General features: G+C 42.4%; 2 protein-coding genes across 2 annotated transcripts; one reads left to right on the forward strand and one right to left on the reverse strand.

Moving 5' to 3' along the window:
• The first annotated feature begins 3,321 nt into the window (after positions 1-3,321).
• On the forward strand, positions 3,322-71,239 carry ALX4 (ALX homeobox 4). Its single transcript, XM_075837052.1, has 4 exons — positions 3,322-3,751; positions 49,617-49,903; positions 57,671-57,799; positions 70,587-71,239. Exons 1-4 carry the CDS (start codon positions 3,322-3,324, stop codon positions 70,908-70,910), a joined length of 1,170 nt encoding a protein of 389 aa, XP_075693167.1. The 3' UTR covers positions 70,911-71,239.
• Positions 71,240-83,594: 12,355 nt separating this feature from the next.
• Positions 83,595-138,940, reverse strand: EXT2 (exostosin glycosyltransferase 2). The gene is made up of 14 exons (XM_075838050.1): positions 138,753-138,940; positions 136,544-137,109; positions 133,768-133,857; positions 132,143-132,256; positions 129,625-129,820; positions 128,026-128,165; positions 127,809-127,902; positions 115,661-115,792; positions 102,947-103,136; positions 98,126-98,292; positions 94,957-95,100; positions 93,547-93,675; positions 91,585-91,667; positions 83,595-84,607 (listed from the first exon to the last, which is right to left on the reverse strand). The coding sequence occupies exons 2-14, from the start codon at positions 137,077-137,079 to the stop codon at positions 84,469-84,471; spliced, it is 2,154 nt and encodes a 717-aa protein (XP_075694165.1). The 5' UTR covers positions 137,080-137,109; positions 138,753-138,940; the 3' UTR covers positions 83,595-84,468.
• Positions 138,941-144,179: the final 5,239 nt, after the last annotated feature.

Below are 144,179 nucleotides of genomic sequence, written 5' to 3' on the forward strand. Positions count from 1 at the left end.
GAAATCAGGGAACGTAAATCTCCTCTGTGTCCATTGATCGCACTGAAAACTCGCCCAGAAACGACGCACCATTAAAATTTGACGGGAAATGTTGCTTATTTGGAAATGTATCCGAAAATGGCGCAGCAAATACATAATATTTGTTTTTCTGCAAAGATCGAGTGCTATATAATGACGGGTGGCTAGAAATAGTGCAATAAAAAAGAAAGTCATTCGTCCTGCGGCTCTACAGCTGTCCGGGCATGCTGGGGATTGTGGTTGCACAGCAGCTTGAGAGACGCAGATTAAAGGCCACTGGTGAAAGTCAATAAAACGCATAATGCATTAGATCATAAACTATAAAACTTCATAAACTATTCGTGGCATAAATGAAGAAAGTAGGAGGTTATTATAGAGTGCAAGCTCTTCAGTCCAGCATCATAGCTGATTGAGATACTGGATCAGGTATATAGTGAGTCTGCTTATATGGAGAGGATAGTGGGGGACTAAGACTTTTTCTGTGGTTTAGGATTCTTCTAGGGTTTTTGGGGTGAGTGGGGTGTGTGTTGGGGGGCTGGTAGGAGATAGGTAATACTCACCCCAGGGAGGGGATCTGTGGCTGCCAGTGCTGGGTGAACCCTGTCTCCAGTCTCCTCTCCTTCTCACAGCAGCCTGGGAACAAGGAAACCCCATCTGATTTGGTTTTTATGAAAATCTTGGGAGAAATGAGGATTGAATTAAGCAGCCAGTAAAGAGGATAAGACATGGAGCTTGTTGAAAGCTTTCTTTGGCTGAGCTCACACTGTATAAAACCTCCTGGCCTAGACTCTGGGACATCCCCATAAATGAAATGTCAGCTCTTGGGGATAGGACATTGACTACCTTGAACTCCTGTCAGCTAATAAAATATCCCAGGATTCCTCCTTTTGAAGAGGCCATTTAATAAAGTGACCGGAAATGGTATTTAATGAGGAGGTCACTGACATTTAGTAAATCTCATACACTTTTACCCTGAAACTGATGCTGTAATGGAAAGGAAGGGATGGGCAGATGCGGCTTTTAAGAACCTGTGGCGCTCCAGCGAGTGGGTGCTTCTGATTTACAGCAGCTAGAGGGCGCTGGAGCTCCTGAGGAACTACAAGTCTCAGCGATGCCCAAATCTGTTACTTCTGGTATCAGAAAAGTTGCAAAACAACCGAGACATACTATAATGAGCCGCACACATTATTATTATTATTATTATTATTATTATTATTATTATTATTATTATTATTATATTTTATGTGCTCCCTTTTTATTCTACTTTAGGTCAGGTGTTTTTGTTTTTTTTTATCAGGGATTAGCCAGTGATAGAAGAAAATACGCTCTTGGGGCATTTAAAAAAAAAATATATTATTATTAATAAAATAATAATAATCATAATAATAATAATGCTACTACTACTATTATTATAAATAATAACAGTAACAATTATCGTTATTTGATCTAATAAAATATTAATTATTTATAAATTATAACTTTATATAAGAATATAGATTACAGCAATTAATTATCTATCTATCTCATACCTATGTATCTGTCTATCTAATTATCTTTAAATTATCTATCGATATCTATCTATCTATCTATCTATCTATCTATCTATCTATCTATCTATCCATCACATATCTATCTATCTATCTATCTATGTATCTATCTATCTATCTATCTATCTATCTATCTATCTCCCGAAAGATAGACAGACATACGAATAAGTATCACATAAATAATGGATAGATAGATAGATAGATAGATAGATAGATAGATAGATAGATAGATAGATAGATAGATAGATAGATAGATAGATAGATAGATAGATAGATAGATAGATGATAGATAGATAGATAGATAGATAGATAGATAGATAGATAGATAGATAGATAGATAGATATGTGATGGATAGATAGATAGATAGATAGATAGATAGATAGATAGATAGATAGATAGATAGATAGATAGATAGATAGATAGATAGATTAGATAGATAGACTGACTCAAATTTTAAGTGCTGCGCCACTGAGAGTTAAAGGGTTGTTCGTAAATTATGAACCCCACAATCTGCCATAGATAGGCTTCCTTACAAAACATACAAACTTCATTGCAGCTTCTAACGTTAGGAATATATATATAATTATTTTTATTTTTTTGTATTTGTAAAATTATATAACATATATACATGCCCCATGGCTTGTAAACCCGAGATACCCGATGGTCCATAGAATAGATGATAGATTAGATAGATAGATAGATAGATAGATAGATAGATAGATAGATAGATAGATAGATAGATAGATAGATAGATAGATAGATAGATAGATAGATAGATAGATAGATAGATAGATACTGTGTGTGACAGTCGTAAATTAAACGACCCTGAAAGTACTGACATATAGTTTTAACTTGCTAACTTGCTATTTGCTGGTTAAACAACCCCCTCCCTCCCACCTCCTAAAAAATTGTTGCGTAACAAAATCGTTACAAAGTTATATAATTTGTCACATTTTATTATTCATGCTTTGAAGTGTTGCGCTTATAGTATATTTGTCGCTATTGAGTCGCAGGAAAATATACATCACTGTTATATAGTAAAAGGATATGGGGGGGGGGGGGGTAAATTAATTAAAAAAGATACTAACATCTCTATTCACCCAGACACACACACCTCCTTCTGCACAGAGGGAATCCATAGCAAATGAAGTGTGTCCAGACCCTAAACCCTTGTACTGCTCACACAATCCCACATTCACCTCCTAATTACATTACTGTCATGTGTCTTTGCCTTTATTTTTATCTAAAAGGCTTTTTTATGGAGAAAGTTTAATGGTCCATATACCCCCACCTCCCACCCTGTGTCACCACCCTCTTATTAACTTGACTGAGGAGGATTGTTGGGTTTGGGGAAGAGACAGTCAGGAGCATCTTGTATCTGGACAAGGAGAAAGGTACCAAGTGCAAATCTCAAGAGGTCTCAGAGAGTGAAAGAGAGAGAGAGAGAGGAAGGAGGAGAGAAGGGGAAGAGGAAGAGCAAAGGGAGTGAGAAGGAGACAGAGGAGAAGAAGACAAGACAGAGAGAGGGGGAAGAAAGAGAGCAAGACCCAGGAGAAGAAGACAAGACAAAGAGAGGGGGAAGAAAGAGAGCAAGACCCAGGAGAAGGAAGGAAATTTACTCCAAGCAGAAGAACTTTTGAGAGAGGAAACCAGAGACCAGAGGAGAGGTAGAGGGGGAGGGAGTTAGAGGAGAAACTCCTAGTGAGCTGGTGCCCCTCCAAAATTTAAGGACACATCGGGCCTTTTATTTTAGGAATGAATGCTGATCCATGTTTGTCTTATTGTGAAGCCACTGCCATGGATTGTTACTACAGCCCGGCCACGCAAGGCAGAGAGCTCCAGAGTTCTCCTTTTAGGGCATTCCAGCCCGGTGATAAGTTTAGTCCTGCTTTCCTGGCCAGCAAAGGACAAAGCTTTGGAGACAAGTCCAGGGGCTCCTTCCAGCAAGAGTGCCAGTGTTTGGATGGCAACACCAGCGAGCAGCAGCAGCAACAACAACAACAACAACAACAACAACAACAACAACAACAACAACAACAACAGGGTTCCTTCACCAAGTACCAGTCTCACCACAGTCAGCCACAACAGCAGTCCCATATCTACATGCAGAATAGTTCCTGCAAGTCTCCTACAGACAGCCTGAAGCTGCAGGACAGTCCTGGAGACCCACTCATTCCTTGCTACGGTAAGAGACCAACATATCCTTATGCACAATTTGTAGATAGATATTAGATCGATAGATAGATAGATAGATAGATAGATAGATAGATAGATAGATAGATAGATAGATAGATAGATAGATAGATAGATAGATAGATAGATAGATAGATAAATGTATCTTATGTAATGTAAGACTATGTAGCAGTGGTTCTCCAATGTGCAGAATCGATTTCGGTTTTGTTATTTACAAGTACCCCTTTCATTGCTGCAAAAATCGATGTCCCACTAATATCGAGTATTGCAGCGGGGATTATTTATTCAGATATCATTTCTATCTGGGGTGTACTAAGCATCCAGTAAACAACTTTAGATTAAATTTACATAGCTTTAAATTCAGCTCTGAAGCCCAGGAAATCGACCACATCAATACAGTAATGAAAAATGTGCGTCTAATAGTTCAAATAAATGAAAAAACAAAAAACAAAACGATGTATATGGGATTGGGGTTGTAATAATAAATCTAATTTTATATAGATCGGTGTCTGAGTACATGGGATTATATAGAGAGTGACATTATGGCGATGCCCCCCGGGTATAATATGATTATAATATTACTAGTGGTGATGGTCGCTCGGGAGACTCATCTTTATTTTTAGAAATTATTTATTCTGTCTAATAATATCTATTTAATCCCCTGTGAACTTTTAATTTGACCAAATTACCCCAGGTACTAATTTTACACCAGCTTTCATTTTACAGCCCTTTTATCCTGGATTAGACACATTTACAGAGTCCCATATTGTGTCCTTAAAATTAATGAGGATTAGATGTAATTCAAGGAGCAGAACCCTGTAGGGTGTTTGTACTGGACGAGGCTTGTGTCTTATTTACAAAGGTCACTGTGCTGCAAAGGGGTTTATAGGTCTGTCAAAGAATTGACTGACTGGCAGATGGTGGGCATTAGATTAATAGACCCCTGTTTAATCAAGTTGCAACAATGTTGGAAAGTGTTCTGTTCTGGCAATGAACAATAGGATGAGTTATTGGGCATCTCTAATGTCTTCCTCCATAAAACATAACCTGTGAGTGTACCAGGGGCAATTCATTCCTTAAACGTCAAGTCTTTCAATCCGTCAACAAGTGAATACGCTATAACAGCCCTGATATATATATATATATATATATATATATATATATATATATATATATATATATATATATATATAATCACAATGAATCATTTAGATGCTGTGACTCTACAGCTGTCAAAAACCTATACCTAAAACCTATACTTTATTCTTTAAATATCATACTCATAATCCGTCAACCAGGTATAAAACGCATCACCACATATATTGCACAATAGATCTTCTGGAACAGTGTTCTGCATCCTATGGCCTCTCCAGATGTTGAGAAACTACAACTCTCATCACGACCTGACAGCCTGTGGTGGTCAGGACATGCTGAGGGTTTTCGTTTCGCAGCAGCTAGAGAGCCACAGTTTGCAGAACATTGTTCCAGATTAATTTAAAAAAAGCATAAAGTACAAAGTTTCTGTCTAAACTTTCCATATTCATCAATCGGATCTACTATTCTATTCTTGCATAGCGCTAACGCTAAAACTGGGTTTGCATTTCTGCTGGCCTGGGGTGGGTCACTTACCCCTCTATCTCTGCACTGGGGTCAGTAACTATGAGGACATAGTTTTAATATCCATTAACGTAAAAGAAGACATCATAATTAACAGAATCATAATGGGTTTGTAGACCCTGAGCCGGCGCTATTGGTTATTTGTGCCCTATCCAGCTCAAAGTTAGCGCAAAACGTCCACTGCGATGTGTAAAAACATCCAGGCAAGATTGTCTCTTTATTTATGTATCTAATATATATCTTATCCAATCAGTATTAAATATAAGGACAAGGATAAAAGTAATTGGATCAATATTTAACGCAATATGTATGTGGCTATGGAAAAGAATAGATTTTACTCAAATTGACGCAAATACAATATTAATAGTAAAGAAATGTACAGAATTCGGGTTTTTGCGACATTTGCTGATCAATATGTAATATGGAAAATTTAAGTTTGGATTCGCTCAAGTAATTCCGAAGGCGCAAGACCTATTTCTAGTTAAAGGGGATGGGGTCAGAGGTGAAGTCAATTTTAGACCCTGTGGATGGATCCACCACAGTACAAAAATGAAGACTTCAGTCAGGTGGAAGGTGCAGACAATTTAATTGGAATATTATAGAATTGTGTTAGTGTCTGGTTGTAAATAATTCGCAGTGAGATTATTTATTACTGATTCATATGGATACAATTATGTTTATTTTATTCCAACAATTCTTATCCATGCAGATACTGCAAATGATTATCTGGTCTCCTATGTGTTTTATTGCCCTCCCACCCTCCCCTGCGCTCATTAATAGGTCTGTGACTGACTCAGCCATAAAATAATCTCACATCATCCAAAAAGAGGGATGTAGCCTTAAATCTGTCCTTCAAACACTCAGATTATTTATTGGGGCAAGAAAACTGCTTCCGATTTAACAAAGAAAAATATATATATCCCTTTGGATTTGGATCAGACAGATTTTATATAGCTAAAATGTGCTCCAGTTCATGCAGAAAGCTTACTATAGATTACAAAGAAGTCCTAGAAGACGTTGACAGGTTCATTGGGGACGTCTGCAGCAACACAGAGTCAAAGATGTAGCTTAAAAAAAAAGTTCCTTTCTAATATCTTTTAGATTTTGTATTATTATTATTATTATTATTATTACAAATGTAATTTTATTTAAATGGTAGTTATTTGTTGGAGATAAATTTCACATAACTAACATGTCATCCTAACATACAGTAAGTACTGTGGACAGGCTTAATTAAAATATTTTACAAAACATATATTGAACATTAGGGATTAAACAAAGTGTTTTTATTAATTTTAAACACGAAAAAAAATAATGCTGACATATTGCAAAAATAATGAACATATATTTTTTTAATGATTTAATGTCCAAAAATATTATTATTATTTTTTTTAATGCATATGCAGTTCCAAAAATATTATAGTTAGTGGGACATGTATAAATTGTATGAAGGAGGGAATTGAATACAATTGTACAATTTTGTTTTATTTTAGTATTTTGATATTATTTATTATTAATTATTATTATTATTATTATTATTATTATTATTATTATGTCCTGTTTAGGCAATTAAAAAGATACATTGATACCCAAGAAATTGTGCGCTTATTACGAACATAATATATATAAAACTTGCATAAAATATATTGGCTGTTTACTAATATAATCTTAATTAAGATGTCATTTACCCCATAAAAATAAAATAAATTGTAGCCTTACATTTTTTGCCATGACTCAGAGAACAAAAATATCTCTGACAGTTTAGCCTTTCTTTTCTATGTCAGTTTTTAGTCCTATTTTTTCTAGGAATAGATTAAACTTATATAAAAGAATCTACCTATAGGGCATAACAACCCATCTATTTATCAATAATATCTATATATATATATTTCTTTATTTGTTTTTTTTTTATTATTATTTTTATATATATATATATACACTTTTTTTTTTATGGTCCATTCACACCTCCCTTTCTGATGGTTCTGGTTTACCTGCTCAAAATTAGCGCCACCGTTTATTGTAGCTTTTAATGACCACACGGGCAATGAAAAAATGTGTCACAGGCCAAAGATCGGGCGCGGGCGAACGAGCATTCGTACAAACACTCGTTCTCAATTATTGGCCTGTGCAAACATGTCAGCGATCAGCATCTTTTTTGCAGCCTATAAAATTCTCATATGCAATATGTATGGGGGCCGAACGATCATATTGTTCATCCCCATACAGTTTGCATCGGTCCGTGTAAAAGGGCCTTTAAACGCACCAACATTTGCATATTTGACAGGTAATTCAGACGTTGCAGAAAACACAGCGGACGTGCCACAGATTTCAGTTTTTGCATTGCAAAGGCTGAAATCCACAGTGAAAATCCGCTTCTTCTCCGCAATGGAATGAGCTGCTGCAGAGGGAAAATTCTGCACTGCAGCCTGATTTCTGCACAGTTAGGGCACAACCAGACGTGGCGGAATTGCTCTGGAATTCTCCAACGGCCGTTTTTTACCTTTGTTTCAATACTTTTTAGGCAAGTTAGTTCAGACGTTGCGGAAAACTCCGCTGCGGACCATAGGCTGCGGTGCGGAATTTTCCCTCCCAGCATGCACTGTCTGTTGCGGAGAAGAAGCGGAATTTCACTGCGCATTTCAGCCTTTGCAATGCAAAAACTGAAATCTGTGGCAAGTCCGCTGTGATATCTGCAACATCTGAATTACCTGTCAAATATGAAAATGTTGGTGCAGATTCGTTGCGTAATTGCCCCAAATCTGCACCAACATTTGCAGCAGAAAAACTCCGACACGTCTGGCCGTGCCCTTAATTTCCGTAACGTCTGAACTAAGTTTCCTAAAGATGTATAGAAACAAATGTAAAATACGGCTGCTGCAGTATTCCACTGCGGACTGTCCGCCACGTCTGAATGTGCCCTAATATCAGCGATTGTCGCTCCTTATGGGCAGAACTCTGCATGTGCTGACCAGCCCTAAAGAATCATGACCGAATTGGGGGCATTCATATAAAAAAAATCAGATACATGTCTCTGATGTTAATCTAACTCCTTCTGTAGTATCGGTTTTAATATTTACGACTAGTAGTTGGAGGGGGCATCGTATTTATTGCCTACAAAATGGGCCCATGAAATTGTTTATTCTATACTAAAATTATACAGAACCCCATTTCGTAAACTTGGAGGGGGGGATATTTTCTCTTTGGATTTTTTTCCAACTAAATTGATTGGACAAGTGATGAATAGCACAACGTCAATTTGCATCATCCATTTTTTTTTTTGTCTGTGTTTGAAACATGTTGAGGTTTTCCCATTAAAATGAAAGGGTAACAGATTGAAAAACTGATGTAAACTGTTAAAACATGTGAAAACCGATACATTTATGTCTCCCATAGACATGCACAGAATCCGTCAAATGATCCCATTTAAAAAAAAAAATGTAATGTCAAATAAAAAATTATACTAACATTTTCATAAATTGTTTTGTTAGAAATAATGATTTTGTAATATAATAATTAACTAAATATCCAAAAAAAAACAACACAAAACTCCTACTCCAAAATGCCATCATTTAAGTAAGGGGGTGCATGAGCCTCCATATTACACTGTTTTTGTAATTTTTGAAACTGTTTAATTAATTAATTTATTAATTATTAAATACATAAAATAAATGAATGACACTGATTGTAGACCATTAGGACTTGTCCACACGTAACGGAATTGTTGCATAAAATTTCTGCAGCATTTCCGCTAAAACTAGTAGACATTCCGCTGCAGAAAAACCGCATCATTTCTTGTGTTTTTTACTGCAGAAAATGGTGCGGATTTTGCTGCGGATTTCTCAATGTTGGGAGATGGTGACGTCTTCTCTAAAAAAAAAATGCAGCAATTCCGTCCACTTTCCGCAGCAGGAATTGACTTTGCTGCGGAACGAAAATACGCACCGTACGTGAATTTCAGGATGGAAATTTTATGCAGCGTGTGGATGACATTTGTTAAGTCTCCCCCACTTTGCTGCTACTGTATTCTGCTGCGTATTTTCCGTCCGCAAATCTGGACAGAAAATACGCAGCAATTCCGTCACATGTGGACAAGTCCTTAGGACATGTTCAGTCGTGGCGGATCATTTCTGTTGCGGATTTTGCCGCAAATTCGCCACAATTACGCAATGAATCTGCTGCAAAATCTGCAAATTTGAGGGTGCGTCCAGGTGGCTTTTGCAGCAGATTTGCCGCAGGTTTCACTGAACTCTGCAGTGAAAATCCGAGCCTCTCAGCAACAGACTGAGCGTGCGGCCAAGTGTAAATGCCGCACTGTAAGTTATTTTCTGCTTTGTTTTTTACGCAACATCTAAACTGAGACAACTTAAAAGCTACAGAAATCAAACAAAGAAAAGTCTACAGAGGAATTCTGCCGCAAATCCGCCACATCGAAACAAGCCCTCACAGTTAAAAATGATATTAATTAATAATTCTAATTGGTTGTAACCAAATTCTTTTTCACCAGAAGTATGTTCATTATCATATATTATCTTTATGAACAGAAAAAGTGACATATTCTATTTGGTATTCACTAACATTTTCCTAAAAATGTGTAAAAAAATATATATATATTTTTCTGCACAAAAAGTATCAGTAATTTCACAGTCGGCGTCTTTAATTTGATCTTCATTGAGTTATTTATTTGTTTATAGGCTTTGTTTGAATTTTTTGTAACTTTTTTTTTCATTTTTATTTTTTTGCTACAACAAAAACAAAACCATTAATGGATCTCATTCATTATCTATTCAATCTAAATGAATGACAAGGTACAAAGAAAAAAACAAAAAAAAAAACCCACCAGTGTGAACGGAGCCGTGCTACTTCTGAGTCCTGTTAAGGAAGGAATCACATATGGAATTTTTGGTTCAGTTTTTGATACAGTGTTTTAACCAAAGGCAGGAGCGGATCATACAGGAAGAAAAAAAATATAAAGGAACAACTGATCTGTCTCCTCTCTCTTGTCTCCACTTCTGGTTTTGGTTAAAAGAAAAAAAAAAATCATCAAACTTCACGTGTGAATCCGGCCGAATACAACCAGATACAAAAACGGATGAAATAACTGATGCAAATTTCAGGCTGCATTCACACAAGTGCCTAAAATTTTATCTTTTTAAATTATATATTTTTTTTAATTATATTTCTTCTTATGGACCTTTTTGTATTTAAAGGACTAGAGCATTGACACTATTTACACTGGTGTTTTTTTGACTGATGAAATTTGTCATCAGAATCACACTTGCGTATTTTGGTCATTATTTTGGTCATTATTTTGGTCATTATTTTGGATCGTTATTTGTAAGTCAATACCAGGAGAGGGTTCAAAACACAGCATAGGTGCAAATCTTTCCATTACAGTTTTCTCTTTTTACGTTCCACTCCTGGTTTTGGCTTACAAATACTGATGCAAAATACTGACCAAAATAGGCAAGTGTGAATAAGGCCCAAGGTCAGCTTCACACGAGGGCAATACAGGCAAAATTCTGCACTCATATTACAGACGTAAATCCAGGCCCAACCGTGTGTCTGAAGACCAAAACTAACAGCCTCATACTGTAGGTTCCTAAGATACCATTAGTTTGGGTCTTCAGAGTCTTCAGAGTCTGGATAGGATATGCACCCGTATTACACCCCCTTTATAGGTTTGTCGTACATTCATGTGAAACTGCCCTCAGTTCTATAAAGGTGCCTAATATTGGTTGATAGATTCTTTTGCTTTTTTTTTTCCTTGCTTTTTTAAAAAAAAAATTCCACTTTATAAATAAAATTTAAACTGATACATAAATTCTGTTATTTAAATACAATATTGAAATGATAAAATACCATCAATAGCCTGTAAATTAATTGAAGAAAAAAAAAGTAAAAAACTTTAAAATAGACTAAAAAAAAAGTTAAATGTTAGATTTTTTTAACTTTATATAGATTTTAAAGTTGCGATAAAAAGGTGATAAAATATTACTAGATGTCTTATAATAAAATGTGAAATCTTTTCTAACAGTTTACCCTACTTTGCCTAATAAAGCCAATACCCATGACTCTCTTTTTGAAAGAAAAATTCTTTTTTGTTGATGTACTATAATATATTTAAAATCCAGTGGCCCCCGACCTGTGGCTCTCCAGCTGTTGAGAAACGACAAGAGATGGAGAGTCGTGGCATGCTGAGAGTTGTAGTTTCATATGGGGAGTCGCAGCCACTATTCTATGTAACCTATGACATGTTCATTTATTAGGGTGACCGATCCTATTGAGTAAAGTATTAATTATAACGCCCAAAGCAATGGCGTCATCATGAGAAAAATCAGAGGAATAGAAGTTATTAGATTAGTGACTCACTTTGTATTTTTATCATAATTAGTCACAGAAGAGTTTCATTTTCTATATTTTTTTATATTTCTTTAGTTACTTTTTAAATCAATATCTGGTACAAGAGGAGGGGGTTCTGGGATTCTTTTGTGGGTTTTTTTAAACTTGGATTATTTGTGTCCTTTACATAAAGTGATTGAAAAAGAAGAAATCTATCTATCTATCTATCTATCTATCTATCTATCTATCTATCTATCTATCTATCTATCTATCTATCTATCTATCTATCTATCTATCTATCTATCTATCTATCTATCTATCTCATGTCTATCTATCTCATATCTATCTATCTATCTATCTATCTATCTATCTATCTATCTATCTATCTATCTATCTATCTATCTATCTATCTAATCTATCTATCTATCTATCTATCTATCTATCTATCTATCTATCTATCTATCTATCTATCTATCTATCTATCTATCTATCTATCTATCTATCTATCTTTCTATCTATCTATCTATCTATCTATCTATCTATCTATCTATCTATCTATCTATCTATCTATCTATCTATCTATCTATCTATCTATCTATCTTTCTATCTATCTTTCTATCTATCTATCTATCTATCTATCTATCTATCTATCTATCTATCTATCTATCTATCTATCTATCTATCTATCTATCTATCTATCTATCTATCTATCTCATATCTATTTATCTCATATCTATGCAAAAATATTAGTTTCAGAATTGTCACAAATTGTAGTAGCAGAAAAAATCTGCATGGAAATCAGGGCATATAAATATCCTAAATATATCATTCATTAGATAAAAAAAAACTTTCAAAATCTCCCAAACTCTATTATAACAAGCATCATAATTTACCCAATAATTAATTTTTTGTGTCATTGAAATTATAAACAAAATCTATAATTCAAATGTGCTGATATTACAGAACTAATTTAATACTAATGTTATTTAATCTTGGAAACGTATATTCTTGGCAGAAGGGCATGCACTCATTTTTTAGGACTTTATTGGTTTGAGCTTTCTTTCTCAGCCCACCTATATATCCTGGTTATTATCAATGACAAGTAACTTGTGTAATAAGTAAGTGAACCTTTCCAATGCAGATCATTCAAGTCTTTACTGCATCTCTGTAATTGTAATTGTTTACATCAAACAGAAGGATTTGAAGTTCATAAACTTTAATCTCACAACTTTTTGCATTGCAAACCACCTGTGTTCATTCACTAGCCCTGCGTACATCTGTATGTGACTACTACCAGGAGATATGTATTCCATATGCGTGCACACAAGGTATATATAAAGATTACATTAGGACTGTATAGTTCATGACCCAATTCAACCCAACCGTTTTGAGAGCCGTAATATAAAGTTCACCAATTTCGATTTTTGCCTCCCTGGGGTCTTAGGAAATATTGTACTCAGCAGGGTAAACAATTTAAATATCAGAAAGAATTGAGTTAACAGAACACCCAATATCCCAGAGGCATGAGACCTAAAAAATAAAAATATTAAAAAACAAAAAAAGGAAAAAAACTGAATAAAAATAATAATTTCATTGTAACGGTAAAACATTTTTGGATAGAGAAAAAAAGGGGTTGGGGGCTGGAGAGAGAAAGAAATTGTAAGTCGTGGTGACAAATTTGTTGGTCACTTAATTTTCAAAATAAATAAAAATAAATCCCTGCAAAATAAATTGCATTGTATCCGAAGTACATTTCATAACAAGGTTATGTAAATATGATGATACATTGTAACCTGCCTGATATACAAATATGTAGTTACATTGTAAGTGATACATTATTATATCTATAAAATGCAAAGTTTCCATTTACATCTATAAATAATATTTGTATTATGTATCTGATGTCAGAACTTGATGATTATATAGAGATAATCAGCATTACCTAGGCACTGCTTATCTCCTCCTGCAGGAGCAGTCTGCACAGATCCATTTCGAAAAATGTTTCTTCTTCTTTGTCAATCGCTGATTAAGTGACATAAGAGGTTCTTTAGCAGATGTAATATGTATTATTCAGTTCTGTGTCTCAGCTGCTGAAGAACATCATAATACATACCACAGATGCTGCAGAACCACATGATACACACCTCAGCTGCTGCAGAACATCATAATACACACCGCAGATGCTGCAGAACCACATTATACACACCTCAGCTGCTGCAGAACTGCATAATACACACCGTAGATGTTGCAGAACCACATTATACACACCTCAGCTGCTGCAGAACTGCATAATACACCTCAGCTGCTGCAGAACATCATAATACACACCGTAGATGCTGCAGAACCAGATTATAGATACCTCAGCTGCTGCAGAACTGCATAATACACACCTCAGCTGCTGCAGAACCACATTATACACACCGCAGATGCTGCAGAACCACATAATACAAACCTCAGCTGCTGCAGAACATCATAATACACACCGTAGGTGCTACAGAAGCACATTATATATACCTCAGGTGCTGGAGAACTTCATAATACACACCTCAGCTGCTGAAGACATTCTGTATGAAAAGGATGAAGAGAGTGTTTCATATTAATCCATTTAAAAAAAAGAGGTTCTGCGGCAGCTGAGATGTATTATGATGTTCTGCAGCAGCTGAGGTGTGTATTATAAGGAATAATGTACCCCCTATTATAAATTCTAAGAATCTTATGAGTTACCCCGGAGTCCCATGACCTGTATAAATGTTCTCAGCCTGCAGTTGTGTGTACAAGACCGGACATAAAACTCCTGGGTGATTTTTAATAGGCTTATAATTTGCTGTTGGGAAAGGGGCAGTATGAGTTAATAGATGAGAAATATAGATCTTACATTATAACATACAGATGTAGCAGAGCTGAGCTTCTAGGCTGTATAAGGGTATGTTCGCACAAAGTAGTTTTTTTTAGGCGGATTTCTGAGCGCAAACACCTTGATATACGCCTGGAAAAACACTAGCAAAACGCCTACAAACAGCTTCCCATTGAATTGAATGGGAAATTCACTGCGCTGTTCACATGAGGTGAATTTGTACGTTGCTGAATTTAAAAAAAACACCTCGTAAAAAGAAGCAGCATGTCAATTATTGAGGCGTTTTTGGAGCTGATTTTCCATTGACACTAAGAAAAACGCTGCAAAAGAAGTTTATAATTAAAAGAAGCTTCATTTTCAGCTTCAAAAACACCTTGAAAACAGCTCCGTAATTCAGCTACTTCTTTTTCCAGGTGTGAACATACACTTACAGTTTAGTTAGTCATTATATTATCTGCGGTCTTACATAGGACTGCAGTTACTGAATTTATCTCAGCCCCATGGACCTAAACTAAACTTGTTCAGAACTAAGAGGAAACAAATTTACACCTTAAAAATAGAAATTTTATATGTAGTTTACATCATACTGCTTGACTAAATGTGTCTTTATGGTGACCAAAGCTGAAACCTGGTGGCGTCTACGGTTAAACAACGGTCGTATGGAAAGATGATGTTTATTAAAGGAAAGTCTGAATGAGCGCTACATACACTACATAAACCATATATACTATATCTACACCACAACATACACACCATACACTACATACACCCCATGCACTACATCTACACCACTACATACACCCCATACACTACATACACCCCATACACTACATCTACACCACTACATACACCCCATACACTACATACACCCAATACACTACATCTACACCACTACATACACCCCATACACTACATCTATACTACATACACCCCATATACTACATCTACACCACAACATACACACCATACACTACATACACCCCATACACTACATCTACACCACTACATACACCCCATACACTACATACACCCCATACACTACATCTACACCACTACATACACCCCATACACTACATCTATACTACATACACCCCATAAACTACATATACCCCATACACTACATCTACACTACATACACCCCATAACCTACATCTAAACTACATACACCCCATACACTACATCTACACTACTTACACCCCATACACTACATCTACACTACATACACCCCATACACTACATCTACACTACATACACCCCATACACTACATCTACACTACATCTACACCACTACATAAACCCCATGCACCACATACACTACATCTATACTACATACACCCCATACACTACATCTACACTACATACACCCCATACACTACATCTACACTACATACACCCCATACACTACATCTACACTACATACACCCCATACACTACATCTACACTACATACACCCTATACACCATATATACTACATCTACACCACTATATAAACCCCATGCACTACATACACTACATCTATACTACATAGACCCCATACACTACATATACCCCATACAGTACATCTACACTACATCTATACCTCATACACCCCATACACACTACATACACCCCATACACTACTTACACCCCATACACTACATCTACACTACATACACCCCATACACACTACATCTACACTACATACACCCCATACACACTACATCTACACTACATACACCCCATATACACTACATCTACACTACATACACACCATATACTACATACACCCCATACACTACATACACCATATATACTACATCTACACCACTACATAAACCCCATGCACTACATACACTACATCTATACTACATACAGCCCATACACTACATATACCCCATACACTACATCTACACTACATCTATACCTCATACACCCCATACACACTACATACACCCCATACACTACATCTACACTACATACACCCCATACACACTACATCTACACTACATACACCCCATACACACTACATCTACACTACATACACACCATATACTACATACACCCCATACACTACATCTACACTACATACACCCCATACACACTACATCTACACTACATACACACCATATACTACATACACCCCATACACTACATCTACACCTCATACACCCCATACACTACATCTACACTACAAACACCCCATACACTACATCCACACTACATACACCCCATACACATCATACACCCCATTCACACTACATACACTACATCTACACTACATACAACCCATACAGGGGATATACTACATCTATACTACATACACCCCATACACTACATATACACCATACACAATATATAGTACATCTGCACTTCATACACCACATACACTACATATACAATATATAGTTCATCTACACTACATACACCCCATACATTACATCTACATTACATATACTATATATACTACATCTACACTACATAAACCTCATACACTACATCTACACTACATACACCCCATATATCCCATACACAATATATAGTACATCTACACTACATCGACACTATATACACCCCATACACGATATATACTACATCTGCTCTACATACACCCCATGTACCACACACAGGTCGTCTCTCCATCTCCTCTGTATTTGGCAATCAGCCTCAGCCCCTGGGCCTTTCATGGGTTATCTGCTTTAGACAACCCCTTCCATATTTCTTATTCAGTCATATGGATGTAATATAGCAGGAGATTCTCCCAATGGAGACCCCCCCCCCCCCCCCCATCTATTAGCCAGAATAGAAAGCTGCTGCAAAGGACATTGCTCGATCTGAAGAGTCCAGATCCTCTGTGCATAATATTGATGGCCCTCTGATTTTAATGGTTAATTTCATAGATAGATAGAAAGACATTTAGGTAATTGATAGAGAGATAGATAAAGGTAACTTGAAAACCCCTGGGGCCGAATGTAAAATCTGTTACTGAGGTATTCATTTTAGTGCCATTCTTTAGTCTCCTCATATGGGGCAAAGGGATTTTCTGGTCCCCCTCAGGCTCAAGGGCCCAGTTGCAACTGCAATCTCTGAACATAGATAGATAGATAGATAGATAGATAGATAGATAGATAGATAGATAGATAGATAGATAGATAGATAGATAGATAGATAGATAGATAGATAGATAGATAGATAGATAGATAGATAGATAGATAGATATGAGATAGATAGATAGATAGATAGATAGATAGATAGATAGATAGATAGATAGATAGATAGATAGATAGATAGATAGATAGATAGATAGATAGATAGATAGATAGATAGATAGATAGATATGGTATAGATAGATAGATAGATAGATAGATAGATAGATAGATAGATAGATAGATAGATAGATAGATAGATAGATAGATAGATAGATAGATAGATAGAGATAGATATAATATGGGCCTGCTTTACAGCATGGTCTCTGGAAGTGATTTCAAAAAGTTGGTAATGGTTTTGCTTACAAAAAAAAAAAAGATTTTGTCAATTCGTAAATTCCTTGTGCCGAGTTGCCGCAGTGTTGTGGCCTCCATAAGGTTACGTTTGTTGTCAGAGAGGTGTCGTGCGCATACAGGGGGTATATATCTATATATCTTGTTACTACTACGAGCGTCTGCTGTTATTTCTCTTACCCCTTCTGGTTTGGCGTGAAGCCTGATGAAATCTGGTTACCCGCAATCTGTTTTTATTAGGGGGTGATCTGGTTTGGATATTAAGTTTCTTTAACTCAATAGCCTCCCTGCTCTCCCTGATCCCTGTGACAGCCTCGTGTTTTTAGGACCTTTAAAAAAAAAAAAAATGGATCCGGCTGTTCTTTCCTGTTAAGAAAGAAAATAAAAAAATAACATTTTCTTAAATTTTAATAACAGGAAATTCCTGTTTGTCTAGGTCTTCTGAACGTAAGTAAAAATGATATATAATATTACAGTAGAGTGAATTTTTTTCATTAATATTAAAACTTTTACTAGTGAGAAAAAATAATCAGAAGAATAATAGAAAATATAATTGATATTAAATAATCTAAATAAATAGGATAAGTAATCAAATATAAAATAGAAAATAATAATTACTATGAATCTTATTAAAATATTATTGATAACAAAATTAAAATAATAATAAAACAACAATTAATACAATAATAATATTATTATTTTAATAATGATATAATAATACAAATGATAAAATAAAAAAATATAATTATATAATTATTATTAATAATAAAACATAATAAAAAAAAGAATAAAACAATAATATTAAAATGAATAACAATAATAATGATACTTATAATAATTATCTATAATTAATATATTTTTTATTCTTTTTTTTTAAATTATTATTACGTTTATTATTATTATTATTACTATTGTCACTAACCCCACATATATGAATCACATAAACAACACAAAAGTTTGAACAGCACATTCCAACAAAATGAAACAAAACGTGTGTATACAAGTGCAAGAACGCATGTGCTCTATCTATCTATCTATCTATCTATCTATCTATCTATCTATCTATCTATCTATCTATCTATCTATCTATCTATCTATCTATCTATCTATCTAGATCCAATCAGGCAGAGATATATAGCAAAAGCGTGTAGGTCCTTTATTAATCCATCAGTCAGGTGATTTTTGGATCTACTTGCTTGGGTCGTTTTGGTCGTGAATCTATCTATCTATCTATCTATCTATCTATCTATCTATCTATCTATCTATCTATCTATCTATCTATCTATCTATCTATCTCATATCTATCTATCTATCTCATATCTATCTATCTATCTATCTATCTATCTCATATCTATCTATCTCATATCTATCTATCTCATATCTATCTATCTCATATCTATCTATCTCATATCTATCTATCTCATATCTATCTATCTATCTATCTATCTATCTATCTATCTATCTATCTATCTATCTATCTATCTATCTATCTATCTATCTATCTCATATCTATCTATCTATCTATCTATCTATCTATCTATCTATCTATCTATCTATCTATCTATCTATCTATCTATCTATCTCATATCTATCTATCTATCTCATATCTATCTATCTATCTATCTATCTATCTATCTATCTATCTATCTATCTATCTATCTATCTATCTATCTATCTATCTATCTATCTATCTATCTATCTATCTATCTATCTATCTATCTAGATCCAATCAGGCAGAGATATATAGCAAAAGCGTGTAGGTCCTTTATTAATCCATCAGTCAGGTGATTTTTGGATCTACTTGCTTGGGTCGTTTTGGTCGTGAATCTATCTATCTATCTATCTATCTATCTATCTATCTATCTATCTATCTATCTATCTATCTATCTATCTATCTATCTATCTATCTATCTATCTCATATCTATCTATCTCATATCTATCTATCTCATATCTATCTATCTCATATCTATCTATCTCATATCTATCTATCTATCTATCTATCTATCTATCTATCTAATATCTATCTATCTATCTATCTATCTATCTATCTATCTATCTATCTATCTATCTATCTATCTATCTATCTATCTATCTATCTATCTATCTATCTATCTATCTATCTCATATCTATCTATCTCATATCTATCTATCTATCTATCTATCTCATATCTATCTATCTATCTATCTATCTATCTATCTATCTATCTATCTATCTATCTATCTATCTATCTATCTATCTATCTATCTATCTCATATCTATCTCATATCTATCTATCTCATATCTATCTATCTATCTATCTATCTATCTATCTATCTATCTATCTATCTATCTATCTATCTATCTATCTATCTATCTATCTATCTATCTATCTATCTATCTATCTATCTATCTATCCTCATATCTATCTATCTATCTATCTATCTATCTATCTATCTATCTATCTATCTATCTATCTCTCTCTCTCTATCTATCTATCTATCTATCTATCTATCTATCTATCTATCTAATCTCATATTTATCTATCTAATCTCATATCTATCTATCTAATCTCATATCTATCTATCTATCTATCTATCTATCTATCTATCTATCTATCTATCTATCTATCTATCTATCTATCTATCTATCTATCTATCTATCTCATATCTATCGATCTCATATCTATCTATCTATCTATCTATCTATCTATCTATCTATCTATCTATCTATCTATCTATCTATCTATCTATCTATCTATCTATCTATCTATCTATCTTATCTATCTATCTATCTATCTATCTATCTATCTATCTATCTATCTATCTATCTATCTATCTATCTATCTATCTATCTATCTATCTATCTATCTATCTATCTATCTATCTATCTATCTGTGTTGTTCTCCATATAAGCTCTTGTAGAGGCACCCGCAGCTTTTGCAGCCGTCTTTCTATCTTCATGGTATAAAGTTCCAGATCTATTTGAGCTGAACCTTTTTACACAGGAAATAATCCCTGCAGGGCACTCGCGCTCACACAGACTTTACTCAAAAGCCATTATACTCGGTTTACAACATAATATCCGCTGATACCATTCATATATTATTACAGATGTAAAACCCGTTATTATGGCAAATGGGGCAGAAAATTTCCATTGCCTTGTGAATAATTTCAGAGAACATTAGCATTTAGGGTTAAAAGTGTTTTACAGTAAAATTGCTTTAATCTGGCATCAATGGTGTCCGAAAATTGCTGGTTTATCAAATATTCCAGAGGATCAGACAGACAATCCGCTATAACTACTTTAAGGGCACGTTCAGATGTGGCGGACAGTCCGCAGTGGAATTCTGCAGCGGCCGTTTTTTTCATTTCTTTCTATACATTTTTAGGAAAGTTAGTTCAGACGTTGCAGAAAATACCGGTGCGGAATTTCCCCTTCCCAGCATGTTCTTTCCATTGCGGAGAAGAAGCGGAATTTACGTCAATCTACAAGATTTATTGAGTGCTCTTAAAAAAGTCTGCGGATTACAGATGTTAATTGTCTCTGCAGGGAGGGGCTTAATAAAAGGGAGGGGCTTAGTAAAAGGGAGGGGCTTGGTGTTTCTATTACAGACAGAGCAGTGGGGGAGGGCTCCTTAAAGCCCATGTTGGGTAGGGCTTAGTAAAAGAGGAGGGGCTTATCATTTCTGATCTCCTATTATAGACAGAGCAGTGGGGGAGGGCTCCTGAGACAGCCAGTTGCCTTACAGTCAGCAATAGGTTGGTGAGCAGTAGGAAAGGGAGAAGGCTGATCTTCTGGGACACATATATAAGAATTCATATAGAGATTTCCATAATAATGACTCTCTAAAAAATATATCCAGCGGCCGGCACTTCTGCAGCCAATGGGTGACTTTGCTGAGTCTGGGGTGGTCAATCAGATTTCCGTATTGATTTCCTGAATAATAAGGATAAGTAGCCAATCCCCAGTGCTTTGTTATAATTGTAATATACTTTGTTTTTTCATTCCTCACCATTTTCAAGATGCCTGCTTTCTGTCTGTGAATGGAAACATTCTTGTTTGCATACAAGCGCTAACACATGTACACAGATGAGTATTTGATTAAATTATCCAGTGCAATATTCAGTCTAGACAAACCTCTGTGAGCTAAGCAGTCTGGACTATAGATTGATACATTGTACCTGCGCTGATACATTGTAACAAGCTATCAGGACAGGAGAGAGGTTTTACTGCTGATATATTTAGCAAACATAAATTCCTAGACAGGAGACAGTTATAAAAAAACAAAAAACAACTCTCGGCTTTGAGAAATATTAGATCTGTATGGATTTTAAGAATCTGGATGTAAAGAAGAATGTGCCCATTTAATGACAGCAAGCAGAGATCTTGAAAATAATGGAGGAATTAAAACGCAATGTTAATCAAAGCTGTATAGTGATAAAGATGAAGTCTACAAGGGATTAGTTTATGTATATAACGCTGCTGTTCTAGGAGTGACATGGCGGGGAGTTGGTCGGGGACATGTCTCTCTGCCGGAATTCTTTTTATAGATTAGATGTCAATCTGAAAGATGTTTGTGTTTTTACTTGTGTTTGCTCTAAAGCTTCTTGTACACAGACATTTGGCATAAACACATGAGCACGTTGTGCTCCAGCTCAGACCTAAATGGGCAGCGCGCTGCTTTACTGTTACTCCTCAGGATTAGTGTAATGCCAGAATGTGTCTTAAAGGGGCAGTCCACTCTCAGGCACTCTGCAGTCCTCAAACTGAGGGTCTAAACCAGTGTCAGAACTATGATGATTCAAATAGAAGTCTTATGCCTGCGTCCTGTATTCACAGCATGGCCTAAGTACCTCTATCAGCTATGAGTAGGGAGTCAAAACCTCATTCCATTTTTTGTCAAATTGGGGTCACCGTGTACATACATTACATTAATTTTCTTGTACTGATCCTGAGTTACATCCTGTATTATACTCCAGAACTGTACTCGGCATTCTGCAGGCTTTAGAGTGAATTTTCTCAGCATCCCCTGCTTGTTCATTGCCTACACAGGAACTGTACAGTAATCTGATTTAGGGAAAATTAACTGCCTCCTCTATTATAAAAGTTTAGCTAAATTGTTAGGGGTGTGTCTGTTGACAAGCATTCTGATTATTTCCAATTACAAGACGCAGAATTGGGAATGCAGCTCCGGAGTATAATACAGGCTGTAACTCGGGATCAGTACAGGATAAGTAATGTAATAATGTACACAGTGACTCCACCAGCAGAATAGTGAGTGCGGCTCTGGAGTATAATACAGGATATAACTCAGGATCAGTACAGGATAAGTAATGTAATGTATGTACACAGTGACTTAACCAGCAGAATAGTGAGTGCAGCTCTGGAGTATAATACAGGCTGTAACTCGGGATCAGTACAGGATACGTAATGTAATGTATGTACATAGTGATTCCACCAGCAGAATAGTGAGTGCAGCTCTGGAGTATAATACAGGATATAACTCAGGATCAGTACAGGATAAGTAATGTAATGTATGTACACAGTGACTCAACCAGCAGAATAGTGAGTGCAGCTCTGGAGTATAATACAGGATGTAACTCAGGATCAGTAATGTATTTATAAAGTGACTCAACTTTTTATGTGGATTATATATATTTAGTAGATATTTTCAAAGTTGGACATACCCATTAAATGTACCCAGAGAAGTTGTCAATTCCCTTTTCCCACATAGCAGTGAAGTAGGGGGGGATGCTCCCTGCTTTCCTAACCTGGGATTAAGACTTCACCAAAGTAAAATATTTTTGAAAGTGGTGCCACTGCAATGTATCCTGGTACTGCATTTAGGGTTCATAAAAGGTGATTTTGAGGAGATTTAACAGGGTTTTTCCGACCATAGATTTTTATGACAAACATCTGATGGGTGTCACTCAGACCACTAGAACTCCCACAGATCCGGAGAATGGGGGTGCTCACTTGTCTGTGTCTGTTTCTCCTTTTCACTTGACGATCACCCCTGTGCTCAGGATCGCTGGAGTTCCCATTCCTTAAATCCAACTATTTAAAGGTTTATATCATACGATCTGCAGGGATCTTAATACAACTACAACTCCCAACATGCCCTGGCAGCCTCAGATACTATTTTTAAAATCCCTAAATCTTTGACAGACCTTGGTACTTGTGTGGAATATTATTTTTCATGACTTGTGCTGAATGTATCAGGTCACGCCGGCTGCAGGCTTATCCACATACAGCATTCCCATTAACCTCGTGGTCTCTTTACCTGTCGGCCCATCACAGGCAGGCGCACTATTCACACACCCGGCATGGGGCAGGCTGCCGATCACTGAGCGCCCACTGTCTCCTGGTTCTAAGGGAAACTTGTTTTGTTCCAGTGCATGGACATTTCTTTAATGGAAACATATATTTCTATTTAAATGATTAGATAAAGCAGCACTGACAATACTATTGAGTGTTTTGTTCTCTGTTGAGAATGACTAACCCTGTCCTGGGACTCTAGTAGTGACATTTAACTGGTAGGAAATTAGAAAAAAAAGGATTTGTTTTTTATTTTTCCAGAAACATCGCCACCCTTGGACACAGACAGTGTCTGGTATTGCACCCCATTGAAGGGAATGCAATATGAAACACAGCTATTACCCAGCTCTCCTAGTTCCTAGGGGGACTCCCAGGAACAATCTGAATTTACCATTGACCCCCTTCACTGTCTTGGACCACCAGGCAATGTACAATTAACCCCTTCACCAGCCTTGACCACCAGTGATTTTGAAATGACAAGAATAACTGTGTAAAAATGGCCAGCTTATGGTGAAAAGCCCCAATTTCTGCAAAACTGACCCTGTTAGAACAGCAATGCATCCTCCGTCTAGCAGGAAACGTGCAACCTGTGAAGAGCGCAATTTTTTGCATTGATGAATTTCGAGGTTGTCGGATTCGTACAGAAAGTTTTATGATGGAAAAGACACTTTATCCTAATATCCCGTGACATATTACACATGGATACAATTTAGAGCTGATGTTTTCAGACAGTCATTCATGTATTTACAACCTCCGCCTGCCAGTTTATGACTTGTAGCTGTTGTCGCAGTGATGTCATCAATTTCTAGTGAACTGATAGGCTGCACAGACCACAAAATGGCCTTCTCCACCCCGTGCGTGTAAAACAGGTCAGCAATTTAACCAGCTAGAAGCCAAATAAAGAGTTAAATAATCCAATGCTGCATTTTCTATACAATGTTTTACTTGTAGTGTCTATTATCTGGGTCACAGTCATGAGTAGAGCCCCCTTCTTCACATCTCTATGGTCAATTATACTGAGGCGTCATGGTACCTTATAATAAAATAGCTGAGGGTTACATGAGAAAGCAATGGCGGCTTCATGTGATGTAGAACATGATATAGGTAGAGTACAGTCAATCATTGGTGGGGGGAAGCAGGCGGGAGATGGGTGAGATGATTGTCTTGGGGCATGACACCATTAAGGGGAACTGGGTGACATCATTGGGGGTGTGGCATGACATCATTAAGGGGAACTGGGTGACATCATTGGGGGTGTGGCATGACATCATCAAGGTGAACTGGGTGACATCATTTATTGTAGAGCTTGTCATTGCTAACGGGCAAAAGGACCATTATTTAGTCTGGATCATAAAGGATCATTGGGGCTGGATCATGGGTGATTATTTTTTTTTATATAGAGCATTGAAGCAGTGGAAAAGGCCATTGTGTATATCCAGCCTTAAACGGAATTTCAACACCATGTCATTTTTAGGTTCAGCAGTCTGTGCTGATTTATATAGGGGTCGGAGTTCAGTTTCTTTTTTATATACAGAGCTCCAAATCCCCTGCATAGACATACAGATAAATGATAAAATTCTAGCTACCTGCAGCCACCACTAGAGGGAGCTTACTACATACTGTGTTGTTACTGTGCTCAATGTTTAACAATCTGCAGTAAGCTCCCTCTAGTGGAGGCTGCAGGTAGCTCGAATTTTATCATTTATCTGGATGTCTATGCAGGGGATTTGGAGCTCTGTATATAAAAAAGAAACTGAACTCCGACCCCTATATAAATCAGCACAGACTGCTGAACCTAAAAATGACAAGTCCTGGAGAATCCCTTTAAGGGTGGACAGACACTTTAGGGTTATAGTCAGATGTGAGCATTTACCACTTTGGTGTTTCTTGGCAGTTCTTGCTGTTCTCTATGATGATAAACAGAAGACGGCAGCGCTGGATCTACAGACTAAACACATTCGCATCAGCAGGTTCTATTATTAAGGACGCTAAACACAAACACTCGGCTGATCTGCAAAAACAGGAAATATACTCAGAATCCGCCGCTCGCCGCAGGGACGACGCACGAGGAGGAAATCCCAAAGTTTCCACAGACATAATGATAATTATCAGCGACACATCCAGGAATAAATCATCATTAAAGGGGAATTTGAACTTTCTAATACACTATGGGGGAAACTTGTTAAGTGATTTGCTCCAGATTTGTCTCGCCAATCGCCAATTTTCAAAACTGGCAAAAAAAAACTGGGCAGGGTTAACGCAAGACAGAAAATGGTGCAAATTTTAGCGCTAATTAGGCGTAAATTGCATTTTCCTGTCTTTAGGACGTTACAAGATGCCCCACATTTATTAAGGGGTGTATGACTTTTAATAAAATTGGCGCATTTTACTTCAATGAACTTAAGTACATCATTTTCCCCCTTTGTGTTTCATTTCCTCACCATTTTCAAGATCTCTGCTTGCTCTAAGTGAATAGTTTACATCCAAATGCTAAAAACACATAAATACATCAGCGGGAGAGCAATGTGCTACAATGTATTGAATTGCCAAGACTGGATACAATTGTATTGTTTTAGCTCTAAAGGTTTTCAGCCTTTCAATGTAGATCAAAATTTTCCCATTCACTGACAGCAAGCAGACATCTTATACAAAGGGAAGACACCAAGTATCTTAGAAAGTTGAAGACTTATACGGCATTGAGGCTCTAGTGACATAACATTTATTTCATAGCATTTCTTTAGGCTCCATGGTACCTCAGGATGGAGCACAGATTTATTATTCTACTTTCCGTTCTCGCCCCCTGCTGAGTCATGACTTTGTATGAGCTGCCAACGAGGGGTGGGGAAGTGACAACTGCTCAGAGCATATTATTGGCTCACAAAAGTGGTTGTCAAAGTCCAAGTCTGTTCAGTTGAGCTGCGGCGGCAGAACAAGGCAAGTGTTGAGTTTACAGATGTTTTAAATGAAGATGAAGCAGAGCCGAGTTTCTCAGGTTTGACATGATACCACTCTGTGTTTTACATAGGACTGCATTATTGCGTTATAAAAACTCATCTGGATATTGTAATAAACTATGTAGCCGCGGAGAGTTATATGACAAATTCAGCTCTGCTACGTCTGTAGACGGATTCAGACGCCGACACATCTCGTCAGTGCAGCACTGCATTTACCATTATTGGGGTTGTCTCGTCAGGACAACCTCTGTACATATGTCCTATTAGGAAATATGGACGTCATAGAGGGGGGTAACATTTGGGGTGTCGAGACACGGACCCGCGGCAATAAGCTGATCGCCACCATGGCTCTCATATGAAAGGCGTTGTCTGTGGTGGAACGGGGACGGCTCATTTTCTGCTATGGAATTCTTTACAGCTGGTGCCTATGGACAGCGCCAACTATACCCGCACCCGTGGAGCCTGGATAAATATTAACCTTCATAAAACACAATTTATTACTTATTTAAAGTGCCGCGTCACCGGCCCCTGGAAAGGATACCCCTGATATTACGTCTCACGCCGGCTGCGGGAGGAAATCAACGTCTCTTTCATACGCTCCAAGATGTCGGCCATTCTCGCACTCAGTTATTGAATATCTGAAAGTTCATCTCTGGAGCCAGGGACTCTGATTTGCCCTCCATTTGCTTCCCATGTGTGATTGACTTTAAAGGAAAATCTTTTCCCTGCCACATCTGGCTCTGTAAAGAAGGGATCGGGGGGGGGGCAAAGTAGAAATCGGAACTTTTTAACATGTGGCTTCCAGTCCTCTGTATCTGTCAGCCTTAACTCTAACCAAGACTTCAAAACAAGAAGATATATATATATGGCGCAGCGCTGGCGGAGGAGAGCGCGCTCCGGGGCGATGCTCAGAGGGTATCACACACAGCCAAAATCCATTTGTGTGGTTCACATATTTTATCAATAAGGAAGTTGTTAATGCCAGGAGGGACAATGGAGCGCTGATTGCAGACACAAACAAACAAGATCTCCTGCACGTCTTTCATGTCCTGGGACACGGGATTGTTCTCTCGCTGCACCATGCAGGGGCCTATTGCTCAAAAACAGTTGCCAAGCTGTATTTGGGGTATATACTGTCTATTGACCTCTCCCCTTAAATTCTAGAAACACCAAACCTATAAAGGTATCTTTTCCCCATTTTCTGTGCAATTGAATACAACCTATCGTTCTCTGTTATCAGCCATTTCAGGCTGGGAAAAGGCTGCGTCTGTAGTTTTCTTCAATGGGATGAGTGACAGAGAGTGTTAATAAGTCCCTGCCCCCATGTCCAGTGCTGAGGACCTCCAGATACATCTTCCCCGTTTTGTGTATAAAACTTCTATGCAGGCCTATGTGTCTCCATGGTTACAGACTACAAACAAACCCTATGTGGTCGGATCATGCAGTCATGTGTTATTCCCTCCTACTCTTCTACGTGATAACCTACCGAAAATAGCAGAGGGGGCGAGGAAGTGAAGTAACACATAATTGCAGGATCAGACTACACAGAGTTAGTTTGTTGTCTGTAACCATGGAGACACATCGATCTGCATAGAAGCTGTATACACAAAATTGTTTGTTGATTTTTAATCAAAACTAAACGCAAAATGTTTTTGTTTTTTTTTTTTTAAATTTGCACTGCATCAGAGCAATAAAAAAAAATGGGCGCAATTATGTACCGTACATATCTTTTACCCTTTTAGTTAGCGGGTGCAGATGCACCAATTAGCTTCTGTTTAGGACATCATAAAGATACCATAAGATATAAGGGTCTGGCTGGTGACAAATGCCCTTAAAGATTTTTGGTATAGTTTTGTGCCTATACTAAAGGACCACATACAGAAATATACAATGCCCGGTGGCTCAGTGGTTAGCACTGTTGCCCTGGAGTCCTGGATTCGAATCCAACCAAGGTCAACAGCTGCATGGAGTTGGCATGTTCTGTGTTTGTGTGGGTTTTCTCAGGGGTACTCCTGTTTTGTACCCCACTCCAAAAACACACAAAGAGGGAATTTAGATTGTGAGCCCCTCTGGGGACAGGGAGTGACAACAACTTCTGTACAGCGCTGGGGAATATGTTGGCACTATAGCAACGTGAATTATTGGACATGCATAGGGTCTTTTATAGAGTTAATTAGTAATCAGTCAAATTGAGTCTTAGGTCGAATTCAGACAACCGTAGTATAAGTCAGTGTGACGACTGTTAAAACAACGTCAGTCACACGGACGCAATTAATTCAATGGGGTCGTTTAATGAGGTCCGTTGAAAAATAGAACATGTCCTATTTTGTTCCATTTTCACCAATCCCTCGATAGACCCAAGTTCTTTGGGGATCCGTGAAAACGGCACTGCACGGGGGCAACTCGGACGAGAAAAACTGACGTTTTTAATACAAATAGAGCATTATAAAGCGTGCGTTACTGATGACCCCACCCAAATTGATACATCCCCCTCATCAGTTCATGTATGCAATTTAAAGTGTACCTCCACCTACAAATGATCTAGTTCTTCTATGACATTGATAATTCTCAGAAGGTAACATTTCCCAAAAAAACAACAATAAGTGACGCTCAAATCAATGTTTTAGAGTGGCACGTCAGTGGTGGTCCGAGCGCATGAACTTCACTGATGTTATATGTACACTGTATGGTTGTATTATTTGGGCACTGTATGGTTGTATTATTTGGGCACTGTATGGTTGTATTATTTGGGCACTGTATGGTTGTGTTATTTGGGCACTGTATGGTTGTATTATTTGGGCACTGTATGATGGTATTATTTGGGCACTGTATGGTTGTATTATTTGGGTACTGTATGATTGTATTATTTGGGCACTGTATGGTTGTAGTATTTGGGCACTGTATGATTGTATTATTTGGGCACTGTATGGTGGTATTATTTAGGCACTGTATGATTGTATTATTTGGGCACTGTATGATTGTATTATTTGGGCACTGTATGGTGGTATTATTTAGGCACTGTATGGTTGTATTATTTGGGCACTGTATGATGGTATTATTTGGGCACTGTATGATGGTATTATTTGGGCACTGTGTGATTGTATTATTTAGGGACTGTATGATTGTATTATTTGGGCACTGTATGATTGTATTATTTGGGCACTGTATGATGGTATTATTTGGGCACTGTATGATTGTATTATTTGGGCACTGTATGATTGTATTATTTGGGAACTCTATGATTGTGTGATTTGGGCACTGAATGATTGTTTGATTTGGGCATTATATGGTATATCATAAGGTAGAGGGATGAATAGAAGGCACTGCACAGGGCACCAACCAACCTAAGATAGGGCATGTTGCTTCTTTTTCCCGCAAGACGGTTTTTCTGCTCGCGGGAAAAAACAGCCTCCGCCTCCCATTGAAATCAATGAGAGTCATTTTTGGCCGTTTTATGGCCGTTTTTTGGCGCGTTTTCTGACGTGGTTTCCGCGTCAAAAAACTCAGTGTGAACTGACCCAATTAGTGACAATTCCAAAATATTTAAGAAATCTAAATGTTTCCAAAACAATACAATAAAGTAAGTAAAAATATATAAACATCAGATTTCTACTATAAGATAAACTATTTAAAAGCTTCTGTTATTTTTCATAAATTTTCAATAAAACATTGACTTCATCCATGTGAACGTTGCATAAGGTCATTATGTATAATATCCGTACTATTCTGAATTGGTTACAGGATAGATAGATAGATAGATAGATAGATAGATAGATAGATAGATAGATAGATAGATAGATAGATAGATAGATAGATAGATAGATAGATAGATAGATAGATATGGGATAGATAGATAGATAGATAGATAGATAGATAGATAGATAGATAGATAGATAGATAGATAGATAGATAGATAGATAGATAGATAGATAGATAGATAGATAGATATGGGATAGATAGATAGATAGATAGATAGATAGATAGATAGATAGATAGATAGATATGAGATAGATAGATAGATAGATAGATAGATAGATAGATAGATAGATACCCCCTTTACCCAAGGTCAGACCAACAGAGGCAAAAGCCATGGAGAAAACCCCCTGCCTCACACAGAGACATGCAGAGCAGAGACATGGAGGAAACCCCCTGCCTCACACAGAGACACACAGAGCAGAGACATGGAGGAAACCCCCTGCCTCACACAGAGACACACAGAGCAGAGACATGGAGGAAACCCCCTGCCTCACACAGAGACACGCAGAGCAGAGACATGGAGGAAACCCCCTGCCTCACACAGAGACACGCAGAGCAGAGACATGGAGGAAACACCCTGCCTCACACAGAGACACGCAGAGCAGAGACATGGAGGAAACCCCCTGCCTCACACAGAGACACGCAGAGCAGAGACATGGAGATGCTAAAGACCCTGCTCAGCACTCTATGTAAAAAACTAATGTGACTGTACAACACGAGAACATCTACAACACATCCAACAGTCACATCTCCAGCCCGTCCTACACAGCGCCGCTCATTACAAGGTATATGGACACACAATGACGTCCTTTATAATCAGCAGCTGGAATATTCAAGGCCTCAACGCCTCAGCCTTTGGATGCAAAATTAACGATCCAGACTTCATCCAAAGACTGAAAAATATCGATATACAAATCCTCCTGGAAACATGGACTAGGACAGAGAATGAGTCCCTGGTGCCCACTGGATACAGGGAAATCTCTGTCCCCGCCCTGAAAAATAAACACATCAAGCAGGGTCGGTGTTCAGGAGGAATATTAGTCTGGTACAAGGAGGTGCTCCATGAGCAGATCAAAGCCGTGAAGCGAGGAGACAGCCACATCTGGATAAGAATAGGCAGCTCCATCCTCACCTCTCAGTCTGACATGTATCTCTGCGCAACGTACATCGCACCGCCAGAGTCCCCGTACTCCAACCCAGACAGCTTTGAGATTATACAAAGGGAAGCCGCCCATTTCCAGACCCTGGGCAGCGTTCTCATCTACGGAGACCTCAATGCAAGAACGGGGAGAGATAAAGACTACCTGACCAATGATGGAAATATCTTCATCTTTGGAGCAGAGGCCGACTGTCATAACTCCCTACAGAAAGAGAGAAACAGCTATGACAGCACCGTCAACAAAAGCGGGAAAAAACTACTGAATCTATGTCGAAGCTTAGGACTCCACATACTGAATGGCCGCACCAAGGGAGACTCTTTAGGAAGGTATACACTAAACTCCCATGTAGGCAGCAGTGTAGTAGACTATGCCATCACGGACATGGACCCCGCAAACATTGGCGCACTCATAGTCACTCCACAAACGCACCTGTCAGATCACAACCAATTACTTCTATACATCAAATCCACAACCAAACCATCTGCACAAAAACCACATCAAACCGGCCTCTTCAACCTGCCCCCATCTTATAAATGGTCCAAAACGTCAACTATAAAATATAAAGAGACAATGAACAGACCAGAAGTGCAGGAGATGCTTCACAACCTCTACAACAAGGTGTATGAGACAAGCCCAGGAGGGGTCAATCAGGCCGTAAATGACCTCAATAATATATTCTATACCATGGCAGAGAAGTCTGACCTGAAAAGATGTGACTACAAGAGGCCACAAGAAATACATCCTAACGGTTGGTTTGACCGTGAGTGCAAAGAAGTACGGAAGACCCTAAGAAATGCCTCAAATAAGAAGCACCGAGACCCAAACAACACCGGTCTGAAGGAGGCCTACAGCAACATACAGAGGCAATACAAGACCATCCTCCGAAAGAAAAAACAAAGGCACATCTCCACCAAACTTACCCAACTCCAAGATGCCCTCCATGACAACTCGTTCTGGGAATTATGGAAACACATGGGCAAAAATTGCAAGAAAAACAACCTTCATATTCAAAATGGCAACATCTGGCTCCAATATTTCAGGGACCTCTACAAAGATATCCCGAAAGAAGAACAAAGCCAAGAACAAAAACAAATAATATCAAAATTGAAGGCGATGGAGGAAACACTTAAAGATTCTCAAAACCCCCTGGATACACCAATAACACTGCAAGAAGTAACAGAGAGAACGTCAGACATAAGGTGTAAAAAATCCAGCGGCCTAGACAGAATCTCACCAGAAATGATAAAACACAGCCCGCCAGAAATACAGGCCGCAATAGTCAAACTATTTAATATAGTGCTGAGTGCCGGCTACTTCCCGCAAATCTGGAACCAAGGCCTTATAACACCAATCCACAAGAGTGGGGACAGGTACGACCCGGCCAACTACCGAGGGATATGTGTCAGCAGCAACCTGGGGAAACTGTTCAACAGCATCCTGAATAAGAGAATCCTCAGCTTCCTCTCCCAGCACAATGTCCTCCACCAAAGCCAAGCTGGGTTCATGCCAAACCACCGCACCACTGACCACATCTACACCCTGCGCAGCCTCTTCAAGAGCCACGTCCACAATACAAAGCATGGGAAGATTTACGCCTGTTTTGTGGACTTTAAGAAGGCCTTTGACTCAGTGTGGCACCCGGGCCTATTCCTGAAACTGCTGGAGAGCGGAATAGGAGGTAAAACCTATGACGTCATCAGAAGCTCCTACACAGAGAACAGATGCAGCGTGAAGGTGAACGGGAGAAGAACGGCCGATTTCCAGCAGAGCCGAGGAGTCAGACAAGGCTGCAGCCTCAGTCCAACGCTCTTCAACATCTACATCAATGAACTGGCCACAGCTCTGGAATCCTCCTCAGCACCAGGTCTCGCCCTCCATGACACCCAGGTGAAATTCCTGTTGTATGCAGATGACCTTCTGTTACTATCACCAACCGAGAAAGGTCTCCAAGACAACCTGCAAATCCTAGAAAAATTCAGCTCCACGTGGGCACTACCCATCAATGCCAAGAAAACCAACATCATGGTGTTCCAGAAGAGAAACTCAAAATCCCCCAGGCACCCGACCTTCACACTAAATAACGCCACAATCACAGCGACCGACAGGTACACTTACCTGGGCCTAGAAATCAACCAATCAGGAAGCTTTAAACAAGCCATAGAGATTCTGAAAGACAAGGCGTGCAAAACCTTCTATGCCATCAGACGAAAACTCTATCATCTCAAACCACCAGTGACGGTCTGGCTGAAAATCTTTGACTCCATCATCTCCCCAATCCTCCTGTATGCCAGTGAAGTCTGGGGTCCGGACACATACCCAGACTGGTCAAGGTGGGATTCCAGCCCAACAGAAATCTTCCACCTAGAATTCTGCAAACACCTTCTCCAAGTCCATCGGAGCACCTCAAATAGTGCCTGTCGGGCAGAACTGGGTAGATTCCCACTACACCTCACAATCCAGAAGAGGGCGCTATCATTCTGGGCCCATCTACACAGCAGCAGGCAAAGTTCCTATCACCATAAAGCCCTGTTACACCAAGGGGTCCCAGGTAAACCAGGCCCCGCAGAACATCTCACCCTGACCCGGCCTCAAGAAAATGTCACTCAGCGCGGCCTCACAAAAGCCGAAATCAAGAAGACAATAAACGAGAACCAAGAGGAATATATCAGTGACTGGAGGAACGACATAAAGACATCCCAGAAACTGACAATATACCGTAGTCTACAGCAGGAATATAAACTGGCGCCATATCTGGAGAAACTGCCGAACCCCAGAGACAGACAGATCCTGAGCCGCTACAGACTGAGCGCCCACAACCTGCTCATCGAATCCGGGCGCCACAGACAGAACTACAAGCCCAGGGAGAGCCGACTGTGCCAACAGTGCGACCAGGAGGCCGTGGAGGATGAGGCCCACTTCCTGCTACACTGCTCCAAATACTCAGCAGTGAGGGACACTCACTTCAGGAGACTCTCCGATCTCTTACCGGACTTCAGCTCCATGGAAGAGGAAGAGAAACTCTACATCCTGCTGGGTGAAGAGGAAACCACAGTGGGCACAGCGGCAGAATATGTCACTGCATGCCATAAACTGAGAGAGACATGATATGCCATGGACTCGTATAACCCCGACCCTAGATGTGTCCCTATCCCCAAGCCCTCAGTCCCTATCCCTCATTCCCTTACTTCTTACTTGCTTTGGCAATGCTAATATGTATTTGGTCCTGCCAATAAAGCTTCTTTGAATTGAATTTGAATTGAATTGAATTGAATTGAATTGAATTGATAGATAGATAGATAGATAGATAGATAGATAGATAGATAGATAGATATGAGATAGATAGATAGATAGATAGATAGATAGATAGATAGATAGATAGATAGATAGATAGATAGATAGATAGATAGATAGATAGATATGAGATAGATATGAGATAGATAGATAGATAGATAGATAGATAGATAGATAGATAGATAGATAGATAGATAGATAGATAGATAGATAGATATGAGATAGATAGATATGAGATAGATAGATAGATAGATAGATAGATAGATAGATAGATAGATAGATAGATAGATAGATAGATAGATAGATAGATAGATAGATAGATATGAGATAGATAGATAGATAGATAGATAGATAGATAGATAGATAGATAGATAGATAGATAGATAGATAGATATGGGATAGATAGATAGATAGATAGATAGATAGATAGATAGATAGATATGAGATAGATAGATAGATAGATAGATAGATAGATAGATAGATAGATAGATAGATAGATAGATAGATATGGGATAGATAGATAGATAGATAGATAGATAGATAGATAGATAGATAGATAGATAGATAGATAGATAGATAGATAGATAGATAGATAGATAGATAGATAGATAGATAGATATGAGATAGATAGATAGATAGATAGATAGATAGATAGATAGATAGATAGATAGATAGATAGATAGATAGATAGATAGATAGATAGATAGATAGATAGATAGATATGAGATAGATAGATAGATAGATAGATAGATAGATAGATATGAGATAGATAGATAGATAGATAGATAGATAGATAGATAGATATGAGATAGATAGATAGATAGATAGATAGATATGAGATAGATATGAGATAGATAGATAGATAGATAGATAGATAGATATGAGATAGATATGAGATAGATAGATAGATAGATAGATAGATAGATAGATAGATAGATAGATAGATAGATAGATAGATAGATAGATAGATAGATAGATAGATAGATAGATATGAGATAGATAGATAGATAGATAGATAGATAGATAGATAGATAGATAGATAGATAGATAGATAGATAGATAGATAGATAGATAGATAGATAGATAGATAGATAGATAGATAGATAGATGTTTTCTACATATTTCAGCTTGATTAGACGTACTTTCCAATATCTGTGACATGGACTGGAAGGGTAAGAAATTATCCTCATGAAATATTGTGTCACTTATAACCATATAGACGCTTATAAAGGATCGGTCACAGAGGGGCAATAATCCTGCAGCGGGCACCCCCGCGACAGATTCCGTAGTTCGCAGATTACCGGATAATCTTCTCTTTCTCACTTATAGTCTATAATCATTGTCAGGATGCTCTGCATGTACTGACCCTGTTGAGCTTCTGACTCTACCCATCAGCCAATCTTAACAAGCATAGCTGCAGTGTAAAGCATGGGGGTAGAAAATGATTAAAACACAACAATCTAGGACATAAAAAAATCATATGACACTATGTTTCTGGTTTTAATATTCTACTTCAGTGATTTCATTTGTGCAGAATTAAAAAAACAAAACAGTTTTTACCTGGAAACTGTCAGCATGCAACGGTTGACATATCTGTAATTGCTATTATGTGTCTCTGATTAGTAATTTGTTTGCATAAGGCTGGGTATACACGTTGCGATCAATTAGCATTTTTGCTAAATCATAGCACAATGGCGCGGTTTTGACAAGATTTAGCGAAAACAGCCTATTGGTGTCCTGTGGTGAAAGGATTGTGGGTCTGATTGGCTCATTAATACCCCCCTCAGCCCTGCTTATTAACATATGAATATTGAGAATAAGGGCATTATAAGATCTGTTAACAGCAGAATGCATCCTTGCTGACGGTTTCCCAGAAGAAACAGATTCAGTGGTAACCTTGTTGTTTTTAGAGATTATTTTAGTCAAATGTGGAGCTTTAATATATACTGTGACCAATTTTGTATGTGTAGAGGCACGAAGCGAGCAGCAGATCCCTTAACATAAAACCCGCCATAATCATCGGAATGCTTTCTGGATGGCGATATGCGCTCCCATAAATGTGTACGGACCATAAAACGCTTCAATACCGTTTTAAGCTACTTATGTTTGCTCTGATACAAGGAATCATGTCTATTATTCCTGGGTTATAGCCATGTGTGACATCTGCAAGGAGGATCACGTGATGGATATCGTTTTGTTTAACCACTTGTTTGCCAGAAATTCCCTGGCACTTCTATGGTTAACGTGTCACTTTTGTATAGGGCAATGTAAAGGTGCAGTGATCTTATTTTAAGTGTAGTTTCTAAATTGGCAGATACAAATATAAGACCCGGGGGAAGTGTTGATGCTGGACAAAGAACGTTGAAGTATCAATTTTCCCAGTATTCCCACTGTTTTATGGGTTCAGGAAGACTCGTTATAAAGAAAAGGAATGAGAGAGAGAGAGAGAGAGAGAGAGAGAGAGAGAGAGAGAGAGAAAAAAAAGCCTTTGAAAATCAATATCTGTGTTCCTGCCATTTTAAAGGACGGTCTGGTCTAAAAACCCATTTTCGTATATAGAGAATTCTGAAATAATAGAGGGGGTCCCCTATTCAGGACCATCATCGATCAGCCAGAGCCAAAAGCATCTACAAAGAGCGTCTCCTGCTCTCTGGAGAACTCAACATGTCAATGTATTACAAGGACAGCCTATTGATTTCAATGGGAACTGTGTATTGCTTCATTTCGGCCTCTGGTGGCGCTGCAGGGAAATTGAACAGCTGCTGCCAGGATTCCCTACAGATTACAGTTGATCATGGGGGGGGGGGGGGGGGGGGAATTCAGGATCAGTACAGGAGAAGTAATGTTATGTATGTACATAGTGACTCCACCAGCAGAATAGTGAGTGCAGCTCTGGAGTATAATACAGGATGTAACTCAGGATCAGTAATGTAATGTATGTACACAGTGACTCCACCAGCAGAATAGTGAGTGCAGCTCTGGAGTATAATACAGGATGTAACTCAGGATCAGTACAGGATAAGTAATGTTATGTATGTACACAGTGACTCCACCAGCAGAATAGTGAGTGCAGCTCTGGAGTATAATACAGGATGTAACTCAGGATCAATACAGGATAAGTAATGTAATGTATGTACACAAAGACTCTACTAGCAGAATAGTGAGTGCAGCTCTGGAGTATAATACAGGATGTAACTCGGGATCCGTACAAGATAAGAAATGTAATGTATGTACACAGTGACTCCACCAGCAGAATAGTGAGTGCAGCTCTGGAGTATAATACAGGATGTAACTCAGGATCAGTACAGGATAAGTAATGTAATGTATGTACACAGTGACTCCACCAGCAGAATAGTGAGTGCAGCTCTGGAGTATAATACAGGATGTAACTCTGGATCAGTACAGGATAAGTAATGTAATGTATGTACACAGTGACTCCACCAGCAGAATAGTGAGTGCAGCTCTGGAGTATAGTGCACACACATGTACATAGATATAAATATATAAAACACTTCCCTTTACAGCAACATATGTACATGTATGCAGATTATATCTATATACAAACTGCAAAATAGCATTCAGTGGCGGATATCCCTTTAATACACTCCACCAGACAATGTCTTACTATGTATATTGCAGGCCTTGCTGAGACTTATGGTTCTCCACCAGATTCAGAACTGCTCTACTGCTGTCATAGGAATCTCATGGGTTAGTTCTGTTAGATCTCTCTATTCCAGGGTATCAGCTTGAAGCGCTGCCCATTACACAGAGAACTCGTAACTCATGTGAGCAGCAGACTGAGAGCTGCCAGGACTTCAGATGTCCAGAGAAGAGATAGGCCTGGAACATCTCTAGGAATTCATGTTGAAACAATGGAAGTTTCCAGGAGCTCAGGGCTTCACTCGCTTCCACAAAAACGAACATCTGTCACTGTGCTGCTGCAGGGGTGCCAACTGTCAGTAAATTTATTAACAGTCAGTAAAGAAAAATAAGCCAAATATCCTCCCATCAGCCAGAAGTCAGGACCTCTGCACCGCTACAATAATACAGAAATGTCAGAACAGGGACTATGAGCCTGTCAGGGGGGCTGTAGGGGGAAGACGGTGACATTAAGTGGTGGGTTTGGGGGGGAGGGGTGCAATATCTACTTATTGCATTAATTCTAATTCTGCTGGTCCTAGAAAATGATGTTTAATAGGCAGAAATGATACAGATTACAAACTCGGTAATGTAAGTTTTTCTCCAGATTCCTTCATACCGGAGCTGATTTGTAAATAGTAAATTTTGTAGTAAAAAATGTATCTAGTGAACAAAGGAAACATAAATGGAGTAAAATCAAACCCAGCATTCCCAAAATGATATTCACAACGTGATATTAAATGGCACAAAATATCTGCGTCATAAAACTTGGATTTGTTACAATGTTGCATTCTGTCTCACAACATTTTCACTACAAACAAAAACTATTTACAAACAACCCACATCCTCGTCGGGGCACGTTAAGATGTGGCGGAAATGCTGTTGAATTTCGCCGCGGACAGTACGAAGTGGAAATCCGCAGCAGCCGTTTTTTCCATTCGTTTCTATACTCCTTTAGGTAACGGTGCACACGTTGCGGAACATAGGCTGCGGTGCAGAATTTTCATTCCGCAGCATGCATGGCCGCCAGTGGAGAAGCAGAGGATTTTCACTACGGATTTGCAATGCAAAGGCTGAAATCTGCGGCAAGTCCTCTGTGATATCTGCAACGTCTGAATTACCTGTCAAATATGCAAATGTTCCTGCAGGTTCATTGCGTAATTGCCGCGAATTTGCAGTGGAAAAATTCTGCCACGTCCGAACATGCCCTAAGGGTCAGTTCACACGGCGGATTTTGCATGGCAGGACCCGCCACAAAACCCTCCGCGGAAATAATTCTGCCGTCGGCAGGAAGATTCCTTCCCCCATTTACTTCAATGGGAGGTTCTGGCGGAATCCACACGAAGATCGGGCAGGACGCTTCTCTTAAAATCAAGGAGCGGGAAAAAGAAGCATCCGACTCCCATTGAAATGAATGGGAGGTGGAATTTTGCGGCTAAAATTCTGCCATATGAACAGGGCCTAAAGAGGTAAAAAACATGTTCTCCTGGTGGTGTACGTCTTATGTATAACAGTGGTGCAGACTGTGGCATAACAGCACCCTATTCCCACAGCAGAGGCGCCAATGAAACCTCCGGAACTATAGTGCCACTGGAGCGACGCGGCCCCTTCATTGGGCTGATCATTTGGGGTACCAGACGTCGGACCCCAAATGATCACACATTGATGGTCATTCCTAAGGATAGACAGTCAAAGTTAAAGTCCCGGAGAACCCCTTTAAATATTTGCCACTTACAGGCGGACTTATCTCGCTCCAGTAGACAGTCTTCTCTTCCTCGTGCCAATTCGCTTTTCCTTTTATTATCACTGTGGTGTTAGTGGTGAGGGGGAGCCCTATGCACGTTCACACTGCCCTTGAGCCCGTGGGCACCATTGTTTCTGCAGGGGCTGCCTTATGGTAAACATGCCCTTAGTGGTTAGACTGTGTCCTTCTAGCCAAGGGCGTAGCTATAGGGGGTGCAGAGAGGGGACACCAAGCCAAATGAGAAGACGCCAGTATTATAAATGGCACATGGTAGGTGGAGACCCTGTTACAGATTTTGCATTGGGATCTACAAGTTACACCTATTTGGAAGTTACAATGCATGCTGGGACCTGTGGTACGTCAGCAGCTGGTAAGCACTCATGTGCCCATGCATTATATTTCTGCCATGAGTCGGTGCTTGTCAGACTGAGGGTGGCAGGAGACATTAAGTGCCTTTAGCTCTCGGGTCTGAAATCACTAACAGGAAACCGGGGTCTGGCGCGGGTGGTACGGCAGCTGGCACACACAGAGGCACTTTCACAGACACCTACAATCCAAGCGAGGAGAGCGCTGATAAAAGTGAAATACACTGAAGTGCGGCTTTATAAACCCCGACTGCTGCGTTACCCCAAACCGCCCAACGCTGCCAAAGAAAATATCATGAATTTTAATTTTGCCGGAGATAAAAGGATTTTCCTGTCACTTGTAATACACTCGGAGCTCGGTTTCTGCAGCCCACACGTTGTGCACACAGAAGTCACATCATCACCTCCTCGCATGGGGACAGGACGGCGATAATAAACCTAATTTGACAAATCAGCCACTTTAAAAGTGTTTCGTTCCATCCAAGGTGAATGTGATGCAGTGGCTGTATTATTGCAATAATGTATCTAAGGGCGGATTTACACGAGCGTGTAATACGTCCGTGCCACCCGCGTGTTTTTCACGCGGGTCGCACGGACCTATGCAAGTCTATGGGCCAGTGCAGACTGTCCGTGACATTTGCGCAGCGTGAGTCCGCTGCGTAAAACTCACGACAGGTCCTATATTTCGGCGTTTTTCGCGCATCACGCACCCATTGAAGTCAATGGGCGCGTGAAAATCACGCATGCCCTACGGAAGCACTTCCGTGGGACGAGCGTGATTCGCGCAACAGCAGTAAAAGAATGAATGTAAACAGAAAAGCACCACGTGCTACAAACATCCAAACGGAGTGTCATAATGATGGCGGCTGCGCGAAAACCACGCAGCCACGCATCATACGCTGCTGACACACGGAGCTGTTAAGTGCCTTTTGCGCACGCAAAACGCCGCGTTTTTTGCGTGCACAAAACGCACACGCTCGTGTAAATCCGCCCTAAGTATGTGTGAGACTGTCTGTGAGCGTGTGTATCTAAGTCTGTCATGTATGATGCTGTTTGCTATGCTGGTGTATCTAACCCTATCATGTGTGATATAGTCTACTTAGCCAGTGTATCTAAACATATCTTGCTACAGACTGAGAGCCTGTGGATCTAATTATATCATGTGTGATACTGTGAGGCTGTGTATCTAAGCCTGTGTGATACTGTCTGTGAGCAAGTGTATCTAAGCCTGTGTGATACTGTCTGTGAGCCTGTTACTGTCTGCTTAGCCAGTGTATATAAGCCAGAGATATACTGTCTATGAACCTGTGTATCTAAGTCTACCATATGTTATACTGTCTGCACTCTTGTGTATCTAAGCCAGTCATGTGTGATACTTTGAGCCTGTGTATCTAAGCTTGTGTTATACGGTCTGTGAGCCAGTGTATCTAAGCCCTGTATGATATTGCCTATTTAGCCGGTGTATCTAAGACTATCATGATCATGTATGATACTATCTGCTGAGTTGATGTATCTAAGACTATCTTGTGTGATACTGTCTGCTGAGCTGCTGTATCTAAGCCTTGTGTGTGGTACCATATATCACCATCATATACTATACTACAAGATACTATACGACACACTACAATAATATACTACACTTTATTATACACAGAGGAGTCCCATTATTATGACCACCTCCTACTTTCGACGTCGGCACCGCGTAGCCCATGAAGTGATGTGTGGTGGGCCGGCTTGGTGGGTATATAACGGGTGCGGTCGGCCGTCTGATCACATATCACTCGTTGTTGTCATGGGTAAAAGGGGCGATTTATCAGAGTTGGGTGATTATTGGTTTTCGGGCCAGGGTGGCGGTATTTCTCACACAGCGCAGTTTGTGAAATGTTCTCGTGCTGCTGTGGTGACAGTGTATCGTGAGTGGACAAATGGCGCCATTGGGAATAACCGACGTGGAGACTGCGGAGCACCACGTACCATTGATTCGAGAGGTGAACGTCGGCTACGAAGGTGCGCGAGGGTCGAACAACACGCTACAGTGGAGCAGCTCACCATGAAAATCAACCAGGGGGCGACCAGACGTGTGTCTAATACAACAGTCCAGCGAACCCGACTGCGTATGGGGCTCCGGAGCAGGCGGACGGTCACTGCTCCTATGTAACAAAGGTGCAGCGGAAAAAAGGCTTAAATTTGCCCGGCAGTGGCGACATTGGACCACTCATGATTGGTAAAGGGTCGTCTTCTCCGATGAGTCACGTTTTCTGCTTCATGGAACGGACGAGAAACAGAGAACAAACACCCGGCGACCATTGCTGGAGAACACGAGCCGGTGGCGGCAGCGTTATGGTCCGGGGGATTATTTCATCACATTCTCTGGGCCACTCATACTAGACTGCACCACACTGTACACTTCTGTCATATACTATACTGCAGCACACTGTACACTTCTGTCATATACTATACTGCACCACACTGTACACTTCTGTCATATACTATACTGCACCACACTGTACACTTCTGTCATATACTATACTGCAGCACACTGTACACTTCTGTCATATACTATACTGCACCACACTGTACACTTCTGTCATATACTATACTGCACCACACTGTACACTTCTGTCATATACTATACTGCACCACACTGTACACTTCTGTCATATACTATACTGCACCACACTGTACACTTCTGTCATATACTATACTGCACCCCACTGTACACTTCTGTCATATACTATACTGCACCACACTGTACACTTCTGTCATATACTATACTGCACCACACTGTACACTTCTGTCATATACTATACTGCACCACACTGTACACTTCTGTCATATACTATACTGCACCACACTGTACACTTCTGTCATATACTATACTGCAGCACACTGTACACTTCTGTCATATACTATACTGCACCACACTGTACACTTCTGTCATATACTATACTGCAGCACACTGTACACTTCTGTCATATACTATACTGCAGCACACTGTACACTTCTGTCATATACTATACTGCAGCACACTGTACACTTCTGTCATATACTATACTGCAGCACACTGTACACTTCTGTCATATACTATACTGCACCACACTGTACACTTCTGTCATATACTATACTGCAGCACACTGTACACTTCTGTCATATACTATACTGCACCACACTGTACACTTCTGTCATATACTATACTGCACCACACTGTACACTTCTGTCATATACTATACTGCACCACACTGTACACTTCTGTCATATACTATACTGCAGCACACTGTACACTTCTGTCATATACTATACTGCACCACACTGTACACTTCTGTCATATACTATACTGCACCACACTGTACACTTCTGTCATATACTATACTGCACCACACTGTACACTTCTGTCATATACTAGACTGTACTGTAATGTCTTAAACGTCACTATACTGTACTATTCTATATGATACTAAACTGTAATCTACTTTACTGTACTCTACAATAGGCACCCCTTAAAAAATATAAATGATGTTCAAAGGTCCCTAAAGGAATCTATTTATCTCCTCCAAGTCAATGGTCGGTGGGACATCAGAATGTCCTATGTTCCGTGTGATAACCCCCCGTGTCCATATTCCCTAGTAGGCGCATATGCAGGGTCAGACTGGCTCACCTTAGTACCGCATCCTCCCGTGGGCCCCGGCTCTGACATGATAATGGCCCCAAATGTCCAACAGAAGTCGACCCCATTCGGAGCTGATGCGTGCCCAATCACATGCCGCTAGGGACTGTTTCACCAGGAACCTATTAGACCTCATTGATGATTAGTCCTGAGTGTACAATGATAAAGATTACAATACGATAAACAGTGGCCGTGCCCCCAGGGGCATACCTATAGGGGGAGCAGTTCCACCCCGGGCAGGGTTCCTGGGGGGTCCCAATGGCCCCTCTGACACATTATTAGACACTAGTATTATAAATGTTCCAGATTTTTGCAGCTTCAGTGGAGTAATACCTCTGATGACAGTCAGTGCAGGAACTCCGCTTCCACATCTGGATCTAACCCCATGTTATTAAATCCTCCCATGATGCAATTTAGCAGAGAACTGGACCCTGATATGGCCCCGTCCTGACATTCAGGGTCTTGCACCTTCATATTGAGCAATTTTTTCCTTTGAATGCAGTCACTAGGTGAGGATCTGTCACCACATCGGGCTTATCTACCATGAGATACCTTCTTCTCGGAGCTGTTTTATTGCTCAGGAGAGGGGCCAGGTACCTCTGCTTTATTTCCGGCCGCCTGTCTGTCTCTGTGTAGAATTCAAAGTCTCTGCTATCGGTCAGGAAGGGCCTGAAAGGGCAGAGTTATGGCCAAGTCCGCAGGTTATCACAGGACGGGGCCCCTGCTTCAGCTCAATACTGTCACTCTGGCCTTTGAGGTTAATGCATTCCCCCTTAAAGACTTATTTACAGCCGGTCCTTAAAGGGGATTTTCACCTATAGGAAAGAAAACTCACACCCAGTTATCGTAGCTGGAGACGTCTCCATAGTTGACCCCGACACATGCTGTGCAATGGGCAGATTTCCCTATCTATAGGGTGTAAATCTTAAGGAAAGGTCCATATTTTCGCCTACATCTGCACCATTAGGAGATAACACTAAATCCGTAGATGTGGAGATTAACTGCGGACGCGCAAATAGTTTTCGTTGTAGGAACGTTCGTTGTGACGCCTTCAACATGCGGGATTTTAACATGTACAATTGTTTATTAAACTGGGAGATAAGTAGCCCCAGAGGTGTCTGGCAGCTGCTTATCTCCCCTCTGACTATGGCAATAAAAACGCACATGCAACAACTGTATTTTTTTTCTAGTGAGAAGTCAAAGCAGACCGTAGGGGTGTGCGACCCGCAGAAGGGGCATCTCAGAACTCCAACATGAGTCTTAATATTAATTGTGTAGCCGTATTACTTAGACATTGTATCACAGTTTTTGGATACTTTATGTATGTGGGCTGTTATGTGGTCACTGCATGTTGGTATTATTTGAGCACTCATACTTGGGCACTGTAGTCTTGCAGTTTATGGAGGTGGCAGCACTGTATAGTAATGTTATGTAGGGAACTGTATGAAGGTGTTATATGGCACAGTTATCTGGGAACTATACTGTACAGTATGGTTATTTGTGCACTGCGTGGTATTACACCATTTAAAGGGGACCTGTCACTAGGTCTTATAACTTGAACTTCCTTACTGATCTGAATAGCGTTGTCTCCCTGATTCCAGCACTGTTTTTCTTTTTTTCCTGGACCACCCCATTGCAGAGATATGGACCACTGTTGTGTCGGCACCCTATATGAGTATTTGCTGTAGTTAGCCAATGGGGTGGAGCTAGCTTCCCTGCCTCTGATGCTGACCAATCAGTGCAAGGCAGTTGAGGTTCACGCCCTGTTGGTTAACTAAAGCAAATTATCATGGAGGAAGCCAACAGAACAGTGGTCCATATCTCTAGAGTAGGGGGGTTCAGGAAAAAAAGTGAAACAGCCCTGGAATCAGGGAGACAGCGCCATTCAGATCAGTAAACGGTCCTACTTATATGACATAGTGACAGGTTCTCTTCAAGGGTGGGGGGGCAGAAGATTTAGTACAGGGCCTTATGCAATGTAAGACAGTCCTGTGTGCAAGTAGAACAGAGGTCTGGCATTGGCTTATCTGCTAATAAACAATCCGGCATGTGGAAATTCAACTGCCCGATCCTTCTCTTCCTCGACATCTGCCGTCAGGTAGAATTGGGATACCACCATACTCATTAGGTGGTTGGTGGGTTCGGCCAACATACCTTTCATTTGTACGGCCAGCTTAGCTCATGACTGCAGGATCAGACTACACAGAAATTGTTTGTAGTCTGTAACCATGGAGACACATAGGTCTACATAGAAGCTGTAGACACAACATGGTAGGAGATTTTTAATCAAACCCACTTACAAAGGAGCTTTATTTTTTATTTTAAATACATCCTAGCAATAAAAAAAATGGTTACAAAATTATACATACACTTTAAAGTGGCTTCTTTTTTCTGGAATACAGAGCGTTGTAGGAACTCTAGAACAATTACACAATTAAAGTTAAGCTGTTAGGACAAAGAATTGTCTGGAAAAACTGCTAACAAATTTCTGAATGCAGCTCTGGATGTGACTGGAGTATGATGTAACTCAAAATCTGTACTGAATAAGCGTTACTTGATGCCCCTATGCAAAATCTGTAATAGGGTCCCCCACCTACCATGTGCCATTTATAATACTGGTGTCTTCTTATGTGGCAGTGGGGTCTGTGGGTCATCTCGGGCTCCAGGGCCCGGGTGCGACTGCTACCTCTGCACCCCCTATAGCTACACCCTTTGGATATAGGATATGAACGGAGTATGAATCTGCACCAAGACCTCACCATCATAAACTCTGAGAGATAAGTAAAGGCCGGTCCCCCAGCACTAGGGGGATTATACAAATCCTTCCCGGCTCTATGCCGCCATACATCTCACTACATTGTGATCCATGTGGCTGTAATGAATCAGTACCACCATATGAGCTGACGATCTAATGTGCGGCTGGGGGTGTAGGAAGATAAAATGACTTTCAGGGGTCACACAAAGTTGAGTTGTGAAATCTCCTTTCCAAATCCTGGAGCTGAGGGAGCACTTGATTCCTATGAACTTTGGCCTCCTGCTCATCCAACATGCGGCTGAGTGGGATAGTGATAGACTGACAAGACAGGGAGCAGCGATTGCTTCATGTACCCCTGGAGGAATCCGCCAAAGGCAAGAATTTCTCTCATCACAGATTTTGGGGTCTCAGAAGATTCATAATTCTATACATAAGTTTGTGTAACCAGATATAAGAAAAATAAATATTCACCGCTAGTCCCCCGATCCTCCATATTGATGGATCCCGAGCTAACAGAAAACGGAGAAATTGCTGGAGAAACATTTTTGATGGACTTCCCCTTTAAGAAGCATTTTTCCTTTAAATCAAGGAATTTAGCTTAGGCTGTAGAGGTCGTCATATTCCACCCAGCTTTCCCAGAAACAGATATAAAACTTATACTGTTTTATATATGAAGTATAATAGGATTGTATTATGGTCATGTCCAGTGGTCGGTCATGTTGGGGGTTGTAGTGTTCGATGTATAGAGTATAATAGGATTGTATTATTGTCATATCCAGTGGTCAGGTCATGTTGGGGGTTGTAGTGTTCGATGTATAGAGTATAATAGGATTGTATGATGGTCATGTCCAGTGGTCGGGTCATGTTGGGGGTTGTAGTGTTCTATGTATGAAGTATAATAGGATTGTATGATGGTCATGTCCAGTGGTCGGGTCATGTTGGGGGTTGTAGTGTTCTATGTATGAAGTATAATAGGATTGTATGATGGTCATGTCCAGTGGTCGGGTCATGTTGGGGGTTGTAGTGTTGTATTTATACAGTATAATAGAATTGTATTGTAATATTATTTATATTGGCTGTGTGATTCTCCAGTTACATAAGTGATACGGCAGACGTCTGGTGCCTCGGGAATATGTTCTGTGTAATATATGTAACCACAGGCCCGTACTGGCAGCTGTAACCAAGAAATGACAGTCCGCACCACCACAGAAACACACTCAGAGGTGCCAATCTGGAAACCAATTATTAATATTCCCATAAATCCTCACATGGCATCAAGTAAAATGCAGGGTTAACTATGTGGCAACCCAGAGCAAGTGCTTTTCTGTATTGGTGTATGTTCCACATGAGCGCTGCCCTCGGCCTCATTTATGACTCCCATGGATTTCTATAGGTGCCGCATAATGTTTCATTACATTCATAGAAGCCCAGAGGGACTCTGGTGACCTGCATTCTGGGAAGTGGAGTCTTTATACCAAGCGCTGTACAGTCATCTGATATAGGAAAAGCCTACTGCCCCTCATATTATAGGTGCTTACTAAGGTGTTAGGGGTATGTCTGTCAACAAGCTTCCAATAATAACCAACATAATAGTGAGTGCAGCTCTGGAGTATAATACAGGATGTAACTCAGGATCAGTACAGGATAAGTAATGTAATGTACACAGTGACTCCACCAGCAGAATAGTGAGTGCAGCTCTGGAGTATAATACAGGATGTAACTCAGGATCAGGACAGGATAAGTAATGTAATGTATGTACACAGTGACTCCACCAGCAGAATAGTGAGTGCAGCTCTGGAGTATAATACAGGATAAGTAATGTAATATGTGTACACAGTGACAACATTATATGAACATTATTTCTATATATAAAATATATATTCTTTTAAGAATCCATATTTTGGTATTTAACTATTAAAACACATTTTTTCCTTATTTTTGTAGGTAAAGAGACTTCTCTCACACCAAATAGTGAACCCTCAGGAATGGACAGTGGATACCTGAATAAAGAAGGATCGGTAAAGAATTCCCAGGACCGAGCGAGCAGTGACCTGTCTATGGATAAGTCAGAATCGGAGAGTAACAAAGGAAAGAAGAGGAGGAACAGGACCACGTTTACAAGTTACCAGCTGGAAGAGCTGGAGAAAGTCTTCCAGAAGACGCACTATCCAGATGTGTACGCCCGGGAGCAGCTGGCCATGAGGACGGACTTAACCGAGGCCAGAGTGCAGGTACTGGGATATAACGCAGCTACGAGTGAGCCCCTGGCCCGCTGCTCCTTTATATTGCTTTTCTGTGGAGATATCCGCTCAGATGCTGTTATTACATATATTTCAGTTTGGAGAACTCATTCTTAGGCCCTGTTCACACTCAGTTTTTTGGAGGAAGAATAAATCTGCCTCAGAATTCCTTAAGGTCTTTCCGCGTTTTTTCCCAGCATTTTCCACCCGTGGCCATTGAAGCTAATGCAAGGACCGCGGGCAAAAAACGCAGTGAAAAATGCTCTAAAACGAGCACCACAGATTTTCCTGCCTCCCATTGATTTCAATGGGAGGTCAGGGGCGGAAACCGCAGCATGCCAAAAGCCGCCCGGGAAAAAAACACCAAAAACAATGGTCGCGATTTTGGTCGTTTTTTTGGAGTAGATTCCGAAGTGGTTTCCGCGTCAAAATCAGCGCCAAAAAAAATCTGTGTGAACTGACCCTAACAGAGAGAAGTGAAGGTCCAGCCTTGAACATCAGGTTGTTTTTAGATCTAAGATTCTGTGCTGATTAATTCCCTAATATATCATTATAGAGGTCAAAGCTATTTTACTGATACAAAGCTCCAAATCCTCTGCATAGACAGTTACATACTTCATATGATTGAAGACATAAGCCCCCAAGTTCAACCCAGGGATGGGAAAGGATGTGGATGAAGGGAAAGGATGACAATGGGGTTAATCCTCGTGCAAATGTGCTGCACACCTGCCTCGGATTTCTGCCGCGGATCATGTAGGAATTCATGTCGGATTTGCAATATCTGACACGTGTGAACAGAGCCTTATTCTATCACATTTCTATATTACGGAGATGGCGCGAATATACTTTTATGTAAACATAGTATAATACGTTTTAAAATAAAAAACGTTCTACAACTTCCTAACATAATTTGTGTTTCAATTCCTCACAATTTTCAAGACGTCTGCTTGCTGTCAGTGAACGAGAACAATCTTGTTTACATCTAGAGGCTGAAAATGGTCCTGACTTAAAGAGGTATTCACAACTTAGACATTTATGGCATGTCCCGTGGATATGTCAAAAAATGTCTAATAGTTGTGGGTCATAGCTCTGGGACCCGCACCTATATGAAGAATGGGGTCACCTGACACTGTTTCGCCTGCTGAGGCATCGGTTGGCTGCTCGGCTGTTTCCGTAACTCCCGTAGAACAGGATGAGGAGCCGCGCAGTCTCCTCTCCACTACTCCCCGCCTGGAATGAGCAGCCGCCTCATCAGGCGAAATGGGGGTCAGGTGACCCCCGCTCTTTACATAGTTGCGGTTCCCAGGGCACGGACCAGCATCTATTAAACATTTATGGCATATCCTGTGGCTACTTCATCAATTTCTAAGTTGGTAATAACTCTTTCATACTTCTCACAGCTGAGGGTTTGTTACAATTGTATCCAGTCTAGACAATCCTCTGTGAGCTAAACACAAATCTATCTCCTGTCCTGTTTGCTACAATGTATCAGTGCAGGTAAAATGTATCAAGCTGGATTCCAGAGGATTGTCTTGACTGGATACAATGGTTACCAAAACTCAGCTGTGAGAAATATTTAGTCTGCACAGGTTTCCATCCCTTGGATGTAAGTACTAGAATGTACATATACAAGCAAGCAGAGATCTTGAAATTAGTAAAGGATTGAAACAAAGTATATTCAAAATTTGCAGAACTTTTCATTATACAATTATTAGGCTAAAACCGACAATCCAAATGATATATCAATAACAGAGCCGGCGTCATCTCCTCCATAACTAGCTCTCAAAGCTGGCATAAAGCTCTCTTTTCCTCTTGTAGAAGAAGTTCTGCAGCAGCTTGGACAATTTACCATAGATGACATTTCTAAACGGCTGTAGAACCTCCTTGACTGGAGGAAAGGGAAGCGTCAAGTTAATCAGTGACTACTCTACAAAAAGAGGTTCTGCAGCAGTTATTGCTGAGCTTTCTATAATAAAGATGTAATATAGACCCCCCCCCCCCCCACCGCTGCATAGTAGACTGTGTGACTCGTAATATTGTTATAATTTACAGGAGGGAGAGCACAACGCACAGCTCTGCATATATTGGGCGGCTGGTGGTTTAGCAGTTGTTATGTGCAGTGTCCGGGCATGATGGGACTTGTAGTTCCACACCCGCTACCCCCTGATCTTCCGCTGCATGAAGCCTAGCTCAAATTATTCAGAATTCTAGATCTGACGGATTCTCTGCCTGTTGATGTCGATCTACCCCCCTCCTCTATATCCCTTTCCCCAACAATCCATGGGGGGTGGTGTTAGGGAAGACGACAGGCTACAGGAAATTAAAGATGTAATGAAAACAAGCACAAGTTATCTGACCCTCTCATCCCAAGCTGTTTTCCCAGGACACAATGCTGACAGTGTGCTCTGAGATTCCCCTCAAATAAGAGGGGCCGCAGGGGGAGCCGGGGGTGTCATCTGTGAGAAATATCCCAATATAAATCCTAATAGCGCCGCCTTATGGTCACCCTGTGTGTGACCTGCCTCGGACCCCCATCACACGCCTATTTATAAGTTGACCCCCGGGGGGCCGTGATTCTACAATGATGAGATCTCCGATGTCCCAGTAGGAACTTTAATGCTCATAACGGAAATAAAAATCTCCTTTTAGGGGAAGACCAAAAATGCGGCCTCATTACTGATGAGTGTCTGGTATCATCCTGGCACAACCACAGGGCACGGCGCCCATTCACCTGATAGGCGAGGGGGCGACACAGAGTCGTAACTGGGTCTTCCAACACCTGGGGCAAAGATTATGTGTCCTGTATTGTATATAAACCCTGACGAAGGGAGAGAGGCTTGTGGGCACCACACCGGGCACCCAGGGCACATGCCCCACAAGCACCCTTTTGCCATGTTTCTAGGGTGATGCTTGTGATATTGGGCACACATGATGCCACGCGATGGAGTCACATTATGCTGCCCGAGATGCTCGCCCATGGATTGTCACCCAGCTTTTCTGGATCCTGCCTAGTTATGAATCCCTTAAAGGGATATTCCAGACTAAAACATTGATCACCGATCCCCTGGAAGCGTCGGCTGTTTCCGTCAGTGCCACAAACTTTGAATGGATCGTCAGCGCGCATGCTCGACCAACGCTTTATTCTCCTTGCCGTGGCCGTGCGGTGGAGGGGTCCTTTCTAACAATCCAGTGATCGGACCCCCACTGACATTTATCACATATGCAGTACTAATACTACTCATAGCTGAGAGTTTGCTACAATTGTATCTAGTCTAGACAATCATCTGTGAGCTAAATAGCCCAGACTCCAGGCTGATACATTTTACCTGCACTGATACATTGTAGCAAACTATCAGGACAGGAGTAAGATTTGTGATGCTGATGTATTTACCTCACATAGCATTATCTACATTGATATATTGTAACAAACCAAGTAAGCAGTGCTTGCGTCCTGGATGTAAACAAAAAAAAATTTGCTGACAGCAAGCAGAGATCTCGAACATGATGAGAAATTGAATCACAAAATATATAAGAAAATTTCCAGAACTTTGATTATACAGTGAAAACCTCATCAATATTATAGGTGGCCACGACCATTACAACAGGGCTGAATGCAGGGGACAATAGCTCTTAAAGGGCCACACCAGACCCAATGACCTCCAGCAGCGTATTCACCTAGGATGGTAAATTCTTTATATGAAGGAACTTAGGCTGGATTCACACGAGCATGGACGGAAAGTATTTCGGCCACAAGTCCCGGACCGAACCCACTGCAGGGAGCCGGACTCCTAGCATCATAGTTATGTACGACGCTAGGAGTCCCTGCCTCTCTGCAGGACAACTGTCCCGTATTGTAATCATGTTTTCAGTACGGGACAGTAGTTCCACGGAGAGGCAGGGACTCCTAGCGTCGTACATAACTATGATGCTAGGAGTCCGGCTCCCTGCAGTGGGTTCGGTCCGGGACTTGTGGCCGAAATACGTTCCGTCCATTACGGACGTAACATGCTCGTGTGAACCCAGCCTTATAATCAGGGTATGTTCACATGGCCTATTTTCGGGCCAAAAAAATTGGAAGCAAAACGGCTCCAAACATCTGCTCATTGATTTTAATGGGAAAACTGCGTTCTGTTCCGACGGAGCGCTTTTCGCGGCGTTTTTTTACGCGTAAAAAAACGGCCGCGAAAAAGAAGTGTAGGTCACTTCTTGGGACGTTTTTGGAGCCGTTTTCCATCGAGTATCGAAAAAAGCTCCAAAAACGACAGTAAAAACGCAGCGAAAATCGCGAGTGGCTTAAAAAAACATCTGAAAATCAGGAGCTGTTCTTACCTTGGAAACCGCTCCGTATTTTGAGACGTTTTTGAGTTTGCGTGCAGGATATCTTGAATCTTTTCCCTCTCTCATTAGTTTCATAAGGCTATGTTCACACGCTTACTAAAAAAAGTCTGAAAATACGGGGCTGTTTTCAAGGGAAAACAGCTCCTGATTTTCAGACTTTTTTGAGCCACTCGCGGTTTTCGCTGCGTTTTGCGGCATTTTTTACGGCCGTTTTTGGAGCTGTTTTCAATAGGGTCAAATAAAAACAGCTCCAAAAACGTTACGGGCGTAATTGGAGCTGGTTTTCATTGGAGTCAATGAAAAACGGCTCCAATTACATTCCAAGAAGTGTCCTGCACTTCTTTGCCGCGGCCGTAATTTTACGCGTTGTCTTTTGACAGCGACGCGTAAAATGACAGCTCGTCTGCACAGAACATCGTAAGACCCATTGCAGGCAATGGGCAGATGTTTGCCGACATTTTGGGGCCGTCTTTTCAGGCGTAATTCGAGGCGTAAAACACCTCCATTACGTCTGAAAAGAGGTCGTGTGCGCAAACCCTTAGGGTATGTTCACACGGCAGCGTCCATAACGGCCAAAATTACGGGGCTGTTTTCAGGAGAAAGCAGCCCCGTCATTTCAGCCGTAACGGCATGTGCAGGCGCTTGAACGCCGCGTCCATTACGGACGTAACTGGAGCTGGTTTTCCATGGAGTCAATGGAAAGCGGCTCCATTTACGTCTGAAGAAGTGACATGACACTTCTTTGGCGCGGGCGTCCATTTACGCGCCGTCTTTTGACAGCGACGTGTAAATATACGCCTCGTGTGAACAGACAAACGTCAGCCCATTGCTTTCAAGCCGTAATTTCGGATGTAATTCGGGGGTTAAAACGTCCGAATTATGTCCGTAAATAGGCCGTGTAAACCCAGCCTTACTCTGAACCCACATATCCCCCCCTCTCATGCTCGTTCCGCTACTGGGTGTGAGGGCTGTCACCGATCTGACACCGCTGCCCCTAATATTCACTATTCACCCACCATGTCAAATGGAAAGCAGAGGCCGGGAGGCTCTCCTAGTACCTGACACCATTAACGGCCCCTATGCCTAGTATCTGATTGATGACCACCCCCCAATGGGTTGAATGGGCTACACAGGTCCGGACCAACCTCATGCCGTGCTCTGTAGGAACGTGATTCTGCGCTGGAATCCCAGTGTCTGGTACAGATGATGAATAGACAATGGGAATACCCATCGGGATAAGGAGGGGGGGGGGGGGGGTGTCGTGAGTAGTCATGAGAAATTCTATCCGGCTGCATTGATATATCTGTTTCTGGGAAAGCTGGGTGGCAGATATTCAACATATCCAGACTCCTAGGTGACAGATCTGCCCAGTTATTAATTGTAGATGTAGATTTGTAACTGAGGTATCAGGGAAAGTTGGGTGACAACCTTTGCAGAAGTTGTAATGGCGGCCATCATGGTTATCACCCAACTTTCCTAGGATAAAGATATAACAAAAAATATTTTTTTTTATTTAAACATCTTGACAGACACGGACTCCTCCAGGATTTGAGACAAGAAGATGATAGAGTGATCTATAGCTCTAGGTCTGTAGATGTAGCAGAGCTCAGCTTCACCAGATGTCAGGACACCGATACATTGATCACCGAGCTCTGAACATTGTCACATTCATCACCAGGAGACGACACGTTACGCCGGCAGATCCGTGTGTTTCCCCTTATATAGTGTGAGGTGAATGGTGCCTCCCAACCAACAGCAAAGGCGGCACAAAAACCTCCTCTCCAGAATCTGCTGCCGGAGGAAAACCTTCTATGTTCTGCCGTAACGCTGAAATATTAGCTGCGGCCACCAATATCGGCGCCATTCTGGAGGAAAATATCACTAGGTTATGGAAATAAAGCTTAATCGTTGTATAATGAAAAGTTCTGAAACTGTCGGATATACTTTGTGTTTCCTCACCATTTTAACGTTTTCTACTTGCTGTCAGTGAATGGGAGCATTCTTGTTTCTATTCAATGGCTGAAAAGCTGTACAGACCTAAGGCTCAGTTCAAACTGAGTTTTTCCAGCGCTGGTATGGACGCGGAAACCGCATCAGAATCAGCGCCAATATATGGCTGAAATCGCCTCCTATTGATTTCAATGGGAAGCAGACGCGTTTTCTTGTCTCAGACAAAAAGAAAACCGCTTGCGTGGAAAATAAGCGGCATGTCCTTTCTTGCAACGGTTCCGCCTCTGACATGCCATTGAAATCAATTGGAGGCAGAAAAGGCATTTTTCGCAGCGTTTTTCGCCTGCGGTCCTCAATGGCCGTGGGCAAAAAACACGTTGCAAAGAACGCAGCGGCAAAAAAGCGCAGGCAGGTTCCTGAAGGAATTTGAAGGCAGATTTTATTCTGCCTGCAAAATACTCTGTCTGCCACACACAGCTGAGGGTTTGTTACAATTATATCCAGTCTAGATGATCCTCTGTGAGATAAACAGTCTTTTGTGCAGATTGATGCATTTTACCTGCACTGTTACATTGTAGCAAACTATCAGGGCAGGAGAGAGATTTGTGCTGCTGATGTATTTACCTCACAGAGGATTGCCTAGACTGGATACAATTGTAACAAATCCTCAGCTGTGAGAAGTATTAGGTTCTCAAGGATCGTTTCATTCACTGACAGCAAGCAGATACATAAGTTTATATTAGAAAGTTGCAAATGTTTCACTATACAATGATAGTTACATAAAACTGGACAAGCGTTGTTGGTCTTTTGATTTTCTTTTATTGTAAAACTCCAGCATATTCCGTGGTGCTGTAGAAAAAAGGAAATGGAGAGGAATCCTCCAGCTCACCTGACACAATGTTGGTGTCGCTGTTAGCGCCCGGGACCTCGTGTCGGCACACGATGTATATAGCAAAGGTAACAGAGAGGTTGGATCCAGCGCTCTGGGTAAAGTAAAATGGAAGCGGTTTCCAAGTTTAATGGTCTTGGTTAAAAAGGTCCAATAATGTGGAGTCCTGGTGTGCAAGAATATGGGATATTGATCCTATGAGCCTACGCGTTTCGGACGACTCTGGCGTCCTTGGTGCTGTACATAGATTGTCAACACTTTCCCCAGAAGCTTACAATCTAATCTCCATATCTCTTGCGCTTGGGCCACTGGGTTTCATAGGGAGGACATGTGAAATCCAAAAAGATGTCATCCTGATTGGATTTGGACACAAGACCCCGGTGCTCGTAACCACTGAGCAGTCGTAACCACTGAGCCACTATGCTTAATCCGGCACCCATGACACCTCAGTCTTATTCTGCATAAACAAATCTTCAGGTTTTAACATCTACTGAGGACCGTCCGCTGATCACTCCAATCAGGTTTTACATAAATACTGAGTTCCTTTACCGGCAGCTTACTGACCTTTTTTCATTTTCTAGGTGTGGTTCCAGAACCGAAGGGCGAAGTGGAGGAAAAGAGAGAGGTTTGGGCAAATGCAGCAAGTGCGTACTCACTTCTCCTCAGTCTATGAGCTGCCACTACTGACACGAGCCGAAAATTATGCCCAGGTGAGCAGTATGAAACCACACCTGACCACTAAGCCAAGAAAAAAGAATATCACAATTACACCTCCAGTGAGGCAGAATTCATTAACCATCTGCTCACTGAGCTAAAAAAAACAAGCAACATAAAATCAACACATGCCCACCGATTCCAAGGGACTAAAACTTGCTCACTGAGCCAAATACATAGATCGCTACAGTCACATGCCCACTGAGCCACATAGACATTGTGAAATCAAAGACTGAGTCACATGCACAAACGGCACGCATTCAATACTTGCCGACAGAACCAAATAAAGGAACAGCTCAAAGTCAACACTTATTCACTGAGCCAGTTACATAGATGATCAATACAGCCAAGTATACAGATAGCATAACACCTGATATGAATACTTATATACTGCCAATGCACAGGAAGTATGTAACAAACACCTGGCAACACAGATCGCAACACGTCAAAGGTGATAAACAACATGAATTCAATGCTCACTGAGCCGGGTGAATACGCGGAATGAACCCACCTGCCCAATGAGCCATTTACATTGACAGCAAGAGGTCAATACCTGAAATAAACATCTCCCCACTGTCATATATACAACATAAACCCCCCACCTGACCACCGTGCCGGGCACGGACGGAAATCAGGGTCGTCAACCGCCACTTCAGTCATTTCTGGACGACTGAGCTAAAAATCACGGAAAGACCGAAATTTTTAGGGATACATTACAAAATCATTGCCTGTGCGGTTTGCTAGGAGTAACTGACCAATCACAGCCCCGCTTGTAGCTTTCTCAGGCTAACTTGGCGCAGAAAAGCTGCAAGTGGGGCAGTGATTGGCGAATCCGACTCACTCACTACACCCCCCACTGCCACCGCTACCGCTCTGCCTGACGCCGCTCACATTTAGGAGCAGTAGGGTGGGCAGAGCCAAGTAAATTATCGCGGCGGCGGTCTGAATGAAGTCGGTGCAGGCTCAGGAGTGGACCAGTCACCTGAACGGAGTCACCTGACCTTACATCACTGTATTGAGGCCAGGTGACTCAGGTCAGGTGACTGGACTGGTCCACTCCCGGCACCGACCCCACTCAGACCGTCATTCACTTGGCTCTGTGCGCCCTCCTCCTGCTCCTAAATGCATTTCCCGCGGGCCGCTACCCTTCCCTTGTTTGCACTGCGCATGTATATTTTGGGGATGGAGAATAAATCCCGCAAGATATTTTTTTCTGCCGGACGCTATAGACGGCGGACTGTGGACTGCAGACTGTCTGTAAATTTACGGACGGTCGGCAACACTGATGGAAATCCATATGTGAAATTTGATCACTGTTTGAAGGAAGCGTGCAACAAAAGTCTGCCTGTCCACCCAAATATTTGCAATTTAACTGTTCAAATGAATACGGTTTATTAGCATATATATATATAATGTGGCATAAAACAGATGTAGCAGAGCTAAGTTTCTCAATTGCCACAACTCTGCAATTTTCCAATATGCAATCTGTGATTTTACATGGGACTGCAGGTATTATCATTAGTACTGTTGTTATGGACTGCCTGAGCTCGGTCCTGCAGCCATCTGCACTTGTGTCTTTAGAAGACCTCCGCACTGTGCACCTGGCAGGTAGAGGGTCTGCAAGCCTTAAAGAGACAGATGAGGCGGGTGACAGCCCCTGACACTTCGGACTTCCTGGTCATTTTGCATTTCATCACTGAGCAGAGGATCCGGGAGAGGGAGGGATGAGCTGCACCCGGCAGAGAGGTCAAATGTTTGATGAGCAGGAGAACTGCTGGAATCTGGGCTCTCCCAACCACATCTGGAGGCTTTTCTTCTGCATTCCTTCCCAGATTACTCCCCTGCCCTTACTCCTTGGGGATGATATGGGGGAGGGGGCTGAAATATGAACCATGGCTTCAATGGACATAGGGGGCATCCGTGCTAAGACGACCTGGTGTCGGCCAATGTCACAATAATAATAATAATCATCACAATATCAATAAATAAACCATAGTTACCTGTATGAGAATTACTGTAATGTATATAGCAGTATATAGCAGTATATAGCATTACTACACAGAGGCCTAACTAAGCTCCTGGACCCAATGCAGTATCTTTAAGAGGGCCCCCAATTATCATGTGTCACTCATAACACTGGTGTCTTCTTCTGTGACGGAGGAGCCTTTGGCCCAAACAGGCTCCAGGGCCCGTATTCTACTGCTACCTTTGCACCCTCCGTTACCGTGATTACGGACATGGCCGTGTGCAGGGGGCCTAAGGCATAAATAAGGAAATAGTAGCAGGGTGATGATATGTTACATGGTATCAGTGTTGGTGATACGTTACATGGTATCAGTGTTGGTGATACGTTACATGGTATCAGTGTTGGTGATGATATATTACATGGTATCAGTGTTGGTGATGATGTGTTACATGGTATCAGTGTTGGTGAGGATACGTTACATGGTATCAGTGTTGGTGATGATGTATTACATGGTATCAGTGTTGGTGATGATACGTTACATGGTATCAGTGTTGGTGATGATATATTACATGGTATCAGTGTTGGTGATGATATATTACATGGTATCAGTGTTGGTGATATGTTACATGGTATCAGTGTTGGTGATGCTATGTTACATGGTATCAGTGTTGGTGATGCTATGTTACATGGTATCAGTGTTGGTGATATGTTACATGGTATCAGTGTTGGTGATATGTTACATGGTATCAGTGTTGGTGATATGTTACATGGTATCAGTGTTGGTGATATGTTACATGGTATCAGTGTTGGTGATGATATATTACATGGTATCAGTGTTGGTGATGATGTATTACATGGTATCAGTGTTGGTGATGATATATTACATGGTATTAGTGTTGGTGATGATATGTTACATGGTATCAGTGTTGGTGATGATATGTTACATGGTATCAGTGTTGGTGATGATATGTTACATGGTATCAGTGTTGGTGAGGATACGTTACATGGTATCAGTGTTGGTGATGATATATTACATGGTATCAGTGTTGGTGATATGTTACATGGTATCAGTGTTGGTGAGGATACGTTACATGGTATCAGTGTTGGTGATGATATGTTACATGGTATCAGTGTTGGTGATGATACGTTACATGGTATCAGTGTTGGTGATATGTTACATGGTATCAGTGTTGGTGATGATACGTTACATGGTATCAGTGTTGGTGATATGTTACATGGTATCAGTGTTGGTGATGATATGTTACATGGTATCAGTGTTGGTGATGATATGTTACATGGTATCAGTGTTGGTGATGATATGTTACATGGTATCAGTGTTGGTGATGATATATTACAGGGTATCAGTGTTGGTGATATGTTACATGGTATCAGTGTTGGTGATGATATATTACATGGTATCAGTGTTGGTGAGGATACGTTACATGGTATCAGTGTTGGTGATGATATATTACATGGTATCAGTGTTGGTGATGATATGTTACATGGTATCAGTGTTGGTGATGATATGTTACATGGTATCAGTGTTGGTGATATGTTACATGGTATCAGTGTTGGTGATGATACGTTACATGGTATCAGTGTTGGTGATGATGTGTTACATGGTATCAGTGTTGGTGATGATATGTTACATGGTATCAGTGTTGGTGATGATATGTTACATGGTATCAGTGTTGGTGATGATATGTTACATGGTATCAGTGTTGATGATATGTTACATGGTATCAGTGTTGGTGATGATGTATTACATGGTATCAGTGTTGGTGATGATGTGTTACATGGCATCAGTGTTGATGATGATGATATATTATTACATGGTATCAGTGTTGGCGATGATATGTTACATGGTATCAGTGTTGATGATGATGATATATTATTACATGGTATCAGTGTTGGTGATGATGTGTTACATGGTATCAGTGTTGGTGATGATGTGTTACATGGTATCAGTGTTGGTGATGATATGTTACATGGTATCAGTGTTGGTGATATGTTACATGGTATCAGTGTTGGTGATGATATATTACATGGTATCAGTGTTGGTGATGATGTATTACATGGTATCAGTGTTGGTGATGATATGTTACATGGTATCAGTGTTGGTGATGATGTGTTACATGGTATCAGTGTTGGTGATGATATATTACATGGTATCAGTGTTGGTGATGATATGTTACATGGTATCAGTGTTGGTGATGATATGTTACATGGTATCAGTGTTGGTGATGATATATTACATGGTATCAGTGTTGGTGAGGATACGTTATATGGTATCAGTGTTGGTGAGGATACGTTACATGGTATCAGTGTTGGTGAGGATACGTTACATGGTATCAGTGTTGGTGATATGTTACATGGTATCAGTGTTGGTGATGATGTGTTACATGGTATCAGTGTTGGTGATGATATATTACATGGTATCAGTGTTGGTGATGATATGTTACATGGTATCAGTGTTGGTGATGATATGTTACATGGTATCAGTGTTGGTGATGATATATTACATGGTATCAGTGTTGGTGAGGATACGTTACATGGTATCAGTGTTGGTGAGGATACGTTACATGGTATCAGTGTTGGTGAGGATACGTTACATGGTATCAGTGTTGGTGATATGTTACATGGTATCAGTGTTGGTGATGATATATTACATGGTATCAGTGTTGGTGATGATGTGTTACATGGTATCAGTGTTGGTGATGATATATTACATGGTATCAGTGTTGGTGATGATAAGTTACATGGTATCAGTGTTGGTGAGGATACGTTACATGGTATCAGTGTTGGTGATGATATATTACATGGTATCAGTGTTGGTGATGATGTGTTACATGGTATCAGTGTTGGTGATGATGCGTTACATGGTATCAGTGTTGGTGAGGATACGTTACATGGTATCAGTGTTGGTGAGGATACGTTACATGGTATCAGTGTTGGTGATGATGTATTACATGGTATCAGTGTTGGTGATGATACGTTACATGGTATCAGTGTTGGTGAGGATACGTTACATGGTATCAGTGTTGGTGATATGTTACATGGTATCAGTGTTGGTGATGATATGTTACATGGTATCAGTGTTGGTGATGATATGTTACATGGTATCAGTGTTGGTGATGATATATTACATGGTATCAGTGTTGGTGATGATATATTACATGGTATCAGTGTTGGTGATATGTTACATGGTATCAGTGTTGGTGATGATGTTACATGGTATCAGTGTTGGTGATATGTTACATGGTATCAGTGTTGGTGATGATATGTTACATGGTATCAGTGTTGGTGATGATATGTTACATGGTATCAGTGTTGGTGATGATATATTACATGGTATCAGTGTTGGTGATGATGTGTTACATGGTATCAGTGTTGGTGATATGTTACATGGTATCAGTGTTGTGATGATATATTACATGGTATCAGTGTTGGTGATGATATATTACATGGTATCAGTGTTGATGATGATGATATATTATTACATGGTATCAGTGTTGGCGATGATATGTTACATGGTATCAGTGTTGGTGATGATGTGTTACATGGTATCAGTGTTGGTGATGATATGTTACATGGTATCAGTGTTGGTGATGATATATTACATGGTATCAGTGTTGGTGATGATATATTACATGTATCAGTGTTGGTGATGATATATTACATGGTATCAGTGTTGGTGATATGTTACATGGTATCAGTGTTGGTGATGATATATTACATGGTATCAGTGTTGGTGATGATATATTACATGGTATCAGTGTTGATGATGATGATATATTATTACATGGTATCAGTGTTGGTGATGATATGTTACATGGTATCAGTGTTGGTGATGATATGTTACATGGTATCAGTGTTGGTGATGATATGTTACATGGTATCAGTGTTGGTGATGATATGTTACATGGTATCAGTGTTGGTGATGATATGTTACATGGTATCAGTGTTGGTGATGATATGTTACATGGTATCAGTGTTGGTGATGATGTATTACATGGTATCAGTGTTGGTGATGATATGTTACATGGTATCAGTGTTGGTGATGATATGTTACATGGTATCAGTGTTGGTGATGATACGTTACATGGTATCAGTGTTGGTGATGATATATTACAGGGTATCAGTGTTGGTGATGATATATTACATGGTATCAGTGTTGGTGATATGTTACATGGTATCAGTGTTGGTGATGATATATTACATGGTATCAGTGTTGGTGATGATATATTACAGGGTATCAGTGTTGATGATGATATGTTACATGGTATCAGTGTTGGTGATGATATATTACAGGGTATCAGTGTTGGTGATGATATATTACATGGTATCAGTGTTGGTGATATGTTACATGGTATCAGTGTTGGTGATGATATGTTACATGGTATCAGTGTTGGTGATGATATATTACATGTATCAGTGTTGGTGATGATATATTACATGGTATCAGTGTTGGTGATGATATGTTACATGGTATCAGTGTTGGTGAGGATACGTTACATGGTATCAGTGTTGGTGATGATACGTTACATGGTATCAGTGTTGGTGATGATATGTTACATGGTATCAGTGTTGGTGATGATATGTTACATGGTATCAGTGTTGGTGATGATGTGTTACATGGTATCAGTGTTGGTGATGATACGTTACATGGTATCAGTGTTGGTGATGATATATTACATGGTATCAGTGTTGGTGATGATACGTTACATGGTATCAGTGTTGGTGATGATACGTTACATGGTATCAGTGTTGGTGAGGATACGTTACATGGTATCAGTGTTGGTGATGATATATTACATGTATCAGTGTTGGTGATATGTTACATGGTATCAGTGTTGGTGATGATATGTTACATGGTATCAGTGTTGGTGATGATGTGTTACATGGTATCAGTGTTGGTGATGATATATTACATGTATCAGTGTTGGTGATGATGTGTTACATGGTATCAGTGTTGGTGATGATACGTTACATGGTATCAGTGTTGGTGAGGAGACGTTACATGGTATCAGTGTTGGTGAGGAGACGTTACATGGTATCAGTGTTGGTGATATGTTACATGGTATCAGTGTTGGTGATGATATATTACATGGTATCAGTGTTGGTGATGATACGTTACATGGTATCAGTGTTGGTGAGGATACGTTACATGGTATCAGTGTTGGTGAGGATATATTACAGGGTATCAGTGTTGGTGATGATATGTTACATGGTATCAGTGTTGGTGAGGATACGTTACATGGTATCAGTGTTGGTGATATGTTACATGGTATCAGTGTTGGTGATGATGTGTTACATGGTATCAGTGTTGGTGATGATATATTACATGGTATCAGTGTTGGTGATGATATATTACATGGTATCAGTGTTGGTGATGATACGTTACATGGTATCAGTGTTGGTGAGGATACGTTACATGGTATCAGTGTTGGTGATGATGTATTACATGGTATCAGTGTTGGTGATGATATGTTACATGGTATCAGTGTTGGTGATGATATGTTACATGGTATCAGTGTTGGTGATGATATATTACATGGTATCAGTGTTGGTGATGATACGTTACATGGTATCAGTGTTGGTGATGATATATTACATGGTATCAGTGTTGGTGATGATGTGTTACATGGTATCAGTGTTGGTGATGATATGTTACATGGTATCAGTGTTGGTGATGATATATTACATGGTATTAGTATTTGTGATGATATATTACATGGTATCAGTGTTGGTGATGATACGTTACATGGTATCAGTGTTGGTGATGATATATTACATGGTATTAGTATTTGTGATGATATATTACATGGTATCAGTGTTGGTGATGATGTGTTACATGGTATCAGTGTTGGTGATGATATGTTACATGGTATCAGTGTTGGTGATGATATGTTACATGGTATCAGTGTTGGTGATGATGTGTTACATGGTATCAGTGTTGGTGATGATACGTTACATGGTATCAGTGTTGGTGATGATATATTACATGGTATCAGTGTTGGTGATGATACGTTACATGGTATCAGTGTTGGTGATGATACGTTACATGGTATCAGTGTTGGTGAGGATACGTTACATGGTATCAGTGTTGGTGATGATATATTACATGTATCAGTGTTGGTGATATGTTACATGGTATCAGTGTTGGTGATGATATGTTACATGGTATCAGTGTTGGTGATGATGTGTTACATGGTATCAGTGTTGGTGATGATATATTACATGTATCAGTGTTGGTGATGATGTGTTACATGGTATCAGTGTTGGTGATGATACGTTACATGGTATCAGTGTTGGTGATGAGACGTTACATGGTATCAGTGTTGGTGAGGAGACGTTACATGGTATCAGTGTTGGTGATATGTTACATGGTATCAGTGTTGGTGATGATATATTACATGGTATCAGTGTTGGTGATGATACGTTACATGGTATCAGTGTTGGTGAGGATACGTTACATGGTATCAGTGTTGGTGAGGATATATTACAGGGTATCAGTGTTGGTGATGATATGTTACATGGTATCAGTGTTGGTGAGGATACGTTACATGGTATCAGTGTTGGTGATATGTTACATGGTATCAGTGTTGGTGATGATGTGTTACATGGTATCAGTGTTGGTGATGATATATTACATGGTATCAGTGTTGGTGATGATATATTACATGGTATCAGTGTTGGTGATGATACGTTACATGGTATCAGTGTTGGTGAGGATACGTTACATGGTATCAGTGTTGGTGATGATGTATTACATGGTATCAGTGTTGGTGATGATATGTTACATGGTATCAGTGTTGGTGATGATATGTTACATGGTATCAGTGTTGGTGATATGTTACATGGTATCAGTGTTGGTGATGATATATTACATGGTATCAGTGTTGGTGATGATACGTTACATGGTATCAGTGTTGGTGATGATATATTACATGGTATCAGTGTTGGTGATGATGTGTTACATGGTATCAGTGTTGGTGATGATATGTTACATGGTATCAGTGTTGGTGATGATATATTACATGGTATTAGTATTTGTGATGATATATTACATGGTATCAGTGTTGGTGATGATACGTTACATGGTATCAGTGTTGGTGATGATATATTACATGGTATTAGTATTTGTGATGATATATTACATGGTATCAGTGTTGGTGATGATGTGTTACATGGTATCAGTGTTGGTGATGATATATTACATGGTATCAGTGTTGGTGATGATGTTACATGGTATCAGTGTTGGTGATGATGTATTACATGGTATCAGTGTTGGTGATGATATGTTACATGGTATCAGTGTTGGTGATGATGTGTTACATGGTATTAGTATTTGTGATTATATATTACATGGTATCAGTGTTGGTGATTATATATTACATGGCTCCTCACATACTTGTGGTATTATTATGACACAATATAGAACTGTTATTGAGCTGAGGTATGTTGCTGTTATATTTTCACTATATGGCACTATTATCTAGGCTCTGTATAATACTATTATGTAGGTCTGTTTGACACGATTATGTAGGCTCTGTATGGCACTTTTATGTGGGCACTGTATGGCACTATTATGTAGGTTCTCTTTGGCTGTATTACATAGGCTCTTCATGGTACTATTTTGTAGGTTCTGTTTGGCAGTTTTATATGGACTTTCTATGGCACTATTATGTGTGTTCTGTTTAGCAGAGTTAGTTAGGTTCTATTTGGCACTATTATGTGGACACTATATAACACTATTATGTAGGTTCTGTATGGCGCTGTTATGTAAGTTCTGTGTGGCACTATCATGTAGGTTCTGTATGGCACTATCATGTAGGTTCTGTATGACACTATCATGTAGGTTCTGTATGGTGCTGTTATGTAAGTTCTGTTATGCAGCATTATGTAGGTTCTGTATGGCGATATTATGTAGGTTCTTTACGGCACTATTATGTAGGTTCTGTATGGCACTATTATGTAGGTTCTGTATGGTGATATTATGTGGGTTCTGTATGGCAGTATTATGTAGGCTCTGTATGGCAGTATCATTTAGGTTCTGTATGGTGCGGTTATGTCGGCTCTGTATGGCACTATTATGCAGGTTCTGTACGGTGCGGTTATGTCGGCTCTGTATGGCACTATTATGTAGGTTCTGTATGGTGCATTTATGTAGGCTCTGTATGGCAGTATTATGTAGGCTCTGTATGGCACTATCATGCAGGTTCTGTATGGCACTATCATGCAGGTTCTGTATGGCACTATTATGCAGGTTCTGTATGGTGCTGTTATGTCAGCTCTGTATGGCAGTATTATGTAGGCTCTGTATGGCACTATCATGCAGGTTCTGTATGGCACTATTATGCAGGTTCTGTATGGTGCTGTTATGTCGGCTCTGTATGGCACTATCATGCAGGTTCTGTATGGCACTATCATGCAGGTTCTGTATGGCACTATTATGCAGGTTCTGTATGGTGCTGTTATGTCAGCTCTGTATGGCACTTTCATGCAGGTTCTGTATGGCACTATTATGCAGGTTCTGTATGGTGCTGTTATGCAGGTTCTATATGGTGCTGTTATGTCTGCTCTGTATGGCAGTATTATGTTGGCTCTGTATGGCACTATCATGCAGGTTCTCTATGGCACTATTATACAGGTTCTGTATGGTGCTGTTATGCAGGTTCTATATGGTGCTGTTATGTCTGCTCTGTATGGCAGTATTATGTAGGCTCTGTATGGCACTATCATGCAGGTTCTGTATGGCACTATTATGCACGTTCTGTATGGTGCTGTTATGTCTGCTCTGTATGGCAGTATTATGTAGGCTCTGTATGGCACTATCATGCAGGTTCTGTATGGCACTATTATGCACGTTCTGTATGGTGCTGTTATGTCGGCTCTGTATGGCACTATCATGCAGGTTCTGTATGGCACTATTATGCACGTTCTGTATGGTGCTGTTATGTCGGCTCTGTATGGCACTATCATGCAGGTTCTGTATGGCACTATCATGCAGGTTCTGTATGGCACTATTATGCAGGTTCTGTATGGTGCTGTTATGTCTGCTCTGTATGGCAGTATTATGTAGGCTCTGTATGGCACTATCATGCAGGTTCTGTATGGCACTATTATGCACGTTCTGTATGGTGCTGTTATGTCGGCTCTGTATGGCACTATCATGCAGGTTCTGTATGGCACTATTATGTAGGTTCTGTATGGTGCTGTTATGTCGGCTCTGTATGGCACTATCATGCAGGTTCTGTATGGCACTATTATGCAGGTTCTGTATGGCACTATTATGCAGGTTCTGTATGGTGCTGTTATGTTGGCTCAGTATGGCAGTATTATGTAGGTTCTGTGAGTTACTATTAGGCTGGCTTTGTTTAGTGTTATTATGTCGGCTTTTCATGGCACTATTAGGAAGGCCCTGTATGGTAGTTTTATGTAGTTCATAAACCAGATGCAGAATACAGGCTATAATAAACAGCAGCGAATATAAATTACACGCAGCTCTGCAAGATTATTATTAGATGACTTCTGCTGTGATAATACATTCATGTTATGGATTTGTTGCTTTCTAGCTTTTCCTGATACATTCTTCTCCAACATATGAATCTCAAGTTGTTGCAAAACTAGAACTCCCAGCCTGAACTGAAAACCGTCGGCTCTGCATTTATGGTATACGTTTTTGCAGAGTTGCAGTAGTTGATCGTATTATATATGACATTATTATACATGGGATGGATTCTATAGTCTCCTTCATGTCAGTGCATTAAGCGTTAAGTGCAGCCGTTATGTAGCAGAGGTGCCTCCAGGTCATACAGGGTTTTATTTTAATTGAGCGGTTTTTCGGGGGAAGCGGGGTTTCCAGTTACAATTTTTAATGCATTCTACCATCAAAAGGAATCGAAAAAAGTCTATTGGCTTTTAGATATTTTGTGGCAGCTCTGAAAGCCGGAGATAAAAACGAATTTGGATTCAATCAAGTACAGTAGACGTAGAATGGATTCTGAATTACAATCGCTCATAAATTTACATTCTAAATTTGTGGCTGGATATTTCTTTCATTCACTTTGCTTTTGTTCAGGAATTTTGAGGGGTTCACAGTGCAATGAAAATTGACATTTAATCCTTTGTATAATGTAAAGTTCTGTGACTTTCTAATATATTTCGTGTTTAAATTCCTCACAATTTTCAAGATCTCTGCTTGCTTAAACATTCCTGTTTACAACCAGAGGCTAAAGACATATACAGACCTAATACTTCTCACAGCTGAGGGTTTGCTATAATTGTATCTTCTAGACAATCCTCTTTTAGATAAACAGTCTGAACTTCAGACTGCCGGATTTACCTGCACTGTAACATTGTAACAAACCCTAAGGACTGGAGAGAGATTTGTGCTGCTGATGTATGTAGCTCACAGAGTGTTGTCTAGACTGGATTAAATTGTAGCAAACCCTCAGCTGTGAGAAATATTAAGTATGTACATGTTTACAGCCTCTAGTTATAAACAATAATGTCCCCATTCTCTGACACCAAACAGAGATATTGAAAAGTGGGGTTGAGGAATGTAACAGAAATTTTCTAAAAATATCTATTCCTGAAAAATCTGTGTGACAACCTAAATTGCTGCCATTGCAACCCCCACAGCTCCTACAGGAGTACCCACTCAGCTTTCCTATGCCACTGAATGGCAAATCTGCCCTATAAGGGGTCTCATTGGACAAAACTGTAGTACAAGAAGGTTTGGTACAGATAATTGTAAGTATGTAGATTGCTGTGCTGCACTAATCACTACTCCATCTGTTGCCTTTCTCCAGATCCAGAACCCGTCTTGGATTGGGAATAACAATGGTGGTTCTCCAGTACCGGCCTGCGTGGTTCCATGTGACACCGTCTCCTCCTGCATGTCCCCCCACACTCATCCGCACTCCGCTGGGGGAGTCTCAGAGTTCCTCAGCGTTCCAGGTCCCGGTTCTCACGTTGGTCAAGCGCACATGAGCGGCCTCTTCAGCAGCGCGGGCATGGGACCTGGAATAAACGGTTACGACTTGAACGCTGAACCCGACCTTAAGAGTTCCAGCATCGCGGCACTCAGGATGAAAGCCAAAGAACACAGCGCGGCCATGTCGTGGGCCACATGACAGCGCTACCAGCAAACACTGACACTCCAGCCGCCCGTGGCGCAGACCCACGCTGTATAATGGGGATGCCTGCTACTTATCCTCCCAAGGACTAGAAGTTTACCATCTACGAGACGCCTGCTTCAGAGGAAATGCTGGAATTGTTACAATTCAGGGATATTTTATCATGGGAATGAATCCAGCAAAGCATGAGGCTCCTGGTGCCAAGACTGTGCCCGTTAATAGCTTTCTCCTACGTCCCATTGCTTTCTATTGTGGACCCTTCTGAAAGCAGAAGGAACCGTCGTACCAGTGTGTGGTGGTGGTGGTGGTGATGGGGCGCTTGGACTCTGCCTTGGTCACCATGATGGTCAGGCAGAGCTGGCTGGTGCCTTAGGGTTATATAATGTCCAGAGGAGCCTAAAGGAAAGGTTTAGGAGCAGGTACAATTTCCATTTATAGCATTTGGAAATTGGATGGCTTTGCTGAGTTTGTTTTATTTTTAGCTCCTTTTTGCATTTCTTAACCATGAATGGGCCTAAAAAGCAAGATGTCAGCCAGGTGCATACATAGAGGAGAGGGTGCCCAAAAGTCAAACAGGGTCCTGAACACATAGGAAGGCCCAGCAATGCCCCCGTATCCCATAAAAGGTGGCATGACCCTTGTCAGAACGGTCTATGGAGGTTGGGCATTCTCCATGGGGATGGGGGGCCACGTAATAGCTGCCCCTATGGTACGAATGCTCTTGGCTGTAGCTACCACTTCATATTAATATGGAGAATCATGGTAGATGCCCAAAGTCAAGTAATGTAATAAACGGGGCCCCAAAGCCGAAATCAAAATGGGGCCCTTACTTGTCCAGAAAATACAGGAAGGCCTAACACTTCTTTCCCCATCTTTCTTCGAAGGTGGAATTACCCTTGGGCCAGTTCTCCTCTCCCTTGTTAGCATTGTCAATCTCTTAAGTGTACACTGCCCATGGGGAATGGACCCAACCTATGCTGGGGCCCCTCATTGCATGGACCCTATAGAAGCTACCTCTATGCTAATATGCTATTTGTCACAACTACCAGATGTGAACCATGGAGGGTCCAGCACACTTCAACCCATATCCTACCTAGGGTGGCATGACCCTTGGGCAAGTTCTCCTCTAGCAATTTCTCTCTCTGAAAATGGGTCCCTGAGCAAGGAGTACACCGTCCATGGGGAATTGGGCCAACCTACGTTGTGGCCCCTTAATCCACAGCCCCCACAGTAGCTTTGGGAGCTCCCGATCTACTAATTAATATGGTGAACCATAGAGGGCCCAGCACTCTACCCATATACCATCAATGGTGGCATGACCCTCCTATAGCGTGTTATACTCTCCCTCTTGAGACCCCTGAGCTAGTGTACATTGTCCATGGCAAATGGGGCTACCTGAGCTAGAGCCCCTTTATCCTCAGGGCCCCCTGAAAGGTACAGGAGCTGCCTCAATACTACATATGTTAATGGTTACAATTACCACACATGGTATTAATATGGAGAACCATGGAAGATGCCCGGGACAAGGGTCATAGTAGTGTCGGAATAAGGCAACGCCGGACTGTATGGAGAGGACTATGGAAGGCTTATGGAGCTTTAAGCTAAAATAAAGTCACTTGAATTCCCATGAATGTCTGAAGCAGCGCCGGCCGGAGGATCCATTGATGTCTGGAGGCTCGCAGGAGGGTCCTGTCTCCGTATGCACCCCCACCGAAAAAAACAATGATCCAACATATTGTGATTATTATTGCACACACATGAAACTATTAAGTTAATTTGCCAATGTTGCTTTGTGTGTAGCCGGCTTTAAATGCAGAATCCTGCTCTCCGAGGGGCTCCCCGCTGTTTCCTTCAATAGACGTACTAATAGGGCTGCCAAATCAGCCATTTATAACTGGAACATATGAATTACACATGCCGAGCGGTTCAGTTCCAGCGATTTTAGATTTTATGCCTGCGCTGTAACCATTGAGGGGACGCTCGCCTGGGTGGAGTATGTGTTCCTCATATGTATCCGGCTCTAGTAAGTTCCCGTAACATTCGCCTATTTATTTGTAAATACTAACATAAGCGTTTTTTGGTGGAACTATAAATGATACTCTGTAAAGCAAAGGTCTCTAATGGGTGGCGCACCAGCAATTGGGGGACTACAACTCCCAGCATGACCTGACCTTTCCGAGCATTTTGGGAGTTGTGGTTTTGCAACCGCCGGCGATTCACCAGTTGCAGACCAAGGCCATTATGCCTAACTGAATAGAATTTAGTTGCAAACTTTTAAAAGAACCCAGTGATCCCCGACCTGCGGCTTATGGCGCCCTCTTATTGCTCCGCTTTTTTTTCTTTATGGAGAATATATTTTGAGAAGAGAATACTCAATATGATTTGTGTTTGTTAAGCGGTTTTACTATTTACATTCATCACATCTGAAAGGTGCCCTAAAAATTATAACTAGATGGCGCAATTGCACCCAGTAAACAGCCTAGCTTCTATGAGTTCTCTCAGCCAATCAACATAGTCGAGAAGGGTCACATGACACATTTCCTTACCTCCCTGGACCCTAAGAAACAGAAAATGCTCAGTTTCCAAATGGACAAGGGACATGGCTCTTTTCCTGGCACCCATATTGCCACTCCAGGGGACCATTTAATGGGTCAAGTAGTGCCACCTTGGCTAGGACATTGTACCCTGCTCTACTATAATGGAGATTGTGTTGATGGCAGGCTGCTTTAAGAGAGATTTTCCATTATAAAGCAAAAAAAGATTGGTGGTGTAATCCAAAAATGTTTCAAGTCATTTAGGATTCTACTAACAAAAAGATTCTGGGTCGCACTTGGAGCCCAGACTATGTACAGTGATCATTCCTGAATAATGGCGCGCACTGAATTTTCTAAAGGGGTTTATACTTATTACGATTTAAATCAAATGACTATTTTTTTGGGTGGAGCTATACAAAGAGGGGGAGGAGCTGGGAGGAGAGGGCAGTACCCATGCCACCTCTGGCTCTGCAGCTCTGACGATCTTGGGAAGGTTGGGTGGTTGCCATTGGTGGCCAGGCAAGAGCGTGGAGGAAAATGGCGAGATAGACGTTGGTTCCACCAAAGGAGGCCCAAAGTAGTTTTGTATGGAGCCCTTCCTCCTTAGAGCACACCCTTGAAGGGATTCTCCGCTTTGGACAGTCACTACTTGTTAGAAGGTGCCTAAACAATAATCTGATCACAAAGTGGCCTCCTGCTGAGAACCCCAGAGATCAGATGTGATTTGTGGGGAAACCTGGCAGTAAGTGTTCAGTTTCTCTGCAGCGCCACCACAGGAGAAACTAAGTATTACACAGTGTCCATTCAGATCAATGAGTTGTCTGTAATACAGGACCGGTCCTCCAGAGATAGAGACGCTCTATGTAACCGCTCTCCACTCTGCCAGAGATGAGGATCCTGAACAGAGGACCCCCCTCTATTAACTCCGAATTCCCTAATAGGGTGTATAAAAAGTTTTTTTTCCAGACTGGACAACCCCATTAAGAACTCCATAGAACATAAGACATTTCACAAAAATGTGACCACAATCTATTATTCTTCCTGGGAGGAGGGTGAAGTCCACCACATCTAATTCAAGAGCTGGAAGTCTACTGTGCGTAGAGAAAAACCTTCCCACCATCATCAACTTCATATGTCACAAAGCTTCAGCTCTGACATGTCCATGAAACTGTCACCACCATCGGTATGAATATTATTTGTAGATCTAGTACGTTCAGCCCATTGGTCCTCTCACCACCACTGATCTGGTCCTTCAGGGGCTGCAGTATTTTATGGCGCAGATCTTTGCACGTTATGTAAGATCTACGTCTCGTTTGACCCATCGGATTTCGCGCTGTAGGAGGGAGGTCGCCCCATTTCCCCAGATTAAGTGTTCACATCGGCTTCTGCATTAAAGGTTCACTTGTGTTTCCAGCTATTTGGAAATCCTCCAATCAAACCATTTCTGCTCTCCTTGTTTCAGTGCAACAAGACAGAACTCAGCTTGTAAATTTCCTCTCCGCGCAGCGCGGTGACACTCGTCGTCTCCTGGGTCAGCTGAGGTTTTCGAGACATTCCTACTTACGCTCACAAAAACGGAGCAGATCAGAAATAGGCGGTTACGCAGGATCCTGGGATTTATGGCGCTGGGCGCTTGCACAGAAAAGCTTTTTAGTTTTTCCAGGAAAGATGGAAGTTCTGCTTGTTTCAGTGGAATAATTCAAAGCTGGGCACTTTATCCAGTAAACAACTTAACATTACCCCAAAAAAATCTCACCGGGCAAAAACAAGTAGCCTTTTTACAAGCAGTCTGTTTTTGCGGGACATTTAAAGGGATTGTTTCTCTTTCCTCCTGCAGATGAACATATTACAAAGCTCTTCTTACTGATTAAAACGAGGGCTCTGCCATTCTTGCATTTCAAAATTGTTGTATTTTAAAGATCAGTGTTTTCCTTGAATTCGCTAAAGAGGTGGCGCTATTGCATTGGTGTCTATAGGAAGTGGTTGCTGCCTGCAGTGGTGGAAAATGGTACTGCATGTGCCGCAAGAACCTCTGATTTCAAAATTTAACAGAGCCTCCTCCTGGAAAGGTAGAAGATTCCTTTTAATCAGCAAGAGGAGCCCTGAAATATTAAAAATCACATCAAGTACTTTTTAAGGCACAGAATTAATCCAACATTACATTCAATATTCTTACATGCTGCAAAGTGCAGGCAGGAGTGACATGTTTTTACTGTTAAGACCAAGGGGCATTACTCCTAAAACAGACTTTAGTGCAGACTGACCCACTGGAAGACCAGGGCATCCTCTGAGGGCCCGCCCTAATGCGACCATAGTGAAGCCCATCTGCTAAAGGGCCAATGAGGTCCAGCACCAAACAAGACCATATAAAAGGGACAGTAGAGCAGATCACTTGCGCTTGGGGTTTACACATTTTTGGAGGTTTTTTCACAATAAATAACCAATGTTTTTGTGTAAAGCCCTGGGGGTTTCCAACGGCTCGTAAGAGTAGAACAGGACTATGACCGGTGTGTGATGGTTGGGGGTCATGGTGCAGGTTTTACATTGCGGCCCAGGAGATTCAAGCTACACTTAAGTTTGGGAAACCCTAAAGTTTACCATGCCATTAAAGGTGGGCATGTACTGTAGGGTGGTACCTAAGAATCATTTCCTCTAGGGGCCTGAGGACACCCCAGTCAGACACTATTTTTCGTAATGACTCTCATACTTCATAACTGAGCGCCATCATATCAGTGACAGGCTGAGGTTTATAGAACCACTACTCCCCCCATCCTCTCACTCGGAGGCTGCGTCCGATGGAGTAATCCCGCCGCAGACAGGAATGGAAGATGGAAGCATCAGCCAACATCTGAAGAAATAGACAAATCAACCTCCTCATCACTTCTAGGAAAGGTATTACAGGACATCAATCCCGCTGATCTCCTTGAGGAGGAAGCTGGTCACATCTTGCCAGCAGACTCAGCTTCTGGATTAGGCGGAGATGTCCTCCTGTAATGTAGCATGTTCCCCCGCTGTCATTTATTACCACTTCTAGATCCAAATTTGCAAACTCTCCCTTCCCAGTGAATCCACAGCAAGGTCATTACCGAAAACATCAATGCAGAACAAAACCCAAATCATCTATAAATCACCACATTTAAAGGGGTCCTCCAGAAAAATCGGATGAATAAGGCAGAAATCTCAAGAGCTTTAAGCAATGCTTGGCCTCCATGCCCATTCTCTGCCCTCAATTCAGTGACAATTTGGTGTTTACTTGAAAACTTTAGTAATCTGTGACAGACTGGTTGCTAGGGACCTACTGCCTGACTACCTCATCATGTGAGAAGCTGTCAGGCAGGGCATCCATAGCAACCAGTCTGTCTTAAAGGTCAAAGCTGGCACTGCTGATAAAAGAGAAGAGGAAAAGAAGATGGGCAGCGCCAGGCATTCCCCATCTAAGCCTGTAATCAGAAGACATTCTGCCGGAGAACCCCTTAAGATAAAGCGGTTTAAGTAATGGACTTATTAGAGGGAATATATTTTCATACGCACAGTAACTTCCTGCAACTTGTGACCGTAAATGATAAGAGAACAATAGCATGTACTTAATTTTGGCCGAATGCCCTTCCCGTTCCCCAAAAGTCTGAGCTGCCCCCTTCTGCCAAGTTGTCAAATTCTACCCAGTCATATTTCATTTCTGGGAAAGCAGGGTGACGAATTGTAATCCAGCTTTTCTGGACTCCTGACTGTATGGACTTGTAGGTTTGTAAGGTGACTTAAGGGTCCTGTACAGTAAGCAAAGGGGCGGGTCTGACAACTTTGGAATGGTTGTCGACAAATATGTTCGCTGAATGTCAGAGCTCTAGATGGACACTGCCCCTTTAAATACTACTGATTCTGAAACGCAGGTACTAATTGCAAAGCCAAAATCTGCTTTATTGGGAAGCGAGTGAGTGAGGGCGAGCTGAGCGGGCGAGGGGACGGACCCTCAGTGTCATTGTTGTTCCTCGGTATAGTTTTTGTTTGTGTAACTATTTTGCTTTTGCCTAACCAGACTGGGTTGAACACATTGTAACATTAAGATATTAATAAGTGACTTGTATATAGGCTTTGTGGCCTCCTCTATGTATTCTGCCAATGACCCATTAAAAATGGCGGTTCCTTAAAAATGACGGTTCTCAGTGTTTATTTTTGGGCAAAAAAAAAATAAATAAATGAAAAAGCCAAAAAAAGGGAATTCTGGTAACTTATTCTTTCCTCTATGCCAGTGGTCTCCAACCTGTCTCCCTCCGACTGTCTGGAAACTACAACTCCCAAAAGCTGCCGGGACACGCAGGGAGTTGTAGACCACATGTGAGACAGCCATGTATTATCCACGTATAGAGGAGGGGCCCATTCCGGACCCACAACACATACATGCGCCTCATATATTGAAAACAGATGGTTCCCTTTATGCCGATCCCTAACAATCAGAGGATTTAAAGGAACTTACCATCTGGTCCGGCTTCTGTTACATTTGGGTGTCCGTACAATGTCCAAAGCGGAGTCAGTGGCCACGATTGCATTTAGTATATAGTCCACCAACGAGGGAGCAATCAGAGTGCAACAAGTGAGCCCTGGTTCTTAGAAAAAACTTTAAGAAGGCGGGGCTTCAGGGAAAAGTCACGTGACCCCTCTCAGGCCTGTTGAATGGCTAAGAGTGCATTGAGGAACAGACAGAACATACGTAGAAATGAATTACTTGCCATCTAATCTGGGCAATGGGTGGATGACCCTCACAGGCCCCCGTTGGGTTGGGACTCTGGCCCTTTAAAAAATGTCAAGACATACCGAAGGATCCTCTGGTTGGGGACATTCCAATGATGGGTATAGAGGCTGGTGCCCAGGTGGGTTGGTCAAGTACCCCCCCCCCCCCCCCACATACAGCCTTCATCTTCTGTCCTGTTTCTTAGTGGCATTCCTTCATGGGAAAGCTGGGTGACAACCAACGATGGCTACCATTACAGCCCCTACAGGAGTTGTCACCTTGCCAGGAATTCTGCCTGGTTATATAGTCACACATTATTTGCTCCTTTATCATGGTATAACTAGATAGATCTGTCATTCAGGAATCAGGAAAAGCTGAGTGAGACCCCCACATAGCGCTAATACAGCTATCGCTACGAAACGGTGGCATAGAAATTATAGCTTGACAGAAGGGGATGATAAACTGCTTTTGAGGTAGCAGAGCTGAATGTTCATTTTATTCATTTAAAATGTAATCCAACCCTAAGCTGTGCCAAATAACAAACTCAGCTCTGCTACGTCAGCACCTTTAAAGCATTAGTTTAATAGTAATATGGTGCAAATGGCTCCAAACCACTGGAGATGGAAGTAGCTGCAAAATCCGCACTAAGTAAACAGATTTTATGGTCGGGAACGACACGTTTGGTTTTAGTTATGATTCCCAAGCTGTGACTCCGGATGTGCGCGGCGCTGAGGTTTATGGACCTTTGATGAATTTCTTCTCAAAATCTGCAGGACGGTAATCAGCAGCGCCGGCCTCTTCACCCGCCAGGCCTGTGACAAACCCGTAATGGATGGATCCTGAGCTAAGACAAAACCTAAAACCTCCAAATGTCCCTCTGAGCTGCTGACAAGGCGCACAACAGAGAGCAGGGGCGCCAGATTAAGAACAGAAGGCGAGAACCAAGGAAAGGTGGGACCGAAGAAAGGTGAAGGCCTCAGAAACTATATATCCCCCTCTGGAAGAAGCAGACGAAAGAATTTCAAAGGAAAGATGAAGGAAATAACATGCAGAACACTCAGCACTTCACCCTCAACATCTGAAATGCGTTACAATGTTACGTTTCTAAAGCAAACCTGAGACTTCAAAGATTAGAAAATGACCGAACTAGCAACTACCCAAAATACTATTATGACTAGTGATGTGATAATAACCCTGCAAGGAATCGAATTTCTCACCATTTTAAAGATCTCCGTTTGTTGTCAGGGAATGGGAACATTCTTAGTTCACAGCTGAGGGTCTGCTCCAATTGTATTCAGACTCGACAATTCGTTGTGAGCTAAATACATGACCAGCACAAGATCTCTCTTCTGTCCAGGCAGTTTGTTACATTTTACCTGCACTGATACAGTGTATCAGTCTGGAGTCCAATCTGCTTAGCTCACAGAGGATTGTCTAGACTGTATACAAATGTAACGAACCCCCAGCTGTGAGAGATATTTGGTACAGAGTGGTTTTCAGCCTTTGGGTGTAAATAATTCTGCTTCAATTCACTAACAGCAGAGATCCTCACCTAGAGCATTATAAAATAGAGCTCTGTTCACATACTGTTTTTGGTTTACATTAGGAGCATGTGCATTAAGGTCCCATTAACCCGACACATACGGCTGTCGGGTTAATGGGACCTTATGAATGTGTTCAGCCTGTATGTCGGGCAGATTCTACAACACATTCGACAAACAAAGAAAAAAGTGTGTGTGTGTGTGTGTGTGTGTGTGTGTGTGTGTGTGTGTGTGTGTGTGTGTTTGTTTTTTCACGGTTTCCAAAAGTAACAAGAAGAAATGTGAATGCAGCTCTGGAGTATAATACAGGATACCGCTCAGTATAAGAGAAGTAACATCATGTATAGAATAGTGAGTGCAGCTCTGGAATATAATACAGGATGTAACTCAGGATCAGTACAGGATATGTAATGTATGTACACAGTGACTCCACCAGCAGAATAGTGAGTGCAGCTCTGGAGTATAATACAGGATGTAACTCAGGATTAGTACAGGATAAGTAATGTAATGTATGTACACAGTGACTCCACCAGCAGAATAGTGAGTGCAGCTCTGGAGTATAATACAGGCTGTAACTCAGGATTAGTACAGGATAAGTAATGTATGTACACAGTGACTCCACCAGCAGAATAGTGAGTGCAGCTCTGGAGTATAATACAGGCTGTAACTCAGGATTAGTACAGGATAAGTAATGTATGTACACAGTGACTCCACCAGCAGAATAGTGAGTGCAGCTCTGGAGTATAATACAGGCTGTAACTCAGGATTAGTACAGGATAAGTAATGTATGTACACAGTGACTCCACCAGCAGAATAGTGAGTGCAGCTCTGGAGTATAATACAGGATGTAACTCAGGATAAGTAATGTAATGTATGTACACAGTGACTCCACCAGCAGAATAGTGAGTGCAGCTCTGGAGTATAATACAGGATATAACTCCGGATCAGTACAGGGTAAGTAATGTAATGTATGTACACAGTGACTCCACCAGCAGAATAGTGAGTGCAGCTCTGGAGTATAATACAGGATGTAACTCCGGATCAGTACAGGATAAGTAATGTATGTACACAGTGACTCCACCAGCAGAATAGTGAGTGCTGCTCTGGAATATAATACAGGATGTAACTCAGGATCAGTGCAGGATAAGTAATGTAATGTATGTACACAGTGACTCCAGCAGCAGAATAGTGAGTGCAGCTCTGGAGTATAATATAATACAGGCTGTAGTTCAGGATCTGTGCAAGACAAGTAATAAAATAAAAAGTACCACCAATATTTATACTCTGCATATTATATGATTACATATTTTAGAGAGTAGACATGCAAAGCTTTTGCGTTACTTATCTTGTACTGTACAGGTCTTACACTCCAGTCACAACCAAAGCTACAATCAGAATTCTGACTGTCAAATCTATTAGGAACAGAGACCACACAATGCAATTCTGCATTGTGGGATATGCACTTTTCCCTTTACTACTTTAGATTGAGGATTAAACACTATGTAACGCACAATATCACGCAGCAGTCAGATGAGACGCAAGACAGACCGAGAGCAAACAAAAAAATAATAATTGTGAATGCAGCTCTGGATGTGACTGAAGCGTAAGACATGATATAACTCAGTAAACGGATATTGCGATGTTCTGTAAGGAGGTGACGGCGTTATTGGAATCCATGACCATCACATGACTTAAAACCGGACGCCATTTTCCCCCAACAATATACTGGAAATAAAAAGCAGCAAATACAGAAACTTGGCCGTAACTTTAAGCCGTTGAGTCGTCTGGTCTCTTAGAAAGCAGGATGACCACCATAGGGGCCGCCCATACCCAGCTTTTCTAGACCCCCTGAAAGGCCAATCTGCCAAGTAATTCAGTGGTATCGTCCTTGCATAAAGAAGCAGATACGCCATTCAGCACACCTGGAAAGCTGAGTGATAGAGCTGTGGCCATATTAGTTGTCACCCAGCTTTCCCAGGAGCAGAGATACCTTCTATAACTGAAGAGAACGGCTCAAGGACTTCGTTGCTGTTACATTTGTACCTAAAAAATAAGGAAAGCGGAAAAGAATTACGGCATTAGGTCGACCAATAGAACGGCATTTATAGAAGGGGCATTGAACAATTAACAAACGTACACAAATCATAGTAAAGCGTCGCCATCATCGCACGGATTTACTTCATTTAAAAAAAAAAAAACAGATGCCCTAACAGAGGGGGCAATATCATAGCCCGCAACATGTAAATCTGGGGGACACAAAATAGGCCCCTCCCTTCTGTGCACCCTCAGCCATTCAGAAGTGCTAAGAAAAGTCACATGACACTTGCCCGCAGCCCTAGTTTTCTGATATTGTTAAAATTGGTCATTAAAGGGACATACACACAAAAATATCAATTTGGAAATGTTACAAATTTAATTCACGTGCATTGCTGTATTTTGTTTCTTGGCCGAGAACCTGTATTGCTGATGGGTCCCCTTTAAATTGGTTCTATAGATTAATCGATCTAATGTTAATCAGATAGATACAGTAATGTAAAAATCTCACTGACCGCTGCTTACAGCCCGTGTATGATTAGTTACACATAGAGCGGGCACAGTCGCCCATATCCACCTCTGGACCCCATTTTACAGGTAAAATATAGAATAAATCTACATTATAAGTTGAGTCACTTAGTAAAAACATCACATTACTTATCATGTAGTGATCCTGAGTTACAGCCAGTGTTAAATACTTCGGAGCTGCACTCCCTATTCTGCTGGTTGTTGGAAACATCAGGGGACCTTGCTGACAGACATTCACCCAACAGTTTAGCGGAGTTCAGGAGGGGGGGGGGGGTAATTTTACTTACATCAGCTTACTATACAGTGCCTGATGTAAAGATGACACTTCCCAGGATGCAAATCACCAGAGGAAACTTTAAGCAAACACTGAACAAGCAGGGAATGCTGGGAGATTCCAGCTCTAAAGTCTGCAGAATAGTGAGTGCAGCTCTGGAGTATAATACAGGATGTAACTCAGGATCAGTACAGGATAAGTAATGTAATGTATGTACACTGACTTCAACAGCAGAATAGTGAGTGCAGCTCTGGAGTATAATACTGGATGTAACTCAGGATCAGTACAGGATAAGTAATGTAATGTATGTACACAGTGACTCCACCAGCAAAATAGTGAGTGCAGCTCTGGAGTATAATACAGGATGTAACTCAGGATCAGTAAAGGATAAGTAATGTAATGTATGTACACAGTGACTCCACCAGCAGAATAGTGAGTGCAGCTCTGGAGTATAATACAGGATGTAACTCAGGATCAGTACAGGATAAGTAATGTAATGTATGTACACAGTGACTCCACCAGCAGAATAGTGAGTGCAGCTCTGGAGTATAATACAGGATGTAACACAGGATCAGTACAGGATAAGTAATGTAATGTATGTACACAGTGACTCCACCAGCAGAATAGTGAGTGCAGCTCTGGAGTAGAATACAGGATCTTACTCAGAATCAGTACAGGATAAGTAATGTATGTACACAGTGACTCCACCAGCAGAATAGTGAGTGCAGCTCTGGAGTATAATACAGGATGTAACACAGGATCAGTACAGGATAAGTAATGTAATGTATGTACACAGTGACTCCACCAGCAGAATAGTGAGTGCAGCTCTGGAGTATAATACAGGATGTAACTCAGGATCAGTACAAGTATGTTCCAAAAACGGCACACCCACTTTATACTATAGAGCCCCTTTAACATCCATTTGCAATGTTCGGTCGGCCATATATGCAATAAGAGGTGGATTCGACAACCGTGTGCTATTCTACAAGGACAGTGGGTAACTTCAATTGAACAAAGATCAATTCAAAAAGGTTCCATAGGATCTAAATGAATCAATAAAATATATTTAAAAAAAAAAACATCTGTCGTCGTGTGCAGCTTGTCGGTCAACCATTAAAATCTCAAAAGAAAATACAAAAATATAGATGAAATAACTAAAAATAAACCTCTACAACATAAATCTACCTAAAAACATTAAAGTAACTTTGTTTTACTTACTTTACTTGTATCAATTTTGAGTTACAACATATCTTCTCCAGTCACACCCAAACCTGCATTCAAAATTCTGCTGCCTTCCTGTCACCAGAGCACTGCATGGTGGGAGCTCAGATGACAATTACACAGGCAGAGCCAAGTTAAAACACATTTAACAGCTGAGGGGAGATAAACCTCTGTCTGCTTACAAGGGCAGTCAGCAGATATTTGAAAGCAGCTTTGGGTGTGACTAGAAAAAAAATCATATCAATTAAAATATTTTGCCTGACATTTTTTGTACACTTCTGCTGTGATAGTCTGTTGTAAGAGAAGTTACAAAGCAACAAATTTCATGCGTTATGACGTGAACTGGAAAAGCAGCGTTTTCACGCCACCGGCTGTTATCGCTCTCGTTCTGCTGCTTCAGCAGTAACTTGTTGGGGAGGAAATACAAGTGACCTGATACCGGTCCGCTTCAGGTTCTAAACATGGTCGCCCACATGGCGAAATATATTTATCAGGAGCAGGTGTCACTGTATTTGAGGAATTGCGCCATTACTGTAAAGTCTTGTATACTGACCACAGAGATATACAATGATCCTACATGCCGGAACGTATTTTGTATGACATCACTGAGTCCAGCAATCAGACATGAAACGCGCCTGGAGAACATTGTTATAAAGCGGGTGATGATGTCATCGCGGTCAGGCAGCCGATCTTCTCGTTAAAGGCTTCCAATGTTGGGAAAACTTTTCAGCTTCTCGGGAAAGTCGTCTTTGTAGAGTACGGGGTCGGCGCGATGTTCCACCACCTTCAGGGGCATGGTGCCGAATACGGTGGCAAATTTATTAATGCATTCTGACCTGTGGAGGAAACAGGAGAGAACAGAGGGGTTAAAATGTGAAGTCATCGCAACGCAACCGGCAACAGAAAAAGGGAAGTGTTTCTCCGGATATTTTACGTCCTATAATCCGGAAAATTAACCCGATGGTCCAATCCTGCTGGGGCTCGATCTTCCCTCCAAATGCCATATAATGACTCTAAAGGAGCGTGCTGCGTTTAATTCCCTTAGTTTTATAGGAAATCCTAAATGATTGAAGGCGGCGGGTGATACACAGGAGAAGTTACGGGTCATTTACATCCTCCAAATGGGTTTTTATTCCCAATCCCACATCCATGTAACAATCCACAACTTCCCGGATTCTCTGCGCTGCCGGGATTTCTGCCTCGAAGGCTTCAAAATTCTGCAGTAACGGATATTTCCGGAGGAGACCCCGGCACTGGTAATATTATCCGGGGATGGCGGACTGAAAATACCAACTAATGGAACATGACTGAGGGACAATTGTTAGGACAATGGAACGTCGACCTTTGTGGTCTTGAGTAATTGGCACAGGGACATTGGGTTCTAAGGACAAAAGGCAATGCAAGAGCTGGGGTCCAGGGACCATAGAACAGAGACCACTAAGGGCTGAAGACAACGGCACGGTGAACACTGGGGACCAAAGACAACGGCACGGTGAACACTGGGGACCAAAGACAACGGCACGGTGAACACTGGGGACCAAAGACAACGGCACGGTGAACACTGGGGACCAAAGACAACGGCACGGTGAACACTGGGGACCAAAGACAACGGCACGGTGAACACTGGGGACCAAAGACAACGGCACGGTGAACACTGGGGACCAAAGACAACGGCAGGGTGAACACTGGGGACCAAAGACAACGGCAGGGTGAACACTGGGGACTAAAGACAACGGCAGGGTGAACACTGGGGACTAAAGACAACGGCAGGGTGAACACTGGGGACTAAAGACAACGGCAGGGTGAACACTGGGGACTAAAGACAACGGCAGGGTGAACACTGGGGACTAAAGACAACGGCAGGGTGAACACTGGGGACTAAAGACAACGGCAGGGTGAACACTGGGGACTAAAGACAACGGCAGGGTGAACACTGGGGACTAAAGACAACGGCAGGGTGAACACTGGGGACTAAAGACAACGGCAGGGTGAACACTGGGGACTAAAGACAACGGCAGGGTGAACACTGGGGACTAAAGACAACGGCAGTGTGAACACTGGGGACTAAAGACAACGGCAGGGTGAACACTGGGGACTAAAGACAACGGCACTGTGACGTTGGGTTCTCAAGACTAAGGCCCCATGCACACGACCGTAAATTCGGCCGTTATTACGGCCCCATTCAGTTAGATTGACCGCGGACACCTTTCCGTATCGCTACGGATGGGTGTCCGTGCCGTAGACCTGTGCCGGGAATTATGGAGCATCTCCGTTTTTTCGTGTTTTACGAGCCGTGCTCCCAATACGAATACAAGTTCTTATTACAAGTGTGCCGTGAGAGTTGGCTGCTGTAATTACTGGGGTCCGGAGACAAGAACGCCACAACCAATGGGTTCTCGGTACAATGGCACCACGACTAATGAAATACAATACTAGTGGGATCAATGTGCCCAATAATTCTGCCACAACTGAGAGGCGACTATTGTGGGTCTAGTAACAAAAGCGCGGCTGTTCTCAGTACACGTGGTTCTATAAAGATCTAATACCCGGCATTACAGTTATCTGGGCACCATCGCGCCTGAAGACAGCAAGTTTATAATGGGGAGGATCAGCATTAACCAATCACAGGCAGCCGGAGGGCGAGAACATCCAAGAACATGTAAGTGGCTGATGGGACAGAATATCCAGTACAGCAGAGTCCACAACGCTCCTCAAGTAAGAGCCAAAACTGGCACTTCATGTGTTGACGTGTCCGTGCTACGTGACAAGGGGCAGAGCCACAAAATATTTACCAATTAAAAGCTAAATAAATAAATAATGGGCAAGTAGAAGTTTTAAGAACTTGATAGAAGAAGATTCCTCGAGGACTGGTAAGCGGGGATTCGTATGGCTGAGGAGCGTCTAGAGGAAATAGTCAGCGGAGGACATCTTTGTGGTCTGCAACTTGTGACTCTCCAGCTGTTGGGGATGCTAGGAGTTACAGCTGAGGAATTAATCCGAAAAAAAGAAAAACGAAACCGAAATTCAACGCGATTAAATCTACGTCATCTCACACATTTAGTCTTTTTACATTCCCCCCCCCCCCCCCCGATTTAAACTGTATCTGCATCTATAGGACGCAGATACAGTTGAATCGAATGGTAGAGCAGAGGAATTATCCCGGGTAGGGGGCAGCTATAGGGCATTATACTGTGAGGGGCAGCTATGGGGGCATCATACTGTGAGGGGGCAGCTATGGGGGCATTATACTGTGAGGGGCAGCTATGGGGGCATTATACTGCATGGGATCAGTTATAGGGCATTATACTGTGTGGAGGAAAGTTGTGGGGGGCATTATACTGTGTGGAGGAAAGTTGTGGGGGGCATTATACTGTGTGGTGGCAGCTCTGGGGGCATTATACTGTGAGGGCAGCTATGGGGGCATCATACTGTGAGGGCAGCTATGGGGGAATCATACTGTGAGGGCAGCTATGGGGGAATCATACTGTGAGGGCAGCTATGGGGGCATTATACTGTGAGGGCAGCTATGGGGGCATCATACTGTGAGAGCAGCTATGGGGGCATCATACTGTGAGAGCAGCTATGGGGGCATCATACTGTGAGGGCAGCTATGGGGGCATTATACTGCATGGGATCAGTTATAGGGCATTATACTGTGTGGAGGGAAGTTATGGGAGGCATTATAATGTGTGGGGGCAGCTCTGGGGGCATTATATTGTGTAGAGGCAGTTATAGGGGTATTATACTGTGCGGGGGCAGTGTCAGGGGGTATATTATATACAGTAGTATACAGCAGGCTCAGGGGATAAATATTACTTCAATGGTGTAGCATGCAAATAGGGGGTGTGGCCTAAATAACCATTCATTATTCGTAAATCGGGGTTACATGTTGAATTAATCGTGATTTTAATTTAGGTCATAAATCGCCCGGCACTACTAGGAGTTGTAGTACCACAATAGCTGATAAGACACAAGTATGCCGTAAAATAAGGAGGCCGAAGGCTTGTCAGGGCATGCTGGGAGTTGTAGTAACAATAACTGGGAACCCACAAGCGCAGGCCGCTAATATAGGAAAAAGCCTTTGAATGAACGCAATGCAACACCCCTATATACTTCTATACATATATACTTTTATAATATTGGCTCCAGAACGTTTTAGAAATGTGAGATATTGAGCCCGGTGCATTCTTTACAGCACCCCCTCCCCCGTTCTGCTGAAGATTTGGCTTCCCTGCTGGACGTTCATGTGTTCCTACCTGCAGGGGATCCATCTTTGATTCACACACGTGGAGAGCGGAAAACATAAGTCTACAGGCCCGACAACTCCAGCCAAAACGCAGCGTCTCACGATGACTTCAAGAATGTGAGAAACCCGTCTATCCAGCAGAGCCTGGCGGACGACTGCGCCATAAACCTGCTGCGAGGGCAGCCGCAGCCAAACCGCTCGTATGTGCCGCCCGCAGTGCCCCTCATGTCGGCACTGCCTGCCCTCACATCCGATAATAGGAACGGTTATCAGTTATATAGACTCCGAACATCAGAGCAATGATTACTATAGGTGGCCATACGCATGGTCCGAATCGGACGACCATCTAATGTGTATGGGACCTCTCGACTCCACCCGACGGCAGATGTAGGGGGGGGGGTAGAGAAGGATCCGTCAGTTGGATTTCGACATGCCCGATCCATTTGTTCTCTGGGGAGATCGGACCCCGTGAGCGTTATCTGGCAGCGTGTCGCTCCCCTGTCCCCATTCAAAGAGCGTCTCGGATTACTCCCGCCCCATATTGGCAGTGTGGGGTAGCGCCAGTCTCAATATGTCATTATTACCCCGTGCTGGAGCGGTGTCACCCATCTTTTCCAGACCCCTGAATAACAGGCTGTTTATTTTTGGTTTCAAGTAATAGATTATATATATATATATATAATGAAAGGAAAAGGGTTAAGCTCACAGTCCAGGCGGGGAGCCCGGCATAGGGGATACAAGTGCAATCATTCCCTCCTCTGCGTCTTTCAATCCTCCCCAAATTCCTGCCATTCCTAAAGCTGACAGAACATCAGGAGAGCGATCAGCCCGCACGCCGGGGCTCTAGATAAGGGCTGGATGGTGGAGGCGCAGACATATGGACGGAGATGAGGTCTTTCATAACTCACAAGCCTCATTTCATCTCTTAACCCCCTCGGAGCGGGACATTTGTACAACATCTGCTTAGTCGTGGATTCCGCAGGACGCACACGGAACGAGTCTGGACGCAAGAATTCCGGTTCCTTACAGGGGATGTCCAGTTTAGAAAACCCATTTCCATACATCCTATTAGGGAATTTTGAGTTAATCTGTTCAGGATTCTCATCATAGTTTAAGTGTCTCTCTCTGGAGGACCTGTCCTGTATTACACAGACAACAAATATGAATGGACGCTGTGTAAGGCTCATTCTCCCCTGTGGTGGCGCTGCAGGAAAATTGAACACTTACTGCCAAGTTTCCCCACAGATTACATCTGATCGCTCGGGGTCTCAGCAGGGGGACACTTTGTGATCAGCTTGTTAGAAGGTTCCTGTGACCATAAGTAGACATTTTCCAAACCAGAGATCCCCCTTAACATACAAGGGACAAGGGCAATAATTTACCTGTAAGGCTGTGGGGACTTAAAGTTTTCCATAGGTAGAGACTAACACCTCCCCTGTTCTGTAAATGGTCACTGTGCCTGTCCGCAGATTCTTCCCTGTGAGAGCACTGATCACAGAATACAAGCTGCCATAAAGGGGGAGTTAAATCCTGTACTATACTCCAGAGCTGCACTCACTATTCTGCTGGTGGAGTCACTGTGTACATACATTACTGATCCTGTGCTGATCCTGAGTTACATCCTGTATTATACTCCAGAGCTGCACTCACTATTCTGCTGGTGGAGTCACTGTGTACATACATTACATTACTTATCCTGTACTGATCCGGAGTTACATCCTGTATTATACTCCAGAGCTGCACTCACTATTCTGCTGGTGGAGTCACTGTGTACATACATTACATTACTTATCCTGTACTGATCCGGAGTTACATCCTGTATTATACTCCAGAGCTGCACTCACTATTCTGCTGGTGGAGTCACTGTGTACATACATTACATTACTTCTCCTGTACTGATCCTGAGTTATATCCTGTATTATACTCCAGAGCTGCACTCACTATTCTGCTGGTGGAGTCACTGTGTACATACATTACATTACTTATCCTGTACTGATCCGGAGTTACATCCTGTATTATACTCCAGAGCTGCACTCACTATTCTGCTGGTGGAGTCACTGTGTACATACATTACTGATCCTGTGCTGATCCTGAGTTACATCCTGTATTATACTCCAGAGCTGCACTCACTATTCTGCTGGTGGAGTTACTGTGTACATACATTACTGATCCTGTACTGATCCTGAGTTACATCCTGTATTATACTCCAGAGCTGCACTCACTATTCTGCTGGTGGCGTCACTGTGTACATACATTACATTACTTATCCTGTACTGATCCTGAGTTACATCCTGTATTATACCCCAGAGCTGCACTCACTATTCTGCTGGTGGAGTTACTGTGTACATACATTACATGACTTATCCTGTACTGATCCTGAGTTACATCCTGTATTATACTCCAGAGCTGCACTCACTATTCTGCTGGTGGAGTCACTGTGTACATACATTACTGATCCTGTGCTGATCCTGAGTTACATCCTGTATTATACTCCAGAGCTGCACTCACTATTCTGCTGGTGGAGTCACTGTGTATATACATTACATTACTTATCCTGTACTGATCCTGAGTTATATCCTGTATTATACTCCAGAGCTGCACTCACTATTCTGCTGGTGGAGTCACTGTGTACATACATTACTGATCCTGTGCTGATCCTGAGTTACATCCTGTATTATACTCCAGAGCTGCACTCACTATTCTGCTGGTGGAGTCACTGTGTACATACATTACTTGGTCTGCCTCCACGTGGGAAAGTAATTTATTTTATTTTTTTTGCATTTTATCTTCGGTTTCTTGTTTATCCTGCAGCAGTTTCCTAGTTATATCTATAATCACCCGGCGTTACTGGTGTCCTAAACAGCACATTTGCCTGTCTTCGCAGTAATACGACCTCATTAGGCAGTTTTCCCTTCAATGCTGCAAAGAAGCTGGGTGAGAACTGTAATGATAGATATATAGTCACCCAGCTTTCCCTGAAACAGATGAAACTGCTGAACAGGATATTCCCCCACCTTACACCAAAGTATTTGGGGATATTTTATTTGGGGGAGAGGCAATTATATCAATCACCAGGCCACATTGTATTGTGCATTGTATATGCCATCCTCTGAAAATTACAGAGGATGGCGCTGTGAACAGATCTAACCAATCAGCGTAAAGGGCAGTAAAAGACCTATAGAAAACGACTTACATTAGACACAAGATGACATCATACACGGACTAAGTGTCGCAGAGCAGCAAAACAAAAATACATAGCGCAGATTGGTGCCCCCTGCTGGTGCATGCCGGAACACCCAACCATTCTGGGACAGGACTGCTCAGTGCTTGTTGCCCTCCCCCACATCATTGCCAGGCCTTGAAGGGCGCAAAACCATGTGATAATTTCCCCCCTCATTACAGGTAGAGTTGCCCCTTCCCCTTTTCATAGACCAGTATACAAAAAAATAAAATAAAATGAATAAAGCAAATTAATAAATGAACAATTAAATAAATATATGAATGAATGGATTCATGAGTACGTCTTATGTAGCTGACCAATGATATACAAGGACAAGGGTCACTTACCTCTCCACCATATGCGTCTGATCCAATGACAGCCCGTCGATGGCGGTGCACTCGGGGCACTTAAACTTTTTGCGCGGTGTCACCTGTCGGGGAGAAGAATTACAGAGGCCGTCAACATGTGGAATATTGATCACAGTGTGCAGGACATTGTTGTTGTTTTCTCATTGCTCGGGGTTGGGTAGCGCGGCGCTAATCCCAAGACCCAATGAAAACAGTTCGCAGGATTTGCATCCACCCCTCCCCCCCCTCCTAGAACGAGCCGGTGATGACAAGCCCTTTAATTCCCTTTTAATGACTTCTTGCACCGCCAAGGTCCCTGTGTAAACATCATCTGCTGTTGTGGAGTTTTCCGAGCTCTCTGCGGCTTCTCTGTAACCTTCAGCCGACGAGCTGCCCCCCCTCTCACCAACATCAGTGACGGGTAATCCCTGGGAGAGATAGACAGCCAGAAATTTGGTTCTTCAAGAGCTGGCGGGAACTCAGGGTTACCAACCTACAGCGCCGTTTACAAGCAGAGGAGATGCCATCGCAACACCTGATCCGGGCGTGGATGACACCACGGGAAATGTATGTGTGAAGGGCTCAGGATCAAAGAGTGGCCGATACCAGCGAGATACCCCCGGTAATACCGGGGATTGGAGAAGATGATTGCGAGATCACTTTTAAATTAACATTCGCGAGGGGTGAAATTTATAATTAACATTCCTCTCGTCAGCTGTCCCGGGGCAGACAGATGGTCTTCTATATAGAGAGCCCAGTGATTCCGCTCAGATACTCGGTCACTGGACTCTGTGCTTCAACAATGTGAATGAAAAACGAAGGGCACGCGGAAGACCGAGGCGAATGTAAACACCACCATCGAGGAGACCGATACAAATACGCTGCTCGGGGTAGTGTGGCAAGTTAGTGACCGTAATATTAAGTGTACAGAAGAGACTCGCCACTCTTGGTCGCCATCTTTTTTTTAATCAAAATTGATAAAATTCTACATTGATTTATTTCATATTAAACCTTTATATTGGTCAGAGCTTTATTTTTCTGATACAGAGCTCCAAATCCCCTGCAGAAACAGAGTAATTGATCACATTTGTGTTGTATGCAGCCACCACTAGGGGGAGCTCAGGAACTCACGGCATACTATTAACTATGTTCACACGTAGCAAATATGTCGCCGATTTTACACCTCTATTTGCGGACGGAAAATCTGCAGCGGATATCAGTGGCAGCAAAGTGGATGATATTTTAACAAACGGTATCGCGTGCTGCGGAAATTTTTCTAGCAAAAATTGACCTGCGGTGGGGATTTTTTTTTAATCCGAGGCATGTCAATTTCTGCTGTAGACAATGTGCGGATTTGTGGCAAAAGAAGAAATCCAGAAGCAAATCCAAGTGTTGCAGATGTTTAAATGGATTATCTGGGGACCCGCAGCAAAATTCACAAATCCCGATACTATAAAATAAGCTAAAAATGAAAAAAAACGCTATACTCCCCTCCCCTCAGCGCTCCCTTTGTAACGGTTCCCTGGTCCCTGCACATCCGGCCTCCAGCGATGACGTGTCGATACGTGATCGTTGCAGCCAATCACAGGCTGCAACGATCATGTGAAGACACGCCAGATGTACCAGCGAAGCGTTACATTGGTAACACCGGGGGAGGGGAGTATAGACATTTTTTTTTTATTGATTTTTTTTTGGAGGTTCTCACCGCATGGATATCTGCACCAAAATCCTCGCAGATTTCCCTGCGGCTTTATCAGAATAAGCTGCGGAAATATCCCGGAGCGAATCCAGTACGGTTGTACCTACCCGAATACATTGAACCCAATAATGTAATATATCAAAATTAACCACAGACCAATCGCCAACAAATATAACTTCTATTTTAGGGCCGCGCTATAGGACATTTTTGCCATTCAGAGCGATTACGGCTATTAAACGTTGGCGATTTATAGACGGCGTTACCTTAATTGGCGCCTTCCCTGTTACGTTGGCGACCAAGAAATTCATAGCGATGTCTTCACAATTCATATGTGCGTCCACCCAGTTCTTGATGTCTCCTGGCATCTTGTAGGTGTACAGGTAATTAAAGTACTGCAGGGCGAGACGACAAGAGAAGGGAGATCAGCGTCAGGCCGGCGGCAGCAAGAAATGATCAAACGTTCCGTATTATCGGACAATCATGCAAAGGTTTAGGAAATTCTCTTGTAAGGGACAACAGAAGTTTAAAATTAAAGGGTAACTAAACGTTCAAACTTCTGACATGTCAAACTTTGATTGGCGGGGGTCCGAGCGCTGAGACTCCCACCAATCGCTAAAACGAAGCGGCAGAAGCGCTCAGCCGCTTCGTTTCTGTCAGACTTTTTCCGGAAATCGATGTAGCGGAGTACGGACTCCATATAAAGTCTATGAGTCTGTACACTGGAAAAAGCCGAACAGAAACAAAGCGGCTCAGCGCCCACTGCTGCTTCGTTTTATCGATTGGTGGGGGTCTCAGTGCTCGGACCACCACCAATCAAAACTTCCCAAATGTCAGAAGCTTGTTGAACATTTAGTTACCCTTTAATTTGTTCTCCACCCGGTTGGTGCCAGACTATTAGAATTTCTGGACTACAGGATTCCAGAATAAAGGAATTTTACTGTACAACTTTCATGTAGGATGAGACGTGAATTTGATTTTAATATGACAAATATTACATGGAGGCAATTCCAGAAGGACTGAACGGGCAGAATAAGACATTGGGTCTAATGGCGTCTCCCCCACCCCCAACAAACATATAAATTCATAGGCCATAATTAACGGGGCTCCAAATGCTGGGACCTCGGTCAATGCCGAGATTAGGGGGGTGTCCGGTCCCGATACTGTGGGATAGTTGGCCACATACGCGTGTTCTGTCTCCACTAGACCCTCGGCAGCTATTTCCGTGTCTCCCGTAGAGTTCACTGTAGAGTGACCCCGCACACAGTAATGATCAGCCAAGTACAGGGGACCAGGCCCCCATAAAGGGTAAACTTGAGAGCGTTATGCACAAAAATCTATCACCTGACATGTCACAAGACGGCATCGATGGTGTGCAAGCCCCCCACTAATTGCTAGAATGAGGGGGCTGCAAAACACCCCTCCCCCCTCACACAGGAGATGCTGTTAGGCTATTATAGTCTATGGCCGAATAGAGTCTCGCCTGAGTGACACCAATGCCGCCGCAGCGCCTTCATTCTAGCATTTGGTGGGGGTTATTGGCATCGGGCCACCAGCGATACCATCTAACATGTCTTCAGTCCCTGCTCTGATGTATCTGGGTGGCCTATGGGCCCTCAAGGCCTTGGATCCCAGCTGTGATCGCTACGTGGGACCACGTAAGTGTCTGTAGTCACCTTGTGGTAGAACGCAGCCCCGGTCAGTACCATCGACACCTCATTGGTCCATTCAGACTCATACTTCCACTTGTTCATCTCGTGGTCCCATAGGTGGAGTCGTCCTGGGTATCCAACCAGCCGGTCAGGAAACTCTCTCCATACCTGGCAGAGAAAAGGGGATACAGTGTTATATACCCTCGCGTATGAGGGAAGACTTCAGCAATGATTGACATTAAAGGGTAACTAAACTTACATGTCAGAAGTTTTGATCGGCGGGGGTCTGAGCACGGAGACAACCAATGATCGCTAAAACGAAACGGCAGAAGTGCTCGGCGGGCGCTTTGCTGTTTCGTTTCTGATAGGTTCCTCAGAAAGCCGAGTCAGCGGTGTACAGACCCATAGAGTTTCTATTCTACAGCGCTCCGAGGACAGACGATCATAATCTTCGGTTGTGTTCACATCGGGATTGGAGCCTCCATCGCAGATTCCGCCCAAAACCCCTCACAGCACGCATCGCTATTTTCTCCGGTAAGATGACGGACGCCATGACAGAAACCCAGCAGAACCCATGAAAGTTTGGCGTCAGTCATGTGACAAACCCGGCAGAGGACCGTAAATAACGACGCGGATGTGAACAGACACATAGATTCCTCCTTTAGACGGTGCAGCCGGTCAACCAGATAATGCAACGATTTCACACCCTCAAAACGTCGCCCATATAGTTCGCTACTCAGCTTTTCCAGAAACCTGCATAAGGCCCTTTGCACATGGCTGTAGCCGCCATCACGGTCCGTGATTACGGGCACGGTGGCCGCAGACACTCACCCGCATTTGCAGGCCGTGCCCCCATTATAAAGTACAGGAGCACAGTCCGTAAATAAGTCCTCATTTTTGCGGATCATTTCTACAGCCCGGACATCTTCTTGTAAATATACGGGAAGGTGTCCGTGGGCAATAAAGATGAACGGATACGTACTAATACGCAATTACGGATCAAAATTACGGTCGTGCACATTGGGGCCTAACAGCTTGACCGAATAAGACAACTGATGAATTAGGTCTTGTTCACACTGTGCAGATTTTACTTTTATTTTTTATGCCAAACCAGAATTGGATCCAGGAGAGGAGACACTTTTACACCTTCCTTTATATATTTCTTCTGTTTTCGCTCCGTTCCTGGTTTTGGCTTAAAAACATACATGCAAAACCTGCAGCAAATCTGCACTGTGTGAACAAATCCTTGAGGTGGAAAAGCTCTGGGCCCTTCAATGACTAAAATAAAGAAGCCGTGACACCCCACGGCACGTCTATGACTCATTTAGGACCCCACCCCAACCCCCTCTCCAGGGAGCGCTCTCCTCCGACTTGCGTCACACATTCAACGCTGTTCTGCTTCAGAAATGGATGAGAAATGAGAGACGATCTGGAGACATTGCGCGGCTGGACGAGGAGTAACAGGCAGATCCCTGGCAAATACCATGGGACATGGAGGAGAAAACGTGCATAATAAAGGATGGAGGGGGGGGGGGGGGGGGTATGAGGGGGTGTTGTGAAGGATTCGTGACGCTGCCGCAGACAGACATGTCACCCCCCGAGTCAGCAGCTGGATATAATCAGACCCTCCATCTCCGTCACTTCATCCATAACTTGACCGCTGACAAGGGGATCAAAACTACAGGAAAATGAGAACAGGCTGGGTGATCATTAGTAGCACCCCGAAATGTTAAACATGCTACTGACCGCATTAAAAGGGGCTGATTTACAAGCATGGGAAGGGGGAAGAAAGGGTCAGACAATTCTCTATAATGAAGAATGAGAGAAGTTACAAATGTGCCCCTCAAATCGGGGCTGAGCGGTTAATGAGCTACTGAGCAGGACAAGTTTACGACGGGTGACCCCCAAGTCCTACCGCCGCCGCACCTCTGTATAAAGAGAAGTCACGTGTCCCGCCAAATCCTGGTCTGAAAATCATCGCATTCATATGGAGTTGCAGGTTTGGACGCACTTTAATACATTATGGAGTTGCACTGTGAGCATTTTCCCAATGTATAATATTGCTATGGGAAAAACAGACCATGGTATCGTATTGCTGGGATATGCCATGCCTTTCTGATCGGTTGGGGTCCGACGGTGCTGCGGCTCCTTCACAGCTGAGCTCAGACCCCCCCACTGATCACGATGTCATGGCGTATTCTAGCGATATAACATACAAAATAGAAAAACCCCTTTAAAAGGGTTATAAAGGGAGTCCCCCGATCTGGAATCCCCCCTCTATGAACTGCCAGGCGCCCTCTAAAGTGAAGCTGGTGGTCCCGGCCCCCGTCATGCATTGCACGGACAGCCATTCATGTCCTACAAATGTCTGACCAGATGCCAATTGCAGAAACCGAACCCATGAAGATTTTCTTATCTCTGCGACTACTAAAGTCACTGCCCATAAAAGGTTATCACCCAGCTTTCCAAAGACTATGAAAGGCATATGCATTTGTATTGTACTCAGTTTCTAATTTCCTCTTGCTCTGCCTGTGTAAGTGTCAGTCTTCACTGTAGCTCTGGTGTTCTATACATGAAACGGGAGGATCAGGATGAACTGAGCTGCAGTAACCAATCAGAAGCCTTGAAATTGAGCTGCTGTAAATGTAACCTAATATTTTCTTTTTGTAGCTCGCCAATGAATTAGGGAGTAACCCTTTAAATCCGTGTTTTAGACGGCGGCGCGTCGGTCTGATCCGTCCTGATATAATGATGCAAAAAATATCCATATTTGTTAAAAGTCCTAAAAATATAACCAGAGTCCGATCCTTCACATCATCTAGCAAAGGGAACCAGGCCAGTAAACAGCAATATGAAGTCTCCGTAGAGCAGTAAAAAGCCAGGATGTAGCAGTGTGGAAGGCTGCGCGGGGCAGAATTCCCACAGAACCCACTAGTCTGGCAGCTGGCACCAATAACGTTATTGGCGAATTCTCCAGGGACGCCAAATACAGACCTCAAACCCAAAGACGACAGGGAACAGATATGCCAATCCAATGCATATTCTGCCACCGTAATCAACAATTAAGCATCTTAAAGAGGAACTCCATACACATATACATCATAGAAGGCGGGGGGCTGCCTTTAAGACTAGGCTCCATGGGTGGCAGTCACTATTAGCAATGCAGACCCTCATGAGAAGGGGGTTCACTCACCTCATAACCAAACTGCAGCTCGTCCGATGTTAACATGATGATGTCATCATCAATGGCTAGCACCGCCTCAGTCTCGATTTCGTCATAAGGAAAGAAGCGGTTACTTAGTTTATTCTCAGCCGTCTTCACCACTCTCAGGGGAACACGGATCTTGGGCCATAGACTTTCTGTGGAAGGAAACATCGTTAGACGAGATGGTTTTCTATAGACATGTTACAGACATGGTAATGTGTCATCACTCAGCTTTCCTAGACTACAGAAGAGCACATCTGGCTCGTTATGCCACGATTCATCCTCTTCTCCTGTACTGATGTATTACTAGGCAGCTTTGCTATTCCAGACTCCAAGCAAGCTGGGTGACAACCCCAGGGTAGTGTAATGGTGACTGTATTTGTTTTTCCCCAGCTTTCCCAGAAAAGGAGAACAATTAACTAATAAAGAACTTATTTTTGTCTTTTAATAATCCTGGTTTTGTCTGTTTTTAGGGGGTAAATATTCTTGAATACAGTGCCATCTAGTGGTCAAAAGGGAACGAAAAAATGCAATTGCAATTCAAGTTCTTAAAGTGGTCGTCGAGTTTAGAAAACCCATTGTCACACACTCTATTAGGGCATTCTGAGTTAATAGAGGGGGGTCTGCTGATCACGATCCTCATCTCTTGGTCAGAGTGGAGAGCGGTTATAAAGAGCGCCTCTCTCCCTCTCTGGAGGACCTGACCTGTCCTGTAACACACAGACAACACATTGATATGAATGGACACTGCGTAATACTTCATTTCTCCTGTGGTGGTGCTGTAGGGAAACTAAACACTTACTGCCCATTTTCCCCGCACATTACAGCTGATCGCTGGGGGTCTCTGTTGGGGGATACTTTGGACAATCCCCATTTGTTAGAAGGGACCATGGAGTGAATTACAAAGTGGAGAACTCCTTTAAAGGGGAATTCCGACCTTGCAATATTATGGAATATCACTAGGATATGCAACAAGACGCTCGGTATGAGGTCTGACCTCTGAAACCCCAACAAAGAGACCAAGGTCCCTTTGGCATAGTCCCTGCGCAGCGGGCGGCCAGAAGTGTTGCCGTGCAGGGAATCAATGAAGAAGCCGCAGCATACTCGGATCCTCACCGATCAGGAAGGGATGGCATATCCTACCAATATGCTGCCAATGTATATATTTTTTATTTTGGGAGGGAACCCCTTGTCTGGGAGCAATTTCCATGGCAAAATTATATTAGGCAAATGCTTGAAGTGCAATTTAATGTATTAAAGTAGCTTCAAACCTTAAATGAGTGGAATGATTTTCAGACTCTCTATAATGTACGGGCAGAAGCATTTGATTGGACACTTGCAAGTCTTTTCTATCCCTTCCTTCTCTGGATTGGACAGAAGTCCCTTCCGCATTACTCCTGCACCGCGCCGCCCCCTCCTTCCCGCTGAGCAGGTAACGACAGCGCACCTCTATTCAGGTGAATGCGGAAGTTACCTGCATAGCGGGTGATCAGGAATGCAGGGGAAGACTGAGGGGGCTGTAGTGCTCAACTAGTTCTGCAGCCCCTTCAGTCTCAGGATTGGTGGGGGTCTCGGCAGTTGAACCTCCACTGATCAAACAGAGACGGCATGTCCTAGCGATATATATGCCATCACTTTCTAATTTGATAAACTCCTTTAATACCAGATCTCCTATTATAGTCCCAAACATCATGGATTGTGTCTCTTTAAAACCTCGTGAATGGGCTCCAGCCTGTAGCTATTAAGAGTCTGGATACGGATCTCAATTCCCTGGTTAGAACCCGTTAAATCGGGATACATTTTCCAAGTGTATCCTCTGCTGGACGGAAGCATCAAAGAAAGAAGATGAAGATGAATGCACTGGGAGCATGGCTTCTCTGCAGCCGGCGCATGGATTCCCCGCAGTTTTCATCGTCTGACCGCACCATTTGTTTAGAATGAAATGAAAGCTACAAGAAGGAAGAGCCGGGGGAACCTTGAAGTCTCCGCCGACGTCTCGAGTCCTCAGCCAAAACGCAGGCCGGTTAATTTTCACTTTTGTTGGCTATTGCAAGGGGTCGATGAACCTCTCGGAGGCGCCTGGTGGAGCGCTGCGACTGTGACGACTTCTTACTTACATATGGTTGGCCGAGCCTGCTGAGCAGTAATATCGATTTACACCGTGACGTAAAGCATGTGCTGCGCTAAAACCAAATTTTTTACTACTTATGGACACGGAAGAAATAAAGCAAAATCTCCAGGAGTAAAAGGGGGGGGGGGGATATGATGGAAAGCAAGAACCCCAATAATGGGACATGGTAATGTGCAGTCATGATGTCATCGGTCGCTCCTGCGTAGTAATCATCAGAGTACTCATGGCGACCGATGACATCATGACCGCACATACCTACATCCCTCCATTGCATAGAGGGGTAAGTGGGCCTTCCCTATACAGCCTGCAGGGACCTAATGCAAGACATAAGTAGAGTCAAGTGTGACGTCATTTACATCAGTCTTCCACCTGCCTGCTATTTACAGCAATCTCGGGGAAGTAGATAAACACCAGATCAGCGGCCCCCACCATCACAACCAATTTTGTTTTATTTGCTCCAATGCATCCAAAATAAAAAATAAAGCAACTTTGCCAATAGTGGCGATTAAAAATCTATTACCGTTTTGTATATATAGCTCCTAAGACCAGTCTGTCTCTATGGTTACAGACTACACTGTGTAGTCGGGTCCTGGTCATGTGTTACTCCACTACTGCTGACTACGCTCCTTGATAACCTACAGACCGTACAAGAGGAGGAAGAGGAGAAACACGACTGCAGGAGGAGACTACACAAGGTTTGTTTACAGTTTTATGGAAAGACATAGGTCTGCATAGGAGCTGTATACCAAAAAACATATTTTTTTTTTATGTTATAGGGTAACTAAACGTTCAAACTTCTGACATGTTATAGAGACATGTCAGAAGTTCTGATTGGTGGGCATCTCAGTGCTTCGACCCCACCAATCGCTAAAACGAAGCGACAGAAGTGATCGTGTCAGCGCTCAGCCGCTTCGTGTCTGTCCGGCTTTTTCCGGAAATCAATGTAGTGGAGTGCGGGCTCAGTAGAAAGTCTATGAGCCCCGTACTCGGATACATCGGCTTTCCGGAAAAAGCCGAACAAAAACGAAGCGGCTGAGCGCTCACACGATCGCTTCTGCTGATTTGTTTTAGCGATCGGTGGGGGTCTCAGTGCTCGGACCCCCACCAATCAAAACTTCTGACAGGTCACTATGACATGTCAGAAGTTTGTTGACCGTTCCGTTCCCCTTTTTAAACTATTTACAAAGTTGCTTAGGTGAAGCGGCTTCATCATAAAACCGCTGTCGTCTTCGGGAGAACTATTATTTTAGGTTTTCTTATTTTTGCCTGCTTATTTTGTATATTAGCATTATATAGAGATATATATATATATAGATATATACATACACACACATATACATACACATAAAATAAAAAATATATATGTATTTTTGGGAAAGGTTTTGGCCATGATATATTATTTCAGCTTCCAGGTCCCAATTATAATGGAATCGCAGCGATCATAAAGAAGTTACTTAGCCGGGTAATAAGGAAAGTCTTATCTTCTGATCACTTCAAACTCATTTCTCGGGCTTAAGTCTTCAGAAACATCCGGCTCTTAATGGTCAGTAAATGGCAGGAGCTTCTTGAAGGGTGAGGTCAATTGTGCAACACAGCCGGAGCTGAAAAGCGGCATCTATAGACCGCAGCGTGCCCCCCAAGTAGTGGTAGGTGGGGGGTACGCTATACATAATAATACACATGAGGGCGTGTGAATTTATGCAGAGGGCGGATCATCATTAAAAGCAGTCCTATTATTTCATCTCTTATTGGGTAATCTTACAGATATAAAAGCAACCACAAAAGACAGTGAATCTCCTTTAATTCATCATCTGATAATCCGGCACTTGTAATATAATGCGGTGCAGCTTTTGGGTTCGCCTTTTAATTTGGGATTTCTTTCTGAACGTTTTCTACCCTTGCAAGTGATTTTTATATGGTTTTCTAAAAACAGTCCAATAATCCAGAATACCCGATAGTCCGGCACCTACCATTGATACCGAATTAGAGGAATTTTACTGTAGTGGGATCCTTGCTCGTTGTAGGTTGAAAACAACTGCTACTATGGCCAATTCTCAGGCCGAACATATTAAAAACAAGTACGTATATACACGGCAATAGTTTTTCCTATGCCCTGTGCTGCAATGCATTCTGGGAGCTTTTTCCATACAAGAGGAAAGTAAATTATCTGGGTGACCACTACATCTTTAACAATGCACTGCAGCAGAGCATGCTCCGTATAGACACTGAACCAACAGATGGCTGCAGTGAGGCTATGGAAACCAGCAGAATTTTGAATGCAGCTCTGGGTGTAACTGTAGATTTGATACCAAAGCTTAGAATTAAGGATGGCGCCATCAGGCCTATGTGTGGCCTACCATGGAAACCCAATCCATGATTTCCCCCCTTACCTCCAAGTATACAGTTCTGATGCTTCCAGATATGTTTAGAACATACAAGGGAGGTTCTTCATAAACATGAATATTTACCTCGACCAAACGTATACTTTATTTCAATAGGGAGATAAGCGTCTGCCATATAACTCTGACGCTTATCTCATTAGGTAACTCTTTCTCTGGATTTTATGCTGTGATCAATGGGTGCCGATCAAATGGGCGAACCCAGGGAAGGGGTGCACATACTTTTGGCCATGTCATTTCTGTAGTGATTTACCGGTTGCTGATGTATTTATAACGTACCTTCAGGAGGAATCTTATTCTGGTTATTCCACACCACCAAGAGCTTGGAGAGGCTGGGGACCTTGGACACCTCTGTGATGACTCGGAAGAGACTTTCCACGCGATCGTAGGTCAACACCACAGCGGTGAAGCCCTGAGACTGAGGTGGGATTAATGGCAGAAAGAGAGGGTTGCTCACGCTGCTCCATTTCTACAGAAAAAAACAAAAAGAAACACAGAATTATGAAGGAGGTAAAAAAAATAATAATAAAAAAAATTACAAAAATCAGAAAGAAATAAAAGCAATTACCAAGATACGGAGACCTCGCCATAAGAGCTTACATTTCAAAACGTCAATCAAGGACAATACGACTACTAATACTAGGGACTGGAGTCGTCCTTCTCCGTCAAGATGTTAATATTTCCGTTAAACCGTTTCTTATTTATATCTGTTCCTGGGAAAGCTGGGTGATAACAAATATGGCCACCGTTCTACCTCTCATAGGGGCCGTCGCCCAGCTGAATGTCTGAACAATAGGCACCCAACTTTTGGGCTTCAACAGATCCTGGGAATGGGGATGCTTGGTCCCTTATAGAGAAGTAAAATAGCCAAACTCCAACTTCCGTATGCCCCAATAGGACATATATTAGCCAGAGTAGCCCCCGCTCAGTCATTGGTATGGGCTCCATGTAATACAACTTGCCCTGGCCGTATTAGCTGATCTATGAGGGTTTCATGAGCTGGACCCGCAGCTCCGTTTAAATTAGAAGTTGTGGAAACCCCAGCCGAGCATGCTCACTACAGTTTGGACCCTACTAATCTATAACAAATTGATATGATAAACTAAAAGTCTATCTTGGAAAAAAACCTTCTCTGGACCCTTTAAACATTGTATCTACCTTCGCAATTAATTTTCAGATTGTGTCTACAGCTCCTGTGCAGACCTACGTGTCTCCATGGTAACAGACTACAAACAAACCCTGTGCAGTCTGATCCTGCAATCATACTCCGTCCCCTATTTCTTGCTAATAGATGCACATTCGATAGGTTATCAAGAAGCAGGAGGCAAATGGGGAGTATGACTGAAGGATCAGACTACACACCAGGTTTGTTTGTAGTCTGTTACCATGGAAACACAGGTCTAGATATGATATGTAAACAACGACCGGAAAATTTTAAAATTACGACCTATATCATAAATTACTTTATATTTTCAGATGTATTGGAACACATTTTTTTAAAAGAGTCTTTACGCTTGGCTGGAATATTAAGCAACAGGTGCCTGGAAAACATCTGCACATGAGTGATTAAAATCATCCGAAGGAGGGAACTCTTTAATTTGCACATATTAAAAAAAGACATTGATAAAAATAATATTGATGTCTTAATCTCTCCGAAAAGAAGAAAGAATAAAAGCAAGAATCGGCTGATCATATCGATCATAAATCACATTTTCTTTTCCTGCTCTGCTGCAAAGTCTCAGCAGCCGGTGCCAGCCCTGTGCTAACAGAATACGAGCGGGGAAAGTACGGCTCATTATCGCCGTCAGGGCATCCTCAGTGGAAACTCAAATTTTTTTTTTCTCTTAATCCCAGCCTGGCACAGACTGGAAAGCCCCGAGTATCTGAAGCCGAACCATTTTTCCATGGGAAAGGAAATTGGACGCAGTGTAGCCGAGACGTAGCTCTGACACAAAATGGGCATGCATAAAATAAAAAAGGTAAATAAACCTGGCGATACAGACAGATTAAATGACTCAAACAAAACGCCGGTTGTTCTTGGGCAAGGGGGAAAAAAATGGCCTAAGAGTCCATTAAAGTTTTTTGGGGGTTGGGGCGTCCAATAACAGAGTCCGTTTATAAGATTGAATATACAGAGTTACAAGATTTTAATTTTAATTAGGGTGACTATAACTTTAAGCCTTCGCTCCCGAATCCTGCCAAGGAGATGGAACCCAGAGGGGTTGGCAAGAGCGGGCACACACAGTCTGTTCCTAATAAGAGCCCCATGCAGACAGGACGGGGGGGGGGGGGGGTGTGGTACAGAGCTCAGAGCGGGCACCGCTAGACAGGAATTAATAAACACATAGATACGTTCACTTAAAGGAAAAAAGAAAAACCCTAACAAATAAATGAACAATCCGCAGTAAGACGAGGGGTCCGACCGTAGCCTAAGGAAGGAGTATTTAGAATTTCGGTAATTCTGTCCGGTGACAAAAATATGGCATAGTTCTGCGCTGCTGCCTACTGGACGGACAGTGCCAATCAGCCCAGTTCAAATGTGTTCTCTCTTCACCACCTTGTCAGTAAAACGATACGTGAAGGAAAAATAGAAACTGTTTATTCCGCAGACTCGATTTCCTTTCATTTTTCCATAAAGACTCATTAAAAAAGGACTGAAACCCTTTCTTTGTAAATCCTTTAATGCTGGTTTGAGTCTGAGTAGATTGTCTTATTACTCCTTCAGCCCCTGCTCATCTGGAATGTCCCAAAACTAGAATGGCCACAGCAGCACAGAGTATTTTAGAATGCATTTTTATCTGGTGTGAAGCAAAGCTACACAAGCCAGGGGCATGATGTAAATAGGGATTCAAGACCAATGATGGGAGAAAGTGCCTTCCAACAGTACAGAGTATTTCAGGAGAGGAACGCACTGATCTTATGGGAGGCAGTAGTGCCCGGAGTAAAGTCGACAACTCCCAAATCAATAGAGCAAGTTCTGTGCAGACACCTAACAAGAAGGAATGCTGGGAGATTTTAGCTCTGAAGCCTGCAGTCTTGTGAACGCAGCTCTGGAGTATAATACAGGATGTAACTCAGAATCAGTACAGGATAAGTAATATAATGTATGTACACAGTGACTCCACCAGCAGAATAGTGAGTGCGGCTCTGGAGTATAATACAGGATGTAACTCAGGATCAGTACAGGATAAGTAATGTAATGTATGTACACAGCGACTCCACCAGCAGAATAGTGAGTGCAGCTCTGGAGTATAATACAGGATATAACTCAGGATCAGTACAGGATAAGTAATGTAGTGTACACAGTGACTCCACCAGCAGAATAGTGAGTGCAGCTCTGGAGTATAATACAGGATGTAACTCAGGATCAGTACAGGATAAGTAATGTAATGTATGTACACAGTGATTCCACCAGCAGAATAGTGAGTGCAGCTCTGGAGTATAATACAGGATATAACTCAGGATCTGTACAGGATAAGTAATGTAACTACACAGTGACTCCATCAGCAGAATAGTGAGTGCAGCTCTGGAGTATAATACAGGATGTAACTAAGGATCAGTACATCATAAGTAATGTACAAGGAGAAAGCAGCAGCATTCACAGGGAAATCAATGAACGGGTGCCCAGCAAAAACGTCCTGATCCTCGGACGAAATGTCAGATATAGCAAAAGAAGATTTGCGGCACTCCAATGAAGAAAATGGTGGTTTATTTAATTCCAATACAAAAGCGACGTTTCAATCCTACAATAGGATCTTTATCAAGCATGAGTAATGTATGTACACAGTGACTCCACCAGCAGAATAGTGAGTGCAGCTCTGGAGTATAACACAGCAGGTAACTCAGAAGGAGAGAGTCCCTGTGTCATGTACCGCCCCCACAGTCCCTGCACTGGGCATTACATAATCAGGGAGATATACGGATACTGGCGCCGACTGATCAGTTCACCCACCTATCGCACTTATGTATCGTTTGGTTTGAACACAATCATTTTCAATGCAAAACATAGAAGATACGGGACGAGCGCCCCGTTACAGTAAGGTCTGCTGCATCTGCTGCATTCTGATAAGAGGTGATGAATAACAAAGGCTATATTTAGTAATGATCTGTGTGGAGGACCTGACGCTACCTTCATCTGATCTGATCCGTGTTTTATGCATTCACTCCTGAGAAAGGAGCAGACCCGGCTCTGCAGAGCTGCACATCCCCTCCAGCTCCCCGACACAAGGCCCCCATTGTCCCATTTATTGAGGACTCACGCTGATGCATATTCACAAGCATGGCCGTGCATATGGAACCAGTCAGCAGGCAGTGCCACTACCAATTATCCTGTTGTGGAACACGGTATAAACAAGTCAAACTTCAGAGCACCTTGGTGTATGATGTGACCCAGGACTGCAGTTTACAACAGAGCCGCCTCCGCCCTAAATATTCGCTTTGCTCAGTGCTGAATCGCTTTCCGAGGCGGCCAGGACGCCGCTATTATCTGTTATTTTGTAAGTACTAAAAACACAAACTGCGCGTTTCATGCCGCTGAAATCTTATAATAAAAAGCATGATCGTTATAGCAACATTGATGTTTCTACTGCCAAACAATTTATAGCGACTGTATAAAAAAAAATTTTTATGTGCCGTATGTGCATAGTGGAGTGCTGCGTCGGTCGCAATAAAGTCTACTCCTGCTGCAGTGCTAGGTTGTCAGCGCTTGTTATCTAGGTGATAAATAATGGCTTCAACATGGACAACGAAAACAAAATATTGGAAAGGCTGTAAATGTTGAACGTATATGGTCACTGCCTCCAACTAGATCAGCACCTACCTTTACTGAAATACTCTGTGCTGCTGGAGGACTCTCTTCCCTTACACATTGTGGATTACATTAAGATTTAAGTGCGCGATGAGTCCATTGCAATTCATGATGCATGTAAATGGGGGGGGGGGTTATGTCTTATTCACATGGTCCCTCACAATCCAGAGCAGATGCGCCCACTCACCTGTACTCCCCTCCTCACATGACAGGACTTCCCGTCACATATAGCTCTGTCCTCACTAACATCATCACATGAGTGGACAAGTCATCACCTTCACAAGAGGTGCATAATCATTTCCTGAAACACTCTGTGCTTCTGAGTTTCGTGATTTTTCCACTAAGCAACTCTCAGACTGTGACCTTCCACTTGTCTCCATACCTCTCCTCACATTATGGACACGCAGCCCTGTCCTCACTAAAAAAAAATCACATGAGTGTACAGGTCATTACTCACCGCAAGATGAGAACACATCCCTTCTAAAATACTCTGTGCTGCTGGGACGTCCCTTCCTTCCTCCCACCTGTCTCCATACCTCTCCTCACATCATGACTATGCAGACCTGTCCTCACTAAGCCCATCACATGAGTGGACAGGTCATTACTGACAAGATCACATGCTCCTCTCCTGAAATAATCTGTGCTGCTGCAAAAAACTATTTTTCCCAATATCTCCAAGTCTGTAACCACCCACTCCTCTCCATTCCTTTCCAGACACCACCAGTCACCTAAAATCCTGTCCTCACCAACACATAAGTGGACAGCTCACTGCCCAGCCCAAGACCGGAACGCTCTCCTGAAATACTCAGTGCTGCAGAACACCACCTTCCCCCCAGGTGCCTATTTTTCTCCTCCTTTTATGACCCTGCCCTTGACGCATGCATGTAACTTCATCACGAGTGGACAGGTCACTGCATCCCACAACCAACCTCTCCTGAAATACTCGGTGCTGCTGTTATTACTATGCTCATATTAGTCGCAAATTTACTCTTCTGTCAAGTTTAAAAAATTCGATTCAGCCTTACTGGGATTTTTTTTTTTTATTACTTCTGACTGTCTATCCTCTACTTTATCTGTACCCCACATGAAGCCGTCATTCTAAATAAAGTCCAGGCAAATTAACAGAATATTTGGAGCCGTTAATTTGAATACCTGCTAGCAAATAAGTTGGCACCGTGACCCGGAGGTGGCATAGAGCTATGAACATGTATCCTCCCCATGAATACAGCACTTGTGTCCCAGTAAGATGAGACAGATCCCAGTAATTAGCAGGTGCTGCCCGAACGCCAGATAAAACAGCCACGAGAACCCAGCAGCTGCCCGCCTCCACCTGCTGACCCCGAGAGGACGGCGAAGGACACAGCCGAACTTGAAAATAAACCACCAGGGTTTTTAGAAGGAAAGGGGTACTGTGAATAGACATGCCCTTGTACGTGCCCGCCCAGTCATGGCTGAACAATGCCCAGTCCAGGGTCCACATCCCATGCTGCAAAGTCATTATCACCCTGACAGCCGCTGGGACCGGCCGCCCATTGAAGCTTCCAGTTAACAAGTGGCCCCTGGAAGGAAAACCACTTTAAAAATGGGCCTTTTAAAGCTTATTCTCAAGTGCCATCAAGAGCCGACCCCCTGCCTGGGCGTCTGCTGTCTGAGACCTCTTGACCTTCTGGGCTTCAAAAGGAAAATTCAGGCACCGGCAACGCCAATAATTCAGTGACGGCTGGAAAGTGGGAACCTGGTGGCTGCTGAGCTGCAGAAGGAAATGGGCCGAGGCAGCGCCGTTACTATGACAGGGCGTGAAATAATGACTAATGCTTGTAGTTTCTGCAGATGTCTTGATGCTGGATGGCGGCTGAAGAGCTGACACTTAAATGTAGAGCGCTGTGCAACACCTTGAGAGTGTCTCAGAACTCGCAGAGCTACTTAAAGGGAACCGGTCATCAGATCGGACGACCCTGAACAGTAATATAGGGGCTGGAGCGACATTTCAGAACATATTCCTGTTTAGAAGCCGGAATAAATTATGCCTTAGAAAAAGAAGAAGGTTTAACGGCCCCTGCGTCGTATGCAAATGACTCTCCAAGTGACCACTGGACGCCCTGCGATCTGCGCAGCAGCCCCTCCCATTTAGATTTGACTGACAGCCGACGCCTCCTCATCCGCTGCTCCCTGCAAAGAGATGTCAATCAAGCCTAGATGGAAGGAGTTGCCGCTGAGAATACAGGACACTTGCCTGCTGAAGAAACGCCCAGTGGACACTTCAGGAGTAATTTGCATACGGCACAGGAGTTGTTAAAACTCCTTTTTCGAAGGAATGCGGCTTGCGGCTATACATAGATATGCTTTAAAAGTCACTCTAGCCCCTATAAACAGGTTTTTCAGGTGAACGAAGCAACTTTACAAATAGTCTTTGATATAAAATCTCGGACACCGTTTTAGGTATACAGCTCTTATGCAGTCTTATGTGTCCTACAAAACCAACCCGTGTGTAGTCTGATCTTGCAATCATGTTTTAAGTGTCTTTTACACGGGCTATTGATTGATTGATTGGATTGTAGCCACGCTCGCTCCCGATTATTGGCCTGTGTACGCAGCGTAGCATCAGCCGCTAAGTTTTCGGCTGATCGCATATTTTATGCAGCCCAAAAAGTGATGGCTTGTTGGTAGCTCATCTTCTCATGTACAAAAAGGACGCAAAATGTATGGGGAGCAACGATCGTATTAACAATTCTTCCCCAAACTTTCCGATAATTGCTCCGTTTAAACTGAGAAAACGAGCGCCGATCTACATAACGTTATCGCCGATCAGTGCTCGTTACCAGGTGAAAATCCGCCCGTGGAAAACCATCTTTACTCTCTTCCACCTGCCCCATCTTCTAATATCTGTAGGTTCCCAAAAAGAGGGGGCAATGGGAGTAACATATGATTTCATCATCAGACTACGCAGTGTAGTCTGTAACCAGGGAGACAAGATTTTTCTTTTTTAATAAAGCCCATTTTTTTTATTCTAGATGCATTGGAGCGAAGCAAATCAAAATGGTCACAAAATTTGAAAAATCTTAATGATCCAATGACTACCCCAGCAGGGGAGGTGATGAATATAATGAGAATATGTACCCTAATGGGGGAAATATAAGTTATAAGTGGCAGCCAAAAAGTTGAGGACCCACCAGAACAAGGACCTTTCATATTCTGCCATTGATATAATGGGTGCAACTGAATCCAATAAAATGGCCCCCAAAAGAGCAAAATATGAAGGTCTGCTGAAAAGTCATGTCAGTCACCTCTCAGATCTATCAATTGGTTAAAAGGGCTCAAAATAGGGAGGGATAAAGGGCTCAAACTAATTTCCTGCCCATTAAATGGGAGACCACTCAAAGGGCGTGTCTCATTTTCAAAACCACTTTCCATCATCCGCTCTGGCGAACCCGGTCCATCCATATATTACATTGGTAGTAATTTATTTGAATGACTGCATGTAATACTATATTTCCCCTGTAGTGGCCGCCGCAGGGAAAAGGTATAGTCTATAATATTGGAAGCAGGGCTGGCAGAAATCAGCTGATCGCTGCAGCAGCTCTTATATTATAGTAGTTGTCTGTGATGAGACCACTGTACCCAAAAATTAAAAATGATTTGGGTATCTGAATAGGGCTGGTCTTCTGGTAGGACCCCAGGGAATTACTCATTGACACCTGCAGTCACATGTTTCACACTTCTGACAGACAAGCGTGGATAATAAAATGATAGGAGTAATTGTCGAGTCATTTACCTACGGAAAAGCTCCGTCATCCAGAACTAAAGAGTTTGGCGGTTACACTGAAGTGATAAGAGCGCCGCAGCTGCCCCTGCCTACATCCTTTGCGCTGCCTCGTGACTGTCATGACGGATGGAGTACACAACTCATTTAAGCTTCTCTTGGTATTTTCATGTTTTTTTTTTCTTCTTCTTTAAATACCAACCCCTCAACCACGAATGTGGTTTCAATTATGAATTACCAGACCTTAGAAAAAGGAAAGTCTTGATTTATTCTATTTTTTTTCTCCAATTATGCACAATGTATTTCCACAGCAAACTCTGAGAAAGAATGTCAGTATGATTCTCATCCTGCGCTGGTTAAAGGGCACAAGCGTAGAAAGATTAACCCCTCCATGGGCAAATATGTTGCTTCGACTTCTTGTACTTGCAGCCCATAGGTGGATGCAAACGCGTTTCAATATTTTTTTCTCAATGTGCAGTCCATAGGGGGCAGTATTATAGTAGTTATATTCTTGTATATAGGGGGCAGTATTATAGTAGTTATATTCTTGTATATAGGAGCAGTATTATAGTAGTTATATTCTTGTATATAGGGAGCATTATTATAGTAGTTATATTCCTGTATATAGGGGCAGTATTATAGTAGTTATATTCTTGTATATAGGAGCAGTATTATAGTAGTTATATTCTTGTATATAGGAGGCAGTATTATAGTAGTTATATTCTTGTATATAGGAGCAGTATTATAGTAGTTATATTCTTGTATATAGGGAGCAGTATTATAGTAGTTATATTCTTGTATATAGGGGCAGTATTATAGTAGTTATATTCTTGTATATAGGGGGCAGTATTATAGTAGTTATATTCTTGTATATAGGGGCAGTATTATAGTAGTTATATTCTTGTATATAGGAGGCAGTATTATAGTAGTTATATTCTTGTATATAGGAGCAGTATTATAGTAGTTATATTCTTGTATATAGGGGCAGTATTATAGTAGTTATATTCTTGTATATAGGAGCAGTATTATAGTAGTTATATTCTTGTATATAGGGAGCAGTATTATAGTAGTTATATTCTTGTATATAGGAGGCAGTATTATAGTAGTTATATTCTTGTATATAGGGGGCAGTATTATAGTAGTTATATTCTTGTATATAGGGGGCAGTATTATAGTAGTTATATTCTTGTATATAGGGAGCATTATTATAGTAGTTATATTCTTGTATATAGGGGCAGTATTATAGTAGTTATATTCTTGTATATAGGAGGCATTATAGTAGTTATATTCTTGTATATAGGGAGCAGTATTATAGTAGTTATATTCTTGTATATAGGGGGGCAGTATTATAGTAGTTATATTCTTGTATATAGGAGAAGTATTATAGTATATTCTTGTATATAGGAGCAGTATTATAGTAGTTATATTCTTGTATATAGGAGGCAGTATTATAGTAGTTATATTCTTGTATATAGGAGCAGTATTATAGAGTTATATTCTTGTATATAGGGGGCAGTGTTATAGTAGTTATATTCTTGTATATAGGAGCAGTATTACAGTAGTTATATTCTTGTATATAGGGGGCAGTGTTATAGTAGTTATATTCTTGTATATAGTGGCAGTATTATAGTAGTTATATTCTTGTATATAGGAGCAGTATTATAGTAGTTATATTCTTGTATATAGGGGCAGTATTATAGTATATTCTTGTATATAGGGAGCAGTATTATAGTAGTTATATTCTTGTATATAGGAGCAGTATTATAGTAGTTATATTCTTGTATATAGGGGGCAGTATTATAGTAGTTATATTCTTGTATATAGGAGGCAGTATTATAGTAGTTATATTCTTGTGTATAGGGGCAGTATTACAGTAGTTATATTCTTGTATATAGGGGGCAGTGTTATAGTAGTTATATTCTTGTATATAGGGGCAGTATTATAGTAGTTATATTCTTGTATATAGGGGGCAGTATTATAGTAGTTATATTCTTGTATATAGGGGGCAGTATTATAGTAGTTATATTCTTGTATATAGGGGCAGTATTATAGTAGTTATATTCTTGTATATAGGAGCAGTATTACAGTAGTTATATTCTTGTATATAGGGGGCAGTATTATAGTAGATATATTCTTGTATATAGGGGCAGTATTATAGTAGTTATATTCTTGTATATAGGAGGCAGTATTATAGTAGTTATATACTTGTATATAGGAGCAGTATTATAGTAGTTATATTCTTGTATATAGGAGCAGTATTATAGTAGTTATATTCTTGTATATAGGAGCAGTATTATAGTAGTTATATTCTTGTATATAGGAGCAGTATTATAGTAGTTATATTCTTGTATATAGGGGCAGTATTATAGTATATTCTTGTATATAGGGAGCAGTATTATAGTAGTTATATTCTTGTATATAGGGGCAGTATTATAGTAGTTATATTCTTGTATATAGGAGCAGTATTATAGTAGTTATATTCTTGTATATAGGGGGCAGTGTTATAGTAGTTATATTCTTGTATACAGGAGGCAGTATTATAGTAGTTATATTCTTGTATATAGGGGGCAGTGTTATAGTAGTTATATTCTTGTATATAGGGGGCAGTATTATAGTAGTTATATTCTTGTATATAGGGGCAGTATTATAGTAGTTATATTCTTGTATATAGGAGGCAGTATTATAGTAGTTATATACTTGTATATAGGAGCAGTATTATAGTAGTTATAGTCTTGTATATAGGAGCAGTATTATAGTAGTTATATTCTTGTATATAGGGGGCAGTATTATAGTAGTTATATTCTTGTATATAGCGGCAGTATTATAGTAGTTATATTCTTGTATATAGGGGCAGTATTATAGTAGTTATATACTTGTATATAGGAGCAGTATTATAGTAGTTATATTCTTGTATATAGGAGCAGTATTATAGTAGTTATATTCTTGTATATAGGAGCAGTATTATAGTAGTTATATTCTTGTTTATAGGAGCAGTATTATAGTAGTTATATTCTTGTATATAGGAGGCAGTATTATAGTAGTTATATTCTTGTATATAGGAGCAGTATTATAGTAGTTATATTCTTGTTTATAGGGGGCAGTATTATATGCCTAGCAGTAAACAAAATCTTGCAGATTCAATACAGATTACAAAGCAGCATTAACCCATGACAAAGGGATGGACATCAGGCTATAGAAACATTGATCACGTCTATTGACGCCACAGACAGAAGATAGGCACTGCCATTTTACAGTAACATATCAACAGTGCACCGCGGTTTGGGCGCAGCCTCCCAACAACGTGACCGCCAAAAGATAATTCCTCCGATATTGCAGTCTGGAGAGAAGTTCCTATTGTGCATCAGATAATAAGTATCAGATGATTACATCACCGGGCTCATTGACTGCATGTGATGCGCACAGAGTTGGCTGTCATAAAATACAAAGTACGCAATACTTACTCTGTGTCATGAGTTCAGGAAGAGTCTAGTTACTATAGGTCGACATAATGTATCATAATTAATAGGTTTGACTTAAAGTCAACTTTAGGGGGGGGGGGTCCCCATGCTTACAGCATCAGTCTAGGGCCATACTTGGGCATTCCTGTAACGTAAGCGAATGGTAATTATAGAAACAGTTGCGTGTACTCAAATCCGTGGTCTCCAAAACTTGCGGCCGTCTTTCTATGGAAGATCAAGACTGAAACCATACTATTCCAGGTATTTGTGGAGGTCCCATGGACCAGACGTCGACTTTTCATTGATCGATGACATGACCTATTATTATCTTGTCAAACACTATTTAAAAAAAATAACTTTTGTGGTTAGCTCCCTCTAGTGGTGGCTGCAGATCTGCAGACTTTTATCATGTAACTAGAGCTATGCAGGGAATTCTTAGCTCTGTATCAGAAAACCAGAGTTTTGCTAAGGAGGAAAGATCAAATTAATAATCAAGCTGAATGTGCGGCTATTGGGGCCGATAGCTGCCAACTGAAGGACCCTTGTGGAATGTTTATGTCTGGTCGCAGCAGCGATATGTCTCTACATTGCTATGTCTGCTCCTAAAAGTAAGGACACATATCGCAACAAGCCATAGATACCCAATACATAGAGATCAGATATGGTCAGTCAACCATGTAAATGACTATATGAAGCGCGTATAAAGCCTTAGGGAGAAAGCCTTCAATCAGCGGCTGCTGGGCAGAGAAGCGGCAGCATATGAACACGCAAGACTCCTTCCCCACATCCATCGCATCGCTGCAACGTATAACTGGAACTTCTCCAATATCACAAAACATTCCCACATAGGTGACAAAGCGCTAAAATCAACGTCTGTCAAAACTTTATACTGCCCTGAAAGAGGACAGCATAAAAGTTGCTGACAGTTACCGTTTAAGTATTCTTATAAAGAACGCATGAAATCTTACCACAGACGGAGGGTCATTCCACTCTTCATATGATCGTGCTGCATATGGGTAAATTCTGTCATTGATGATCTGGAGCGTAGTCAAAGCAATGGATTTCATTGACCGAAAATAAGCGTCCCAGAACCAACGAGCCTGGAAATAAAAAATACTGTAATAAACAAACAAGTATTATAGTAGTTATATTCTTGTATATAGTGAGCAGTATTATAGTAGTTATATTCTTGTATATAGGGGGCAGTATTATAGTAGTTATATTCTTGTATATAGGGAGCAGTATTATAGTAGTTATATTCTTGTATATAGGAGCAGTATTATAGTAGTTATATTCTTGTATATAGGGGCAGTATTATAGTAGTTATATTCTTGTATATAGGGGCAGTATTATAGTAGTTATATTCTTGTATATAGGGAGCAGTATTATAGTAGTTATATTCTTGTATATAGTGAGCAGTATTATAGTAGTTATATTCTTGTATATAGGGGTAGTATAGTAGTTGTATGCTTGTATATAGGGAGCAGTATTATAGTAGTTATATTCTTGTATATAGGGGTAGTATTATAGTAGTTATATTCTTGTATATAGGGGCAGTATTATAGTAGTTATATTCTTGTATATAGGGGCAGTATTATAGTAGTTATATTCTTGTATATAGGGGCAGTATTATAGTAGTTATATTCTTGTATATAGGGAGCAGTATTATAGTAGTTATATTCTTGTATATAGTGAGCAGTATTATAGTAGTTATATTCTTGTATATAGGGGGCAGTATTATAGTAGTTATATTCTTGTATATAGGGAGCAGTATTATAGTAGTTATATTCTTGTATATAGGGGGCAGTATTATAGTAGTTATATTCTTGTATATACGGGGCAGTATTATAGTAGTTATATTCTTGTATATAGGAGCAGTATTATAGTAGTTATATTCTTGTATATAGGGGGGCAGTATTATAGTAGTTATATTCTTGTATATAGGGAGCAGTATTATAGTAGTTATATTCTTGTATATAGGGGCAGTGTTATAGTAGTTATATTCTTGTATATAGGGGACAGTATTATAGTAGTTATATTCTTGTATATAAGGGGCAGTATTATAGTATTTATATTCTTGTATATAGGAGCAGTATTATAGTAGTTATATTCTTGTATATAGGGAGCAGTATTATAGTAGTTATATATTTAGCAATGGGAAGGTCAATGCAGGTGCTGGAAATATACCCTGCTTAGTTTAGAACATCAAAAGCTGAATGAGTGACAACTTTCTTTTGTAAGCCAGAAATATGCTCAGAGCAGTAGTCACTTCCCTTCCCCCACTCATACTTGCTTTACTCCGCAAGAGGCAACAATGAGCACAAGAGAAATCTCATTCCTGGGTTAGGAGACTTTAAAAATAACACTATCCAAAGGCATAATGGGAATAAATGGTATACAGCTAAAGCTATATTTTCTCCCTACATCATTGATGTTTATGTGACTATTCAGTAAATTGTGTACTTTGGTATAGAGGTGTCATTTTGCTTTACATCTGGTGTAGTAGCAAACTATGATGAGATGGTATAGAAGAGGGATGAAATGTATACGTCCTGTGTTTATTTTCCCATCGGTTAGATTGTTCCGCACTAAGCGATCGTCATCTTGTAGATGTTACAGTGGAGGTCGCGGGGCCCGGGAGACTGACACTCTCGGAGACTGTACATGACATCATATGCTGAAGCCGTTCCTATCTAACCGCTGCAACCGCAGAGAAGAAACTAAATCATGTTTTTCTTTAGGATCAGAGTGTTTGAACGTTACAATGTAACCAGAGTTCCAAAAAATCATCCGTCCTTTCCCAGAATTCCTTCACTGAAATCCCAGTTTGCCAAGCATTATACCTTCAGGGATGCTGACCTCATGCTGTAAGCCTCTAGAGTTACAAAGTTTCAAGGAGAGAGGAGGCCCCGGACGGGCTGACTATCAAATAAAGTGGTTTTCATTTACAGCCTCCAGGGTTTACCAGTGGCCCTGTGGAAATTGCATGTGAAAGGGAGAGACAGCGGAGTCTGAGGCTGGAGGGGGGTCCCATGTTTTACTGGAAAAGCGAAGAGCGACGGGCTGGAGTATAGTGGGGTTTTTTTTTTCAGGCTGAAAATATAAAATAAGAAAATAGAGGAATATGTGGAAAAAGTCTATAGCGTAATACACTTATATTTAGCATCAAAAGTAGACGATTAAAAGCAATTTTATTGTATATGTGATACCGACATAAATAATGAGCTCGATAGATAATGAGCTCGATAGATAATGAGCTCGAAAGATAATGAGCTCGATAGATAATGAGCTCGATAGATAATGAGCTCGAAAGATAATGAGCTCGATAGATAATGAGCTCGAAAGATAATGAGCTCGATAGATAATGAGCTCGATAGATAATGAGCTCGATAGATAATGAGCTCGATAGATAATGAGCTCGATAGATAATGAGCTCGATAGATAATGAGCTCGATAGATAATGAGCTCAATAGATAGATAGGAGATACCCGGGTTCTCTATACGGTGTTGTCTTGGTCTTCCATATGGGTAGCATATGCAGAATGACAACCACTATTGGCTGATATCACAGCGGCCATAGGAGTGGTCATCCAGCTTTCCAACCACCTCGAATGACTTCTATTATATGTTATCCCGCCCCCCCTCCCTGCATCCAAATGCTCTGCCGTTGCGCTATATGTACCACTCAGATGTTGTAAAGCGCGCCACGGTGGAATTGTGGGCGAACAGATAAAATACGGGTAATATTTCATACATATATTTGATATGTTAGTAATAGAGATTGCTCCACATCAGATTATCAAACACTCTGGATTATCGGATGGTCATAGAAAAGTGTTCAAAGTTTTATTGTAAGGGTAAAAAGCCCAAAATAAAATGTTACAACTTTTTATAGTTTTGTTTAAGGCTGATCCAGTGATTTTCATATAGTTCTGTCCGGGAAACAACCGCCGGATTATGAGAACGTCTGGATTATCGGTTGCAATTCAATGTATCTACACGGTTTATCAGCAGTGAGCAATGCAGCGTCTGATCCTACAATCTGTGGGGTTTCCAGCATTAGCCCTATAAACATCTATTTGTTTAGCAATTACCAAGCAGAATAGTTAAAAAGTATCCAGACAATGGTCCTAACCCTAGAAACATCCTAAAACTGAAGGAAGGGCCGTCATGCACATCGGACAAGGTGGAGCGTTGGGGGTAAATCACGGGAGAATCTCGTAAACGAGCCAAAAATCGAGCTGCAGTCTAAACCCCCAAGGGAAGAATCGGCATAAATAGACAGGAAAAGACAAGACTAGCTAAAAGACGTCATAAAGGTTAACAGCCCATTAATGGCCCGTCCCTCCGCTCCAAACAACTGGTGCCGGTCTCACAAGTTTTACAATAGCCGATATTTACAAGACAGCAGGGTATATGGCACCACTGGGCAGGATATAGATACCCTCATATATTTCTTTGCATCAAAGACCTAATACTACAAGTAAGCCAGGCTTTATCATGTGTACCGACCCGCCTGCGGTTTTATGTCTCACAAGGAGGATCAATCTAAAGAAGCAGCAAAAAAGGAAACTGTTGAGAATGTGGAATACTAGTGGCATGAGAAAAACATGTCTGCGGTCATCCAGAAACAGCGCCACTCTTGCCATAGGCTGTTTTTGGTATCGCAACTCAGTCTCATTCAGACACGGCCCATAAACCAGAGTGGCGGTGTTTTTTGGCAGAAAGCGGCCATTTTTTTCTCATGATACAACTCCTGTTTGTACCCCTTTACGTGTATAAATCAGTAGTACATGAGCATACATGGAACTTAAGGGCCTGTTTACACCACGTTGTTTACGTCACTCTGAAGGAAGGCACCGACATATCCCACTGTTCAGGCATAGAGCGAGATACGTCTTCCGCACCCCCCGGGCACCGTGCTACTTTAGGAGCGGAGCCCGGGGAAGCCCCTGAGGTCACTGTCCATATATGGACAATGACGTCAGGGGCCCCTCCGGTCCCAGAGTCCACGGGTAGAGTGCTAGCAATGCTCTGGCCATGGGAATCCGTAGTTGAAAGCCCCTGACATCACTGTCCATACATGGACAGTGACATCAGGGGCTTCCCCCATAGATTCCGGCCCCAGGAAAGCTCCCCAAGGTATACGTTTAGCGCATTGGCTCATAGGCTCCCATGAAGGGCCCTGATCACATCTGTGTCGGGCCATTGAGTTTTTCTGCTTCATCAGAGGAACAGAACAAGGGTATAGTAGTAGCAGTGGATCCGTTGAAAAACTGAGATTATCGCCGCCAACCCATTGACTTTAATAGGTTCCGTCGGGGTGTCTGTTGACTTACCGGAAACAATAGAGCAGCATGCTGCGATATCGTTTCTAGTATTTTCAGTGGAATCTGCGACGTAGGCCCCTAACGGAGCCTCCAACGCAGATGTGAACAAGCCCTAAAAATAAAAAAAAAGACAAAACACGGAAACATCACTTTTTTTTTTGCGCGATCCCTCATGATGGAATAGCGTAGTATACGACATTATTACATCCTCCAATGTAAAGGTAAACCGATGTATGCCAGCCCGACCAAGGCCACTCTTTCGGAGTCCATCAGGCTAGCGTGTCCGTAAGGAGCTTTCCCAATGTGCACGCAAAACGTAGGGCCAAAGCGTGATGTGAACAGGCCCTTATATGTAGAATAACTCACCAACCGAGCAAAGAGGAGATGTTAACTCCAACCAATCTACAGCTGATCCCGACCCCCGACAGAACAATACGTATTGTAGGACTAGATAAAACAATTTGTAAGCAAAGTATATCAATATGAAATCATAGTAAATATGTATAATAGAAAAAAAAAAGAAACTTACCAATATGGACTGTAACATAGTATGTAAATATCGTCAGTATTAGACCCGCCCAAAACATTCAAACACCATTACAGCCTATTCACATTTCCCATTTTTTTGTATAAGGCCTAGTTCACACTAAGTTTTCTGCAGGCAGAAAAAAAAATCTGATTTGAATTGCCAGCATTGCTCTTTTTTTCCATGTTCTTTGCTTGCGGTCATTGAATCTATGGCAAAAACCACGGGCAAAAACGCTGCATAAATTGCTCAAAACGAGCGCCATGGGTTTTTTCTGCCTCCTATTGATTTCAATAGGAGATCAGCGGCGGAAACCGCTCTGAGAAAGCATGCCGCTTTTTATTTTTACCATCAGCGGCCAAAAGCTGCCTCGGAGAAAAAACTTCTCTGCCTCCCATTAAAATCAATGGAGAGCGATTTAATCCGTTTTTTTGGCGCGGCGTGAACTGACCCTTACATGTTCAATTACGGTCCATAATATTTACATACTATATTACACGTCCAGATTTGCATTTTCCTATGTATTACACGTTACCTATGATTTTATAGTTATAGGTTAGGCTCTTATAGGACTTTCTGGATTATCGGATGCCGGATTAAAGGGGTTGTCTCAAAGTAAACGGTTTATTAATAAGACGACGGGTGTCCTGTAGCGGGGAATAACCGTCCATGTAATGAATGGGCACGCTGGGTCCGCCAGAACAGTATTAGAGGGGACTCTTCCCATATGTCCTAATAGGGGTTATTACGGTGAGACGCCGACTTTAAAGGCGTAGGATGTGACCTGAAGCTATATAGGCTACATGACGACAGAGATAGACGGGGTCCGCACATTGCTGATGTGTAAATACTGGGGGTTACCCCCGGACCTTGCGGTGTATAAAAGCTTTGGCCCATCATCTATCAGCTTCCAGCGCAGCCACTTGTCCGAGCCGATTTTTGCAAAACAAACAGTTCTCCAGCTTTCTATCCCTTTAAAAGTCCTGCGGTTTTGGGCGCGGCGCCAGCAGTCATCCATCACTCCGGGACCTGCCTCGTTAGGCAGCTCCTAATTTGACTCGGCCCGTTCCAAGCTCGCAAGGTTTGGGTTTTAAATTAAGGGCTGCACACTTTAAATATTCAGTGGCAAATCATAGCTGACGTTTTACATACGACCCGATCGTAACTCAGACGGATTATTTATGACGTCTTCGCTTTCTCTCCTTTTTTTTCACTGGGGTTGTGATTAACTCAGCTGGGGGAGGGGGACGGACCCCGCACCGGCGCAGGGCGCTCTTTTCTTCTCTTACCTAAGCCCTGGTTTCCTTCTTAATTCTTTTCGCAGGGTCCCCCGGCCATCATTCACCCCCTGTCTCTATTGGTAGGTCAAGGTGTGGTGCAGGCAAATCATAAATACTGAAGTAAAGATCTGAGGGACGGCAGAGGTTCCTTTCCTACTTATTAAATTCAATCCCTTGGTGAAAGTCGTGGTAATGACTGCGGGGACTCGGCGGAGATCAGCGGCACGTCCTGCAGCGTCACATCCATAATGATCCGGTCAGCGGCTCGCCAGTTCCATGCCGTCAGTGTTGTGGCAGACACAGGAGATCTCCACATCACGTTCTGCCCGCTCCTCATATATCCACGACGTCACAACTTTCCATATATCCTCCAGGCTGGTCTGTTAATGGGGTTCTCCCATCTTACACATTCATGCCATAGCCCATGCCCCCCATTATACCAGGTGAGGATGGAGACGTTGCTGCCTGGCTCGCCCCATTCAAGTCTATGGGAGTAACAGAAACCACTGGGAAAGTGTCAGGGACCCCCACCTGGGCAAGCGTCACGGGACCCCCCACCCTTCAGATATGTATGGCCTATCCTGGGTAACCCCTCTAATAAATATACCAGCCACAAAAGGCCACAACTCCACTTCAGGGGTCCAGTCTTATTTAAATAAGAAACTTTCCAATATACTTTGTTTCAATTCCTCACCATCGTTCAAGATCTCTGCTTAATGTCAGTGAATGGTAACATTACAGTTTACATTCAGAGGCTGAAAACCCTTCCAGGCCTACTACACGTTACAGCTGCAGGTTTGTTAAAACGTGCGATACTATTTCGATGCCGTGCAGCCTCAAACTGTTCGATACCATTAATTGATGTATTTCGATACCAGGGTGTGCGGCCGCACAGCTTAGTATTGTAACACATAAATGTAGTGAGCGGGGCTGCGGTTGTGCAATACATCCATTTCCCCGCTCCTGACACGTGTGCGCGTGCTGTCAGCATGAGGTGATGCGACCAGTGCTGCACTAACGAGCGCCGGCACTGAAGACAGAACATGGCGGGCGCACTGCAAAACACCCCCATGTTCTCTGTCTTCAGTGCCTGCGCCACCGCTCATTAGTGCAGCACTGGCCGCATCACCTCATACGGACTGCGTGCACACACACACGCACTCACACACTTGTCAGGAGTGGAGCAATGGCTGTATTAAACAGCCGCAGACCCACTCTAATGGCGGAGATCAGAGAAACCTCTCATCTCCGCTGCTATTCCCCTAATGCTGCGATCAAAGCTGAGCGCAGCATTCAAGGGGAAAATGAGAAGGGGGATGCCTTGGATCGCCTCACAGGGAATCCCTGTCACATGATCGAGGGACATACCATATATGGGCAGACAGCCCAGGGTCCACTGAAGGACCCCAGGGCTGTCTGACCATATTTCCTGTTGTTAGGGTATACTGAGGTAACAACTGCCTGTGTGCTATCATAGATATATTCCTGTGTACTCTCAGTATATAGATATATTCCTGTGTGCTATCAGTATATAGATATAGGCCAGTACATTAAAGTTAAAAAAACAAAAACACATTTTTTTTACAATAAACATTAAAATAAAACTCTTAATTCATAAAATATACACATATTCTGTATCATTGCGACCGTAATAACAAATTTATAGCGTCATTTATGATGTTTACGCGGTTATAAAATAAAATCTGCTTTCTTTTACTTATTAATGAGGCGCGAGGTGTGATGATGAATCTTGAACCTCCCATTGCCTCACATTAATAGTAATGAACCCCATCATGTACCTCACACATGAACCCAATGGGCTTAATTACTATTAATGTGAGGTAATGGAGGTTCAGAATTCATCATCACACCTCGCGCCTCACATCAGAAAATGGAAGAACTTTTTTTTCCATAATTTTTTGGGGAAAAGTATCGTTTTGGTATTGAGAATCGCAAAACTACAAAGTATCGGTATCTAAATCCAAATTCTGGTATCGTGTCACGGTAGACAATCCTCTGTGAGCCAAGAAGCAGCACAAAACTCTCTTCTGTCCTGGACTGGCGGCTGTGAGCTCTCCTCCACGCTGATACGCTGTAACAAACGGCTGGGTTAGGAGGGGTTATCAGTTTCTGGATATAAAGAAGAATGTCTCCATTCACTGCCAGTAGAGACAAATGCGATGTCTATGTATAAAGCTCACGGAGGATGGTCTAGATTGGACACAATTCTAGCAAAATATTATAGGTCAGCAGTGCTAGGTGTGTATGGAATTTCAGCCTCTGGGGGGGGGGGGGGGGGTAAACAAAAATGTTCACATTCACTGACAGCAAGCAAGTACGGTAAGGGGCTGCCACATCAGAGTGCCCCTTTAATATGTCACGGGTCCAGATCCCAAGACCCTAATTTTGCTGGAGGGAAATTCGACCGGCTTTGTATTTCGTATAGAAATTAGTCAATTCTAAATAAATTTAGGCTCATACTGCGTTCGTGACCATGCAGACCGGGTGCGCCAGAGCGACAGCTCCTGCTTGTTAGCGGCTCTGGCTCATACAGAAACCCCCTCTATGACGTCCATACCCAGGACATATAAAAGGGGTGGCCAAGATGAGACAAACCCCTTAAGGACTGTTGATGTTCACGCCATTAACCAGTGATGTCCCGAACCAAATACTGGACCATATAATCGGGTCCCGCTGCAGCCGCTGTCGATGCTCCCGGTTATATATTACCTAGGAAAAAAATCCCTGAACGCCTTTTCCCAACGTCCCTATTCATGGCGCCCTGCGGAGAGGAAAGGAGGAGATTGTCCTGCTGCACGCACCCCGCTGTGCGGAGACATCCCCCCTAAAAAACACAAAGAGGCCAGGAGGGGCGACTTGAAAGGAGAGCTGGCCTGTCAGTCGCCTCACTTCAGAGTCTCGCGGGGTCAGAGGTCACTCAAGCAAAATCCACCGGCCAAATGAAAGCGATGAAAGCGTGTACGCGGGAGCCGCGGCGCAGATAAATCACAGATCTGTTTACACCTCTCCAGGCCTCCTGACCCGCACATGCTGCGCTGCCCCGCAGATACTATTTCACTTGTCAGGACCCCACTCCCGTCCTACCTGATGTGGGGGTCCGGCCTCCTCCGCTCACATCAAGACCAATCAGCAGAACATTGCTAAAAACTTTTGTAACAAAATCTACGCTGTGCCCTACAGAAAGTTCACCGCTAATGAAGTTAAAGGGCTCAGTCGGTCCCATGTAAATAAAGCCTAACCACGTTCTGCCACTTCCTTTGTGTTTCAATTCCTTGCTATTTTCAAGATCTCTGCTTGCTGTTTGCATCCTCCCCTCGCCATGTACTGCTTTCACACAGATGAGGGTTTGGTTCAATGTTGATCTCTCTTCAGGCTGATGCCTTTTACCTATAGTAGTAGTAGCAGGGAAATAGGGGATGGGAGGAAACCTCCAGCTCACCAGCTCCACGCTCCTGCGTTCAAATCTCGCCCGGATCTCCGCGACGGCACACGGCAGGTAATGAGAACAAAAGAAAGAGAGGATCCAGCGATGAGTGATATATGTGGGGAAACACCGTTTCCACTTTATTAAAATATAAGCAAAAAAAGCTGTAAAGAACACCAGGAGAATGACAAGGTGGTAGGGATGGCAAGTAAATGAGAGCCTACGCGTTTCGAGCACTGGCTGGGCTCTTATTCATGGCTAGTTGATGCCTCGAAGCCAGTGCTTGAAACGCGTAGGCTTTCATTTACTTGCTATCCCTACCACCTTGTCATTCTCTTGGTGTTCTTTACAGCTTTTTTGCTTATATTTCAATAAAGTGGAAACTGTGTTTCCCCACATATATCACTCATCGCTGGATCCTCTCTTTCTTTTGTCCTCTGACCTATACTGACACATTGTAACAAGCTCATCCGCTGTGGGAGCAGGACTATTATAGGAAGTTTTTTTTACCCCTCTGAATGTAAACAATCATTCATTTTCACACCACCTTAAGACCTCTGCTTGCTCTCAGTGAATGGAAATGTTAGAAAGTTACAGAACTTTTCATTCCAGGGGTTCACTTGTCATACACATTGGTGCGACTTTGGGCTCATTCAGACGAGCGTGTATGTAGTGCGTGTGACAGCCTCAGGGTATGTTCACACAGCTTATTTTCAGCCATTTTTCCGGCCAGAAAAGCCCCGAAAAACGGAAGCTGAACGCCTCCAAACATCTGCCCCTTGACTTGAATGGGAAAAACGGCTTTTCGTTTGAAAAAAGGCGGGTAAAAACACCCTGTAAAAAGAAGTGTCACTTGGGTCAATAAAAAAACAGCTCCAAAAACTTCCGTAAAAAACGTATCAAAAAAACGCCTGATGCATAAAAAACGGCTGAGAGTCGGGGGCTGCTTTCCCTTGAAAACCGCTCCATATTTTACAGCTGTTAGTTTGCCGTGTGAACATAGCCCAAGTCTCCTGTCATTTATGTTCGACTGATCAGTCCCATCGCTTTTTGGCCGCTCTGCAGCAGCGTTATGAGGAGCGGCTGATATCAGTCACCCCTGCGGATATAAATGTAACTGGAGGCTCTCGGCACGGAGGACGTGTGATATAAAGTAGTGATCATGGGGGCAGGGAGTTTGCTGGAGTCCCTAGTCTTGACTACAGTCAGCCTCCCTCCCGTCTGACAACAGGTAACAATCGATTGCATAGACTTGCACTTCAAATGGTGATAATATCGACTTTAAAATGAGTGCCCCTTTAAGAACCTGCAATGTGGGTCCCTGTGCATGAACTACACCAATAAGGGGGACCAATGAAGTGCCGATCCAAACAGAGGTGTAGATATCAGGGGGAGAAGATAAGAGCGGCTGACAGAGAAATCTTGGATAATATCAACTAAAATAAAACCACGGCCATGTAGCAGAACTGAATGCCGCCATTTGTGCTAATGCTGCAGTTCTGCACATGAGAGCGGTGCGGAAATGATGATTATACGTTGGCAATGATCCTTATAATGATCTAGAAATCCTACAGAGACATCTACAGGTAGCAAAGGGAACTGCAACCACACAGGGAAAACCCTGAAGGACCGCTCTGTCTGATAACGCGCTGGTTTCCACGTGTTTTGGCCGTATGCAGATATATATATTTTTTGTCGTGAATAGAATCTAATTCATGCAATTCTCCACACGGGACCTTAAGGCTGGGTTCACACACCCTATTTACGGACGTAATTCGGGCGTTTTAGCCCCGAATTACGTCCGAAAATACGGCTCCAAAGCGTCGGCAAACATCTGCCCATTCATTTGAATGGGCTTTACGATGTTCTGTGCCGACGGTCATTTTTTTTTTACGCACCGCTGTCAAAAGACGGCGCGTAAAAAAGACGCCCGCGTCAAAGAAGTGCCTGTTACTTCTTGAGACGTAATTGGAGCCGTTTTCCATTGACTCCATGGAAAAACAGCTCCAATTACATCCGTAATGGACGCTGCGAAAAACGCCAGTACATGCCATTACGTCTGAAATTCCGGAGCGGTTTTCTCCTGAAAACAGCACCGTAATTTCAGCCGTAACGGAGGCTGCTGTGTAAACATACCCTCATAGTGTTGCACTCCTTGCATTGTTATTTTATTTAATAAGACCAATGATGTACTTTGTGTAAATGATGCAAGGACCGATAGTACTGCCTCCCTGTAATGGATGTAGGTACAGACAGTACTACCTCCCTGTCAATGATCTAGGCACAGATAGTACTGCCTTCCTTTCTCTCTTTGCAAATGATATAAGTACAAATAATACTGCCTCCCCCTTTAAATTATGTAGATACAGATAGTACTGCCTCCCTGTCTTCCCGGTAAATAATGTCGGTACAGGTAGTACTGCCTCCCTGTTTCTCTATGCTGTAAGTTTTCTCATACATTCGCACAGCATAAACAATGAAATCCATAACTTTCTGAAAGGGAAGTCTGTGAGAAGAACAATGTCAGCGTCTCACCTGTCTCTGCATCTCTTCCACTTGCCGTTGTGGGAGGTTTTGTAAGATGCTGTACATTTCCAAAATTTTCTCTTCTGGGATCACCACAGATGCCCTATATAAAAATAATTTTATTAAATATATGATAGACTAAGCTTGGAAAAAAAACAACAACATTGAGATGAAGGTGAACAGTTTAAAGAAGGAAAACTGAACAAATCCAAATAATCATTCTTACCTCTTCCAATCCAACACCTCAGAAAAAGGCAAAATATAGGAATCAGCGACAATGACTGGAACGCAGCCGGCCTGCAGGACGTCACTGAGAATGGCCTGTCCCAGACGGGCCCCACGGAGGACCAAACAGAACGTGGCTTCCTGGAAAACACAAATAGTACTAAGCACAGGCTTATAAAGAATAAAAAAGCATCTTATAGGAGTCAGGGGCTACAATGGAAACGTCTGTACAGTGGGGTAGGATATGAATATGTATAAACGCTGCTCCGGCCAAGGGACAATGCAAAGCGCTGCTGGAACCTTGGTACTTGCAGGTGACAGACCAATTAATGGCGGTCCTACAATCTATAAGGATCCATGAAGGTTTATCTCCCTAAACATTTACAACTAGCAGTATAAGTATATAAGGATATTCTCTTCTAATAAGGAAACTTTGCTCACAGCGACATCTAGTGGTGACTTCAAGTGCTGCAGTTATATATTCAAAACCTGATGGACACTTGAAGGAGTCCACCTTTATAATCAATATTTTAAGTTGCAAATAGCCTTGATTAGAAATTTTCTACCGTTTTGTGCCTACAGCTCCTGTGCAGACCTATGTTTTTTAAAGGTTACAGATCATAAACAAACCATGTGTAGTCTGATCCTGCAGCTATACTTCTATCTGTCGCCTACTCCTTGCTTATATATGACATGTAGGCTAGCAAGACGTAGGGGATAGATGGAAAGGAGAATAACTGCAGGATCAGACTACACAGGGTTTGTTTGTAGTCTGTAGCCACGGCGACACATAGGTCTGCATTAGGAGCTGTGGGCAAGAAACGGTAAGATATTTTTAATCAGGATATTTGCAAAGTTTATTAATTTTTTATTTTATATGCAACAGAGAAGTAAAACCGAACTGGTTGCAAAGGTGGAAAGGATAAATTATTGAATCTTCGTAGTAAGTTTGAAAAATATCTTTGGTTGCTACCTGGAAACAGTCAACATGCAGGTTGGCTATAGCTGGTATAAAAATGGAGCACTTTTTTCTATTTATTGCCATTCTACACAATCCTCTCTGGCTTAAAGAGCCTGGACTCCAATCTGATCTATTTTACCTGCACTGGTACATGGTTGCAGACTATCAGGACAGGAGAGAGATCTTGTGCTGTTGATATATTTCGTTCACAGAGGACTGTCTAGACTGGATACAATTGTAACAAACCCTCCACAGTGAGGACTATTAGGCCTGTATGTTTTGGTTTTTTTTAGCCTCAAGCTGTAAAGAAGAATGTTTCCAGTCAATGACAACAAGCAGAGTTAATGGAGATAATTGAAAAAGTATGTTATAAAGTTGCAGAACAATTAATTATTTGCACACGACTGGACAACCCCTTTTAAGTGTCGTTCCGAATCTTAAGTTAATTCTTATTTGGTAACATCTAGCCGGTGTGGTGAAATACTGCTGCATGTGAATGAGGCGCTTCACTACTCCAGCTGACAGAGCACTACTACTACTACCACCACCCTCCAAGTAACAGAGTCTGAGAGTAGCATCTGCCATCACTCTAGTGCGGTCATACCACAGCGCCCCCTGCCTGTAAAACTTCGTACTGACCTGCAGGACCTGTGGATACTCGTATACATTGTTCTTCTGACAGCGCTTGCGGTGGGGTGGAGAGTCATCCGACAGATTGCTGCATTTGTCAAGGATCAAGACAGATTCCCCATTCTCTGCCCGAAGTGTCTCAAGATCAGCACGAAACTCGGGGTGCACGGCCGTCTGGGATGAGACAAGGAAGAAAGTGCGAGGGCTGTAAAAAAAATAAAAAAAAAAAAAGGAAAAAATGCGGGAGTCAGGTTGTCAGCAAATGAACCACCAATTTATCTGACAGCAGAGAAAGCTCCTTCCCATTCTACCATGAGCCCCCCCCCTACTGACTCTTAAAGAAACACTCAACACAAAGTCCCCTCTGGTCCCTCCCCCCACAAATCGAGAGGGTTCCTTTAAATTGTCATCAGTGCTTTGTTCCCTTTTCTTGGCTCTACCTATTATTATGTGGCTCCTCCGGATGAGCCCGCACCTCAGGCAGCGGCAGAACCTCATTAAACAGTGTTTGTCGGAAGACCGAAGAACTTAAATAAAGCAACTATAAGAAATTAGAGCTTCCATAGCCTTTAAATGCAACTAAACTTTTTTTTAAAAATGGACATGTCAGAAGTTTTTATCGGTGGGGGGGTCTGAGCACTGAGACCCCCATCAATCGCTAAAACTTGATGCTGTGCCGACTCAGACTTTCTATTGAGTCCGTAAACTGCTCTGAGAAAAGCCGATCAGAAACAAAAAAAGCGCTCACCCGAGCCCATCTGCCGCTACGACATGTCAAAAGTTTTTTTAAAAGTTTAGTTCCACATGTATGTTTTTTGGGCAATGTTGGCCGTGTAATGCGTATACTGGCATCCAGCTGAAAGGGACTCTTGGAGCAGCCATGTCTCTCATCCAATCAGCATTGCTGAGAACATTTCCAAGAGGAGCCGATTGGCTGAAAGACAAGACTCCTCCCATATGTCCTTTTCAGTTGGACACTAGGCACAGTATACAGCCCCTAAACTCTGGACCTGAGAAGGTGCCCTGAACCCTTGATAGGAGTCTTATATACTGTATGGCCCTTTTTAACCCCCTTAACGACATTACGTTTTAGTTTTCACTCCACGACTTCCAAGAGCCATAAAGTTTTTATTTTTCCGTCAGTAGAGCGGTGTGAGGGCTTATTTTGCGGGAGGAGTTGCAGTTTCTATTGGCACAATTTAGAACAATGTACTGGGAAACGGAAAAAAACGAAATTCCTCCATTGTTTTATGGGTTTTGTTTTTACGGCTTAGCTTTATTCTGCGTCTCAATACGATTACGGCGATACCAAATAGATCAAGTTTTTTTTCATATTTTACTACTTTTACAAAGAAAAAAACTATTTGTTAAAAAAAAAAATTGTTCTGTTTCACCACATTCTGAGAACCGTAAATGTTTTATTTTTCCGTGGATTGAGCGGTGCGACGGCTTCTGTTTTGCGGGACGAGCTGTAGTTTTTACTGGTACTATTTATCCGTGTCATACGATTATTTGATCACTTTTTAGTTCATTGTTTTTACCGCTAAGGTGACCAAAAAACAACAATTTGGGCGTTTTATTTTTTTTCACGCCGTTTACCGTGCGAGTTAAATAATGGTATATTGTAATAGTTTGGGCTTTTAAGAACGCGACGATACTATTTTTGTTTTCTTTTTTACATTTTGACATTGTGCTTGGTGAAAAATGGGAAAAGGTTTTTTTTTTTTTTACTTTTAATATATATATATTTTTTTTTCACTTCCGAAAAAAAATGTTTTCTTTTTTTTGTTGTTTTTTGTTTTTTTTTTGCACATTTTATTAGTTCCCCTAGGGGACTTGAACCAGTGCTTGTTAGATCGCTGATACAATACAAATGTATTGCAGTATATTGTCATTTTTACCGGCTTCTGTTAGCAGAGGCAAACAGAAGCCAGACCTGGGGGCCTTTATTAAGGCCCGGGCTGCCATGACAATCATCGGCACCCCCCGATCGCGCTGCGGTGTGGCCGTTGGAGGGGGCCGTCCCCTCCTTCTAACGGAATTAATACTGCGGTCGTTATTGATCGTGGTATTTAACTAAATAGCCGGGAATAGCGTGATCGCCGTTCATGGCCGTTAGAGCAGCGCCAGCCGTAATACACAGCTGCGGTGTATGGAGCGAGCTTAGTCAGTGTGCCGGCTCCAAACATCACCCCACCCCCGCTCCATGACTTGTATTTTCGTCGAAGGTCGGTAAGGGGTTAAAGTGATTCCGGACAAGGGCGGAGAAAGGATTAAAAGCATGTAATGCTTCATGAATGCTGGAAAACCATGGCCGTCCGGGCAACCAGGGGCCCGATAAAATCTACTACATGGATTGTGAGTAATCAATGGTTCTCTTACATGAAGGGCCCGGCTCTCTGATGAGGGCCACATACAGGTCACCTACGAACCGGGGCTTGACGAAACGGCATGGATTCCATCATTCTGAAGATCCCGTCATCATGTTGTAAACCAAGCTGTGAGATATACCAGCGTTACTACTTACCCAGGTGCCCGCTCAGGCAAGTTCACTTTAGAGAGCGGACTGTATACTGGAATACTGACATCATAGCCCTGGCGGTACGTCCATGTTGAGAATCCTCCCCCAGCCAGCACCGCTCTACAAAGAAGAGAAAAGCGATCAGTCCCACAACGGTCCCTATGGATATAAATAGCGCAGGGGGACCTGTACATCAACAAGCATCCCCCCCCCCACACAACTGCTATACCCCTTTATCGCCACCATCAAAACCCTGAAACCACAACTTACACCTGATGACATCACATGAAGATCCACTGAGCAGCGGTCATACAACTGCATGGATGTGGCGTCATGACGTCAGTGTGACTGACTGCCGGGGAAGGGGATGATACACTGGGTGACGGAACAAGTAGCTCCATGAGAGTTTATATGGCTGACCATGGTCACTGTCAGACAGCTACTTCCTGTCCCAGAATCTGAATCCAAACAGCTGAGCTTACCGGTGAAATACTGCACAATGTGACACAATTCTTGCTTTACAGGCCATGTCTCTGCAGAGTGCTTCATGCTATCAGTAGGGGTCACAACACACGGACCCCCACCAATGAAGTCTCCAGGACATGTCATAGGTTTTCAATATCTGGAATTACACTTTCAGGTTGTTAGATGTGATCCTGGCTGTATGTGGGTACGAGACTGCGGCTCTCAGGCTATTCCTATAATGTGCACGAGTCGGGGACGAGACGTGATAGCGTCTCCTATGTGACAGGCACAAAGCTGACATCACCGGCCTCCATATTATATATTATTACAGGACTAGATCAAACCAAGATCAAAGAGGGGGAAGCAAAGCTCCAGCGCTGTACAATCCAATCCCAGATCAGTCAATCTTACCGCAGACATGGTATTGATATATAATAACGTTCACAAGGGGGTAGCCTCTCGGTCTAGTGGTGTGATGGCAGCAACACAGCGATGCCCAAGTGTAACCCACCGCGCATAACCTGCACCGTACCCCCATCATTGTGGAACGGGGTCTTCTCTTAAAGGAATTATTACATTATAACCAATGGGTCCATTCCCCTTCCCTGCTGTGAAAGTGAACAATCGCTCTAAAGTATTGACACCCTCGCAGAGCTTCTGATTGGCCGAGAAGTCTTAGGCCTTGTTCACACGGCGTGTATTCAACGCGTTTTTGCTGCGTTTCACGCACTGAAAAACGCGTCAACAATGCATGCTTTAAGCTTCCCATTGACATCAATGGGAAAACGCATTGTAGTGCATACGGCGCGTTTTTTTACGCTCGCGTGTTTAAAAAACCGTGTCGTGTAAGAAAAGAAGAATCAGGTCAATTCTTGGCATATAAAACGCATCAAACGCACCTAATTCCCATAGTCAATGGGAGTCCTACTTATGCGCCCAAAACGCGTAAAAAAACGGGGCAAAAATGCCTCTACTTTAAAAAGCGCGTTGCAAAAACCCTAGCGTTTTTGTTACCAGTTTACACATCGTTTTATATAAGCGCCGTGTGAACAAGGCCGTAAGCTTTTTTTCTGGCATATAGTGTGCAGTTTGATTTTCTTTTGGCCGCCAGATTAGAAGATTTTGGGTCCGTTTAGCTATGGAAGACCTGACTATTATAGTCTTACCGGTCACGGGGAACATCCAGGGCGGTGTTATAGTCTGGGGGGCCTCCGGGCAGCATGTTAAATAACAGATGGTTTGTACCTCGGTCCCATCTACAAAAAAAAAAAACATTCATAGAGGTCAATATACATTCCGATATAACGGTTCCCGGAGGTTATAATGCTGCCTGTACACAAGATTAAAATTGGACGAACATATGGGCAGATTATAGAGGACCGGTCACCCCTCCTGACTTGTCTGTTTTAGTAAATACTTGTATTTCTAATGAAATAATAATTCTGGAGCATGTTGTCTGAGAACGTTGTGCTGTTCCTCTGTTATTCCTCTTGGAAATTTAGGAATACATTGACAACTGGGAGTTACCATTCCCGTTGTTCAAGGTGCGTGTCCATACACAGTCTCACTCTCTCAGCTCTGATTGGACAGTGTCACATCCCCAACTGGTAACACCCATTGTCAATATATTCATACATTAAAAGGAGGAATAAAAGAGGAACGGCACAACACAGATCTAAGAATAGAAAATTACGCGACATGAAGTAGTGATCATGGAGGGGGGGGGGGGCAGGAATTTATCTGGACTTCCTGTCAAACTGGCTGATAACAGAAAACAATAGATAACATTCAAAAGGAAGTAGAGATAAGATTTCAGGTTTTGAACATGAGCAGCGGATATAGGTCGGACGTCGCACAATATTTCCACACGACCAATAGCAGTCGGCCATGTTGGCAGGAGACCCTCTAATGTGTGTTATAAGGGTTTCTGCAACTTTCTAATATAGGCTCCGAAACCCTTGAAAAAACGATCACTCCTTATTGAAGGCGCTCCTGCACTTGCGTGGAAAATTTAGCCGAATCCCCAGTTATGGAAGAATCTCTCGGTGGGTGAAATATATAAAGAGCTTTATTTCATAAAAAAAAAAAAAAAGACACGTGTGAGTAGACATCATAGGTTGCTATAAGGCCATGTTCACACGGCAAACTAAAAACAGCCGTAAAAAACTGAGCTGTTTTCAAGGGAAACCGGCCCCTGATTTACAGCCGTTTTTTATGCATCAAGCGGTTTCTGCTGCGTTTTTTAGAGCAGTTTTTCTATTGACCCAATGAAAAACGGGCACCAAAAACGGCTGAAGTGACATGTACTTTTTTACGGGGCATTTTTTTCCTCGCCGTTTTTACAAACGGCCGCGTAAAAAAACATCCTGTGGGAACGAAACGCCGCTTTTCCCATTGAAATCAATGGCCAGATGTTTGGAGGCGTTCAGCCTCTGTATTTTTAGCCGTCTTTCGGGGGTTTACGGCCCGAAAAACAAGCCGTGCGAACATACCCTAATAGTGCAGGAAGCTACGCATTTCGACCTAGGACGAAGGTCTTCATCCGGCTTATGAAATACTAGGAAAACTGCATTCCTTACACGTCTTTTTTATTAAATACATTTTTCCACGCAAGTGCAGGAGCGCCGTCAACAAAGAGCGACCATTTTTTCAAGTGTTTTGGAACCTATTCTCCAGATCGGCTCCCACTGACCACTCAGAGGGCCAGCAGACGGCCTAAGTACGGAGCACAGTGGCTCCACATGCCGACCACCTAGCACAACTATATGGGCGGATGTATTTCTCACATCTACATCGGCGCTATTACTATTCCCCCTGTATCTACTGTGTCACCCCAGAGGAGCGCTGTGTCTGTTCTCTTTTTTATCCCCATATTACTGTCAACTTTCTAATATACTTTGTGTTTCAATTCTGTGCCATTTTCAAGATCTCTGCTCGCTTCAGTGAATAGAAAATTCTTGTTCATATCTATAGGTTGAAATCCTGTCCCGACCACATACTTCTCACAGCAGAGAGATTGCTACATTTGTATCCAGTCTGGACCATGCTCTGATACATTGCAGCAGGACAGGAGAGATTTGTGCTGCTGATGTATTTATCTCATAGGAGATTGTGTGGACTGGATGGAAACTAATGTAGCAAACCCTCAGCTGAGAAGGACTGGGTCTTAATGAGTTTTCAACCTTTGAAGGTAAACAAACATACCCAGACCGTACAGGTTTTCAGTCACTGGGTGTTAACAAAACTGCTTCATGCATTGCCAGCAAGCAGAGATATTGAAAACGGTGATTAATTTATACACAAAGTATATTAGAAAGTTGCAGAACGTGTCAGTCATCTATAGACATGAGAAGGAAACCGGTCATCAGAGATAGGACCGCAGATTTGCCCCGCAACGGGCACTGCAAACCTTCCACTATCATGGCTGCAGATCTGTGAGCTATTCATGAAGCGATACCTTGCACGACGGAGTGTCAGTCAGGGTCCCGTTCCGACGGAAAGCTCAGACAGAACGTCGGAACGGGACCCTGGCGCAGATGTGATCGAAGCCTCACAGGGAACCTCAAGCTTTCTTCAGACCCATTTTTGTCTGCGTGGCTGATGACAGAAAACAATAGCTTATAGTCAATAACAAAACACGTGTCAAGTATCTGCATCTCTATGCAGCTAGGAAACGTTTATGGATTGCACACAGTCCGGTTATATATAGGGGGAGGGGGACTTGCATCTTGGGTATAACAGCCCCTTTACTTATAAGTATAAAAAGTGTGCATGTTCTCCTTTAAATTGCAGAATATAGGTTAGAATATTAATTGGCACAGAATTTTGCAGCTCTGTGTTCAACGGTGGACATTGCTATGAAGGACGGTCCGCTCAGAATAACGCCTGACAAGTAGACCTATTAGGACATGATCCCACATGAGCCCTCGGCCCTTCTCTTACCGATGCAGCTTGGCCAGGGCTTGTGCGGTCTGCTTAATCCGCAGGTTATTTTGATTCAACACATCGATGGACGGCAGGAAAAGGCAAGCTCTGGTGACATCATCGGTGTAGAAGTCGCTCTCAGAAACGGCAGTCAGCAGCTCGTTGTACTCGCGGGAGATGGTACTGCCCACCGCGCTCCCGTAATCATCCATGTATTTCTTTAAGGGATAGATGTAAACTTTGACCTTGTTTTTAGGGTTGAAGCCGCAGCGGTATACATCGAAGCAAGTGTGCATCCGACAGCTCAGGTCTCCTCTTTCCGGCAGCGCGCTGCTCTCCGAGAGCTTGACGGACGGCACATCGTGGACGCTGCGCTTCTCTGGGATCCAGTCGGCGGACGGTTCAATGCTGTGAGGCCAAAACTGGAACATGCCCGTGGCGATGAGGCCCAGGAGCACCACCGAGAATAGCGCAATGTAGTAGACGCGGTGCTTAGACTTCATTCTGGGGATCAGGACGGGACCCCGTGTGTTGTACCTGACCGAGGCGCACATAATGGACCCTCCTTCCCCGATCCTGCGCTGCTGCCGGGACGGAAACAGACATTGATCACATGATGGACGCACAATCTTATCTATACCTAATCTCATCCTACCAGAGGCAAGAACGGAAAAAAAAACATCAAGATCTATGTGCCCATCAGCCAGTGCGTTCTTAAAGGGGAATTACACTTAAAGGAACGAGCAATTTATTTTGTGTTTTATTTCATCGCATTCAAAGAGTCAGAACTTTTTTATTTTCCCATCGACGTATGACAGCTTCTTTTTGCAGGACGGGGTTGTAGTTTTTATTGGTACCATATTGGGGGTTCTGATTTTTAGAATTTTTTTAAGGTGGGAATGGATATAATAAAAAAATAAAAAAAAGGAAAAGCACCATTGTTTTTTTTTTGCGCAATGCGGTATAAATGGCGAGTTAACTTTCTTCTACGGGTCGTTTCGATAGCAGCGGTACCAAATTTATTATGGTACACTAATTTAAAAAAAAAATATTTATTTATTTGGGGGCTCGATTTTAATTTATTATTAATAACTAAACTTTACTTTTTCTTCCACTAGGGGATCATTTGATCGCTCACATAATAATTTGGGATACATGGCCTGATCAGCAGGTGCTTATAAAAGGCCTGGGCCAGGGCCGTGGTAACCCATCAGCTCCCAGTAACAGAGGAAGCACCCTCAATAGCAGCCGCAACATCTAAAGAGTTAAACTACCGGGATCGGGGCATGGCAGTGAATAAGAGCCGCCCTCCTGCTGCTGATCTCGGGGGTACACAGGCAGTACCCACCAGATCATTGCACTAGATATATCGTTAAGGGGTTAAAGGGATTTTTTTTCGTTTTATGTAAATTAAGCCTAACCGTTGAATGATGAAAAGCTATGTTTCCATTTTACATTATTTTAAAGATCTCTGCTTGCAGTCAGTGAATAAGAACATTATTGTTTCTAGGCTGAAAGGCAAGCGAATTGCTTCTCACAGCTGAGTGTTTGTTACAATTGTATTCAGTCTAGACAATCCTCAGCGGGACACCAGGCCGATGCATTTACCGCGTGGCCAACAGAGAAAGAAGAGCAGAGAGGACGGCTCTTACCTCGCACCGCTGCCACTTCACTCTAACAATCGGGTGTATTGGGGTGTGTTCATAACAAAGAGCATCCCTGCAAGAAAGGCCGGTCCCGCTTCAGCACCAGGGATGTGTTTTTCTAGAGTTCCCCTTTAATTTTAATTTTTCACTATTTATAGACAAATTGGCGTGTGGTTGCGTTTCGCTACGCACTGGAATGTTACGTTACCCCGACGCCAACGCCTCCATTGACTTCTATGAAGAGCAACGTTTCTATGCCGTCAACAGAAACTTTTGGCGGCCATTTTTGCATTGACGCATTACTATAGGCTGCGATGACATTTACCAGAAGACGCCATCATGCTGTAGTCTTACCCTCTGCTGCAAGAAGCCCAGGACAGCGAGAGATATATATATATATATATATATATATATATATATATATATATTGCGGATAATATATATTTCATACATAGTAATGACAATGGCATCCTCATATAAAGTACATCTCATATAGTGATGCATGGGTCACCTTTAGGCTATACAGGTAGATACAATATAAAATATACCGTGCTGATGAGGCCTAGGCCCCAAATCCTCACCTCGGCCCCCAGTAGCAGCAGCACCCGGCCCCAGGCCGCCCCAAACAACGTTCACAGCTCCAGCCTCATCCCCCGGTCGGAGACACCCTCACTGTGCGGAAACTACGTCACCGCCTGGAATGTGAATGAAGAACAGGCGCTGCTAGAGTAAACACAAGAGAATAAGTGTATTGACATGTCTGTCTCTAGATTGTGGGGGCCGCCATTTTGGCTGAGACCTAACACTAGATCCCGCTCGTTTAACTCGTTAAATGCTGCGGTCAATAGCGACCGCAGCATTTAAATCGTTAAAAAGAGGGGGGCGACCCCCTCTAACAGCCCAGGTCCGCCATCTTTGTACACCTATTAAACCCTGCCTCTGGCAGGGCTTAATAGATGCCTGTCAGAATCACGATATACTGCAATACATTAGTATTGCAGTGTATCGTGCAAGCGATCTAACGATCGCTGGTTGAAGTCCCCTAGGGGGACTAACAAAAAAGTTAAAATGAGTTAAATAAAGTTGTTGTTTTTTAATGTAAAGAAAAATGTAAAAATTAAAAGTTCACACTAAAAACCTTTTCCTATTTTCCCCCTAGAGAAGGGGTCTCAAGCACGCGGCCCGGGTACTGTGACAGCATCTACGGAGGGCACTGTGGCAGCATCTACGGAGGGCACTGTGGCAGCATCTACGGAGGGCACTGCGGCTGCATCTACAGAGGGCACTGCGGCAGTATTCACAGAGGGCACTGCGGCAGCATCCACAGAGGGCACTGCGGCAGTATCTACAGAGGGCACTGTGGCAGTATCTACAGAGGGCACGGCGGCAGCATTCACTGAGGGCACTGTGGCAGTATCTACAGAGGGCACTGTGGCAATATCTACAGAGGGCACTGTGGCATTATCTACAGAGGGCACTGTGGCAATATCTACAGAGGGCACTGTGGCAGTATCTACAGAGGGCTCTGTGGCAGTATCTACAGAGGGCACTGTGGCAGTATCTACAGAGGGCACTGTGGCATTATCTACAGAGGGCACTGTGGCATTATCTACAGAGGGCACTGTGGCAATATCTACAGAGGGCACTGTGGCAGTATCTACAGAGGGCACTGTGGCATTATCTACAGAGGGCACTGTGGCAATATCTACAGAGGGCACTGTGGCAGCATCTACAGAGGGCACTGTGGCAGCATCTACAGAGGGCACTGTGGCATTATCTACAGAGGGCACTGTGGCAATATCTACAGAGGGCACTGTGGCAGCATCTACAGAGGGCACTGTGGCAGCATCTACAGAGGGCACTGTGGCAGTATCTACAGAGGGCACTGTGGCATTATCTACAGAGGGCACTGTGGCATTATCTACAGAGGGCACTGTGGCATTATCTACAGAGGGCACTGTGGCAGTATCTACAGAGGGCTCTGTGGCAGTATCTACAGAGGGCACTGTGGCAGTATCTACAGAGGGCACTGTGGCATTATCTACAGAGGGCACTGTGGCAATATCTACAGAGGGCACTGTGGCAGCATCTACAGAGGGCACTGTGGCAGCATCTACAGAGGGCACTGTGGCATTATCTACAGAGGGCACTGTGGCAATATCTACAGAGGGCACTGGCAGCATCTACAGAGGGCACTGTGGCAGCATCTACAGAGGGCACTGTGGCAGTATCTACAGAGGGCACTGTGGCATTATCTACAGAGGGCACTGTGGCAGTATCTACAGAGGACACTGTGGCACTATCTAAAAAGGGGCTGTCCAATCTTGACAGGTGTGTCTGCCAAACACTTCTAACTGAGCCGCCAGACTGCATTTAGCGACACTTAAACCGGAGAACTGGATTGTTGAAATAAGCACGTGGAGAATTCTCTCAAATTTTAAACCTAGCGCTATTATTATAGTAATGTAGTATTATAGTAGATCAAATAACTAATTGATTAACAATAATTTTGTATTGTATCAAATTTGAAAGCAATGCAGCCCGTCAACTTCCGATTTTTTCTATATGTGGCCCATCTACCCGGCCGAGTTTGAGACCCCTGCCCTAGAGCATAGTTTAAAAAAAACAAAAAAAAATATAATTGGTATAGCCGCGTAATCGTATTGACCCACAGAATAAAGTAAACATGGTTTTTTAATTGCACAGTGAATTCCGTAAAAATGAAGCGTGAAAAACCATAGAGGAATCGCTGTTTTGTTTTTCATTTTCTACCCCACAAATAATTTCTTTTCCGTTTTCTAGTACATTATATGGCAAAATAAATGGTGCTACGAAAAACTACAACTCGTTCTGCAAATATCAATCCCTCATAGGACTATATAGAAAAATAAAGAAGTTATGGCTTTTGGAAGGTGGGGAGGAAAAAACGAAAATGAAAATCTGAAAAAGGGCTGCGGCGGGAAGGTGTTAAATCTTTATAATTGCTTGATATAATGTATTAGGGTATGTTCACACGCTTAACAAAAAACGGCTGTAAATACGGAGCTGTTTTCAGGGGAAAACAGCCCCTGATTTTCAGCAGTTTTTTAAACAACTAGCGTTTTTTGCGGCGTTTTTTGCGGCGTTTTTTGAGCTGTTTTTATATTAAGACAATGAAAAACGGCTCCAAAAACGTCTCAAGAAGTGACATACACTTCTTTTTACGGGACATCTTTTTATGTGCCGTTATTTGAAAATGAGGCGTAAAATAACGCTCCGTCGGAACAGAATGCCGGTTTTCCCACTGAAATCAATGGGAAGATGTTTGTAGGCGTTCTGCTTCGGATTTTTCAGCCGTTTTTTGGGGCGTTTACGGGCCGAAAAACGTCTGAAAATAGGCTGTGTGAACATAGCCTTAGGGTATGTGCACATGACCACTTTTCAGATGTAATGGAGGCGTTTTATGCCTTGAATTACGCCTGAAAAGACGGCTCCAATACGGCGGCAAACATCTGCCCATTGATTGCAATGGGTCTTACGATGTTCTGTGCAGACGAGCTGTCATTTTACGCGTCGCTGTCAAAATACGGTGCGTAAAATGACGGCTCGTCAAAAGAAGTGCAGGACACTTCTTTGAACGTTTTTGGAGCCGTTTTCTCATAGACTCTATTGAAAACAGCTCCAAAAACGGCCGTAAAAAAACGCTGCGAAAAACGCGAGTTGTTCAAAAAACGTCTGAAATCAGGAGCTGTTTTCCCTTGAAAACAGCTCCGTATTTTCAGAAGTTTTTTGTTAAGCGTGTGAACATACCCTTACTGATCACCTTTATAACCATAGGAGTTATACTCCTTCCTCAAGAGGCATAATGTCATTTTTCCATGTCCTATATTCAGATGCTACGGTGCCCCTACCGTTACAGTACCAGTGTGATGCCCTCATAATACAGGTGGGACTTTCAAAAAAAATAGGAACAGAACGGATCATATGAGGTGCTGCTACATTGCAGGTGGACAAAGGCACACAGAGATTTAAAGTAACATGAACTTGAAACATATATCTATTTAATAGAAACAACAGTGGCTACGCGTTTCGACGCCGAACTAGCGTCTTCCTCAGGCCATAGCAATACCTACCAACTTTTGAATTTGGAAAAGAGGGACATTTTAAGCCACGCCCCCTAACCACGCCCAATATCCCGCATAAACACAACAAATCACAGCCAGATCCTTCTTCAAATAACAAGCACACATTCTCACTGCGGATCTCTAGACTGTCTGGATATCACAGATATTATGGATCCGGTTATATCATCTTTGTGTTACTTTTCCTATCTTGGGTATAACATTTGCTCATCACTGCAGCAGCTGCAGGACAAACCAAAAGGCTGAGAACAATGAAAATCAAGAGGGAGACCCTGTGGTGGATGACTTCTCAATTGACAGGTAGCAGAGTTACATGATGGGGATTTTTTTTTCCAGTTGTGTAACTTTGCTACCGGTCAATGGAAAAATCATCCACATGAGCCCCCCTGTATATAGCTCCACACACAGCCCCCCTGTAGATAGCTCCAGATACAGCCCCCCTGTATATAGCGCCACACACAGCCCCCCTGTACATAGCGCCAGATACAGCCCCCTTGTACATAGCTCCACATACAGCCCCCTGTAGATATCTCCACACACAGCCCCCTGTAGATAGCTCCACACACAGCCCCCCTGTAGATTGCTCCACACACAGCCCCCCTGTAGATAGCTCCACACACAGCCCCCCTGTACATAGCTCCACACACAGCCCCCCTGTACATAGCTTCACACACAGCCCCCTGTAGATAGCTCCAGACACAGCCCCCTGTACATAGCGTCAGATACAGTCCCCTGTAGATAGCTCCAGATACAGCCCCCCTGTAGATAGCTCCACACACAGCCCCCCTGTACATAGCTCCACACACAGCCCCCTGTAGATAGCTCCACACACAGCCTCCCTGTAGATAGCTCCACACACAGCCTCCCTGTAGATAGCTCCACACACAGCCCCCCTGTAGATAGCGCAACACACAGCCCCCCCTGTAGTTAGCTCCACATAGCCCCCTGTAGTTAGCCCCACACACAGCCCTCTGTACATAGCGCCACACACAGCCCCCCTGTAGATAGCGCCACACACAGCCCTGTAGATCGCTCCACACACAGCCCCCCTGTAGATAGCTCCACACACAGCCCCCCTGTAGATCGCTCCACACACAGCCCCCCTGTAGATAGCTCCACACACAGCCCCCCTGTAGATCCCTCCACACACAGCCCCCCTGTAGATAGCTCCACACACAGCCACCCCTGTAGATAGCTCCGCACACAGCCCCCTGTAGATAGCTCCACACACAGCCCCTCCTGTAGATAGCTCCACACAGAGCCCCCCCCTGTAGATAGCTCCACACACAGCCCCCTGTAGATAGCTCCACACACAGCCCCCTGTAGATAGCTCCACACACAGCCCCCTGTAGATAGCTCCACACACAGCCCCCTGTAGATAGCTCCACACACAGCCCCCTGTACATAGCGCCACACACAGCCCCCCTGTAGATAGCTCCACACACAGCCCCCTGTAGATAGCTCCACACACAGCCCCCCTGTAGATAGCGCCACACACAGCCCTGTAGATCGCTCCACACACAGCCCCCTGTAGATAGCTCCACACACAGCCCCCTGTAGATCGCTCCACACACAGCCCCCCTGTAGATAGCTCCACACACAGCCCCCCTGTAGATCCCTCCACACACAGCCCCCCTGTAGATAGCTCCACACACAGCCACCCCTGTAGATAGCTCCACACACAGCCCCCTGTAGATAGCTCCACACACAGCCCCTCCTGTAGATAGCTCCACACAGAGCCCCCCCCTGTAGATAGCTCCACACACAGCCCCCTGTAGATAGCTCCACACACAGCCCCCTGTAGATAGCTCCACACACAGCCCCCTGTAGATAGCTCCACACACAGCCCCCTGTACATAGCGCCACACAAAGCCCCCCTGTAGATAG

The sequence above is a fragment of the Rhinoderma darwinii genome, chromosome 9 (genome assembly GCF_050947455.1).
Source record: "Rhinoderma darwinii isolate aRhiDar2 chromosome 9, aRhiDar2.hap1, whole genome shotgun sequence".
In the NCBI taxonomy this organism is placed as follows: domain Eukaryota; kingdom Metazoa; phylum Chordata; class Amphibia; order Anura; family Rhinodermatidae; genus Rhinoderma; species Rhinoderma darwinii.

Coding starts and splice junctions, on each gene's coding strand:
- ALX4 (XM_075837052.1), top strand. CDS start 3,322: ATGAATGCTGATCCATGTTTGTCTTATTGTGAAGCCACTGCCATGGAT. Junction 49,904..57,670: donor TAACCGAGGCCAGAGTGCAG/GTACTGGGATAT, acceptor TTCATTTTCTAG/GTGTGGTTCCAGAACCGAAG. Junction 57,800..70,586: donor GAGCCGAAAATTATGCCCAG/GTGAGCAGTATG, acceptor GCCTTTCTCCAG/ATCCAGAACCCGTCTTGGAT.
- EXT2 (XM_075838050.1), bottom strand. CDS start 137,079: ATGTGCGCCTCGGTCAGGTACAACACACGGGGTCCCGTCCTGATCCCC. Junction 129,821..132,142: donor TTGCCTGAGCGGGCACCTGG/GTAAGTAGTAAC, acceptor TTTTTTTTACAG/CCCTCGCACTTTCTTCCTTG. Junction 84,608..91,584: donor CAGACGCATATGGTGGAGAG/GTAAGTGACCCT, acceptor TTTCCTCCACAG/GTCAGAATGCATTAATAAAT.